This window comes from Populus trichocarpa, chromosome 13 (assembly GCF_000002775.5).
Source record: "Populus trichocarpa isolate Nisqually-1 chromosome 13, P.trichocarpa_v4.1, whole genome shotgun sequence".
Lineage (NCBI taxonomy): Eukaryota > Viridiplantae > Streptophyta > Magnoliopsida > Malpighiales > Salicaceae > Populus > Populus trichocarpa.
The window spans coordinates 10,008,393-10,152,571 of NC_037297.2; the positions used below are offsets into that span (position 1 = coordinate 10,008,393).

General features: G+C 33.3%; 2 protein-coding genes and 1 pseudogene across 5 annotated transcripts in view; 1 reads left to right on the top strand and 2 right to left on the bottom strand.

Moving 5' to 3' along the window:
• Nucleotides 1-4,279, bottom strand: part of LOC7479012 (uncharacterized) — an 11,361-nt gene extending 7,082 nt beyond the window's left edge. For both annotated transcript variants that reach the window (XM_024583781.2, XM_024583782.2), the window contains exons 1-6: nucleotides 3,993-4,279; nucleotides 3,574-3,685; nucleotides 2,313-2,503; nucleotides 2,064-2,158; nucleotides 1,550-1,987; nucleotides 89-197 (exon numbers count right to left, since the gene is read on the bottom strand). In XM_024583781.2, coding sequence (XP_024439549.1) covers nucleotides 89-197; nucleotides 1,550-1,987; nucleotides 2,064-2,158; nucleotides 2,313-2,503; nucleotides 3,574-3,685; nucleotides 3,993-4,127 — 1,080 coding nt within the window. In that variant the 5' untranslated portion in view covers nucleotides 4,128-4,279. The remainder of the gene's footprint in view (nucleotides 1-88; nucleotides 198-1,549; nucleotides 1,988-2,063; nucleotides 2,159-2,312; nucleotides 2,504-3,573; nucleotides 3,686-3,992) is intronic.
• An 11,444-nt stretch (nucleotides 4,280-15,723) lies between these two features.
• On the bottom strand, nucleotides 15,724-29,523 carry LOC18104261 (dynamin-2B-like; annotated as a pseudogene).
• A 21,969-nt stretch (nucleotides 29,524-51,492) lies between these two features.
• Nucleotides 51,493-116,247, top strand: LOC18104259 (disease resistance protein RUN1). Of its 3 annotated transcripts, XR_008057093.1 has the most exons (6): nucleotides 51,493-51,724; nucleotides 51,852-52,426; nucleotides 62,119-63,211; nucleotides 63,320-63,589; nucleotides 90,522-91,559; nucleotides 91,640-91,774. XR_008057093.1 is itself a non-coding variant. In XM_052446415.1 (5 exons), exons 2-5 carry the CDS (start codon nucleotides 51,924-51,926, stop codon nucleotides 115,814-115,816), a joined length of 2,235 nt encoding a protein of 744 aa, XP_052302375.1. In that variant the 5' UTR covers nucleotides 51,493-51,724; nucleotides 51,852-51,923; the 3' UTR covers nucleotides 115,817-116,247. The 3 variants fall into 3 exon arrangements, 2 of the variants coding, with proteins under 2 accessions (XP_052302375.1, XP_052302376.1); XM_052446415.1 differs by lacking the exons at nucleotides 90,522-91,559; nucleotides 91,640-91,774 and adding an exon at nucleotides 115,448-116,247; XM_052446416.1 differs by lacking the exon at nucleotides 91,640-91,774 and having other exon boundaries at nucleotides 90,522-91,592.
• Nucleotides 116,248-144,179: the final 27,932 nt, after the last annotated feature.

Here is a 144,179-nt window from a genome sequence, read left to right on the forward strand (position 1 = left end):
GAAAAGATGCACATTTTCAGTACAGCATGACTAACTTGACTAAAGAGAAAGGTAAGGAGGGAGCATATGAAGGGAAGGAAGAACCCACCAATCCTGCAGATGATTTAGCTTGTAACCACTTGGACAATTTCTTGTGTGATGATTTTTTGATATCTAGTGTGATACCTGAAGGCCTACAAGGTAATACATGGTTGGACCTGCACCAATCACAAATATTTTTTATAAAAGCAAGCAAGAGAATCGTGAAAAAAATTCCCACCTAAATGTGAAAACTGCAAGCTAAAACTTATCTAAAGAGAAATCCTCTCGTTTCAAGCACGTAACGTTTAACGCCCTCCCAACAGAAATTTAAGTTCTAAGCCTAAAATATTCAAGCAATATGTAAATCCAATTATCAGTTGGAATAATGTCAAGCATCATGTGTGTGTGTGTAAACAGTAACAGTATAGTCCAGCTCAGCTACAATTAGCATAATTCCACAATCAAATTTAACAAAAATCATTATGGAATTCATATATTCAGCATCAATGCAGATCAAATAAAATGCTTCAAGGTTTCCAAACTTCAGAAATGTCAATTAAATTTATAGAATTCTAGAAGATGTCACTCTCATCTGCACCCATATTCCTGAAACCTAATGTTTAGAGATCACATTTCCAAAGAATACTTGGTGATTGGCATCATTCTCAACGTCATTAATTATGTGCCTTACCTTATGATGGATTTCAGTTACTGCTAACTGATTATGAGGAATAGGAAATAATGCTTCATTCTGATAGTTGAGGTTTTTAATAGCAATTATGAGAAGAGAAATGGGAATAATTCAATGTCATCTTATTAAGATGGAGTTGAAAGGTATGAAGAAAAATGGCATGTTTGATGTGCATATGAAATTGGACATCTGCTACATTTTCCTTTCTAAATTTAGCCGTGACATTTTTTCCAACACCAGAGACTTGGCAATCCATGCAAAAAACCAAATCATAAGTTTTGAGGCATTGTATACTTGGATTCTCTTGGAAAAGCCTTTGAGAGAATGATTTTGGAGAACCAAGAAACAAGTATAGACTTTAAAAATTGTAGCAGTATCTGTGGAATGGGCTTTTGAGGCAAAGCACTAGAGCAGTTGGTGCCTCTTAGGCCTCTGTCATGAGATTTAATTTGGGAGATGGTTCAGAGAGGTAGATTTGGAGAGGATTATCGATGGGGGTTCAAAACTTCAAAATAGATTTTCCATTACTCTAAAATTTGGATTTTAGTAAGGTGTAGTTAAGTGATCATATAAAAGTAGCTAATAGAGCCTTCAAGTTGAACCTGCTGTCCTCCACCAAATTTCACGATAAGATTGATCTTGCACATTTTGGAGGAATATCAGGGGAGCGACAAAACATTCCAAGGACCAACATGTTGAGCTAAATTATAAGCAATTTAACAGCATCTGGCATCCTAGTATACTTAACAGGGTACAGGAAGTGGTGCCCATCTTTTGGAACCTCAATTAACATCCCTTCATCAAACAGAAGAAAAAAAAAAAGGAGATGAATATTACCATAAAGTGCTTCCAGGCATGGGAAGATCTTTGTCATTGACAGTTGTATGCAGGGCTTGCAAAAGACATTTGTCCAAATAAGCATCTACGTCTTCAGCAGACAAAGTATGCTGTTCTTCAACAACAGTGGTGGATTCATCAGCAGCAATATTATCCGTAACCTTAAAACCACCTACAGCTTTTGTTACTTGTTCTACAGTATCAGTATCAGAATCAAGTTGTGTCTTGGAAGTGGGATGACTGTCTGATGTGGGATCTTTTACATCAGCAGATTCCCCAACTTCTTTGCTGTCAACACCATCATTCTCATGATTTGAAGAATCACCAGAACCTTCACATGAATCAGGAACCTGGGCAGATGATAAGAATACAGGATCCTCAAAGACAACATCTTCAAGGAAACCTGCATTTGGCACATAATGTCCCTCAACTGACTCCCTGCAGATGATTCCTCGAGCATGTCAAAGATGAAAATACTTAATAACTAATCTCTCCAAATAGAAGGTACACTAACCAAAGTAAATCCCGATAATAGTGAGTTATCCGTAAGGCCTTTCCGCGCAAACCAGCCTTCAAGGCTTCAGCAGTGCTCATAGTGGTAGACCCAACCTGCACAAAATTAAAGTTATCTTCATCCCTACTCACAAAAGTAGAAATCTAAACCAACTCAGTCGTGAATGAGGTAGAATAAGAGGCATAGCCAACTCCCCGAGATAAGGCATGAACAATAATACCCAAGTCAAGATGAGAGAGAAAAGCTTACGGCAATAGGTGCTGGATTCCCAGGAACTTTTACAGCCCATGGCTCACCTACTAAAAAAGAAGGAAGACCTTCAGCAGGTATACTGATACCAGGAAACATCAGATCTGCTCCTCCAATGACAAATTGAGATACCTCACCCCCTTTCAGAATGAAAGAAGGCAACATCTCAGGGACCTTCCAGAGGGCAAAAACTGCATCAAGACATAGACAAAATTAAAATCAAACAAGAAAACAGCCAAAAATGTATTTCACCACAGCATCAAGTTCCTGTTTAAATAATTGTGTCACTTCTGATTAGAGAATGAAATTGGAGGTTCATTTTTTAAGGCTCCTTTATTCTGCCTTTTAATGAAAGGGAACCCATTTATTAGCTGTCAAAAATGGAGAGAAATATGTGGATCCTTTGCATCAACATTCAATAGCAAGGCTGAAAACCTATTCAACTATCTGCTCCAGTATTTATGATCACCATCTCATGCACAAAACTGTCTTTTAATATACAGAAGCAAGGTATGGTTTCTTGAACCAGTATGCTGTCCTTGTGGCTCTACTATAAATTTGAATTGTGTAATAATGAAGTATAATTTGACTTTTTAACATGTCAATTACAGAAGCAAGAAAGAAAAATTCAGGTTGCTGGGTTCTATCCAGTAGCAAGTAATTCAATCAGATTCTCCACGATAAAGGAAACTAGAGATAAACTTTCTGAGAAGAATATTAACATATATGCATGACAGGAGAGCTCCACAGCCACCTCTGGCAAAAGGTCATTTCTCCTCAATTCATTTCAATTCAATTCAATCTTGATAATTTGATTTAGCATTTCCACTCAAAATCAACTTAAAAAACAATCGATATCCCTTCATAAACTACATAAAACATTAACATTTTCTTATTGTCTTTATTTGCCCCTGTGGAGAGGGGTTCATCGAGAGTTAGAAACCCATCCATCATCAATGGTGAATAGCCCACAAGTTGATTCACAAGGCATTGACCTGCTCTGGGACCAAGTACACCACACCACCAAACAGGAGCCTCCCTGTCATTAGAATCCTCCATGCGATAAATAGTGATTTAGCAGAATTTAAACCTGCTAAACCATCATAAATTGTCCTGACTTTCAAGGAAAAACAGCATGACAAGCAAATATGGAATGGAAGCGTTCACTATTCACACTTACATTTTAACAAACTTCAATTATTTGTGAATAAAATGCGAGAAAGTAGATTGAAACATAAGACATGAAAGTGCGAAACCTAACCTGTGGGGAAAATTTCAGAGCCTCGGCCATCAACATCGAAAAACATAGGAAAGTTACCTTCAACACCATATAAATGAACCCTATTTACAAACTTTGAAACAGTAATTTCCGCCTAAACACAACAATCATAACAAAACATCAGAGCAATAATCAAAACAGCGATCCAGCGATCAAAGGTAAAGAGAATTAACATATCAAGTAGCAGTAAAACTAATTGCTTCTTCTTTCAAGCACATTTCCACTGGAGAAATCATTTTCTTATGTAAATACTAAAAAAAATTAAAAAGAATTTGAATACAAATGCATCAAAATTACAACTTTAAACTATTAATTACACACTAAACGGATAATAAAAATAAAAATAAAAATAAAAATGTCAAACAAAGAAATTGAGGGGGGTAAATAGAAGAGAGTGTTACTTTGGGAGGGAGCAAAGCATCTATATCGGCATCGGAAGCGCGAGGAAAGCGGTCTCTGATAGTTCGTTTGAGCTTTTTCCGGTCGGCTCCAGAGAGTCTCTGGTGAGATTTTGCCTCAATCGCCTTCTTGAACATTTTCTTTTTATTTTAATTAATAGTAAAACTGGGAGAAAAGGGAGCGAGGGAACTTGTTTACTTTTTAGAAAGTGTTTTTTTGTGTTCTGTTCTTTTTAAGAAGCGGAAGCGGAAGTTTCTGGAAAAGCAGTAGGGCGGGGCTAGAAGAAGGCAATGATTTTTTTTCCTTCTTATATTATCGAAAAAACTGATTGTTACAGTACCTTTTTGCCCTCCACAGTACTAAGAAACCACAAATTGAGGTGAAATGGTTCTCTATATTGAATAAGATATCTTTATTTTTATTATTACACAATAAAATTATTAATTTATTTATAAAATAAAAAAGGCTAGTTTACAAGGGTTTTTTTAATCTTTTCATTTTTTTTCAAAACAGTTAAAAGATTAAATTACTTTTAAAAACAAAAAAAAATATTAAACTTATTTTCATGGGTTTATTCATATTTTCATCACTAATATTTCATTTACAATATAATTCAAACATTGATGCAATGATGTTCCAACAACATATATCTAGGCCTTTCTAATAACATATTATATGACAGTTGAATGTCCATCACTTGCAAGGTTATTAAAAACATTTGCAGGTCAATAAACAACTCTATTTCAATGGTCCTCGTTACTTGCCTACGGGAACCATCATAAGCCCTAGTTGTCATGGTGTTTGGCAGTATATATATTGAATCAACTAGCATTTCATCCAACACATGCTTTGGAAGTGCATTTAAAATTGAACCGCTGTTCACTAATACTTTGTCAACGGTACAATCCTTGCACTTTACAGTAATGTATAGAGGTTTATTATGACTCGTTCCTCCAACATCAAGTTCGTCTTTAGTGAAGTATATGCAATTTTTCACATGAATTATTCTGACTAGATGCTTCATAGTCCTTGGGCCACATGTCTCATTCAACATTTTTTGTAACGCATTGCGGTAGAGCTTAAAACTCATGATAAAAGACACTAAGGATATTCTAACAGGGTTTTTCAGCTATTCTACCACATTATACTCAATATGCTTCATCAGCTTTAGGAATTCATTGACTTCTTCCTTAATCATAGATTTGTTTATTTCCATATCTTTGATGACATCTACAACCTCTTTGACTTTAGCTTTTTATTGCCCTTCTAGTTCTTCAGATGTAAAACTCCTGCCATTTCGAGTTAATTCATTAACCTCGGTCTAAAAAACAGGAGCATGACCCTTAATATTGAGAGAATTTCTATAATTATGAGGCAATGCATTATATTTCTCATTGTAGATAATAACATGCCTTATTAAGACGAGTTTTGGTAGGCCACTCTCGGCATGTTAAAGCCAATAAATCTTTGTTTTTTTCCCTTAGAAACTTATCATGCCTATGACATCATCCTTTTCCTCTTCTATTTGTAACAGACAACAAGTCATTATTTGTATCACCTTCTAGTGAAAACTCTTTACATTCATCGATGTTATATCTCATTGCTTCGTGGAACCTATAATAAATATCACTCTTTCTTGAACCTGATTCATTTTTTATTAGCAAACACCCCACTTACACTAATATGTCATACAACTTATCCATGATTACCCTTAAAACCTTCTCTTTCTTTCTTCTAAACTCCACAACATTTACTCCCCCCACTACTAGAAGCATGATTAAGCAGGGGTTGGAATTGATATTAGGGGTATCTTCAAAGGTTATTCATCCTACTTTGAATAATCATAAGAGCTTCCTTTTGAATGCTGGGCAAGTATCAATACTATAGTCAAGGTTTTCAACATGAAACTTACAGGTTAGATCTGGTTTGTATCGATTTGGAAGGGAGGTTTTAGTGGTGGAAATGAAAGAGGGGTTATATGACCTATGCTTAACAATTTTGCATACATTTCTCCTAAAGGCATAGGTAGAGGTAAGAGTTATTTTTTGTTTCTTTGATAGACTTTACTTGATTATTTTCGGCTTGATTTTTTGGTGGGCTGTTTTAATGGAAAAGGTTTAGCGAAATTAATACTGGATATTTGAGAAGACGAGGTCTGATAGCTTTGGGTTTGGTAATTATTTTTACTCTTATATCCTCTTTCCACTTTGCTTACCTCAACATCATTTTTCTTCTCAGTAAACCCCTTCTTCTCAGTAAGTTCTGATATTCTACCAGTTCTTATATCTTATTCTTTATAATTCCACTCCTCCTTCTCTATTGTTTTTCTATTCGACCATCCCTTGTTTATTATTTAGGGTTGGTTCTGTTTTTTTATACAATGGTCACAATGCCCTTACTTATCTTAAATCACCAATTTGCCCCTAATTTTTCATAAATCATAAATTCAATTCTCATTTTTTCCAAGTCATAAATTTGCCCCACTTTACAACTTTACCCTTAATGTTATATCATTCATATTTATTTTTTGTTAAATCTTCAACCGTGGGATATTTTTTAGATTAATGCTCATTAATATTTTTTTTATCAAGGTTTATTTTTGCTCATCAATTTACCATTCTACCTTTATTTAGATATCACACATGTTTATTTTTTGTCAAGTCTTTAACCATTGAAAATTTTTCATATACCAATTTATTATTATTTTTTGTGAGGGTTTACAACACTTATTTATTATAGGTTTAAATTTTGGGTTGGGGTTTACAAAGCTGCTTCAATATTGGCTTCCTAAAAATGAAGGCATGTGTACTAACTAGGAGATGAGACTTTTCTATATTCTCTTCTATCAACATGAAAAGATCTATCTCTTTTTTCTTTTTATAGTAATTGCTCTTGCTGAGACTCTTTCAGGATGAATTAGTGTAACCCCTCCTCTACATCTATCTCCAAAATAGATAATGATTGTTGGTCTTAGTTCCCAACCTTAATAGGTTAGGGTATGGTATATATGGTTCCTCTCATCTTTAATGGGATAAAAAAAAAAGAATAAGTGTGCCCTCAGAGTCATGCTCATGAGCAACTCTACTATATGGGAAGTAAATAAGATGTTTATAATGGACATGTTTGGGTTAATATTATAGATATTTAGTGATCTAGAGCGTTGGAGTGGGAGCAACCTTTCCTATCATTTGGGGTTTGCTGCACACATGAGACTTTATATAAATATTATTCATTTACTAAATGTTGGTTCCTTTTTTTTTTTAATCGTGTCTTTTATAAGGATGTTATGGTAAGATTTTCAAATATAAGTACTTAGAGCCAAATGTTAAAAACAAAGCGTAAAGAGATAACCTAGACTTTAATTGTGGCTTGGTGGAGCACTATGGCTTTTCAAGCCATGAAGGGTGTATATTTAACTTTTGAAACCTGATTTTGTAGCTTAAAGGAGGCCCTTCATAAAGTGTAGGGAAAGGACGCTCATGCAATACACCTAGATGTCACTAAAAAGAGTATCAGGAAGGCTGATTATAACGTTTTTTCCTATTAACATAAAATAAAGGAGCTACAGTTGATCCTGACTAAAGCCAATATGGATGTTAATGAGGCTCAAGCTAATATATCTAGGTAAGAACTCTGAAGGACACTCTTAAAGATAGGCCAACTTTATTAACACTTTAGAGGATAAACTAATATAGCTATTAGATAATCTGTACTTTTTTAACCTATTTAAAGGGATCAAAATAAACTTCATGCAAATCTTTCACCTAGTTGTTAGGGATGTTTCTAAATTCATGTTAAAGTAGTTGTTTAGGGTAAGTACTTGGATGAGAGTTTAAAAATGAGAAGCCCCTTATAGAAAATATGTAAGAAGAACACCCTTGAAGAACGTGGAAGTTATGGTGGAAAGCCCTATAAAGTAAGAAAAACACTCTCTAAAAATGGTGAAAGCTATTACAAAGAGATCCAAAAGCAAGACTAAATCAAGGAGCTTGTGTTTGTTGCTCTTGTTGTTACGAGAAGAGATAACTTTGACCTAGAAATAGTTGGAGAGAACCCAATGATGGAGGTTCTCACAAGGAAGGGAATGCAACCTTATAACTTATTTTGTGGTGCATTAGACTTTTTCTTTTTATATTTGGGTAGGAGTTCCTTTTTTTATGAATTACTAAAGATATCCCATAACAATTAGTCTTTCTAAAGGCATAACAATCATTAATATTGTGTCTCTTATCTTTATGAAACAAGTAGTACTTATTAGAGTTCTGTATATATGTGTCACTTCTCATAAAAGAAAGGTATTGTATGAATTATTTCATTTTGATAGTGGAAAACACCTTAGTCCTAGTAGTATTTAGACATATATTCATGAGTCTGAGAAAGATAAATTGATAATAAATTGATCATTTTAGATGCTTATAGACTTTTAGGAGACTTTTCATGTTTGAAGAATTCTTTCTTCTACTTGTGCTTCTAGAACCAAGACTTATTTGACCTTGAAAAGAGTTCAAAATGAGAGAGCATAAAATTGTTTTCATAGGGTCAGGTCATAAACATCAACAAAGGCTTCAATGGCAATGAGGTCAAGTAATCCTTCCACTTAAAGAATCTCTTTGTTAAATCTCTTCAATTATGTTCTAGTACTCTTATTATACTATTGTGTGATAGTGAAAGCTTAATATAGTTTTTTTTTAGCTGAAATGATGGTGTTAAAATGGATGACAAACTTTGGAAAAAGGTCATGGGAATCAAATATGAAGGTTGGCTCCAAGGTTTGATACCATGCCCGAGAAAATCTATGAAACATAGTTGGAAGAATCTTGCATATATGTCAATGTCTTATAGTATGAGCTCTAAGTTATTACATATATTTTATGTGTTTTTTTTTAGCCTGTGAGCCCATTATAATTTTCCAAGTTCATCTTTAGGATAATGAGATGAGTAGTTAATACTTGTTTAAATAATAAACAATCTCTTACTTGGTGAGGTTGTGTTATTCTTTTGAGGCCTATTAAATAAATATCTCACTTCTTTCCAGACCTTTTTTATTCATGACTACTTAAGAAAGACTCCAATAAGGATTAATAATGATGACGGTGGATGCCCATATGATTGCAACCATGTTGTGCTTTGTTATATAGAGATCACATCTAGAGTGCTTAATTTGAGAATGTTCCTCAAGATGGTGAAAGTGGCTTTTGGGTGGGTTTTAATAGCGATAATGTTCTTATTAACTCTTTGTATCTCCTTTTAGCCTACTTTTTCTATGAATTAAAGCTATTTATATGTTATTAGTGGCGCGATGGTAAAGCTAATGGTAATACCACCTATAAAAGATGGACAAAACTTTAAGTTGTTATTGCATGGCCAAAAGAGTTTTAGTGAGCATCATGTTGTTATGCAAGTTGTTGGAGATCTAAGATTGCTAATGGAAAGCCTATGGTAGGGAGGTTTATAACCCTTCATTATCTTAGATTTTATGGATTATATATCATGAAAAAAGATGGAGAGTTAATAAAATGAAAAAGGAAATGATCCAACCTTTGTTATGCCTCTTCATAGACTACATCACTAACAAAGTCTAAAGCTTGGTTGAAGGTCCATAAACTCCTGAAAAACAAGTTCTTGTGTTATATAAGGGAACCTCTTGTACTTAATTTATGAAAATGTTGTCTTAATGGATGTAGATGAAAAATGTAGGAGAAGAGAATGTTCGCTCTATGTATTAATGGTGCTCATTTTTCTATCCTAGTAATTTATAGGCATTTATATACTTATAAATCATATCAACTCACATGAAACAGAGGGTAAAAGAGGGAATAATGATGTAGCCTATATTAGAAGTAATTATGTGAAATAATATCCCTTAACAACAAGTTGTCATTCTATTGAATGTGAAAAGATATGTTCAGGTGGGTTAGGTTATACCATAAGCATGCCTTAATGCTGTATAGTGGACCCTATTATGATAATGATGTCATGCTAGCATTATATGCTAAGAATTAACCATATAGAAGGTTGGTGGTTCATGGTGGACCTGGGTAGTTAGGCCAACACTGAGATCCCTGAACCTAACTACCTAGGTGAACATGATGTAAGGTTTGAGTATGGGAAACCCAAATCTAACTATAGGTGAGATGATGGGTTAATTAGGCCACTTAAGACATCGTGTGTGGTTGAGTTAACTAGGCTTTTTAAAAGAAACATCACCTACTTGGGTTCTATTAGATGCTAATTGAAGGTCGTACCCAAAACAATGAAAGAGGAAATCAATCCTGGCATGACAAACTCGAACAGAGACATATAAACCATGAGGCTCTATGTGAATGGGCTCACAAGCCCTACCTTATAACTTTTGTACTGAGGTGGTCGGGCCCTCTTAGGCCCAAACCCAAGTCTAATAACACCATTGCAATTATAAAGCCAAAACCCTGAAGATATATCGATGATAAAAATGTAATATGAATAACTACAAAGGCAACAACTAATTCTTTTTTTTATTTATTTGTTAGAATTTTAATGGTTATTTTCTAGCATATAATAAATGAAATACATTAATGATAAGAATACAGAGCATCATTCATTTTAACCCATTTGGCTCCATTATATGCATTCTAATTGTATATCTTTATGTGGTACTGTTGTAACCCATTTTTGGGTCCCCATAAAATATATATAAAAATATATAGCCAAAGGAGGTTAGAAAAATAACAGGAGGCAGAAGCGCTCAGAAAATGGTTGGAAAATTGGTCAATGAGGTTAAGAATACAAAGATGGAATTTTTGATAATATATTCTTGAAGGAGGAGAGCCCTGTTGACAAGGAAAATTTGAAATTTGAGGAGAAAAGCCCAAATTTGGATGTTTATGGACTTAATTGGATTTTTAAATGAATTTATAGGAGATTTGATTGCAAGAAAAATTGATTTTTAAGTCAATTTGGGCTTTAATTAGAAGAAATTTAAGTTCTGGGGCCAAAATATATTTTTTAGGAATTTATTAGGTCAAATCAGGGGCCTAATTGCATAAATATTAAAGTTTAAGGGCCAATTAGGGACTTAATTAAGAAAATTCGAAACCAGGGACCAATTTGGAAGAGGCGCGTAAATGGAGGGGCTGAAATTAATTGATTCAGGGGCCTAATTGAAGAAATTAGAAGTTTTTGATCAATTAAGGGCTCAATTGCATAATTCAGAGGCCAAGGACCAAAGTGAAAAACGCGGCCAAATATAGGGACGGGGTTCGAATTCGGCAGGGATGCAATTGAAGACAAAAAAGATGATTGAGGGCTGATTTGAATTTTGGCGCGTTTTGGCGCCACATTTAAATGAAACGGCGCGTTTTCTCCAAAACGACGCCGTTTCATACATTCAAAAAACAAAAAAAAAAGAGGGAAAGAGCAGAACGGTGTCGTTTTGAACGACACTGTTCATCTTCTTCCACCGATCACGCAGCGGGGAAGAAGGAAGAAAGGTTGCTTTTTTTTGAATTTTTGCCGGCCACTCTCGCCTGGAGCCCACCGACCGGACACAATGGCCGACCACCCACCGCGCACCTGCCAGAAAACCGAGGGGGAGGGGGGCCGAGCCTTGGCAGTCGCGCCCCATGGCCGACCGGCCGGTTGCTCCCCATGCTCCACAGTACAAACCCACTCACTTGGCCCTATAAATAACAGCCAACACAGCAGCAATGAAGGAGGGGACATACGGAGAGGAAAACAGAGGAGGAGGAGAACGGACGAAAAAAAAACAGAGGAGAGAGAGGGAAGAGAGAGAACGAAGGAGAGAGAAGGAAAGAAAACCAAGGAAGAAGAAGAAAGGGGAGAGAACGAAAGGGAAAGGAAACGAAGGACAAGGGAGGAGGAAGGAACTCCCTCTCGGCTGCTAACAGCAGCGCCACTGCCGCCGTCCGAGAGTCAAACGCCTCCGCCTCCAGCAGCACCAGTACCAGCACCGCCTCCAGTAGCAGCGGCAACACCAGCGTCGCCACCAACTCCGCGCCAGGTGACTCTTCTTTCCCCTCCCCTTTTTCTGGTTTTTATTTTGTTTTTCCTTCTGCATGCAGAACGAATAGCGTTCTGCATGCAGGGGTGGGGGGAAATTAATTCCCCCCGCCCGTTTTGGTCTGGGCCAGGCGGATCCTGGCCCAGTCCTGCCTTCTGGGCCGAGTCCGGCCCAGACCTGTATTCTGGGCCGGGTCTGGCCCAGAAGATAATTTTATTTTTTGGGCCGAGAACGGCCCAATCCATTTTGGGCCGAAATCGGCCCAACACTTTTGGGGCTGAGTCCGGCCCAATGGTTTGGGCCGGCCCAACCCGATTTAATATTATATTATATATATATATATTATATTTTGTATTATTTATATATATATTTATATATATGAAAAAAATTATAAAAATATGCAAAAAATTATAGAAAAATATATGTGATTTTGTTGTAATTTTATTACTGTATTTTGATTAATTTTGGTTGGTATTTTATACTGTAAAGATACAAATCCGGTATTAACATACCCGGTTTTCATCAAAACATCAAAGATTTTCAAAATAAAAAATTTCTTTTGCTTTCAAAAATTTTCTAAAATATCTTTGAAAATATTGTTGTTTTTTCTGCATTTGCTTTATAAAAGTGGATTAATATTTGGTTGTATATTTTTTACAAACCCAGTATTAAAATACCCGATTTGCGCCAAAGCGTGCAAAAATACATATTTAAAAAATGTTTTGTTTTAAAATACGGCCTAGTCTCTCCAATATATATATATATAAATATTATAACATCATATTTTCACACAACAAAAGAAATTTCAAAACGATATATGTATTAACATGCATTTTGGCTTTAATAACCAGTTTATTCAAGCCATGAGAACTAGGCCAATATTTCAAAAATTCTAAAAAAATCTTTTTGTCTTCTTTTAGTATTTGGGATTACGAATTTATACGTAAAACGTATTCCTGAAATTAAAAATATGTTTTTTTACATAGACGCTAGACCGGTTAGGTTTTACCCGATAAGATAAGGACCTCCTTATTAAGGAGGACTTTTCTTGAACCATAGACGGACCCACAACTAGAAATACAATAACACCTTAAGCTTTTTTATCAGACAATCAAGCAATGCAGCTTACCTTAGGTAGGGCGTATTTGGGGTGCTAATACCTTCCCTTTACGCAACCAGTCCCCGTGCCCGATCTCTGAGACCAGTTAGGGTTCCTAGTGACCAAAATACTAGGTGGCGACTCCCATTCCATTTTCTACCAACAAAAGACAATATTTTCTTGTCTCCCCATATTTGCCAGATAGATACCATACACACTTCCCAGATTTAAGGTGGAATATTCGCCGCGACGTCGCGCACCCGCGACAGGTACATCTAGCCCTTTTTTTCTGTGCACAATCCATGAATAGGAAATTATTTGTTAGTGTGTTCCTATGATAATGCATGATACTTTTCAAAATCTATTTCTTATTTAATTATATGACAATTAAAATAGATATTCATAAGAAAGTCAACAATTTAAATTTTAAAGAAAAATGTTTTTTTTAGGTAATGTTCCATTTCCTTATTCATGTATTTTCTTTTTTGACAAAAATATCTTTTTTTTATTAGTGACATGGTTTTTTGAATAAAAATTAAAGACAATAAAATTAATATTCATAAAAATCTCAATGACTTGAATAAGGAGAAAAAAATATATCTCTTTAATCAAAATTTCATTTCCTAATTCATACATTTCCTTTTTTGTTTTGAAAAAAACTTGTTTTTTTTTATTAGAAGCTCTGTTTTTAAATAAAATGTATAATCATCTGAAAAGAAAGTTTCATAAAAAAAACAAAAACAAAATCATTACTCCATAATTTTTAAGTGATTATATGAAAAATAAAAGCAAAGAATACTTAATTTAAAAAATTATAATAAAAATAAATATCTTATTCTCATTGAATATTCATGATAAATTATTTAAATAATTATGCATATTAGGTTCATGTATAATTATTCATAAAGTGATTTTTAATATTACCATAAAAATGTCTAATCTTTTTCGAAAAGTATGGCATAATCAAATAATATTTTAAATACTTTTTCATTATTTTATTTAAAGAGAATTTTATTCTAAAATTCAAAAAATAAAACATTGAGGGTCATTAAAAAAAATAGCCAAACACGTGAGCCTGATTATATATAAACTAGATTTTCAATATTTTTTTTACCTCGAAAAATCCTTATGACCTCAATAACTTCATTTCCAAGTCCAAAACACATTTTAATTAATCTTAAACTTAAAATCAAACACACTTTTCATACTCGAATTTATTTGTACTAGCAATGATTAGAGATGCTAATCATCTTCATTAGACCTCATCAATCAAAACAAATTCATTAATACAAAGATTGACTTTTTACCTCACTTGAATATCATTAAATGAAAGATTTATCTCTCCTCGCCTTTCCAACAATTTTCTCTATTCTCTTCCAATATTCAAGGACAAAAATATGAATAAAATAGTTTCATGATCGAATTGTAAATGTTCAAAACAGTAGACCAAAGTGAGAAAAAAAAAGTTTTCAAAAGGAAAATTTTTATCTCCTATCCCAACATTTAAGAACTGAAACATAAATAAAATAAAGTTTTATGACTGAATTGCAAAAGTTGAAAACAATAAGGACCAAAGTGAGAAACATTTTTTTTCTATAACCCAATAAACAACACCTTTATTGTTCAATGAACAACAAAAAAATATTTTGTTTTGGTATGTTAGTATTAATTTTTTCTCTTTACAATAAATAGTGCTATAAAGTTTTATGATTAAATTGTAAATGTTGAAAATAACAAGGATCGAAGTGAGATTTTTTCCATAACCCAATAAACAACACTTTTTTCCATTCAATGAACAATACCTTCACTCTTCAATGAACAACTAAAGAATATTTTGTTTTAGTATAAAAGTAATGATAGTAATAACTAGTTTAGGTGTCCGTATTATGCTGTAGATATGTAGATCGAATCAAAAGTCGATTCAATAGTAAAAAGAAATATAAGGATGATGTTAAATTTTGAGTTAAAAATAAAAAAAAAACCCAAAATATACATTAAAAGCTTGATCAATAGTTGAATAAAATTTTAAAAAAAAATTGTGTAAAAAAACCTAAAAAGAGTTGTTAATGACAAAAAAAATTAGACTGAAAAATAAAATTTGAGTCGAAAACAAAAATAACTTGCTAGCATAATTCCTTTGTTTTTTATTTGTTTAGTGTTGTCCCATGTCGTAGGCCATTGGTTGGCCTAGGTTCCAAATCCAATAGCCTAGGTTCCAAATCCAATCATATTGGAGCTAACTCGACATGTGCTATTTGATTAAAAGGACCCAATTCCAACCCATTCATCCCATTCAAAACCTAATTTGGCTCCAAAAGAATTTCAAGAAGCTGTCATTCTGAACCTCTACCTAACTTAATCAGATTCAAGTGCAAAACAAAAAAAATATCAAACGAAAAATTCACAAAAAAAAAAAGTTTGGAAAGTAAAATAAAAAAACAACACTATATTAAATCGACTTTCACCAACCAAATCTAACCCGCTAAATACATGGTTAGGATGACCATAGCAAGCTAGCCTGGTTTAGCCAAATATCTCTTCCATTTCCCTTTTTTTTTTCTTTGGCCTTCATTGAGCTCGTGTAGGATGAAGTTTGGAATTAAATTATAAAGCCACAAAAAACCCAAGAACCAAATAAAAAATAATATTTCTCTTATCATTTTCCTTTCTTTTCTTTCTTCCCAGTGGAGACTTCGTTAGGTTCAGATGAGATGAAATTTAAAACCAAATTAAAAAGCTATAAAAAAATCAAGTATCAAATCAAAAACTTAAATGGTTATCAAAGAACCAAGAACTAAAAAAACAATAAGAAACCAAATTAAAAAAAAATTGTTGGTGCGCTGCGCCAGCATTTGAGAAAGCTTTACATTCTTATCCTCTTGAAGAAGCTCTTCAATTCTGGCTATGCTTTGAGCACTAATCATAGTCAAATACAAAATGGATCGTTACAATTCCCTTAAAAACAGTTTCAAAATTTATGTTTCAGTCACAGGAAAATTCCTGTAGAACAGCCATCCATGTGACCCGTAACAGGATACTAATAATAATCACATGAACTGATCCAACAAGTAGCTATGTATGAGCTTCCTAGTAAAGCAATGGACAAAAGTAATCAAATACGGAAAAAGATACTGCACCATACCTGATAGAGCTATACAACTGATTCAGCATATCTTCCTTCGCTTTCTCAACTTGGCAAAGAACAACTGCCTGATTGACCAATTACGAAGCATTATAAAAGCCTCTCATAAGTGAGCAGCTATAAGGAGAAAATAAAAACAAAAAAAAAATGATGACAAGCTTACTTTGGGTACATTAGCGGCCAACCTATTCAGAACTGCCTCTACATATCCACACACTTATTGAGACATCCATCAAAGTTCTTCTTCAGGATCCACAGGCCTTCGAGCCATCAAATCCCGCACACAAAAAAATAAGTTTGTTTCTGATGAATTTCAAAGCCTAACTCAGAAATGTTCAAGTTCTGTACTTTTAACCTTTATGCACATGCTTACTGGACCAAACTGCTTCACAGAATACATAACTAAACCAACCCACATACATAGCGAAGAAAACATTGGAGGTAGCAAGAGAATTAATCTGATGGAGGATTTCACTAAAGGTCAGACATAGCGAAGAAAACATTGGAGGTAGCAAGAGAATTAATCCAAAGGAGGATTTCACTAAAGGTGAACCAATGTGCAGTATGTAATCATACCAATGAACCATCAGAAAGACTCTCCCGTGTTGCAGGACCACCTTCAGGAGATACACCCCTCATTTGCCCTCCTTTAGAAGGTTGAGCAACCTTTGATATCTTGTTCATCCATTCAACTTTGTCAGCCATGCTCTCAGCTTTCAAAACAACAGCACTGTGAGCTGCAAGATAAAAGGACAGTTAGAAATGTAACAGCAGCTTCAAACAACATAAGAAGAACGAAAATCCACTTGAGAAGTACAAAAGATGCATACCTTTCAAAACAGTTTTGTATGGAACCTTGCTGGTTATCTTAAAAACAAGACTGGGTGCTTTAGCATCTGGTCCATTGGCTTTTTTATCCTTTGAACTCTTTGGAGGAGGTCCTTCCTCATCTGGAACCTCTTCAATATTGCATTCCTGCAAAATAAATAGATCAGATGAGACAAATAATTTGCATGCACAACCATATAATTGACCATAGATTAATCCAGTTATTACCTTGCAAAATGCATGTAGTGTCCGGTAGAATTATATCAAGTATAGTGCAAATAGAAACAGAGCCAATTTGGGAGGACACACAAGGCAACAATAAATAAAAAAGGTATTGACACGGCCTTCACTTGCTTAAAAGGAAAATTAGATATCACAAATACCAGAAGAAAAAACAGTTCAACAACATGGTTGCACACCAGACTTAATCCATCCCTCCACCAAGATATTGGTAAAGCAGGTTAGATAACTGGTCTCTCAATGCTTGGTAAAACGTTTCAAGTATTGGAATCTTAAAGGCACCATTTTGCTGTGTACTGGTTCTCACCTTCTAGAGCATAAATAAATAATATTCTATGACCAAAAAGAGAAGGAAACAGGCCTTCAAAGACAGCTACACTGCCAATCCAATGGAATCACAATATTATTGTGCCAGAAAAAGCCGTACATTCCCCCTTTTTTCTCTTTTCAATTTACAGGAGTATATGTTATGGCAATAGAGCAACACTATTTTTGGAGACAATAATCTATTTTTCCATAAAGAAAATGACAAAGCTCTAGTACCAACTGGCACAAACAAAAACACAAGAAAGATACCAAGAACAAGCAATACAAAATTTTATCGAATAGTATCAAACCACAAACCCTAATTCAAAATTTTGTTACTGAACATTTCACCACACAAATATTCTAATAAAAAACTCCCTATTAGAATTTTTCTAGGCTGCTTATATGCTAGTAAAAAGTCATAAAAAAAGCTGGAAAAATAATAAAAGAGTTCTAATTCAAATAGGAAAAAGGAATCTTAAATCAATTAAAAAAATATAGCAAATCTCGAACAGTAACTTTTGGGCCTTAGTTGAAGGCCCCCCTAAACTCCAATGGGTATGAATTTTGATTCTAAAGGAAACAATGCCTCTACACTCTTCTAATAAAATTTCAGTCCGATTCAACGATTGGATCAAAATAATGCTTGTTAACATAAAATTGCAAGTTAAGTAAAAATCCCCTACACCAGAAAAGGATCTAAAGATGCAGTCTTTTTCCATCTCTAAAACACACCTGAATTCAGATGGTGATCACAACATCAATTTTATTCTTTAACACCTGAACATTTGATTTTTGAACCAACATTGAGTAGTAAACAGACAAATAAATAAAAGCACATCTACTGACATATGAATTTTCATTTCATGCACTGCTCCTATCCAATCCCTAAATAATTTTTGTTTCTAGAAATCTCACACACCATAGACCAATACTTCATCAGAGCTTAACACCTCCCCCGAAACAAAACACACATCCGTATCCTCCATTGCAGTCTACATACTATACTACTAATTAAATATTTTAGAAGTCCAAAACTAGTTTAAAAAAAAATTAAAATAAAAGGCTGAAAAGGATACCTAAAATCGAGTACCATGAAATTAGGGGTGATCCAGAAGCAAAAGAGTGATAATTGACCATACCTCCAAGTGATGACACAATGAAAATGTCTCTCCTCTTGCTTTTTTGTGTAACCAAGCTGTTAAATAAAAAATAGATGAGTTTTAATCCTACCAATCATCTACATAAGAGACGTGCAAGATTAAATACTACAAATTATAGCAACTAGATTAACTGTTTCCGCACTACTTACTTTCCAAATCTTATTTTTCTAAAATTGATACATGGATGATGCACATTAGAGAGTGAAAACACAAGTATCTTTCACACCATTAGACCATAGAGGTGCGCACATTTAACATGTTGTAATATCATTCTCTGACAAACTTGACATCTATAAGTGATTTGCAGCAAGAAAAACTGAAGTGACACTATCTAGTGAACGCCTGAAATTAAGTTTCCTTAACCAGCACATATACAGAGACATAAAAACTAGTCTTACAGTAATCATTAAACAAAATAAAAACAGAGTTCACAAAATAATATGTAAGAAGAAACGTGCAACAAATTTTACCAGAGAAAAAATTACAAACCTTCCCAGTCTTCTCGTTCAAAACAAACCATCGCTTGCTCCATCCATTAGACTTTGCACTTTTCTTTGATAAAAAACCTGCAAATTACATGCAAACTGCTCACTAAAATTGAAACTTTCTCATTAGGAAATTGACGGGAATTATTCAGGGGAAGATTGGACAGGAAAGACAACTTTATTAATAAATAGTTGTCGTTGCAGGGTCCCAAGTGCAAAAGATTTTCAATTTTATATCATATATATATATATAAAGAGGATTTTCAAGCATGTTTTTGAAAATGTAATTTGAGATATTCGAAAGTTAATACTAAATATGTACATCTTCCACACTGCACAGATTATAAATCGAAGGCTTGTTCATGTGAAGATCAAATTCTAAACTAGTTCCCTGCGTAAATTCAGGAACCCATTTCTGTGTAACAATCCAGAAAAACTAATGGTCAAGCCAACTTTCATAAAAGAAATGGTAGTTAAAATTCTAGGGTAGTTCAAATTCTATAATTAGATAAAAGAAATGAAGAAATCATGATGTCCATGACCCAAAAGATTTTTCAATTTTAGAAAGCGACAAGCTTTAAATTTCAGAAAACATTGGCATAGAACACAAAACACAGATGTAATCAACAGTTATATACAGGACCCATGGTCGAACTAAACATCTTTACAGAAATACCATAACCCAATACACCTGCTGTTATTTCTCCTTCAGGACCAGCAGTCTTTAAACCAGAACCCTCCTGCACTTCCTTCTCTGCCGGATTGGATTTCTCCTTCAATGATTTCAAACTTCCACTTGTTTGAGGACTAGTCGCCTAAGGAGAATGTATAGAACAAAACAGGGTAGAGCATCAACAAAACAGAACAGAAATAAATGACACATTTTTGTTAAAATTCCTATTCCAATAAACATTGAAATGAACACACTACCCTGTTTAATATAGCGTGCTCAGCATCATTTGCGTTCTTTGAGGACCGGTTCTTAAGCTCCTCCTCTCGGCGCTGTGTTTCCATCCTATAGTAGATAAAAATGAAAGGTTAATAATTAAGATGGAGGTTAACATTCAGAGATGTACTAACAAATGTAGGAGGCAATAGAACAGAAGATCCTTGCATATGCACCAAACATATGATATTCTCAGGCACACAGACGCAATATACAGACAACAGAATTAATTCAGAAGTTGGAAACGCTACATTAAACAGCTTTACTATTTTTTCACTTTTTCAAGTGATTGAACCAGAGATAGATAATCATGCCATCACATAGCAAAACAATTACACAGTTATCCTAGAAATTGAGCCACCATACCCAAGAGATTACACGAAAACCATGATTGCAACTCAGATCTGTACCAGCCAAGCTTGTTCACAATACCTCCTTTGCACTAAACGGATGAAATGTTGTGGGGGCACAAATGCTCTCTCCATATCAACCAATGCAACAACCATCTTTTTTGCTTCATTCATAAACCCATCTAAAGCAGCACTTGCAATGGCCACAACCTTACAAAAGGAATAAAGAAACGATAGACTTTACAAAAAGAATAATATTTGAACCGTGATGGGTACTTGTGCAGGTTCAGAGTCTACAGCATAAATCATAGAACATGTAATTATAGAGTAACATACCTATCTCTTGAAAAGAGGGTATCGTCCAAGACCTGGTGTGGAATTTGCAGCAGCAGAAACTATATGCACCAGGACATGATGTACCTGTTATAAGTCAGGAAGGAACTCCATCAGTAGCACAGAACAGAACCAGGTATTGATCATAGACCTTTGAAACAAATTGTCAAAATGAAATAAACAAGTTCTACCTCAAATCAGTTTCATTTCAAATATTCTGCTGCAGGGTTCTGGTTGGAAAATTGTTGCAAGTTTGGAGGGGAATTTCCCAAATAGGATCAAGGAACTTCCTTTGGATAGACACTTTGATATCAATAACGTGAAGAATTGTGCTGCTTTTCATCACTTCCTATTTTTGCTACATGCTCTTAGGAATATTTATGTAGCATCACAAAATGTTTTCTACTGTGTGTGTTCTATCAGATTGTCTTAGAGGCAGATGGTTATCAACCATATCTCATATCCCCTGATAGTAAGAGAGCCTGAACAGCCGCAAGAGCTTTCTGGTCTGAAGCAGCTTGATCTATTTTACTAATTACACCAACGGTTCTATTACCTGTCATTGACAGAAGAGTACCTACTTAATCATTTTAAAGATGTCTTTTTTAGTGGGTGAAGGGGGCTCAAAAGTTATCTTCATAACATTTCACCCTGTTCAACGAGTTTGAAACAAAAAAATGGGAGGGAAAATTATGAAGTTTTATCCCCACAAAAAGTGATAAAATGGGACCCACTAAAAGTAGTTTTCCTCATCACTTTTTATGCACAAGTCCAATCAAGTTTTATTATTTACACCTTTTAAAGCATGAGTCCCACTAATTTACATCAATTATCTCTTTAACAAGTACAAGTCCCACCAACAGCTTTTATTCGCACCCTTAAACATTTTGGATCTACTAAACCAGTATCATTTACACCATTAACACTTGCACCTTAACATTTATTCTTGTAACATTTCTAACCAAATTTTTTTATATGTAGCAAAGCAACATAAGAAAAGAACTTTCGAACACTTAAATTTAATAATAAAACACCTAAAAAAAAGAGATGATGCAGATACACAATGGAGGAAAGTATGTCTTCAAAAATAAGAAAGAAGTGTCTGATATCTCATGTACTGCCATTAAAACTATCATAGATCTCTGTACAATCAGCTTTAACAGCCATTTACCTTCTCCATCATACTCCTTGGCAATCCTAAGGGCTCGAGATGAAGCAATTTCAGGTGCCTAGGCCGCAGGTACAATAACTAGCAAAATGGCATCATTGTGCTCTGCATAGTCACTAACCTAAGCAATGGCCATATTGAAAATTATCGCCATAATATTTTGAGTGCCATACTGAGCTAAATGCATACACAAAAAATAAACAAATAAAGAAAAACGAGTTTCTTTCTTTTCACAGATTACATGCAAAATAATGTTTTGATCACCGTGACAGTGATGCTGGTTGATGTAAATCCTTATATGTAATAGAGGTCTAGAACCATTAATCAACTCTTACCATAGATTCATCCACGATCCGTTGATCCAAGCCAGGTAAGTCAATCAATTTCAAGGTAGGTGCTGAGAAAAACCATAATAAGAGTAAGAATGGTAACAGTAGAATCAGTATGCCGCTAACAGGCACAAGAGCATGTGATTAAATGAATCTGAATAGTTAACTGAATCTTAGTATCTCCTATCCCATCATGGAACTGTCACAAAAGTCTTTTAACAAAGCAATAGCTACTACCAAATCTTAGAATCTTTATGCATAAACTAAACTATATTACACAATTAAATAATGAGCAAACCTGTGCTTGTGCGCAGTTTCAAATATATCTCATCTCAGCTGATTGTGCATCAAAAGTATCATTAAGTCTCTTATTTTACATATGTATTTATGTGGGTTTTTTTAATAATTGATGTGTTTTTTAGTAATGAAGTTTCTTTTAATGTTTCGATAGGTTTTTGGAGCTTAAATGAATTGTTTCAGAAAATGTAACATCGGAACAAAGAATTGAAGAGAAATTTAGTTGAAGATTGAAGCAAATCTTGGTTCAAATAAGTGCTCCAAATTTACCCCAAAAATCAATTCTATTCCAATCCTAGAAAAGATTATCATATGATCTATTTCAAGCCCAAACTTGTCTTATGTTGTGTGCAAACTTCAATCATCAAACACTCAAGGTTTCAATGTCAATCTTAGCCCAAATAATAGGTACATTTGTATCCTTATTTGATGCCCAAATCAGCCCAAGCACAATCCATGATCTTATATGCCCACACAACAAATAACATTTGATTTATTTTAGGTAATTCATTGATCCAAGAGGGCAAAGCTTGAGAGGACATTGTCACATTATTTTGGGTCAAAAAGAAGAAAGAGACAGCTCATAAAGGAGGAAGAAAAAAGTGCACAAAAGTGTTTTCCAAGCTGGCCTGATTTGATTTTCCAGAACACCTTTCGGTGTTGTGCCCATAACTTTTGACTCAGATGTCCAAATGAGCTGTTCTTTAATGATCTGGAAAGCTAACAGAATTGCCTATAAATGTCTCTAATAGCCATCTCTAGAGGAGGCTTCGAAGAGGGTCAAATTGCTGTCCAAAGTTAGTCAGATTTGTATTAGAGTCTTTACTGAAATTGTGTTGTGTTCTTCTTTGTAAATTTTAGACCTTTAGTTTGTAGAACTTATTAATTCAGTTTGATTCAAGTTATTTCATGTTTATTAAAGTGTTCTTATATATAATCATGGTTGGCTAATCCTCTTTCTTGGATCCAAATCAAGGATGATGGTGAGTTCTTTAAGATATGAATGAATCTTAATGTTTATCTTTTTATTTTCTTCATGAATGTTTTATTATTGTAAAAAATTTTAGAAATCATTTAGGTAATGTTATAATCTTGAATTTTTATGCACAAACCTTAGTTTTGGTATAGAGATTGCTTGATTCAATGTCTTATTTAATATAAAAGTACTCGTTCATTCTTAAGCAACAATCAATCTTCATCTTTTTAAACTTCATTGTAATATCTTCCGATCTAATATCACCATTGTTGATATTAGGTTGAGTTATCTTATATATGTTGAAGGAATCACCAATACATCACCATTAAAATTGATTAGGAACGAAGACTTACTTTTTCTTGTCATTTAAAATCTATTTATACTATTTCATCTTTTAAGACAATCCATCAATTATTTTCAACCAAGTTATTGTTCATTTAATTTTTCTTGAGTTTTATTTTGTTACCTAGCTTAATTTCCAGATCTAGCTCTCTATGGTTATGACCTCGATCTTACCGAGTTAATTGCACTCGTGTACTTGCTTAACCGCTTTTTATGATCGGCTTGTTTTAACTCGCAAGTGCCAAGTGCAATTAACTCGGTAAGATCGAGGTCATATCCATAGAGAGCTAGATCTGGAAATTAAGCTAGGTAACAAAATAAAACTCAAGAGAAATTAAATGAACAATAACTTGGTTGAAAATAATTGATGGATTGTCTTACAAGATGAAATAGTGTAAATAGATTTTAAATGACAAGAAAAAGTAAGTCTTCGTTCCTAATCAATTTTAATGGTGATGTATTGGTGATTCCTTCAACATATATAAGATAACTCAACCTAATATCAACAATGGTAATATTAAATCGGAAGATATTACAAAGAAGTTTAAAAAGATGAAGATTGATTGTTGCTTAAGAATGAACGAGTACTTTTATATTAAATAAGACATTGAATCAAGCAATCTCTATACCAAAACTAAGGTTTGTGCATAAAAATTTAAGATTATAATATTACCTAACTGATTTCTAAAATTTCTTTACAATAATAAAACATTCATGAAGAAAATAAAAAAATAAACATTAAGATTCATTCATATCTTAAAGAACTCACCTCAATCACCATCATCCTTGATTTGGATCCAAAAAAGAGGATTAGCCAACCATGATTATATATAAGAACACTTTAATAAACATGAAATAACTTGAATCAAACTGAATTAATAAGTTCTACAAACTAAAGGTCTGAAATTTACAAAGAAGAACACAACACAATTTCAGTAAAGATTCTAACACAAATCTGACTCTAACTTTGGACAGCAATTCGACCCTCTTCGAATCCTCCTCTAGAGATAGCTATTAGAGACATATTTATAGGCAATTCTGTTAGCTTTCCAGATCATTAAAGAACAGCTCATTTGGACATCTGAGTCAAAAGTTATGGGCACAACACCGAAATGTGTTCTAGAAAATCAAATCAGGTCAGCTTGGAGAACACTTTGGTGCACGTTTTTCTTCCTCCTTTATGAGCTGTCTCTTTCTTCTTTTTGACCCAAAATAATATGACAATGTCCCCTCCAGCTTTCCATCCATGTGTTTGCCCTCTTGGATCAATGAATTACCCAAAATAAATCAAATGTTATTTATTGTGTGGGCATGTAAGATCATGGATTGTGCTTGGGCTGATTTGGGCATCAAATAAGGATACAAATGTACCTATTATTTGGGCTAAGATTGACATTAAAACCTTGAGTGTTTGATGGTTGAAGTTTACACACAACATAAGGCAATTTTGGGCGTGAAATATATCATATAATAATCTTTTCTAAGATTGGAATAGAATTGATTTTTGGGGAAATTTGGAGCACTTATTTGAACCAAGATTTGCTTCAATCTCCAACTAAATTTCTCTTCAATTCTTTGTTCCGAATTCCGACATTATATTTTCTGAAACAATTCATTTAAGCTCCAAAAACCTACCGAAACATTAAAAGAAACTTCATTACTAAAAAGCACATCAATTATTATAAAAAACCCAAATAAAAACAATAAATACATATGTAAAATAAGAGACTTAACGATACTTTTGATGCACAATCACACCCCCAACTTAGATTTTGCTAGTCCTCAAGCAAAACAAAACATAAAACCTTTGAAATAAAAAGAATAATAATAACCATAATTAGGCTCGACTCATCACACTTGAAGGACTTATCATGCAAACATTGGTATCTTTAACTTAGTGTACACAATAGCGAATAAAGAAAAATAAGCATACCCGCATTCTCTAAATCAAACATCCATACAAAATTCCAAATTCAATTGTATTTATCATGGAACCAACATAATTGATTCACGCGATAACTCAACTTGTAATCTTCCCTTCTCACCACTACAAACAAGGTAGCAAACTAGAGAAAAAAAATATATATATATATACATATATTTTCTTTTTTTCTTTTTTTTTCTCTGTTTTTTTAAGATATTATTTATTATGTCTTTAAGTGGTCACTTCCCTTTTGACGCGAATACAAACATTTGTGATGAATGCATCCGGTTACTCACAAAGTCACAAACTTAAAGTGTTTTTGCATACTCATATTTCAAGCTGCCGTTTGACGTAAAGATAAACATTTGTGATGAATACCCCTAATTACTGAGCAACTCAAAACATTGGAGTAGATAGAAGTTTGTACACATTTATTTATTTAATTGGCTAATAATTATTACTCTATTTACTTAAACCTTGTTTAGGACTAGATCAAAAGGGATGATCACAAGAAAAGCATCACACTCATCTTTTATGCATAATCACACAACTCACACAACTTTTACAAGGAAAGATGTACTTCAATAATCTTAAAAAAAAAAGTATGTTATATCTTGCTTTATAAGATATTATATATCCCAAATTAAAGCATGTAATGTTCAACACAATAATGAATCCAAAAATGTAATGTTGATCCTAAACAAGTCTCATTCACATACGAATGCAAGTTTTTTTTTCTTTTCAAAACAAGCATGGTCATCTCAAGCATTCAACATAATCAAATATCTAAAATTAAGTTTTACATTATACTCAATGTAAAAAAGAAAGAGAAGAAAAGTATAAAGATTAGAAAACTGTTACTCTCCTTTTTTTTCAAGGATGAATGCCTGATTGAATTGGACATGAGATGACTTCTTGCTTGATTTTTTTTTAACCTGCATATCACAATTAAAAGAAAACATCAATTTTTTTTTTCAAACTAAAGAACCTCACCGGCTCTTGCCAGCGGCACCCTTACTCAGCCTATCCTATAAAGAATGCCGCAAAGCACCTGCAAAATAACAAATATCATATTTCCTTGTTTAGATTAAAAGGTACAACATCTGATAATCTGAAAGGAGTCTTTGTCATTGCATGCTTATTGACATTGGATCATATAGTGGAAAAGCAATTTTCCACCTCGGTCAAGTCCAATGCATATCTTTGTTTTCACCACTAACTCTAGTATGTCATGTTTGTTTGTTTTATGAGTCAACTACACAAATAACTTTTTGCCTCAGGCATAACCATTACACGTCCAAAATAAATACAAAGAAGATGAATATTCAAAGCATTGGTCTTGCTGTACTCCAACCATGTTAGTATTGAGGAGAGGAGGTGGTAAGTTATGGCAGGAATCATAAAGCTGCCAGTTCAGCAGAAGTTGGTGAAATTTTCAAAAAAATATCAGTCATAACATGAGAATCCTAAGAGGTTGTTTTAGAAGTTATCTTTTAACCACATAATCAACAGCAACTGGCAAAGAGAACAAAATAAATAAAACACAAGACACAAATAATGCAATTTGAGTCATTCAATTGCAGTTACTAACTTGCAGAAACTTGTTGAGATTTATTGTCAATCTGCAAGATAATTGATTTGCAGCTCAAAGAAACATCCCTCTGCAAGCCAATGCTTATAGGGGCCCGAGTGGCACCACTTTCATCAGTTGGCTGCAGCAAAGGAAGAGAATATCAGGAATCAAACTACATTCAGGAGAGGGAAGAAAAATACAGAACCTCATGCAGATCAACTTACCAGAACAGGGTGTCCAATTACACTGTTCAAAACCGCAGATTTACCAGCACCCTAACCAATTTGTCCACAAACAGGGAAGAGGAAATCAAACAAGGATGCCATTACCCCCCTCCACACCACGAAACACCCCCCCAAACCCAACCCCCCCCCCCCCCCCCAAAAAAAAAAAAATAAATAAAAAAAGGGTGTTCATTAAAGGAAAAAAAAAAAAGTGAAATAGACATAGCACAAAAATAGCAGCTGTAGCAGCAGATAATCTCAGAGTTTAGTAGGCTATAAAATCTCATCTCCAACGGTTCCTCTGGCTCATAACCACAATTTACATCCAAAACAGATAGTGAGTTAAACATCTAGCTAATATGAGCATCTCCAATGCAAGAAATGTCACAAAATAAAGAATACCCTATCATCTAGTTATATTTAACAAACATAGCTGCTAATACCTCCACAGACACACGCACACACACTCATGCTCACATGACAGCAGCGTAAAGATAGAATGCATTTAAAACCATACCATCAAAATTCCCAATGCTTGCATTGCAAAAATAAAATAAATAACAAACCACGTTTATCAAAAACCAAATTCATTCTTTTTCTTGGTGCTTAAGGCGGTGCTGCATCAACTGATGAATTGTCACCTTCAACACCTGCTTGGCTTCATTGCATACTTATCCAGGAGGTATGTACTGGCATCTCATGGAATTTTATTCTTATTATTTTTATTTTACTTTTGTGGAGAAACTTTGATTCAAACTATTGGTATTAACAATATCACTTGCTTGTATGTACCGCAGGTGGAAGATGATGCTCCTAAAAAGAGTCATAAATCTCTCGCATCATTATACACAAAGAAGCCAAAACAAACATCCTTCAATGCTAAAGAAATCATTACCCCGAAAGCAACGTATTCCATTCATAAGATCCTCGCTAACAACAGAAATCCTAAAAAAAAAACCACTCGCGTGGAAACCAAAATCACCTAAAAAACAAGTACATAACCCTTCCTTCCTTGTAGTCACTGATCAAGAAAAATCTAAAACTAAATAAAAACAAAAGCTCCTTTTCTTCACTTAAAAAAAATTCAAATCCATTCTGTAAATACAAGTAAATTAAGTCACTTACTACATTGCCAAGTGCAACAACATTAAGAAAAGTTGAGTTCCGTCTTGAACTTGAACTCGAATTTTCGTCAACATCCTCATCGGCAAGCAACGCCGCTGCTTGCATTATCGACTCCGATAACTGTGACAACTCCTCGATCGCTTCCATTTTTCAATCAAAGATCTAAAATAGCAAAAATCGAACCGATCGAGCAAATCGAAAAACCCTAAAAACCGACGAGATCTGATTGGTTTTCTAGAGAGATCAGATTTTGAAAAAGAGCTACGGAACGGAACTGTTTTTTGTTTTATTTATTTATTTTGGGAGAGGAAATATACACGTAGAAGAACAAGTTCTTTTTTTAGTTTTCGTGTTTCCTCTCTCTCTTTATTTCTTCTCTCCCGTCCCGCCTTCTCTTAAAGTGTCCGAGAAGGAAGACGACTACTATTTATTTGCGTTTTCAATTTGTGTTTTTTTTTTTCAAATCTCTCTTTCTCTCTCTCTCGCGTTTGTTTTAAGTTTGAAAAATCTTTCGACCAGCTACTGTTGTTTTTGTGCCGACGACTGTTGTTTCGAAATAAATACTGCTCAATTTTTTTAAGTTACGTCTAACTGCCGCTAGATTTGGAAGAGGTATTTGGAAGTGAAGTAATTGTTGTTTATTATTTTTTAAAATAATTTTTATTTAAAAATATATTAAAAAAATATTTTTAAAAAAATTCTTTTAACATGTATATCTAAACGTCATTAAAAATTAATTTAAAACAAAAAAATAAAAAAATATTCTTTTAAAAAATATTTTTGAAACACAAAAACAAATAGGTGTTTACTCACTTGAAAACACCAATAGACACAGTCCAACCTTAATCCCTTTATTAACATTAATTATTAAAAAAAAAAAACTAAAAGGAGAGGGTTTATCAAAGTTGTCAAAATCATGAGTTGACTCGTAAAATCATATGATTTTACGAGTCAACATGTATATAACGTGTAAAATCAGGTTAAAAACTCAAAAATTAGCAAACTCAGTCAAACTCGGTTAAACTCAGTCAAATCAGTAAACTCGAACCGAGTTTACGAGTTTGACAAAAGCAAAAAAAAATAATTGACTCCCTTCCCCGTCAAGCCATCACTTACTCCCTAGTCCCTAATCTCCCCTTTCCCCTTTGCCTTTTCTTAAAACTCAAGGTCTCCCTAGCTGGTTCCACAACTTTTACTCTCTCTCTCTCCAAACACCCATTTTTTTCTTTACTTCATTTGCCTTTATTCTTCCTCGAGTCTCCACTCTCCATCTTCTGTGCTCTCGCGTCTCACCTCTCTATATACTTGATTCTTGAAGACTTGTTTCTGGAGATGGGTTTGGTGTAAATTACTGCCATTGTTCTTCTTGCCATTATTTTTCCTGAATTTATAAGGGCCTGTTTGAGATTGTGGTAGCGGTTGCGGCTCAAAGTGTGTTTCGCTTAGAAATGCATCAAGATGATGTTTTTTATTTTTTAAAAAAATCATTTTTGATATCAGCACATTAAAACGATCCAAAAAAACTAAAAAATATTAATTTTAAGCAAAAACAAAATTCAAAATTTTTTGGGAACGCGGGTTGGACCGCGTTCCCAAACATGCAATTAGTTTCTTGTCATTGCTTTTCATTTGCTTAGTTTTGTTTTGTTTTATTTTGATGTTGGGTTCTCGGAGGTTGTCTTTCTTCCATTTAGTTTCCTGCCATTGTTTGAACTATTGTAGGTGAGGAGGAGAGCTAGATAGTCTAGAAATGGAGCTGAGGTTGTTTTACTTCCATTTAGTTTCCTGCCATTGTTTGAACTATTGTAGGCGAGGAGGAGAGCTAGATAGTCTAGAAATGGAGCTGCTTATGTGTTTATGTGTTAGATTTTCATCAAAGCATGTCCTACTCTTGTTATACTGTTTTCTTTCGAGCAAAGTATCAGCTTAATGGTTATTATGAGCACTTGGAACAATGATGTTAAAACAATTCAATTAACACAAAATAAATATGAACACGAAAGAGAGGGAGGCTAGAATTCTCCTTAATTGATTTGTAAAAAGTACATCATTTAACCTAAATATAAAGAGCTTATATATAGGTTAAGCTAAAAATATTATTCTACCTTTAATAAATAAAACAAGATAAATGTATTATTTAACATCTCCCCTCAAACTTATAATACGACAGCTACAAGCATCGAGAGTTTGCCAACTAGAAAACAAAAACAAGAAATAGAATGCGACTTGGTAAAGAAATCTGCAATCTACAAGGAAGAAGTAACAAAAGGCAAAGTAATGGTGTCATGCTTGAGATGATGTCGAGTAAGATGACAATCAATCTTAATGTGCTTAGTTCGTTCATGGAAAACCGAGTTGTGAGCAATTTGAATAGAATTCTGGTTGTCACAATACATATGAGTAGGATGAGAGAGTGAAACCCTCATATCCGCAAGTAACCAATGTAGCCAAATAATCTCTTTAGTAGTAGATGTCATATCACGATATTCTGCTTCGGTTGAAGATTGAAAAACAATAGATTATTTCTTACTCTTCCAAGAAATAAGAAAATCACCTAAAAAGATACAAAAACCAGTAATGGATTTGCAATATGTGGGATCATTGTTATGATTAGCATCAGAGTTTGCACGCAGCTCCAAGGAAGATGTGGATGAAAGTAAAAGACTTTGAAAGACTGTACCCCGAAGATATTGCAAAATATGAAGAACAACTGTCTAGTGAACAGTAGTAGGAGAAACAATAAACTAACTAACAACATGAACAATATATACAATATCTGGATGAGTAATGGTGAGGTATACCAAACTCCCAACAATAGTACGATATAAAGTAGGATCTATCAAAGGTAAACCATCAGAAAAAAAAAACCTTGTGTTAACTTCAATGGGAGTGTCTACAGTCTTGTTATCAGTAAGTCTAGCCATGAAAATTGTGTTTAGGATTAAGCCTCGTTCCATAAAACCAGCTCTGATACCATGTTAAAATAATTTAATTAACACAAAATAAATACAAACACAAAAGAGAGGGATGCTAGAATTCTCCTTAATTAATTTGTAAAAAGTACATCATTTAACCTAAATATAAAGAGCTTATATATAGGTTAAGCTAAAAATATTATTCCACCCTTAATAAATAAAACAAGATAAATGTATTATTTAACAAATGGCTCTTAGTTACAACTTATACGTTACACAAACACTTAGAAATAAAGTCTTGCTTTTATCTTCCATTTACCTGTTCGAGAGGATACATTATTCAGTTGCAAACATGAATAGAGCAATGATATATTGTGAACTCTTTAATTTTGCATTGTTGTTTTTTTCCCCCTTTTGATGATTAAGTTGTATGATTTGCGTTGTTTTTTTTTTTCCTTTTGATGATTAAGCTATATGATTATGTTTGGATTATAAAACTAATTGCGTAGAATGGTTATGAATGAAGAGATACACTTGATTTATTCTTTGTTTAGATATCAATTACTTCTATAGTGGTTTTACAAATACCAGACCATGAGTTGCATTTATTCCTTGTTTAGATATCAGTTAAAACTCTAGGACCAGGAACATGCAACATTCATTCTGAGATTGCATATATTCTGATTTGTAGAAATGAAATATCATGGAAACAGAAAACATATTTAAACCATGTATGAATTTTTATTTGAACTATGAAGGTGTTTGGACTTTTGTATTGTTTTTTTTTTCATTTTTATTTTAATTGTGTTATATTATTATTTACTATTTGACTGGAATTGTCAATATATAATTAGTTAAAATATTTTACTTATGATTTTACGATTCGAGTTTATGATCCGAGTTTATATTGTATATTCTGTGTCGTGTCAAAAAAGTATTTTTGACAACCTTAGAGTTTATTATTCATTAGAATAGTTTTCTTTCTTTGTTATTTTTTTAATATATATTTCTTTTTAATTTTAATTTTATCCTTCAAATTATATTTATTGGGGATTATAATTTATAATTTTTTTTCAATTTACTTTTTTTTAGATTATTTCAGACTCGTGACCCAGACCATGAGTTTAACAGGTTAACTCGAGTGACTCGAGTTTTTTTCTAATTGACTTTTTTTTCTCAATTTTATATCTCAACATTGAATTTATTGAAAATTAACAAGAAAATAAAGGAGGAGAGAGTTTTACTGTACCACTACTTACATAACATTATTCACTGGAATAGTGTTTTTTTCCCCGATTTTTTTTTCTAATCTATTTTTTTTTTCAATTTCAACTTCATCATTCAACATTAGAATTATTGGGGATTGAACTTGGTAATTGTTTTACAATTTATTTTTTATGAGATTATCATATTCTCATGACCCAGACCGCGAGTTTAACAGGTTAACTCGATTGACTTGAGCTTTTTTTTTTCCTTTTTCTAATTGACTTTTTTTTTCTTCTCAATTTCATCTTTCAACTTTGGATTGATTGTGAATTAGGCTTCATGATTTGTTTCGGTCTGCTTTCTATGATGTTATTCATATTTCATTACTCGGATCACGGGTTTGACAAGTTAACTAATTCTAGCACCTATGAGGGAAGATGGAGAGGAAGGCTAATGGCGGGAAGAATTTATTATCCTTAAAGAGTGAGTGGTGTTTACCCTAATGCATAGGAATATTGTCAGGGAGAAGGAAAAAAAAGATGTCAGTCCCGATGAGGCACGAGGTGTATTGGTAGAATTTTCAGATTTAATGTCAAATGAGTTGCCCCAAGGTTTACCTTTTATGAGAGAGATACAATACCAGAATGACCTGATGTCAGGTTCCAGCCTGCCAAACAAGGTAGGTTATAGACTTAGCCCTAAAAAAGCTAAAGAGTTGTAGAGACGAGTAGTGGAATTGCTAAAGAAAAGGTATATCCAGAAAAAGTATGAGTTCTTGTGATGTGCCAGACTTTTTAGCCCCCTAAAAGGATGGGTCATGAGGTATGTGTATAGATAGTTAGGCCATCAAATGGATCATAGTAAAAAACAGGTACCTCATACCGCATCTAGATGACATGTTACACCAGTTGGTAGGGTATAAGATATTCTCCAAGATTGATCTCAAGAGTAGGTATCACCAGATCATAATCAGACTAGGGGATGAATGGAAGACAACTTTCAAAACTCACATTGGGTTATATGAGTGGATGGTCATGCCATTTGGACTTTCTAATCCTCCAAGCACATTAATGAGGTTCATGCATCAGGTATTGAGGTCATTCATAGGCAAATTTATCTTGGTCTATTTTGATGACATTCTAATTTATAGTCCACTCTAGAGTCTTATTTGGAGCACCTACAAGTTGTTTTCAATACATTAAGGAATAAATAGTTGTATGTTAACTGAAAGATGTGTAAGTTCTTCACTAACATTGTTGTTTTTTTTGGATTTATTGTATCCATTGATGGTGTTCAAGTTGATCAAAGTAAGATTTTTATGATTGTTGAATGGCTGACACCAAAAAACATTTATGATGTTTGGAGTTTTCATGGCTTTGTATCTTTTTATAGAAGATTCACCAGGTACTTAGTTCCTTTATCACACCCATTACAGAGTGCCTAAAGGGATATACTTTTCAGTGGATAGATGGGGCTGAAATCAATTTTCAATTAGTGAAGTAAAAGATGATTGAAGCTCTAGTTTTGACATTACCAGACTTACAGAAGTTGTTTGAAGTAAATTATGATGCTTCTGGGTAAGCATTGAGGGAGTTTTTATCTAGGATAACCCCTATTGCCTTTTTTTTTAGTAAGAAACTGTTCAGTTCGAAGAAGAATTATTCCACCTATGATTTGGAGTTTTACATTATTGTTCAGACTCTAAAGCATTGGAGCCACTACCTCATGTACAAGAAGTTTATTTTAATTATTGATCATAAAGCTCTAAACTACATAAATGAGCAGGATAAGCTGAGTCATCATCATGCGAAGTAGGTTTCATTTTTGCAGGAGTTCACTTTTTTATTGAGACACCAATGGGGTAGCCTAAACAAGGTGATTGATGCTCTCAGTCGACGAGTAACTTTTCTTAGTACTATATGTGTCCATGTGCTGGGATTTGATACTTTTTATGAGCTGTATTCAGATGATTCCTCGTTTAGTTAAATTTATGTCGAGTTATCAAATGGAGTTAAATGAGATAACTTTATGCTTTTAAATGGTTATCTTTTTCATTGTTTGTAACTTGGTGTTCCAGATTGTTCTTTGTGAGAGAATATAATTAATGAATTACATTGTGAGGGACATTTTGGATGGGATAAGACACTGGCTCTAGTGTCTGCAGATTATTATTGACCTAAATTACCAAGTCAGGTTTTCAACTTTGTCAAGAAGTGTGCTGTATGTCAGAGGTCCAAGGGGGCCTTATTGAATGCTAGGTTGTACACCTCGTTACCGGTTCCTGATGGTCTGTGGCTAGATGCGAGCATGGATTTTATATTAGGCTTACCTTGTACACCTCGTCGCTATGCAAACCGTCAGATCTTTAGATATAAAAAATCTTGTTGAGGCTCCTAGTTTTGGCAGTTTTTGTGATTTTACTTTTTTTTTTATTTCATGCTATTTGGATTTTATACTTCTTTTCTTTGTAATTTCAAATTTTGGTTTTGTTTTCTAATTAGGGTTTCTAACCTATTTAAGACTATGTAAACCTTATAAGAATGATACTGTATTATTATTATTTAAAGAGAATAAACTTACAAATTTGGAGCTCACATCTACGACTCCTTTCACCCATAAAAAAAACTCGTGTTCTTTGTTTAATTGTTGTCTTTAGCTTCTACCTACATCATAGGTTAACCCGAATAGATCCAATATGTTGTTGTCTTAATGTTTATTAAAAAAAAAAATCATTATACATATTTATTTTGACTCAAACTATATTTATTTTGACTGAGTTAAATCAAATCAATTCTCACATGGTTTAATATTTTTTTTCTACAAGAAAAAAACATTAGCAATGCCTAGACATTTCTTTTACGTTAAAAAAAAAGTTTAATCTGACACGCAGTGTAGTGTGGGTTAATAATCTAGTTAACTAAAACTAAAACATTTAGAGTAACTACTATTTTAACCAACCTCACATTTCACTATTTATATCATTCTTTGTAGGTTTTTTTTAATGTTATTCTTTTAAGTTTTGTTTCTAAAACATAAACTAAAAAATTTAGGGGTAATTGGTATTCATTCAATGTAGCCAACCTCATATTTCATTGTTTATATCATTGTTCATAGTCAAAAAAATTTTGATTCCTAAAATTTTTACTTTTTTACAGTTTGTTCATTGCATATAATTTCTTTTTAATTTCATCCTTTCAAATTCTATTTTCACAAAGCCGCTCCTAGAGAGTAGTTTGTTACAGAAGATTCCATAGCAGTAGTTATTATTTTATGTGCTAATATTAATTTCTATTTATATTCTCTCTCATACCCAGCGTGTCATGAAGTATTTTCACCTTAACCTAAAGATTTATTTTATAAAATACAATTTAAGTTTGTTGTAAAAAAGAAGAATATAAAAGACCAAAATTAACAACAATAAAAAAAAAACATAACATTTTAAAAAAAAACCATAAAAAAATTGACATTCATTCCTCAAGTTTTGAGTTTAACACATTTGGCCCTGTTTGTTTTAGATTTTTATGTTTCAATATAAAATTTTATTTTTGTCATGTTTTAGTGCTTAAATGTTGAAAAAAAAGAGAGGAAGTGAATGAAAAATGACGAGGAGATAAAATGATGCGAACCCACTGGATATAAAGATCCAGAAACTCATATTCAAATTGACTCTTCTTAAGAAAGTTAAGATCATGTTTGTAATTGAGCTTAACACAACAATAACCTATATTGAGGCACCAAAATTATAAGTAACTAAGACCCAACCCAACACCTATAAAGAGAAGTGAAGTATAGAAGACACTACGAAGCTTGATTTATTCTTTGATAAGTTAGAGTACTTTAATGAAGAACCAAAAAGTCTTTGAAAACTAATACAAGTCTCGCATAATAGCTTTTGGACCTTATCACAAGGCCTTTTCGATGTCCAATTTCTTTGAAATTTTAACCCAACAAGACCTCTGGAAACTTTTGGTAAATTTTCACCTCGATTTAAGGATTGAATTGAAATTTATGCTTGTTTAAGTAAAATAGTGCATTAGAAAAAATAAGCTCAAAAGAACCTCTAATGCTGAAATTAATTAGCTCACCAATTTGAAATAATTAGTTATTTCAAATTACCAAAATTAAAAAAAACTATCGTCATAATCTTCACAACTCCCATCATAAATAAAAAAAACAATAATACAATTCAAAATGAAAAGCTCATATCTTGAAAAACCCAAATTCTTACAAAAACAAATAGAATTGCAAGAATCATAAAAAAATCCTAATCTTGAAAAACTCAAATCTTAAAATATAGAAACCAAGTGGAATTGAAAAAGAAAGAGGAAGAAGAAAATGGATGATTTTATCTATTTGGTTTGGTCTGCCAAGATGAAAAAAGAAAGAGGGAGAAAAAGGAAAAAAGGAAAAAAAACAGGATATTTTTTTTTATTAAAATTTTAATTTTACATTGACATGATATATAAAATATAATTTGTTAAGAAATGAAGACAAAATGTTACCACAATCACATCGTGGAATGGTCAAAATAATTAAAAAAAAAGAAGTTGTTATAAGTATATGAGATAAAATTTAGGAGGAAGAATAGCTTCATGGATCTTATAGCATTTAAGATGATTGTTTGGTGCAAAATTTTGCATCATAAAAAGTTTTGGTTGGAATATTGACATTCGAATATTTTTATATAAAAATAAAAAGAATAATATTTTTAATTTTTTTCTACTAACATCTCCATTTTAATAGAAGGACAATTAGGTGAATATTCACAAAACCCTAAATCCCGTTGAAAAACTATTGTAGACAATTTAATCAGTGTTTTGTTGTGAGTGATAGTTTTATTTTATTTTTTCAAATATAAATATATAGACATTTTCAACTTGTTTTTTGTGATAAAAAATTCCCAATAAGAAATTGAAAAGCTTACACATGTATTTAATTAAATAAATTAAGAATTATTCATGCCAATAAATATATATAAAAAAGCTATTGATGATAAGTAAATACTAAACTTGAAAAATTAAAAGATAGATATAGATTAAGATATTTGATCTCGCAACATGTGTCATGTACCCAGTTGTGCCTAATAACTTTGTTTCTTTGAATAAATCTTTTATTTAATCAAACGATTATCTGTGTTCATAAAATGTAAAAAAAGAAAATTAACGATAGCTAATGACTAAATTCAAAAAATAAAGAGATAGATGTAGATTAAGATATTTAATCTTGCAACACGTGTTATATACACAGTTGTATCTAATAACTTTGTTTCATAGAAAATTCTTTATTTAATAAAAGGATAACAAAATTGGTTCATGTTATATCGCGCGTCAGAGCTAATTTTTTTTAATGTTAAAAAAAATTGTTTAGACATCACTAACGTGTTTCCTAAAAATTAAATAGATTTTAATAATGAATTCAAAATCAACTGCATACTGGATGATATTTTTATCTAATATTGAGACAAAAATGTAATGGATTTACCTAAGTCAACCTATAATAACTTGCGAAACCCGCAAGGATAGTCTTGCAAAAACAAATTAGGAAGCTCAATCCTCAATTAACTCAATATTGAAGGATAAAATTGATAAAAAGTAGCACTCAATTAAAAAAACTTGGATTTCTTTTAAATTTTTCTCAAGATTCATTGCCTGAACTTTTCAATTTATTGACAAAATATTATGTCAATATTTATACTCTTAGTTCGTTGACATGAATTTTACTGATAGGTTCACAGATGGAAATACTTCATCGGAAAAACTATCGTCGGTGATTTGTGGTTTGTCGGCGAGTTTGTCGGCGAGTTTGTCAATAATAAAATTACCGATGAATTTACTAAAGAAAAAAGTGCGCTAAAAAATAATTTACCCGATTCAGTCTGTCGATAGTTTCATCGGTGAATATGACATATCACTAATAGATAAATTGTATATAATTCTATCGATGATTTTTCTTATCCGTCGGTATTTCTTTTGGTGAATTTGACATATAACCGACAAAAATATTGTATGTAATTTCATCGGTGATTAAATAGTGGCAGAATTGTCCTATTAACCCACCCCTATGAGTTTCACGAACTACCAATTCACGTATAAAATAATTGGACAGATATAATCTCTTTTCTTTAAATAAATATCCATAAACCCTATAAAACTTATTAAAGGTTGGATGTTCATATGCAATATATACTTGGCCAAAATCAACATCCTCAATATATAAATCTTTCATATACTTAAATCTTAATAATTTAGTGTTTAGAGTTGAAAGAAGTACATACATTCACGATATTACATCAGCCACTATATTTTCCTTACCTTGCTTGTACTTATTCATATATGGAAAGGTTTAAATGAACTACATCCACTTGGTATGCTAAAAGTTTAGCTTCAATGACTCATGATTGGTATGAATCATAAACTTTTTATTTTACAAGTAATATTGTTAAGTCTTTAAGGTTCTTACCAAAGTTAAAGCTCCTTATCATAAGTAAAATAATTCAATGTTGAACCATTAATATTTTTACTAAAATAAGCTATCAAACTTTTTTCTATAATATTATTAATGGCACGATAATCAACACACTCCCTTCAAGTCCTTTTCTTAAAGCAATCCCTCTATCATAAAAGAGTTTAAGAAATTTCTCACTAGTGGTTTGTGTGGAGTATAATTAGAGGCCAAACACTTGAATAACTTGCGATAACCCAACCTTAAAGTAATTATTCAAAGCAAAAAAAAAAACATTTGGTCTTTGGGTAATCTTCATATAAACTCTAAACAACTTTAGATATATCTAATAGGATTTGCAATTAACTCCAAAAAAAAATTAATTTTACCATTTCCGTTATATGTATGTGTTTTGAGAAACCTAACAGTGGTAGTAGAGCCTTCATTAGAGAATTAGGGTTTTTGATTGTATTTTTTAATTGTTATTGTTGTTAATTGCAAATTAAATTTATGTGCAAATTTACTTTTTCCAAAAGTATTTTTCCTCATTTTTTTTTAATGCTGTTCTAGTTAGATTTGGATGGATTTTCTAGATTTGGCTAGAATCTTAAAAAAAAAAAGGGTTTTTGGTGGCTATGTATCACCAGCAATGCCAACAGCACTGCTAGCACACCTGGTTGGTTTTTGATGCACAAAGCCAAGTCGCCACTTGAGGCAAAGGTAGCAGCCATGACTTCTACCCTTGTCATAATAGCATCAACATGTCTAGCGTTATTGCCTTGCAACATGAGCTGCCTTGCGCTGGAGGCAACGACTCATGCAACCAGCGTTAGGGTAGCATTTCACGTTGTGCCAAACCCAGCGGCAACCTTTATTGTTTAAGTGGCTATGAGGGTAGTCCCTCGTGCTGTAGCAAACCCAATAACAACAAAGGTTATCGTTGTTTATAAGGTCGCTAGCGATGGGCAGTGCCTACTACCGACAACTGTAAAGAGAATAAAGGGCAAAATTATGATTATGCTCTAAGCTTTGTTTAGGGGTATAATTATAATTTTACCATCGCAATTTATATATAATTACTTCTAGTATATTTGAGGCTGAAATTATGATTTTATCATTTTATATATAAAGTAATGATTTTATATTAAAATTGAAAACCTAAATTAAAATAATTATAGAATTAATTTTTCTAATTGGATTAGAGTTGAAATAAAATGTTTAATTTAAAACTTTTTTTGTTTGATAATATCCTAATAAGATTAGGATTTAATTAAAATGTTTAATAAAATAATATTTTAAAAATAGTTTTTTTTTTCTAAATTAAAGAGGGGTTTTAAGCCAAAATATTTTTATTTCATTGATCCTAAAATAATTTAGAAATGTTATGTAATTTAGAAATGTGAGAATTTAGATAGGAAAATTATTTTGTAATTCAAGAAGAAAGAATGGTGGTGAAGGATACAATCATGGTGCTCCCAAAGGACTTGTAAAGATTTGCAGCAGCTACCTAGGTTTTGACCATCTAACTCCCTTCGATGGCTCAAGGAAATTAATTTAGATATGTCCATAATCATCCAATTAGAATGGCATGTTAGGGGTGTCTGTTAATTTATAATTGTTATGTATGATATATCAATTATGCCATGGAATGAGACTTAATTAAAATAATCAATCTCTCATTAATATACTTAACTAACATATATGATTTGGATGAGTTACTTATGTGCATATAAGATTAGAGACAATAGTTAAGTGAAACATATATGATATGTTTAGACAAAGAATAATCACCTAATCATCTAGGAATCACATAAAGATGTGATTGATAAGTTATGTTATCTACCCAATTTATTTATTTTTTGTTGAGTTACTTAAGGTCATATGAATTAAATGAGATCTTAGTCCACTAGGAGATCTCAAAAAGATTTTCTAAATTAATTGTGATGGCTATTAATTTGTAAAAAATAGTGGGAGACTAAGTTAATATTAAAGACCTTATTTTAATTTGGTTATAAATATGAATGCATAAAATCAATACTAGCTATGAATAGGTTGATAGATTATCATGAGTAAAAAAATATTTATCCCTACATAGCATACTTGATGCTAATAAATTGATTGAACTAAACTTCTTGGACTGATACTGAAATATAAAAATTGTTTTCAAATAAGAAAAAAAATTATATGTTCTTGAAAATTTGATTCCTCATGTTCTTGATGAGGACACTAATTAATAAAGTTAGGAATTAATATCAATGTCATATTGCTAACGATGAGTAGGCTACATGTGTGATATTATCTAGCATGTCACTTCAACTTCAAATACATCACGAGAATATGGATGTCCATATAATAATTAAGCATCTCAAAGAGTTATTCGATACAATTAAATGCACCAAGAGATATGAGACCTCTACAAAATTGTTCCACTGTAAGATGAAAAAGGGTTCCTCAATGAACACCTATATGTTGAGAATGATTGATTATTTTAAATAAATTAGGCCAATAAAGCTTTGTCATGGACCATGAGTTAAGCGTTAACTTGGTTTTGCAGTTTAGGGTATATGTCATCATTGTGGCAAGGAAAGCCACTAAAGGAGGAACTACAAATATTATCTTATATTCATGAAAGCTAAAAATATTATTGAAGCTTATGCTTCATGTGTGTTTATTATTGAATAAAGGTAAAGTGGACCTACAAATTGGTAATAAAGCAAAGGTTGTTGCATTAACTTTACCAAATAGATTGATATTAGAACTTATAATTGTTATTATGTTCTAGTATTTTTTTTAGAACCATCGTATATATTTTTAAAATGGATTTAAATTTATTATTATAGGCAAATGTTGTTCCTTCTATAATAATGATGTTTATTACAGATCTGGTATTTATACAAATAGTTTGTACATATTTGATCTTGAGATGCACAAGTTCAATATAAATAGCAAGAAAAACATATTAGATAATCAATATCTATATTATTTATGGCATTGTAGACTAGGTCATATCAATAAAACAAGAATAATTAAGTTACATAAAGAAAGATATTTGATCCTTTTGATTATGAATCATATGAAACATGTAAAGCTTGTTTATTGGTTAAGATGACCAAAACACTCTTTACTAAAAGAGTGAAAGATCAATTGAATTATTTGGTCTAATACATACAGATATATGTGGACCAATAATGATTCGTGTCATAGATTGATATACATGTTTCATCATTGATAACTATATTGGATATGATCATGTGTATTTGATGAAAGTCAGAATCATTTGAGAGGTTCAAATAACTTAAAAATGATGTTGAGATACAAATTGAAAAGAGTATTAAAATAGTTTGATCGGATTGAGGTAGTGAATACTTATACCGAATATTTCAAGATTATCTAAAAGATAATAAGATTCTCTCATAATAGACACGTCCTAGAACATCATAATTTAATGGAGTTTTTGAAAGGAGAAATCATACCATATTGGATATGAGAAGGTCTATAATGAGTTATGTAAACATTCCACCTTCATTTTAGGGATATGTCTTGCAAACTACTGGTTACCTTTTAAATAAGATTTTATCAAAATTTGTTGATAAAACTTCATATGAGATATGAAATGATAAGAGACCAAACTTGTCATACTTAAAGATTTGGGGATGTAACGCTTATATGAAGCATATAGTATTTAAAAAGTTAGGAGCTAAGTCAGATAATTATAAGTTTGTTGAATATCCAAAAGAGTCAGTTGGATATTATTTATACCATCCCATTGAGCAAAAGATATTTTTTCTCAAAATATACTATTTTAAGCATGTTGAGTTTTGCAGAAGAAATCCCTAATATCGTAGACAGACTTTGATACCAATTGTTGTGAAAAACCTATAGCAATTATTAATGAATATTGCAATGAAAAAAAAACTAGAAAGAATACAAGATTTAACGTTGTTCGGCAACGTGTTTACATTCACAGGAGCGAGGAGCTTCTATTTTTTACTATGTTGAAATAGAGTTACATAATATGTATTTATAGTAGACCTTAAACCTCCCAAGAAAATCTAGTTGCCCAAGGAATCTTAACCATCCAAGGAGTATTAATAATCCTAATCCTAATCATTCCGCTCCGCTCCAACATATGCCTATCAGCTACAGACTACAACATGTGCCATGGTAAGCTTCCATCCAAATAAAACAAAAATTTGATTTCACAAATCTGCAAATTGTATGTCTATAAATTTTATTATACACTTAAAAGTTTTCCCTTTGCTTTGCTTTCTCAGACACACTGTTATAAGTTCTGCGTCAATTGTGTTGTAACTGATGGAGAAGATGTTGCAAAGTTTCTCATCGTTAGTAAACCAGCTGAAAACTACTTTGGCTCAACCGTACATCATTACGGCTATATATGATAGGGAGTTCAAAAACCCCAATATGATCGCACCTCCAATGATAAACAAGCTCAACAAAACATGGATTTCTCAGCTTCAATTTAGAGCATTCATGTCTGGTAGTAATCGCTGTGAAGTTGCATCAGACAATATCGAGGGGACCCTTAACACATAACAACGCCAGCCACTTGCATCAGACAGGCCTTCAAAAGCTGGTACAGGTGCTGCCTCATCAAGCACAGCAACATCAAATTAATCAATCCAGCAAATATTATTCCGCAGCGCCTATAGCTCCTGTATCTTTCAAAGAAACTGCCATAGAAACAGAGTTGAATCCACATGCATGCCATGTCAACTAGTGCAAGAAGGAAACTGGATTTTGATACTTGCATTTCTCATCAGAGGCCAGTTTCTCATGTCTGCTAAGATCACTCTTGCTTAGATGTTGTTCTATTTCTAACTTTGCAAGCAAACTGCTTCATATAGCTGAGCTAAATATTACTCAAAATAATTTTTCGGTGTCCACTAGTGTTGAGGATGTACCTAACAGCGAAACAGAAAAGCAAATAACCTCAACCAAGTCCTCTCAGCCCTGTGCACATGAGGACGTTAGCCAACCAGTTAAAAAATAGCGTGGCAAGGAGACATTGCATTGATCAGAGGCACATTCTTTCCCATGCATGCTTTATCTCCAAATTGCCATTTCAACTGCGTCTGCAACTTTGATGCTCTTGTTGCAGCATCATTTTATCAATCATTGATCCCATATTGAATCCACTTCATTAATTATTCTCTTTCAAATGGAAAATTATGTTCATTTTATAGAACAAGTACACCCATTTGTTATGCTAGAAATCATATAATTTGAATATCTTCAAATGTATTATGCATCAAAGCATCCATAGAAACACTTGAATATCTTCAAATGAATCCCAAATCTATTATAAATGAACTTATCAACTACATTACACATTTTGTGATGAAAAAACATGCACTGTTTCGGTTTTAAAATCTCGAAGAAGAGTACTCCAAGTCTTATAAGAGACCTTCAAGCTGATTGTAATCTTATAAAAGAATGATTTTTGCACAACAAGACACCATATGAAGGTATTGGAAGCTCACTTGAAGTGTAGTTAACTTTCTGGTTTTGATCAATTTATTGAGGAATGAAACCCATATAGAGCTGCAGGTATCAGCCTCGAGACATAAAACTAGCAGGTCTGATGAATGTCACAGGCCTTCAGCTTCTGAACAAGGTCAATATCAAAAATAGAATTTCCTGGTAAAGTAAACTCTCGCGGCCTTGGATTCATGTGCTGTTTCATGGGCAAACGCCAAATGGTATACAATTGGCTCTCAAGTATGGTAACAGATCCACTGCACGTCTTGATACTGATTGGTAAATAATTGATATTGATGAGTTCTCAAAGTTGCTGACACATTTAAACTATCCTCAAATTCATTCATTGGCTAAAAGTGTATCGGCGCCCACCTTCAGTTTCTTTTCTAATTAGATAGCCCACTTTTTTTTTTAAATAAAAATATAAATTGGAGGCATAGAAGATCATGGCACCAAGTGAAGCAAGAAAAAAGAGTGTCGAAAAGTTTCGAAAGTGATACCATTAGTGCATAGAGCCCCGGCCCTTTTTTTTGCAGGCAAAAGTGAAATGGTCCTCTCATTTCTGAAGGATCAATAATATATATCATCATTAAGAAAATCAAATGGCTCAATTAAGCTGTTAATTAATGGCTCAGTGTTTAAATTAGCAAAATAGATTCATGGAATTTCTGATTCTCATTTTACTTGCTGATTCATGGATTCTAAATGTATTGAGTAACCTAAAGTTTTTCATTTTTCTTACCGATCCTCATGCAAATGCTATTCTTTTGTTCTTTACCCCCCTTCAAACTAGATTAGGGTTGTGTTTCCAGCACTAGTTATTAATTTTAAATTTTCTTGCAAATGTTCCATACATATCACCCTGTGCTTCAATACCATAAGAATAGTTGCCTCCCCCCTTCAACAATTAGACACGCCATCGTTTACCATACAACATTTATGAATTTAACTACAATTTCTAGAACATGCAATTTCGCATTTCTACCATGCAAGAACACACAAAACTTACGATGTTTATTCAAAGCATGATGTTTAGTTGAAAAGAATGAAGCATATTTGTTAAACAAAAAGTTGGATCGCATGCTGGTCCTCACTTTGCTAATAAAACTTGAGGCTGCTCTACCAATATGCACATGTTTTTGTGGATATAATGATATAGTTGGGCTTATGATAATAGATGATTTTGAGTAGTCAGATGTGGTTCTGTCGTAATTAGATGAGGATCTGCTCTGGACATATTATATGAATGGTGTAGCAAATATATTTATGGACCATTGGAACAGGTTTAGGCTCAAGAGACCATAACTTTTAATCTGACCGTTGGATCGTGCTTAAATGTTTACAAGAGTATCCTGAGGTTGCTTTCCTCAAAATAATATGGAATCGCTACTCTGACTGTCAGATCTTTAGATTTCAAGAATCTCGTCCGAGGCCCTGATTTTGATAATTTTTGTGATTTTCCTTGTTATTTTTGGATTTCCTACTTCTTTCAGATTTTATCTTTTCCTTTGTAATTTCAAGTTTTTGTTTTTTTTTTTTTTTCGTAGTTAAGATAGGGTTTCTAGCCTATTTAAGGCTTTGTAAACCTTTTAAAGAGGTAGACTTCAGTATTATTAATTAGAGAGAATAAATCAGTGAATTTAAGGTTCATATCTGCCGCCCTTTTCGCTCATAAAAAAATATGTATTCTTTGTTTATTATTATCTTTAGATTCCACCCGTATCATATAATTTACATAAAGTCCTAGTTTTGCTTTGTTGCTTGCTTATACCTATTCTCTAAAAATATCCATGATGTAAGCTTTCCTCCTATTATGTGCTACGCCAATTGGTTTTCTAAATTGGGTGTGTTTGGGAGTGTGGTTCTGGTTGTTTTTTAAAGTGCTTTTCACTCGGAAATGCATCAAAATAATGTTTTTTTATTTTTTAAAAATCATTTTGATATCAGCGTATCAAAATGATTTGAAAACACAAAAAAATATTAATTTAAAACAAAGAAAAAAATTAAAAAAAAATTTCAATTTTTTTCAAAAACATTTTTAAAATGCAAAAACAAACAGGACCTTAAGTTCATTTGTATAAAGATTTAAAGATTGCGTGCTCAATCCATCTAGTTTTAGTTTAAAGGATAATAAGGGCATATGCACTGTTTGTTTCACTATAGCGCGGACTACTGTGCATTGTGAGTGAATTTACTGTAGATTGCACTGTTCTACACTGTAGTGCGGGTACTGTAGATTGTGAGTGCATTCACTGTGAACTGCACTGTTTGGTGGGGGCTTGTGGTAAGGCTGCGGTTGCAGGACCCGAGTGCCACTTGGGCTGCGGACACCTGGCGCTGGGCTGCCAAGCCTGGGCACTGGGCCGACCACACCCGCTGGCCGCGCTACAGGCCGCAGTCACCTGGCGCTCGGTCTGCCCAGCCTTGGGCACTTGGGCTACCTACCTGTGTGCTGGGCAGACCAAGCGCACATGTGGCGCTTGGGCTGACTGCTAGTGTGTTGGTAGACCAACCGCACACGTGGCGTTTGAGATGATTCATGTGTAAGAAATATTATTATTATTATTATTATTATTATTATTATTAAATTTGAAATAAAATATTATTATTAATATTGAAAACATATTATTATTTATATTCTAAATTGTTATGATATTTTTTTTATAAAAATAAAAAGTGAGCCCGCGACGTAGTATTGTTTAAAATATTCAACAATTCTAAGTATTAATATAAAAAATATTATAATTTGTGTTGAAATATTATTATTTTTCTTATAATACAAAGTATTCATATAAAAAATATCATTATTAGTGTTCTAAATATTATTATTTTTCTTATAATTCAAGTTATTCATATCAAAATATTATTATTTGTGTTCTAAATATTATTATTTTTCTTATAATTCAACATATTCATATCAAAGATATTAATATTTGTGTATAATATTATTATTTTTATAACAATTCAAAGTTTTAATTTAAAAAATATTATTATTTGTGTTCTAAATATTCTTGGAATTAAAAATAGTATTATTTGTGTTATGAATACTATTATTTTTACTATAATCAAAAGTATTAATATTAAAATATAATCTTTTGTGTTATAAATATTATTATTTTTATACAAATTAATATTATTAATCAAATAATTACTAAATTAGAAAAAAAGTATTCTTAGTATTGAAAAACAACCATGGATTTGATTTGAAAGGTAAAATTTAAAATTACTATTATTATTATTATTATCATCGTCATCATCATTAATAAATTTTTAAAAACTTTTATTACAATCGAAGAAAAACCACGTGGGGACACGTGACACTCGAGCTCCTGCCTCAATGCTGGGCACAGCCCAGCGCACACGTGACGCTGGGCTGCCTGCCTGTGGTTTGGGTCCTTCATCAAGACTCAAGGTTTCTGGGTCCTAGGATTCTAAATATTATTATTTGTTTTAGTAATATTCTTATTTTTATTTTAATTAATATTATTAATAAAACAATTAATAAATTTGAAAGAAAATATTATTATTAATATTGAAAGCATATTATTATTTCTATTATAAAATTTTATGGTATTTTTTATAAAAATAAAAAGTGAGCCCACGATATAGTATTATTAAAAATATTCAATAATTCTACGTATTAATATAAAAATATTATAATTTGCGTTGTAAATATTATTATTTTTCTAATAATTCAAAGTATTCATATTAAAGAAATTATTATTTGTGTTATAATATTATTATTATTTATAATAATTCAAAGTTTAATATAAAAAAAATATTATTTGTGTTATCAATATTCTTGGAATTCAAAACAGTATTATTTATGTTATGAATATTATTATTTTTATTATAATCAAAAGTATTAATATTAAAAATATTATATTTTGTGTTATAAATATCAATATTTTTACATGCGCCCAACCACATGTTGGACCTGGACGCGTCCGCGCCCAACCCCACGTTGGGTCTGGACGCAACCACGTCCAACTCTAGGTTGGGTCTGGACACGTCGGCGTCTAACCCCATGTCGGGTCTGGACGCGCCCGCGTCCAACGCCTTGTTGAACCTGGACGTGACCATGACCAACTCCATGTTATTATTTTTATAATAATTAATATTATTATCTTTAGTGTTATAAATATTATTATTTTTATAATAATTAATATTATTAATAAAATAATTACTAGATTAGAAAAATAATATTATTAATATTGAAAAACAACCGTAAATTTGAATTGAAAGATAAAATTAAAAATTACTACGTGGGGACACGTGGTGCTTGGGCTGCCTGCCTGAGTGCTGGGCAAACCAAGTGCACACGTGGCGCTTGGGCTACTTGCCTGTGTACTGGGTTGTCCAAGCGCACACGTTGCGCGCTAGCTTGCGGTGGCAGGTGCCAACTATTATTATTTTTATCATAATTCTAAAAATTCATCTAAAAATATTATTATTTGTGCTAGAAATATTATTATTTGTATTATAAATATTAATGTTTTTTTATTATAATTAAAAGTATTAAATTTAAAAATAGTATTATGTGTATTATAAATATTTTTTTTATTATAATTAGAAGTATTAAAATTAAAAATAGTATTATTAATATCATAAATATTACTATTATTAAAAAACAATAATAGATTTGATTTGGACGGTAGAATTATAAATTATTATTAGTGTTATTATTATCAGTAGTAAATTGAAACAAAATGATTAATACCATCGAAGAGACACCATACATTTTTTGAAGAATGATTAAAAATAGGACCCAAAATAGCCTTGGACTATTTGGTGGGGGCATGTGGAGAGGCTGTAGCCTGCAGGACCTAAGCGCCAGGCTAGAGGCGCGTCCACTAGGGTTGCGGACACCTGGCGCTGGGCAGGCCACACCCACTGGCCATGCCCCCGGCCTGGGCCACCTAGCGCTCGGTCTGCCTAGCCTGTTTGTTGGGCAGACCAAGCGCATACGTGGCGCTTGGATTGCCTGCCTGTGTACTGGCAGAAAAAGTGCACACGTGGCGCTTGGGCTGCGCCAAGACCCAACTATCCTTGGGTCCCGTAGGCTGCAGCACCCAAAATAACCTTGGGTCATTGGCAGCATAAGACCCAAAATAGACTTTAATGCTGCCAGTGTAATACCCAAATAGCCTTAAGTTTGGCAATATGCAGGACCCAAAATAGCGATAGGTCCTGCCAGCATCAGAACCCAAATTTTTAATAAAAATAAAAGGTGAGCCTGCGGTATAGCACGGGCCACATATCTAGTCTTACTTTAGAAGAATCTTTTGTTCACATCTAGATGCATTATTTTTCCACAGTCATTTTGTTTTTTATATCATTTTTTTTTATTTAATAGAAATAATTATTAAACACAATTATTTCTATTAAATCACAGGACATTTACCATATTGGAGTCGGAGAGGGAGGGAAGAAATTCCAAGAAAATTCATTAAACATCACAGGAAATTTCCCATAAGTCACAATGTAGCTGAAAAAACCATAACATTTGAAAATTCTTTGATGTTTCATTTCTGACTTCGGAGGCACTTCCCAAGACTTTTGCTAGGAAGGTGCCAGGCTGCCAGCAATAAGAAAGAAAAATCCAATTCTCGTTTGGAAATTTTCAAGTAGACTTGACATGTGTTGACAGAAATCAATCAATCATACATTGATTTTTGCTTATAGATCATAACAGAAAAATATACATGGACAAATTAACTATTAAGTATTGTTTAATTTTTGAAATATTTATTTAGAATTACTTTTTTTTAACAAAATATACACGGACTACTTGATAGTTAGAAATTCTATATGTAAAGTATGTTAGGTATTATGCAAGGTTGTTAATTATGTTCTGTTTCGTCCGGAATGGCCGAAACATTCCATACCAATTCAAAAAACGGAATAAAACGGAATAATTTTCATCTCATTTTAAATCTCGGTCCGTTCTGAATTTTTTGGCTAAATTTTTGCCGGAATGTTCCGGTTTCATTCCACATGTTCCGTTCCGCTCTTGAAAAGCCATTGAATCAAATTGAACCTTGTTCAATTTAATTAATTAAACCATCGAAGTATAAAAAGCTCTTTTTCATTACTATTTTCAATAACAATGATATTAATAATAATATTGAAAATTATTATTACTATTTTCATTAACAATGATATTAATTTTTTAAAATTAGATTTATCACTAATATATATGGTTTATATTTATGTTTTTTTTTTTCATGTTTATACTTTATAGGAATTTGAGCAAAACAAGGGATGCTTTAGATTCCATTAGCCTTGATAACATTGACCTAACTTTATATTTAAAATATTTGTGTTAAAACATTTTACTTTCATAATATTTTGATATTTTGTTTAAGTTGAATTACTTTAAGTTAAAGATCTATTTAATCTTGACTATTTAGAAATATTTTAAATTTTAAAATTATATTTGTTTAGCATTGTATTTGTATTGCATAATTTATCTTGAATTTAAATTTTATATATATATATATATATAACTCTGAAACGATACGTGAAAACACTTCAAAACAGAAATACTCTGCTCCAATTGAAAAAATAAAACATATATCGAAAGGCAATCTTCTTCACTATCTCATAAGAAAACATCCAGGACGTTTACCGGTACGAGTTTCTGCTCTAAAGAAACCGGAAAAAAGAAACAGAGAGTGAAGGATCGAGGGTGGCAGAGAGGAGAAAAATCAGAGAGGGAGAGGGGGATCTGGAAGTTACACGGTTGCGAGGAGGCTAGAAGAAGAAAGAATTGGGCTTCGGCTAGATCTGTCACCTCTCTACTCAACTCTTCCCACACGGTTTGTCTCTGCTACGTGCATTAGTGTACAACTTGAGTGGAAATTTTGGTTTCTTAGTAGAATTATGTTCCAGCTTGAGTTTGCCAAATCTCTTGCTCTTAACTTTTTGTTTCATGTTTGAACTCAGGAGAAGGCTAGTTAAGAGTTAAGAAGACTAGAAGGAATAAATCAGTAGTAATTTATTGCTACTGGGATTCCCATGGCCTCATCCAGCATGCAGAAAGCAGCCTCATCTTCTTATTCTCCTCCCCAATGGAAGTATGATGTCTTCCTTAGTTTTAGAGGCAAAGACACACGGAATAACTTTACTAGCCATCTATATTCTAATTTGGAACAAAGAGGCATCGATGTATACATGGATGATAGCGGGCTAGAGAGAGGAAAGACCATCGAACCTGCTCTCTGGCAGGCCATCGAAGATTCAAGATTTTCAATCGTTGTGTTTTCAAGAGATTACGCGTCTTCATCATGGTGCTTAGATGAGCTTGTCAAGATTGTTCAGTGCATGAAAGAGATGGGGCACACTGTTCTACCAGTTTTTTATGATGTGGATCCATCAGAGGTAGCGGATCAGACAGGGGATTATAAGAAGGCGTTCATTGAGCATAAGGAAAAGCACTCGGGAAATCTGGACAAGGTAAAATGCTGGAGTGATTGTCTCTCCACAGTGGCCAATCTATCTGGCTGGGATGTACGGAACAGGTAAACTAAGCCTTTTTATATTTATTTTGGAAGGAGTTATTACTGTCTCACATGTCTTAGTTTGATATCCTTGTAGATTTTATTATTTAGTTTATGTACTTCCTAAAAGACTTAATATCCAATAATATATTTTTATTAGTAATTGATCATTTCTTTATTTGATGTAGAATATGTTACACTACAAGATTTCACAGTTTTACCGACGGAAAAATTCCGTCGGTGTGTGATTAGAAGTTCGTCGGTGATTTTTTTACCGACGTCATCACCGACGGATTACGTCCGTCGGCTTTTCCTTCTTCGGTGATTCCCCATTCCATCGCTATATCGGTCGGAAAAACAAAAAAACCATTTGCCGATGGTTTTACAGACGGAATTTGCGCGCCAAAAAAAAAAGATTCCCGCTTGAAATATACCGACGAATTTTTAGTCCGTCGGGATATTGTGATTGACCGACGGAAAATAACCGTCGGTGAGTGTATGAAATACCGACAGAATATGTCCGTCTGTAAATTCGTCGGTAATTGTGGAAGCTACTGTTAAATGCCGACGGATTAATTTCGATGGTAAGTCTGTCGGTGAGTGTTTAAAATACCGACCGAATTCATCCATCGGTAAAATCCTTGGTAATAGTTTTTTTCTTAATTTGTTTTTAAAAAATTATTTAGGATATATAATATAAAACTATATAAATTAATTGTAATACAAACCAATTATGCAAATAAAATTTATATTAAACATAAAAAAAAACAAAGTTAAATAATATTCATTACAAACTGAATATGTTTCAAGAAAAATATTAAATGAAGTTTTAAAGGTAAATAATGTTGATTACAAATTAATATAAAGATGATGGAGCTGGAGGAGGAGGAGGAGATCCTGGTGGAGGCTGGTGGTTATACGACCAAAAAAGATTAGGCGCACATGTTCCGCTATTTGACAATTTCATAATCATTTCGTGAAGCTGTTCATAAGCTGCTTTTTGCTGTTCATGAGCCGCTTCATACTCTGCTTTTTGTTGTGCTTGAGACGCTTTGAGTTGCTCAGACTCCGCTCTTTGTTCCGCTCTTTGTTGTGCATGAGACGCTTTGAGTTGTGCGTACTCCGCTTTTAGGTTATCGTATTTCTCGGTGAGTTGCTGCAAAGCCACGAACTCCTTAGATTGGGAGCTCCCAACGGTTGAAACACTACGGGTCGACCGCAAGTTGTCGGCCGTAGTGTTGGAGAGCCCGTAATCCCGATTTTTATCGGGTCCACCTGACGAGCCAACCTCCATCCACAAATCCTGATCAAATTCCGGATGGGTCATAGTATCGTCCCCGTATCTCTCCCTCAACCGATTATTATAGGTCTCCTGAAAAAAAAAAAGTAATCATCATATTCAATACAATAAACATAATAACTTACATAATAACTTACAAAATAAAATGGTTGAACAACATACCACGAAATGCTGAGCACGGTTATCAACAAACTGTTGCGCCCCCTTCTGGCGGTCTTGACTCCGCACGTGCGTCTCCACAAACAGCTCCATCGGGCTCGGCTCACGTCCAAGAGACGCAGCCTATAATGAAAAAAGATATATTAACAACAACTGAATTTAACGATATATTTCATTTAAATTAATCTTACCATCCGTTTCGCATGTGCAGCAAACGGAACGGAGCCGCCAGTGTGCGTTGTCACCCCGCCATGAATTGGCCGATTCCGGTTGCCAGCACTGGACTGTGAGCGTCGTGTGAACCGCTCAGACGTCACGTGCTCAAGATAGTACGGCCATATATCTTCCGGGATGTATATCGGTTTGAAATCCCTCCAAACCGCAACATCGTTCCAGCCTTGGAAACCCCTATCCCTCGCGGTTTTTTTTTGCCTTTTTCTGTGCTTCATACCAAAAATCACGCAACCTACTTCACGCAACCAAAAATTACATTTCGAAACATAAATTTTTGTCTAAAAAAAATCCTGTATTGTTTTCGATCTTACCTAGTTGCCGCGTGATTTTCCCACACCCTCCTCACAACAGTGTTATGCTCACTGTCCCAGCAGAATTTGTGCTGTGTATAAATAAACAAGTTTAAATAAAAATAATAATTTATTTACAATTATATTAATAAGCTGAAAATTATAAATTAATACCAACCTCAAACCTGTTAAACCATGCATTGATTTGAGGCATCCATTCAGGATGCTTGGATATCTGACTCCATTGAAACAATGGAATCTCCATCGACGATTTAAACGCCGATTATATTACTCGGGCGGCTTCAATGTTTGTGAACCTGAAAATAAATGAAATAAATTCAATAGTGATTACTTCATAAATTATGTTGTAATTTAAAAAAAAAAACTAAAACCTTAACAAACTTACATTAAAAGGTCGTCCTTCTACTGTGCCTCGTACTTGCGGGTAAATTGATTCCGCTACGAAGGCACGCCGCCTCTGCGCTGTGAAGTACCGCTGGAAGAGGCATCATCGGTTGACGGCGCAGGTGGTGTAGGTGCCTCTTCTTGAGAGGCACCTAAGGAAATATCATCCTCGCTGCTAGACGAACTAGCTGCGACCGCACTTGAGCGACCAACTCTGGTTTTCATTCTACGCATATACACAATTTGATACAAATAATTATATAATTAAATTCAAATGTAAAAAAATAATTCGACAGCACCTCCCCTATACCGGATACTACCCAAATCCACAAACCTGCACATATTAACAATAGCCACAACCAATTTACCCAATCTATACTAATTATTCCAACATATTCAATTACTAATCCTAAGGTAAATTCAACATTAAGAATTAGAATTCAAGTAATTATTCAATAATTATGCCAATACAACAAAACAATAAATAGAAAAAAAACTCTAGAATAACAATCAAAATAAATGGAAAAAATTAAACACAAAGCATGCAATAATAGAGTAAAACTAATAATTATTCCAACATTTTCAATTACTAATTCTACGGTAAATTCAACATTAAGAATTAGAATTCAAGTAATTATTCAATAATTATGCCAATACAACAAAACAATAAATTAAAAAAAAAAACTCTAGAATAACAATCAAAATAAATGGAAAAAATTAAACACAAATCATGCAATAATAAAGTAAAATTAATAATTATTCCAACATATTCAATTACTAATTCTATGGTAAATTCAACATTAACAATAAATATTCAACAAATTAACTAATAATAATTATGCCAATACAACAATAAAAAATATTCAATAAATTCAAAAAAAAAAAAACTATAGACTTTAGCAATGAATTATGCAAAAAAAACTATAGACTTTATCTACATTACAAAAAATACACCAAAACAAAAAAAAACCATAAAAATAGCAAAAAAAAACTATTAAAGTAAAATGAAATAGAGGAAACACTAACCTTTTAAACTGATGAAGATGATGAAGAAAACTTGCTAGAGATTGGAGGTGAAAGCTTTGAAGAATGGAGAGGAAAAAAATCAAAAGCTTAAGGTGAGAAACGAAGGAGAAGAAAAGATGAACTGAACGGGCGGTCACTTGAACTTATATGGCAGTTTTACCGACGGATTCACCGACGAATATAAAATTAATTATTATTTTAATTTATTCCGTCGGTGATGTGTTAAAAATCTGTCGGTAAATTTTGAATTTCGCACCAAAATTTTTAATGACCCTCCATATTTTTCGTGGTCCGTCGGCAATTCCGTCGGCAAGATGACGCGGTCAGAGGCGCATTTAATGCACAACCCTTTGAAATTCGCGCGGTCCGTCGGTAATTTTGTCGGTAAAATTAACCCGCCGATAACTTACCGACGGATTTAAATTCGTCGGTGTGGCCGTCGGTGATCGGGTGGCATTTCAAGTAATTATTTTCGAACTCTCTGTGAAATGCCGACGGACTTAAGTCCGTCGGTGTGGCCGTCGGTGATGTGGTGGCATTTCAAGTAATTATTTCATGTTACAAAATATATCATCCATGATCAATAATTATTTCAAGTAATTATTTCGTAATTGTGGCATTTCAACTAATTATTTCAAGTAATAAATATTTTGTGTTTCAAAATATATATATCATCCATAATCTAAATTACATGAAAAAAAGGGTTTTACATAGGGCTTCATTTTGGTAGTTAGTCAGAATTTTCTTCTTCTTCGTCATCAATTGAATTGTCATCACCTTCATCGCAATCTTCAATATGAATATCATCTTCTTCATCGATATTTGCTTGTCCGCTAGAGCTCAAAACAAAATTTAACTCCTCTGCGTCAACATCAACAAGACTATCATCGAAAACACGAAAATTTGAATTTTCTTCCAATTCAATCGAAGGAGCAACTCGATATGGTTCAACCACCTCACTAACTTGAAAGACTTCATCTCGCACACTTGTGTCTTCGTTCTCATCCAGAACAACCTCGACACGACCCCGGGGTTTTGTTTTTAAAACGGACAACCAATCCACTCTTGATCGATCCTTTCTAAATGAAGGAGTGTATGTGTAATAAACTTGTTGACATTGCTTTGCGAAAACAAAGACATCGTTTATGTTGCGGAGTCTAGCTTTTGAGTTGATTTCGACTAGACCATAGTGTGGATCAACTCTGATTCCTCTGTCAGTCGTGTCATACCAATAACATTTGAATAAAAACACTATATTTTGCTCGTTATGATATTGCAGTTCGACGACCTCTTCTAATCTACCATAGTAGTCAACTTCTAACTCACTACTAGTGGATCCCTTAACACAAACACCGCTGTTGTATGTCTTTCTTCCTTGCCCGTATTCTTCAGTATGGAAAACATATCCATTGACAAAATACCCGTTGTAGCACTTACATTTTCTTTCAGGCCCCAGGCTTAGTGAAGACAATGACTTAGGTGCACTCCTTCCCATTTGATAAACCTTGTATGTAATGTACATTAATAAATAGTAAATGAATGAGAATCTCGTAATGACATGCATACGTACAGTAATTTTGCAAGTTAGAATGAGTTTGTGATAGTGCTTACATGTGTTCTGAACCACGTGGCAAACTGCTCATCTTGTAATTGAAAGATCTGGGATTCGGTCAGCTGTGAGTTATTGGAGAGCAAATATTGACGATGTTGCCTGCAAGTGATAATGAGTGTATGATATTACAATATATAATTAACAGTATATTACTAACAAAGTTTAATTAGTATAAACTTACTGAATAAAAGGTCTCAGCTCATCACAGTTAAATAGAACATAGTTGTGTGCTTGTTTGAACTTTATTTCCGACAAATATCTTCCTCTTACGACATTTTTAGGTGTGGGTCGTCCAGTATTGGAGAATATTGACAAGTTCCCACTGGAAGGCACTTCACCGCCATCATCATGTCGTGGAACGCGATTGATTCTCGTTCTCAGATGAGGTTCGAAATAGTACGAGATAAATGTTGAGATCTCCTCAACAATATAGGCCTCACATATCGAAGCCTCAACATGCGCCTTGTTCTTAACCTTTTTCTTGAGATTAAACAAGTACCTGCATTGAAATATTAATCAAGTATTTTCAATTAAGAAAAACATATAAAATACTTTTATATATGAATTACATTGCAACTGTAATATCTAACCGTTCGAATGGGTACATCCATCTATATTGGACCGGTCCTCCAGCTTTTGCCTCGAACGGTAGATGTATAGGGAGATGCTCCATTGAGTTAAAAAATGATGGAGGGAATATCATCTCAAGTTTGCATAGTGTCTCGACGATATTCGTTTGAAGCCTCTCAATGTGATCAACATTCAACTTGCTGGAGCATATATCTCTGAAGAAATGACTGATCTCCGTGAGTGCATCCCATATTCCCTTTGGCAACAAATCACGAAAAGCTAATGGGATGAGTGTTTGCATAAACACGTGGCAGTCATGACTCTTCATTCCATACAATCTGCAGTCCTCTATATTAACCAGCCTTGATATGTTCGATGCATGTCCATCCGGAAAACGCAGACTCTTAAGCCATTTGTAGACTAGCAGTTGTGCGTTTTTCTCTAATACGAAGCTTGCTCTTGGTTTTGCGACCCGTGACTCATCATAAACCAACTCTATATTTTTATGGTTACAGTATAAAGCTATATCCAATCTAGCCTTGATGTTGTCCTTTGTCTTCCCCTTCACATCCATGACGGTGTTGAAAATATTCTCAAACATGTTCTTTTCGATGTGCACGACGTCAAGGTTATGGCGGAGCAAATTGGTCTTCCAATAAGGAAGCTCAAAAAAGATACTTTGCTTTACCCAATTATGGGTCAAACCAAAACCAGGAAACTTTTGCTTACCTGATTGAAGGTCAAACACAATGTCACCGTACTCTGAGACAACATCATGCAATTCTTCACCAGAAAGACGCGGGGATGCAACATCTTTTTCAACTCTGCCAACAAAGAAATCTTTGCTGTTCTTTCTGTACCTGTGATGAAGTGGCAAGAAGCGACGGTGACAGTAAAAAAAAGAAGCTTTACCTCCATTTGCTAGCGTGAATGCCTTGTTGTTTTCCATGCAGTATGGACATGCGAGTTTCCCATGCGTGCTCCAACCAGAAAGCATTCCATAAGCTGGAAAATCATTGATAGTCCACATCAATGCCGCCCTCATAAGGAAATTTTGTTTCCTCGATATATCATAAGTCAGAGCTCCGGAGGACCACAATTGCGCCAACTCATCAATCAACGGTTGAAGACAAACATCTATATTCCGCCCCGGGCTTCTTGGACCGGGTATGACAGTAGATAAAAACATGAACTCCGGCCTCATACACATTCCCGGTGGCAAGTTATAAACTGTGAGTATGACCGGCCAACAAGAATAAGGAGCAGCAAATGACCCAAATGGGTTGAATCCGTCTGTACACAACCCAAGACGCACATTCCTTGATTCAGCTGAAAAGTGAGGATGAACACTGTTAAAGCGTTTCCACGCTTCGCCGTTAGAAGGATGAACCATCACTCCATCAACCGCATGGTGTGCTTGGTGCCATGTCATGTGCTCAGCAGTCCTTGGTGACATGAATAACCTCTGCAGTCTAGGTGTGATCGGGAAGTATCTAAGTTTTTTATATGCCACTAGAGTCTTTCCCCTGCCAGTTCTAGGTTTGTAACGGGAATGCCCGCATGTCATGCACTCGGTCATCTCAGCATTTTCAAGGTAGTATACCATGCAGAAGTTAGGGCACATGTCAATTTTTTGGTATCCTAAACCGAGGGGTTTCATCATGGACTTCGCAGCATAGAAGTTCTCTTTCAGCCTGTTCCCTTCAGGTAAAATGCTTCTTGCCCATTCAATAATCTTGTCATACCCGGCCTCACTCAACCCGTGATCTGACTTGATGGTGAACACCTGTGCTACGGCCGATAATTTACTGTGGTTCGTGCAGCCATCCCATAATGGTTCGTCAGAATCTTTCAACAAATCAAAAAACCTAGCTGCATCTACATTAGGTTCTTCTTCTACGATTGGACATTGACTGCCATTACCTTGATTCATTCTCATTGCATCCATAACCATATTTCTGTAAGGATTAGTGTTGTCATTTGCCGTTTCATGCACATTGTTAGCACTAGAAGTAGACCCAACCACCGTTTCTTCCATTCTCCTCTCACTCTTGCTAACAAATACTTCTCCATGTGCATACTAACACTGGTAATTCTCCATAAACCCTTTGTGTAGAAGATGCATCATTACAACATCTGGATGCAGATACTTTTTATTTTCACACTTCCTGCATGGACACCTAATACCGCCTCCAGTAAAATTTCTGGGAATAGATGTTGCGAAATTAATAAAACCCTGAATCCCATTACAATAATCCATCCTCCGCAATCCTTGGAGTGAATCTCGATACATCCATGAACGATCATCCATGACTTATATCGAACCTCTATAAAATTATGATGACATCATGTATTAATTAACTAAGTTAGGTAAATAAACTTGCAAAAATATTACTTTACCTCGAGATTATCCAACAAACCAATCACAACTTCTCATAAATATTAAATATTCATTATCATTTATCAACGTCCATACGAATTAAAATATATAAATTTACAGAAATTACCACTCCGCAATACCATTGATAAAACTTTAAACGGGCCCATTAAGCAAGCTATTAATTATTTCAAAATAGCACATGTAATTCGGTAATTCCATAAAGAAATAACAATTTACAAACAAATACAATCTTACAAAATCTAAAACAAACCATAACAGGTACAAAATTATACATTCATATACTACAAGTTTGTTTGAGAAATGACAATAAAACATGTACATCTACTAACAAAATACATATACTAAAAAAACAATAAAATTGACATTTAATTAAATGTTAAAATTTAAAAAGATAGAATTACTTACAAAAATTGATAAAATCCGTCGGTAAATCAGAACACGGATGCTGTGACCACAAAACTTCAAGAAATATAACTTGTTGTGCTGATATGAGGAAGATTTTTTTTTGGGGGGGGAGGGGGGGCTGGTTGTTTGCAGATGGGGAGAGTTGGGATGAGGAAGAAGAAGGAGAAATAGGGGAGGAGAGGGTCGGCAGAGCTGTCATATATTAACTTTTTCCGACGGTTTCACCGACGGAAACTCCGTCGGTTATTACGTCGGTGATTCTGACGGAAACATAGACACGTCACCGTACGGATCTGCAATTTAAACGGCAAAACCGGTCACATCACTGTACGGGCACTGTACGGGCTATCGTTTTGAATCCGTCGGAAAAAAAAAACCCGCCAAAACCTCCACGTCAGCGACCTGTCTTTTTTTTAAATTCAGAAACTTTTCTGTCCGTAATTCAGTTGGTAACTACTGACGGAAATTTTCCGTCGGTAGTTACCGACTAAATTACGGACGGAAAAGTTTCCGTCGGTAATTACAGATTGAATTACAGACGGAAAGTGGCCGTCGGTAATTTCGACCTCAAAATACCGACAGAAATATTCCGTCGGTAAATCCGTTGGTATTTAGCGAATTTCTGGTAGTGTTATCTAATAATATCTTTGTATCCTTTTCTTCGAATGTTTACTAGCAAATTAATTGTTTGTTAAAAAAAGAAAAATATGATATCGAAAAACTAATAGTACATAGGCAAGTGATTGAGTTTTCATGGCGAGCTTGACAAATGACAATACACAAAAGAAATGTTATGTCGAATAATCTTTTCGAAAAAGAACTCAACAATTTAAAATCTAAAAAGTTCTTTTATAAAAGCAAATCATTGCAAGATAAATTGATAAATTGACAATTAGGAAACCATACTTAGTGGCTTTTGTGTTCTTACACAATTTAAGAAGTGATCGAGCTTCTTCTTGGAAAACAATTAGGAGATAACTTAGTGGCCAACAAAAATTGATAGTGATTGGTTTTTTGCCTGTCAAAACCATACTTAGTGGCTTTTGTGTTCTTACATGCATGCTATTCTATGTGCAATAAGCTAGCTATTATAAGGATCGATCATTCTGTGCATCCACAGAATCCTAGTTCCTTTTCAAATTATTCTTTCCTTTTCCTCCTTCTTCTTGAGGCTATTATCGAAGGTTGATTGATTAATTTCTCATTAACAACCATATATTTCAAGTAACAATATTTCATGTTTCTTTTCCCCTTATATATGACCCGGCTTTCGCACACTGCATGCTTAATGTTTTTACCTCTTTTATGCAGCGATGAGTCACAATCAATTAAAAAGATTGTTGAATATATACAGTGCAAACTAAGCTTCACTTTGCCAACAATTAGCAAAAATCTAGTTGGAATGGATTCTCGTCTGAAGGTATTGAATGAATATATAGACGAACAAGTAAATGATACTCTCTTTATAGGGATATGTGGAATGGGTGGCATGGGAAAGACAACTGTTGCAAGAGTCCTGTATGATAGGATTCGTTGGCAATTCGGTGGCAGCTGCTTCTTAGCAAATGTGAGAGAAGTTTTTGCAGAGAAAGATGGACTGTGTCGTTTACAGGAACGACTTCTTTCAGAAATCTCAATGGAGCTTCCCACTGCACGGGATTCTTCAAGAAGGATTGATTTGATAAAGCGCAGGCTGCGGCTTAAAAAGGTTCTTCTTATTCTCGATGATGTAGATGATGAAGAACAATTACAGATGTTGGCTGCAGAGCATGGATCGTTTGGTCCAGGGAGCCGGATTATCATAACGAGCAGAAATAAACATGTGCTGGATAGCCATGGTGTTACTAGAATATACGAGGCTGAGAAATTAAATGATAAAGATGCTCTTCTCTTATTTAGCTGGAAAGCTTTCAAAAGAGACCAGCCTGCCGAAGATTTATCGGAACTGTCCAAGCAAGTTGTGGGTTATGCTAATGGCCTTCCACTTGCTCTGGAAGTCATAGGTTCGTTCTTGCATAAAAGAGGTCTGCGTGAATGGAAAAGTGCAATTAATAGAATGAATGACATTCCTGACAGGAAGATTATTGATGTTCTTCGCATTAGTTTTGATGGCCTCCATGAATTAGAGAAGAAAATATTTTTAGATATCGCTTGCTTCTTGAAGGGGATGAAAAAGGATCGTATAACAAGGCTACTTGACAGTTGTGGGTTCCATGCAGATATTGGGATGCAGGTTCTTATTGAGAAATCTCTTATAAGAGTCTCACGAGATGAGATATGGATGCATAATCTATTACAGAAAATGGGTGAAGAAATTGTTCGTTGTGAATCCCCTGAAGAGCCTGGAAGACGCAGTAGATTGCACACATACAAGGATGTCAGCGACGCACTGAAGGACAGCACAGTGAGTAGTAGCTGATATATACAGAACATTCATTATCCATAAAGATTTCATGCTCCATCTCTACTCTGTCATAGCTTCTTCTTACCTATCCTTCTTCTTGGTCGACAGGGAAAAATAGAAAGTATATTCTTGGACTTGCCCAAAGCAAAAGAGGCAACATGGAACATGACAGCCTTCTCAAAAATGACCAAACTAAGATTGCTCAAAATTCACAACGTGGATCTTTCTGAAGGACCTGAGTATCTCTCAAACGAGTTACGATTCCTTGAATGGCATGCTTACCCTTCAAAGTCATTGCCAGCTTGTTTCCGTCCGGATGAGCTTGTTGAACTCTACATGTCTTGCAGCAGGATTGAGCAATTATGGTGCGGATGTAAGGTAAGACCCACTAGCTCTGTTTTTGTTTGTATCTTTTCATAAGCCATGATAAACCACAGAAGGCATCAAAGAGAATGGTGAAACAAAAGAGAACATGAAGCTACAGTATAGTTACAGCAGTAAAGAAATAGGACAAGGATACCAATACATGACAAATTGTGATAGGATTCCCTTACACTCTCGGCTCTCATGTAAGATTTCAATTTAGAGAGAAGAAAAAAAACATATAATAGACAAGTGCAAATAAATAAGAGATTATGATAATTTGATTGTTTTTTAAAGTATTTTTTGTTTATAAATATATTAAAATAATATTTATTATTTTTAAAATTTATTTTAAATATAAACACGTCAAAAATATCTAATATTACTTGAAAAATTAATTTAAAGCAAAAAAATAAAAATAAAAAGTTAATCTTATTATGTTGTAAAAGAAAGAAATAAAAAGTATGATAGAGAGTCAGTCAAACATAAGATTTAAATTACAATGGGGAGAAAGAAAACATTGAAACTTGAGATTACCTATTAATGGCTGCTTGCTTGTTTTAGGATTGAATATCGTAACTATTAGATACATGTTTTAGGATTGGGGCATATATGATAATGGACGGCAAAACTTATGAGATTTCCCTTTGTTTTTTCTTTTATAACAAAATAGACTAGAAAGGAAAGGGGTGAGAATACTTCCTATCCTATAAACCAAACTCATGTAATCATTGGTTACAACAATGAATTTAATATTTTGCATTTAGGCTTGATAATGAGGGTAAGATGGTATTTTAGTTTTTTTTTATGAATAGTGAAACTAGGGCTGAGCATTTCCGGTTCGGTCCGGTTTTGAACCAAAATAAACAACCAAACCAATTTTATTTTTTTTTAATTTTTTGAACCGAACCGAACCGAAAACCGGTTCAAACCGATTAATTTCGGTTCGGTTCGGTTCGGTTTTTTAACATAAAAACCGGAAAAACCTATATTCAAACCGACCGGGTTTTTTTTAACAATCTTCTCTATAGCTTCTCCAGCTTCCCTCTTGTTCTTCCCTACAAAGTACAAACCCTACAATTTCAGAAGTCCAATTACTCAACAAACAACAAATCTCAAACATGTAATAACTGCAAGCAGATAAAATACAGCAAAGAACCATTCCATTATTCTAAATCCATCTTCAGTAACCATAAAATCGTCTCCACGCATTACAAAATGGTTATGAAAGAAACTAAACGACCTTAGCAGGAATTACATCAGGAGCTGCGTCAACCTTAAAAAAGAAAAAAAAAAAGGGACCCAAAACCGCGATGAGAGGAAACGAACATTGAAGCCGTGAAGATGAAGATTTGAAGCATACACTAAACCAGTCCCTGGGTCGTTAGATTTGAAGATGAAGATTGAAGCCTTGTTGAAGTTTTGTTAGATGACTAGAAGTCTAGATCTGGCCATGAAGTTTTGTAAAGTGATGGAGAATTAATTTTTTATCAGGTCGAGAGTGAGAGAGGTTTAGATTTGAGAAGATTTGAGAGATTTGAGAGAGAGGTTTAGATTTGAGGGCTGGGGGGGCGGCTGGATGCAAGGGAATGCTAGGGTTAAAAGTTTAGATTTGAGAAGATTTGAGAAGAGAGGTTTAGATGTGAGAAGATTTGAGAGATTTGAGAGAGAGGTTTAGATTTGAGGGCTGGGGGGGGGCGGCGGCTGGATGCAAGGGAATGCTAGGGTTAAAACTTAAAAGTTTAGAAATGGCTTTTATAGTTTTTTTTTTTACTGAACCGGTTCGGTTCGGTTCGGTTTTTTCGGTTTCAGGCTTATCAAACCGAAACCAAACCGAACCGGCCGGTTTTTTAAAAATTCTAATCGGTTTAATTGGTTTTTTTTTTCAGTTCGGTTTTTTCGGTTATTTTTTTTCCGGTTTTCTCGGTTTAATCGGTTTTTCGGTTTTTTTGCTCACCCCTAAGTGAAACTACTAAAATGCTATAGAAAGCAAAATATATATGCATTGTTTTAAGGGTAACCTTGGTTTTTCACTCAAAGGTTATTTTCATTGTTTTCAAATTTGTTTTTTTTTTGTTTTTTCAAGGGCGTTATAGTTTTTTTAACCAAAATTATATAATATTAAATTTTAAAAAGATCTTGGCATGTGCATCGCGCATATTAGCATCTATGAGATGCTTGAGTATTTTGGACGACACGTGCAGTACCTCCATGTGGTAAAAACTACTTTGTTGTTGTGTCGTTGGATGCATTGTCGTGTCCTCTTTCTTATGTTGAAGTGTGTGTCAGTGGCGATTAAACGGTTTATCGTAGGTGAACTTTTCTTTCTTTTCTCTCTTCTTTTTTTCTCTCCTCCCGCCTATAAATTACATATTGGTCTTCTTTATTTTTTATATTTCTACTTCTATTTTTTTGTTTAATTTATTATTTTTTACCTTGGTATTTTTGTAAAAGTTTTATTTCTTTTAAATTTAATCATTTAATTTCAATTTCTCATATATTATTATTTTTAATTTGGTTTTTATTCTTTTAATCTCTATTTGTTTTTTTTTTGTAGTTTTTTTTATAAAAAATTTATTAATTTTTAATTTTACATTTTAATTCAGGTTACAACAAGGAAAAATAAAACAAAGAAACATCGAAACTTGAAATTACCTATCAATGGTTGCTTGCTTGTCAATTGAACATCGTAACTATTAAATAATTGGGGTATAAATGATAATGGACGCCAAAATTTTTGAGATTTCCTTTTTTTTATATAACAAAATAGACTAGAAATGGAAGTGGTGAGAATACTACCTCTACTGTAGCACCAAGCTCATTTAATCATGGATTACAATAGAATTTACTATTTTGCCCCTCAAACAAATAATATTTAGGCTTGATGGAGAGGGTAAGATGGTCTTTCTAGTTTTTTTTATAATCAGTAAAAATACTAAAATGCTCTAGAAAGCAAAATATACATATGCATGGGTTTAGGGGCCATTTTGGTTTTTCACTCTTGCTTGTATAGTAAATTTACTTAAATACCCTTATTGTAAAAAAAAAAAGGTATTAAGTCAAGGGTTATTTTTATCTTTTTAAATTGATTTTATTATTATTTATTGTTTTGTTGAGGGTATTATGATTTTTTAACCAAAATTATATAATCTTAGATTTTAAAAAGTTGCTGGCATGTCCATTGCATATGGTAGTATCTGTGAGGCGTTTGTAAACTTTGGGTAATGCGTGTAATACTTTCATGTGGTAAAAACTACTTTCTTTGTCATGTCGTTAGATGTGTTGTCATGTTTTTTTCCTTGTGTTGCAACTTGTGTCAATGACGATTAAACACTTTATCGCATGTGGATTTTCTCTCTCTTTATTTTCTTTTTTTTCTAAATTACATGTTGATCTTCTTTATTTTTTATATTTCTACTTCTGCTTCTTTTCGTTTAATTTTTTATTTTTTTCCTTGGGTTTTTTTTTGTAAAATTTTTATTTCTTTTAAATTTAGTTATTTAACTTCAATTTCTCATATATTATTATTTTTAATTTGGTCTATATTCTTTTTATTTCTAATTTTTTTTCCTTAGCTCTTTAATAAAAGTTTTCTTGGTTTTCAATTTCACACTTTAATTCAAGTTTATGGTGTGTTATTCTTTCAATTTGTTCCTTACATTTTAATTTTGTTTTTATGTTTTATTGGATTTGTTTTTCAATTTACCCTCGAATATAAATTTTTAGTTATCCTTTAATTTATTTCACTATTATTTTTTTATTTTAGATTCTCTTGGTTAATTTTTTTTCCCGTTACATTTGAAAATAATAAAATTTGTCAAGTTAGAACTTAAAAATGATAAATCATGGCACTTTGTTAACTTTATTTTGTCACGTTTACTGTTAATTAGCTGATTAAAATTTTAAGTTAATGTTTGGTTATTCTTTTAGTATAAAAACATAAGAGACAATAAAAATAGAAATATATTTAGTTGAAAAGATAAAAATATAGAGATAAAAATAAATTTACCCTAAAATAATTTAGAATGAATTTCTATAATTTCAAAACAGGAAATATAGAAGGAATATATTTCCCAAGACAATATTTATTATCTTTATTTCTAAAATATCCTTGTAAAAAAGTAAAAATCTCTATTTTTAAAAATTTCTCAACTAAAACATGTAAGGATAAAAATAATAATTATTATTATAGTTTTAAAACTTAACTTAAAGGTCGATCTAGGATAAAACCCGAGTCACCGATTAAGAAGATCAACCTAAGTTGACCCAAGTCAATGTAAGAATAACATTTTTATTAAAGTCTTAAAACTTGACTAGATGATCGATCCGGGACAAGGCATGGATCACAGGTCAAGTTGATCATTGACCCATGTCAATATAAGAATAAAAGTTATTATTATCGTAATTTTAAAACTCGATTCAAGGGTTGACCCAGAGCAAATCCCAGGTCATGAGTCAAGAGAGTTAATCTGAGTTGACACAAGTCAATATATGGATAAAAATAATTGTTATCTTTGTTTTAAAACCCAACTCAAAAGTCAACTTGGGTAATTCTCGAGTCACAGGTTGGGAGTGGCAACCTAAGTTGACCCAAATGTTTTTATAAAAATAGAACCAAAGCAACTTCATTTTGACAAAAATAAAAAAAGAAAGTCAACATGTTTTTGATCCATATTTTATCCAGTTTTTTACTAGGTTAGGCTAGGTCCGGTCCAGTCAAATTCTCTTTTATTTTTTTCTTGAATCCGAACCAATTTAAGCCCGTTAGAATCATGTCGACCTACTGAGTCAGATCGGGTTTTATAATTAGAATTATTATAATATTATTTATTTTAACTCTCAATATAAATTAAAGTTAAAAAAAAACATCTATTTAGTTTTTAAAACATTCAAGTTTGATAATAATACATATTAAGTGTAAAATATTTTTTTTTTATATATATCTTGTGTATTACAATCAAACAAGATACATAAATAATTCTTTTGTCTTGTATAATATTATCAATTTTTTATATATATCTTGTGTATTACAATCAAACAAGATACATAAATAATTCTTTTGTCTTGTATAATATTATCAAATATAATTTTGTCTTTCTCTCATTTTGTGTTTTGTTTTCTTTGTTTTTATTATCTATATTTCTTCTGTAATAGTACAGTAACTAAATGCTATTTAAAAATATGTATTTTCAAAGTACTAAATTATTATATTTTATCAAATATTGTTTAAAACTAAAACATAATGAATGCATAGTACCACCATTGAATTATTATGTCTTATAAATTATTATCGAACATAATTTTACTACACACAATTTTATTTTCATTTCTTTTTCTGTCTTGGTTTTTTTATTATCTTCATATTTATTTATTTTTTTTGCACTGAGAGAGAGCAGAACATCACATAATAATATATATTCAAAAGAAATTATCTTATTTTGTCAAATATTATTATTTAAAACTAAATCATAGTGAATGTATAGTAGCACCATTTAATGTTTGTTCTCTCTCCTGTCTTGATTGCAGATTTCAGTTAATCTGAAAACCATCAATCTCAGCAACTCACTGTACCTGACTAATACTCCGGATTTTACTGGAATTCCAAATCTCGAGAGTCTGAATCTTGAAGGCTGTGCAAATTTATCTGAGATCCATCCATCATTTGGACGTCACAAGAAGCTTCGATTTGTGAATCTTGTGAACTGCTATAGTCTTAGGATTCTCCCAAGCTACCTTGAGATGGAATCATTAGAAATTTGCAATCTCAGTGGCTGCTCGAAACTTGATGAGTTTCTTGGTATATCAGGAAACGTGAACTACTTGAGGGAGCTTCGTTTTCGTGCTTTTTTTTATTTGTCAAAAATATTTTTAAAAAGGTTTGAAATTTTTTTATATTTTTCTTTATTTTAAGTTAATATTTTTTAATGTTTTCGAATAATTTTGATATGCTAATATAAAAAATAATTTTTTAAAAATATTATTTTGATACATTTCTAAATAAAAAGTATTTTAAAATAACTATATTTTTAATCAGCTAAATGAGGCTGCTATTGCACAACTATCTTCATCATTTCATTGTTTAATTGGTTTAGTTGTATTGAGCATGAACAGTTGTAAGAACCTTGAAAGAATTCCCTGTAGCGTAAGTGGTTTGAAATCCCTCAAAAGACTTGATGTGTCTGACTGGTCAGAACTTAAAAACATAACAGAGAATTTGGGGGAAGTAGAAAGTTTGGAGGAGTTTGATGCAAGTGGAGCTTCAATTAGACAGCATCCGTTGTCTATTTTTCTTTTGAAGAATCTTAGAGTATTGTCTTTTAATGGATGCAAGAGAATAGTTGTGAATCTCACGGATCAAGTATTGCCTTCTTTTGCTGAAAATACCAACTTTAGAAGAACTGGATTTACGCGCTTGTAATCTAGGAGAAGGAGCAGTTCCTGAAGATATTGGCTGCTTGTCATCGTTGAGGAGTCTAAATCTGAGCAGAAATAACTTTGTTAGCCTGCCTAAAAGCATAAATCAGCTTTGTAGGCTTGAAAAGCTTGCCTTGAAGGATTGCGTGATGCTTGAATCGTTGCCTGAGGTTCCCTTGAAAGTTCAAAAAGTAAAATTGGATGGCTGTTTAAGACTAAAAGAAATTCCAGATCCAATAAAGCTATGCAGTCTGAAAAGATCAGAGTTCAAATGTCTTAACTGTTGGGAACTGTACAAGCATAATGGCCAAAACAACATGGGTCTGAACATGCTTGAAAAATACCTCCAGGTTTTCTCTTCACCATACCCAATGTCTCTCTCTCTCTCTCTCTGAAACATTTTTGTTTTATGATACAGGGCTCATCTCCAAGACCTGGATTTGGTATTATTGTTCCTGGAAATGAAATCCCAGGCTGGTTTACTCATCAAAGTAAGGAATCTTCAATTAGGGTGCAGGTGCCTTCTAATTATCTGGATGGGTGGATGGGGTTTGCTGCATGTGTTGCATTCAGTGCATATGGTAAAAGCCCTCTCTTTTGTCATTTCAAAGTCAATGGGAAAGAGAATTATCCTTCGCCCATGTATATAGGTTGTAACTCTATGCAAGCTCTGTCAAATCATCTGTGGTTATTCTATTTATCTTTTGATTATCTGAAAGAGCTTAAAGAATGGGAGAATGAAGCCTATAGCGAACTCGAGTTGTCGTTTCATTCTTACGAGCAAGGAGTAAAGGTGAAGAATTGTGGTGTCCGTTTGGTAAATTCTCCGTATACTCCATCATGGCAATCACCTACTGGCCATCTTATTGTTGCAAGCAATGAAGCAGCTTCTTCATATATTGATTCTTTGGCTAATTCTTCATCTTACTATCAATGGATGCATGATGTCTTCTTTAGCTTCAGAGGTGAGCACACTAGCAATAATTTCACCCATTTGTATACAGCTCTAGTCTAGAGAGGCATTATCCGAGGTGACACAGAACTAGAGTATCTAAGGGTAATTGAATCGAGTCTCCTAAGGGATATCTGTGTGCATGAGTTGTATTAAATCCTAGATTGATTCGTATTTGTATATATATAGGAATCCTAGATTGATTCGTAGTTGTATATATATAGGAACAAATAACTTTCCTGCTTATCTACTCTGTATTTTTCCTATTCTGTCTCTGAAGTGTAACTATATATATTGCCTCTTATGGAGAAGAATAATAAAAAAGAAGTAATATTACAGAAACCCTATTGTTTACATGGTATCAAAGCAGATTCAATTCCAAAGACGTCTGCAGTAAACCAAACCGAATACGAACCTCGAATCCCTTCTCCTACAAAAAAAATAATTCGTATCAAGCTGCTGTTCTTATTCTACAAAACAGAATCCTCTATATTTCTGAAACGTAACTCACAAGTTATTTGCTTTCTTCTTTATCTGGTATTTGTTTTTCTTCAATGGCTGCAGACATGTCAATTTCAATTGTTCCAACACCAACACAGCAGATTATTGTACATCAAGATAACTTTACCTTCCCAACCAGAGTCATCCTTGATGAGACCAACTATTCATTATGGTCTTAACTCATGAAGATGCGTATAGGGGCTCGCAACAAAGCTGGATATCTCACGGGAGAAACAACAAAACCAGAAGTTGGAGATCCCAATCTTGGAGTATGGATTACTGAAAATCACAGAGTAAAAAGTTGGCTCATTGACGCAATGAGTCCAGCATTAATGCAACGATTTATTCGTCTGTCTACAGCCAAAGAAATACGGGAGGTCGTATCAAAAACATTTTATGATGGATCAGATGAAACCTGTATCTTTGAATTGAACCAAAGATCTTTCTCTACCAAACAGAATGGCCGCCCCTTATCAACTTACTATAATGAACTTGTTGCTATCTTTCAAGAAATTGATCACAGGACGAAATCTCAGGAAGGAACAGTTGAAGGGGTACTTCAGTTACACTCCGCAATGGCTAGGCTTAGAGTTCATATTTTTCTGAGTGGACTTGATTCTGAATTCAATCAGGTTTGTGGTGAAATCTTTCGCAAAGATCCAAAACTTGATTTGGAGAACACATACGCATATGTCAGAAGAGAATACCAGCAAAGACAAACCATGGGAAGTTATCATCCAAGCTCTGAGAATTTAGCTATGCTAACCAACACTCCTCGACAAGGATCATCATATGAATCAACTAGCAAATGAAACACTCAATTATCCAGAAAGGTTAACAACCTGGTCTGTGCTCATTGTGGGGAAAAAGGTCATTCACAACAGCGATGCTATGAGATTATTGGCTATCCCGAGTGGTGGGATTTCTCAAAGAAACCTCGAAAAAAGATCTCTACAAGAGCTATGACAACATCCACAGAAGATCACCAGCAGCCTACAGCAAATATTGCTCATCCTAGTAAAGTTGGTAAAGTATCTGTATTCCCTGCACATTATAAGGATAAAACTTGGATTGTTGATACAGGTGCATCTGAACATATGACGAGAGACGTTAGACAATTACAATCCATACTCCCTTCTTCTCAATCAGTTATTTCCACAGCCAATGGTAGTACCTCCCCTGTTACTGGGGAAGGATCTATTATTTTGTCAAATACACTCATACTCAATACTGTCCTTGTTGTTCTCTCTCTTGAATATAATCTGTTATCTGTTAGCCAAATTACATCCACTCTTCATTGTACTGTAACTTTTGGCCTTTCTTTTGTGTCTTTCAGGACATTTTAACGCGGAGGATTCTTGGCTATGGTGTTAGACGGGGCATACTCTACTACTTGGAATTAACAGATAATGGAGAATAAAAAATCAGTGAGGCAAATAATGTTAGTAGCAGAGACAAGGCTCAGACAGTTATATGGCTATGGCATCGTAGATTAGGACATCTTTATTTTGGTTATCTAAAGAAACTACAACCAGTACTCTTTTCTGGTATTAATGAATTGGATTTTCATTGTGATACATGTGAACTGGCTAAAAGTCACCGTATCTCTTATTCCCCAAGTTTGAATAAAAGTTCAGAACCATTTGAGGTCATTCACATTGATGTTTGGGGTCCTGCAAAGGTTCCTGCAATTTCTAGCTCTCGTTATTTTGTGACTTTTATTGATGAATGCACGAGAATGACTTGGGTATCCTTACTTATACATAAGAATGATGTGTGTCTAGCTTTCCAGACATTCCATAGAATGATACAAACTCAGTACCAAAAACAAATTCGTGTGGTGCAGTCTGATAATGGCACCGAGTTTGTAGCTGTGTCTCTTGGGAACTTTCTGCGCAGCCATGGAATTCACCATCAGACCTCATGCACCTATACTCCACAACGAAATAGATTAGCTGAGCGGAAAAATCGACAACTATTAGAGGTAGTACGTGTTTCCCTCTTTGGTATGAACATGCCAAAATTTTATTGGGGTGAGGCTGTGAAATCTGCTGCTTATATCATCAATAGAACACCCTCCCGAGTTCTAGATTTTCAAATACCCTTACAAAAGTTACAATCCTTACTCCCAGTTCCCCATTTTTCCAACCTTGAGCCTCGAATTTTTGGTTGTACCGTGTTTGTTCACATCCCAAAAATCTTATGGAACAAACTTGATCTATGTGCAAAACGTTGTGTATTTGTTGGCTACTCTGATCTTCAGAAAGGATATAGGTGTTATGATCCCCATACCCGCAAAGTTCATGTGACATTGGATGCCTCCTTTCGTGAGCTCATACCTTATTACTCTGGGGGAGTCTTGAGCCATTCTCTTCAGGGGGAGAACTTCAGTAACGAGAATAAGGATCTGATGGATAAAGGAAGTGAGGAGTTTACCCAGTTAGAGGCTCTAATGGATAAAGTAAGTGAGGAGTCTATCCAGTTAGAAGAAAATGAACAATTGAATCCATAAGGCTGTGATCATAGCACTAATACCGAGAATGATTCCACACATGAGGCTCTATTTTTTCCTGATGAATCTGCATCACCATTTGAGTTGCCCCTGTCTACACCATTACCTGCAGAATCATCCACGAATGTTCCTCCTCAGGTAAGTCATGGGATTAGAGAGTCTAATGAAACATATTGTCCTACAGAAAACCCTAGTAATGTGCAGGATGCATTGGCTAATCAAAGATGGAGAAAGGCAATGAATGAAGAGATGGAGGCTCTACAGAAAAATGCTACGTGGGAACTAGTTCCGCTGCCCAAAGGAATGAAGACAGTTGGATGCAGATGGGTGTTCACTGAAACTCAACCTAGATGGTAGTATTGACAAGTATAAAGCTCGACTAGTCGCAAAAGGATATACACAAGGGTATGGGGTAGATTATCAGGATACTTTTGCAACAGTAGCCAAGATCAATACTATTCGTATTCTTATATCTATAGCAGCAAATCGAGACTGGCCTCTATAACAGTTTGATGTTAAGAATGCATTTCTCAATGGTGATCTAGAAGAAGAAGTCTACATGGAACTACCACCTGGAGTTAACAACAACTTAGGCAAAGGTGAAGTCTGCAGACTGAAGAAGTCATTGTATGACTAAAACAGTCACCTAGAGCATGGTTTGGGAGATTCTCTGCTACAATGAAGGAGTTTAGCTATAAACAAAGTAACTCTGATCATACTTTGTTTATAAAACATAACGAAGGAAGAGTAACCGCTTTAATTGTATATGTGGATGATATGGTCATGACAGGAGATGATCCATGTGAAATGAAAGCATTATAGAGATATCTAGCTATTAAATTTGAAATGAAGGATCTCGGACACCTTAAATATTTTTTGGGAATTGAGGTGGCAAGGTCAAGGAAGGGAATATCTCTTTCACAACAAAAATATGTGATAGACCTGCTAACTGAAACTAGAATGCTTAGTTGCAAACCAGTAGAAACGCCCATGGAGATGAATCATAAGCTAGGAATTTTTCCAGATCAGGATCCAACATACAAGGATCGTTACTAGCGATTAGTTGGAAGGCTAATCTACTTATCCCATACCAGACCTGATATAGCATATGCAGTAAGCGTGGTGAGTCAGTTCATGCATGCACCAAGTAAAGAACATATGGAAGCAGTATATCGAATCTTACGGTACTTAAAAGGTTCTCTAGGAAGAGGATTGTTGTTCACAAAAAACAGTATTTCTAACATTGAAGGATATACAGACTTTGATTGGGCAGGAGATCAGACGACCAGAAAATCTACTTCTGGTTATTTTACGTTTGTAGAAGGTAATCTTGTCACTTGGAAAAGCAAGAAACAAAAAGTAGTAGCAAGATCAAGTGCTGAAGTTGAATTTCGAGGGATGGCTCATGGTGTATGTGAATTGATATGGATAAGGAATATATTAAGGGATTTAGTGATTGAATATACTGAACCTATGAATCTATTCTGTGATAATAAGGCAGCTATAGCAATCGCACAGAACCCTGTTCAACATGATCGCACCAAACATGTCGAGGTTGATCGTCATTTCATCAAGGAGAATCTCGGTGGAAGAATCATACAGTTTCCATTTATACAATCTAAGAGTCAAATGGCTGATGTACTCACGAAGGCAGTTTCAGGAAAGGCATTTCATGATATAATTGACAAGTTGGGCATGATAAACATCTATGCACCAACTTGAGGGGGAGTGTGCGCATGAGCTGTATTAAATCCTAGATTGATTCGTATTTGTATATATGTAGGAACAAATAACTTTCCTGCTTATCTACTCTGTATTTTTCCTATCCTGTCTCTGAAGTGTAACTATATATATTGCCTCATGTGGAGAAGAATAATAAAAAAGAAGTAATATTACAGAAACCCTATTGTTTACAACATCAAAGAGTCGGGGCTGTCAATTATTATATTTGCAAGAGATTATGCTTGTTCAGCTTGGTGGTTTGACGAAGTTGTCAAGATTGTTGGATTCATGAAAAAGATGAAATCGGACACTGTTTTTCCAGTTTCAATAGTTTCTTATAATGTCGAGCAATCAAGGGTAGATGCACAAGTAGAGAGTTACACGATTGTCTTCGACAAGGATGAAGAAGATTTCAGTGAAGATATGGAGAAGGTACAAAGGTGGATGGATATTCTCACCGAGGTCGCCATTTCATCTGGGTCAGAATCATCGAAAAGGTAATTAATCATTACTTTCCTTTTTTTTTTTGTATTTTAAAAAATTTTTTAATTTTTTTTAAAATTAATATTTTTTTAATAATTTTAGATTATTTAGATGCGATAATGTTAAAAATAAATTTTAAAAAATAAAAAAATATTATTTTAATATATTTTTAAATAAAAAATATTTTTAAAAAAACTGAACCTCATCTCCAAACACCAAGTAACCTTCCAAAATCCCAAGTTCACAAAACTCTTACGTATTCAAGCGAAGTTTAGTCTTGTTTTATCTACATATAGAAACTTGGCATTTAAGAAAGATTAAAAACTACTTTTTCGTGCTTAATTTTATAATATTTGGTGAATAAATAGTGATATTTTATTAATTATTTTATAAACTTGTATTAAAAAAAAAAAGACAGACACAAAACCATGTATACAGTGAAGAGAGTTTCAAATTCAATGTTTGGTAGTCACTAAGAAATCTTGTTTCAGGGTGAATGGCATGGACTGGCCAGCTGGGAATAGGTTTCACGGGACTGACGTGGAGTTTGTGCTGAACTTCCGGAAGAAGGTCCTTGAGGAAAACGAGCTTGATATTGATTTTGAATTTGATGTTACTCTTGAGGAAAACTAATCATGATTTTTTAAATTTTATTTATTTTTACAATACTTTCTTTTCATTGAGAATGACAAAACAATTTAATTTGTTAACAAACAAAAAAAAAAATGACAGCGTTTATGATTTGATATTTTATTTTTATTTTATTTTGTTCTTCTCTCAGCTGCCATGTCAGCTATCAGTCTTGCTACTGTATTGCCCCTGGAAAGGAAGCATGAAATTCATTATATAAAATTATCAAGAAAATAGTTTTTTTAATATTACACGCATACACTATGATTGGTTTGTTGAGATCGTGTTTTTCTTAATTTGTAATCTTCTATTAAAGGAATTCTACGTAATTGTTGGTAAACGTGGTGTAAATTGTGTTTTAAAATTTTTTTAATTTTTAATTTTATTAAAATTTAATATGTTTTGTATCGTTTTGATATGATAATATCAAAAATAATTTTTAAAAAATAAAAAAAATCATTAGCATGCATTTTGACATGAAAATTATTTAAAAAACAACCACACTGCTAAACAAGCGTCATCACTGTATTTGTCATCATGTATTTTTGTGTCAACATTTATCCCACATAATATTTCTCTCACATGCACATCAAATTAACGCACAATTTCTCTAATTTCCATTCAATTTCTCTATTTCCCCAAACTTCCATCATGTATCACAACATTTCAATATATATTATGTAAAAAATTCTACTTCAATTACCATTTCTAAGGCTTCCATATAAATCCATGAATGTGCATATCACAAAATCATACCAAATTTCACATCCATGATTTTCCCTACACTTATACAACATAAAATCCATAGATATGGCTACACTAGAAGTTGACACAACCATCCTTTCTATCATGCTCTCTTTACGAACAAATAGTTCTCCGTGTGCATACCAACATATGTAATCCTCCATGAACCCCTTGTATAGAAGATGCATCGTTATAACATCTGGATGCAGACACTTTTTATTTTTATACTTCCTGCATGGACACCTAATACCCCCTCCACTAAAATTTCTCGGAATAGATGTTACAAAATTAATAAAACCCTGAACCCCATTACAATAATCCATCCTTCGCGATCTTTGTGGTGAATTTCGATACATCCATGAACGATCATCCATAACTTCTATCGAACCACTATAAAATATTGATGACAACATGTATTAATTAACTATGTTAAGTAAATAAATTTGCAAGAATATTGGTTTAACTTAAGATTATCCAACAAACTAATTAAAACTTCTCTTAAATATTCATTATCAATTATCAACGTCCATACAAATTTATGCACATAAATTTATGAAAATTACAACTCCGCAATAGCATTGATAAAAATTCAAACGGACTTGTTAATCAAACTATTATTTATTTCATCACAACACATCTAATTCGGTAATTCGACATAAGTTTCAACAATTTACAAACAAATATAATTTTACAAAATCTAAAACAAACCATAACAAGTACAAAATTATACATTCATACTAAAAGTTTGTTTGAGAAAAAACAAGAAAACATGTACATACACTAACAAAATACATAAACTGAAAAGACATTAAATAATAATAAAATTGACATTTTAATGTTAAAATTAAAAAAAGATAGATTTACTTATAAAAAATGACAAAATCCACAATAAATCAGAATACAGATGTTGTGACTACAAAAGTTAAAGAAGGATGACTTGTGTTGAGAAGAGGGGGAACAAACTAATTAAAACTTCTCTTAAATATTCATTATCAATTATCAACGTCCATACAAATTTATACATATAAATTTATGGAAATTACAACTCCGCAATAACATTGATAAAAATTAAAACGGACCCGTTATATAAACTATTATTTATTTCATCACAACATATCTAATTCGGTAATTCGATATAAGTTTCAACAATTTACAAACAAATACAATTTTACAAAATCTAAAACAAACCATAACAAGTACAAAATTATACATTTATATTACAAGTTTGTTTGAGAAAAAACAATAAAACATGTACATACACTAACAAAATACATAAACTAAAAAAAACATTAAATAATAATAAAATTGACATTTTAATGTTAAAATTAAAAAAAAGATAGATTTACTTATAAAAAATGATAAAATTCACAATAAATCAGAATACAGAGGTTGTGACTACAAAAAGTTAAAGAATGATGACTTGTGTTGAGAAGAAAGGGATAGTTTAGGGAGGTGGGTGTTTGCAGTTAGGGGGTGAGGCAGCTTTTTTAGATGCAGAGGTAGGGGAAGAAGAAGGAGAAATAGGGGAGGAGAGGGGTGATATATTCACTTTTACCGATGGAATCACCGATGGAAAATTTCTGTCGGTGATTCTATCGGTGCTTATGTCAGTAAAGGGGTCGCATCACTGTACAGAGATCCTAGTTTGAATCCCTTGGTGATTCCATCAGTAAAAACACCCGCAAAAACTTTCACGTCATCGACCTGTTTTTTTTTCAAAATTCTAAATAGTCCCTCGGTAATTTTGGTAGTATATACTGAAAAAATTAGTCCATCGGTCAGAAGTGATTTGTCATAACTAGATTAGGATATGTTCCTAATAGATTACGCAGATAGCCTAGCAGACATATTTATAGACCAGTGAACAGGTCTAGATTCAAGAGGAAGTCCGGTCGTGCCAGACCAGAATGATGGCTCAAAAGACCATAACTTTTGATTCGACTGTTGGATAATGCTAAAATATTTACAGGAGTTTTCAAAAACTGTTTTCCTCAAAGCCATATGGACTCACGACTCTGACCGTTGAATCTTTATATTTTAAAAATCTCTTCTCGAGATCCTGGTTTTGATAATTTCTTTGATTTTCCTTGTTATTTTTAGATTTCCTGTTTCTTTCATATTTTATTATTTCCTTTGTAATTTCAAGTTTTGTTTTTATTTTCTAGTGAAGGTAGGGTTTATAGTCTATTTAAAGTTTTGATAAACCTTTTAAAAAGACAGATTTCAATATTATTATTTTAAAGATAATAAATCAACAAATTTAGAGTTCAAAGCAGCCTCTTTTTCACATAAAAAATTAAGTGCTTTTTTTATTGTTTCTTTAGTTTCCGTCCGTATAAAATAATTTACATAAAGTTTCTACATCAGGCACGCTAGATGTTGATGGTTATTATAAAGTCCAACTTTTGCTTTGTTGCTTGCTCATACCTATTGTCTAAAAATATCCATTATGTAAGCTTTCCCCAGTCAGTTTTCCATAATTTATTTGTCATTTGCTCTGGATATCTTAGTATGAAAATTTAAAGATTAATTGCCCGCTCAATCCATATCTAGTTTTAGTTTAAAGGATAATTAATTAGGGCATATATACGCCAATCCTATTAAGGAGAATCTTCTGTCCATAACTGCATGCATTATGTGTCCACAAATAAGAAACTTCATTTTAAGAAGAGGATGTTTGGAAATGTAGTTGTAGATGTTTTTTTAAAGTTTTTTTTATTTGAAAATATATCAAAATAATATTTTTTATTTTTTAAAAATTATTTTTGATATAAACATATCAAAATGATCTAAAAACACCAAAAAATATTAATTTGAAATAAAAAAAAATTTTAAAATTTTTCAAAAGTACTTTTGAAACATAAAAATAAACGGGGTATAAATATTATGGTCATTTCAATGAAAGTACATTAAATTAACCAATTTACATTAGGTTTTTGCTACTAGTGTGTTTGGTATTGAGGCTGTTGTTGTGGTTGTGGTTTTAAAAAAGTTGTTTTATAAAAAGTATTTTTAGTTGAGGTTGGTTTGGAAAAATATATATTTGGTTAAAACTGTGGTTGAAATTGAGGTTCAACAAAAAGTAGTTTAATGTGTTTGGTTAAAAAAATACTTTTCAAATTGAGGTTATAAAATTATATATATTAATATTAATGATTTTTAATTTAAATATTGTAGATTTAACTACTGTTATTACATTATAATATTGATATCAAATATTTTTTATTATTCCATTAAACTATATGCAATGTCATCACATACGAAATCTATCCAACAAGGACTATATTTTCCATGGTTTCTTAAGCGCGCAACAACAAAAACTGAATTTTTTTTTACGTCATCAAACGATCTCCTTCTAATTTTTTGAATAAAACACAATTAAAATAAAAAAAAAACTGATTTTTTTTTAACTGGGTTGGACCCGGCAAGAACATAATTAGAATTGCGATCAAATTCCATAAATGCTACGTCATCATGCGATATCCTTCTAATTTATGTAGTGTAATTAAATAATATTAAATACTAGTTTTTCGAGTAAAACTCAATTTTTTAAAAAACAAATTTACAATTTCATTACGTACAAAATTCATTCGACAAGAACTACAGTTTCCATGATTTGTTGAGTGTGCAATAAAATTAGGTAAAATATTATCAGGAATAAAATTGAGATTATAATACGAGTAAATTTAATTCACCTTAAACTAATTTTTCAAAAAAACAATTGTTGTTCACGTTCACGTGAACAGTGTGAGTGAAATCAATTAACTACACTGATTTTTCAGAAAAAAAACTTTTCACGTGAACAGTGCGTGGTTCCTCCCTCACGAGAAGCAGCAAAATGCTGCTTCTACAAAACCTGCAGCACCATCTTTGTTTTTAGTAGGTCCTACCACCATAATGCACTTTTTTCTTCTTAACCAAATGATGATACGTGTGGATGCGGGTGAACCTCACCCGCAGCCACATATGAGTACTGCTGTAAATGCCCATACCTATAAATTTGATTATATATATATATATATATTTCTTTTTCTTTTTTATGTTTAGAGTGATGGTAATAAATGTAAAAATATTACTATTTTCTCCTACCTGTTTGTAAGAAATTAGAATCGTAAAATAACTATAAGAAAAAAAATCCAATTCTCGTTTGGAAATTTTCAAGTAGACTTGGCATGTGTTGGCAAGAATCAATCAATCATACATTAATATTTATTTATTTTGCTTATAGATTATAATAGAGAAATATACATGGACTAATTAACCATAAAGTATTGTTTAATTTTTGTTATATTTATTTAGATTTAGTTTTTTTTTTACAAAATATACATGGACCACTTGATGGTTAGAAATAACAAGTGATCTATATATAAAATCTATAACAATGATTCCAAAACTAATTTGAGGTAGAGGTTTAAGAATGTGTCAAAGAACCATCTCAACTCAATAGCTTAAATTTTTAAGTGAGGTTTCAAGATATGATTTATATTATTCTCTGACACACCTCCTCAAGCCCTTTGAGTTTGAAACTTGTACAGGCTCACACTACCTTGTACTTAATTTTTATCAAATAAATAAGGATAGTCAGATTCGAACTCGTGACCACTTGGTCATCAAGACTTTGATATCATATCAAAGAACCATCTCAACCCAATAACTTCAATTCAATCTAAAAACTTAAGTTGTTAGGTGAAGTTTAAAAATATGATTTATATTATTCTCTAACACATCTCCTTAAGTGAAACTCCTTTGAACTTAAAATTTACACAGATTTACATTACCTTATATTTAATTTTTTATCAAATAAATGAGGGATGATAAAATTCAAATTTGTAATTGTTTAGTTATCAAAATTCTAATATCATGTTAAAAATTAATTTAATTAAAAAATTTAAATTATTAAATAAAATTTAAAATATAATTTATATTATTATAACAACATAAACAAATTTGCCATTTCGTGAGTCCCCTGTCCAAGGGCCCAAAAATATAATCGCCTGTCCGTCCTTGTTCTTGCATGGAACATGGATTTATGCATTTATAAACTTGGGTTGAGAGGGAAGAGAACACTTACATCATGACCACAAATATCACCGCGATAGCTGAGGAGATGGTGAATATCAAGGTACAGAATACTTACAGTCTTTTATCTTATATATTATTATTAAACACAATTATATCTATTGAATCACAGGACATTTACCATATTGGGGTCGGAGAGGGAGGGAACAAATCCCAAGAAGATTTATTTTAAACATTAATGCTTAACTTTAAAATTCAGTAAAAATCACAAAGTGGCTGAAGAAATCCTATCACATTGTCAAACTCGTGAGTTAATTTATAAATTCATATGAATTTATGAGTTAATATAAATATAACATGTGAAATTAAATAAAAAATTCAAAAATCAACCATTCTAATCAAATTCGATTAAAATTGATGAAACTCGATAAACTCAGATCAAGTTTACTGAGTTTGACAAAATTGAGTTTGTCAAAGAAAAAGATGAAGAAGCATGCAGGTGTGAAAATGATGGGTCTTGAGTCGCCAAACCCATGGTTTTTAGACCTTTTTAAATCAAACCAGTGGCTTTCTTTACTTACACTGCTATGCTGAATAGAAAGAGCATCATGTACTGTTCCTTTCTCCCTCTCTCTTCTCCCGAGCTGGATAGAGGAGGCCAAGTAACCAAAGGCAAAGAAAAATTTACTGCTGTGTTCATTAAAGTAACAATTAATTCATATGCATTACTAGTTTTTTTTTCCTCGCACTAAAACTATTACTATTGAGAAAGAAGAAGACTTACATGCTTCTTCTTCATCTTTTTATTTTATTTTATTATTATTATCATTAAAAGCTAATAATTATATGGCTGTCAACAAAAGAGCCCGGAGTTAGGGCAGGCAAAATAAAGTAGATTACATGGCTGTAAAAGAAAAAGAAGACGGAAAACTCACTTTTCTATATCTATGATTATTTCTTTTTGAATAGGTGTGATTGTTGGAACAAGAATATTAAGGGCCTATTTGGTTAGTGTGGACTAATTCTGATGGGTCTATTGAGCGATACAAAGCTAGGCTGCTTGCAAAAGGATACTCTCAACAATATGGTATGGACTATGAGGAGACATTTGCCCCGGTTGCAAAAATGACTATTATTCGTACTCTTATTGCCGTAGCTTCGATTCGTTAGTGGCATATTTCTCAGCTTGATGTTAAAAATGCCTTCTTGAATGGAGATCTTCAAGAAGAAGTTTATATGGCACCCCCTCCTGGTATTTCACATGACTTTGGATATGTTTGTAAGCTTAAGAAAGCATTATATGGTCTCAAACAAGCACCCCGTGCTTGGTTTGAGAAATTTTCTATTGTGATCTCGTCTCTTGGCTTTGTTTCTAGCAGTCATGATTCTGCTCTTTTTATTAAGTGCACTGATGCAGGTCGTATCATTCTGTCTTTATATGTTGATGACATGATTATTACTGGTGATGATATTGATGGTATTTCAGTTTTGAAGACATAGTTGGCTAGACGATTTGAAATGAAGGATTTGGGTTATCTTCGATATTTCCTGGGTATTGAGGTAGCATACTCACTTAGAGGTTACCTTCTTTCTCAGTCGAAATATGTTGCAGATATTCTTGAGCGGGCTAGACTTACTGATAACAAGACTGTAGATACTCCTATTGAGGTTAACGCAAGGTACTCTTCTTCTGATGGTTTATCTTTGATAGATCTTACTTTATACCGCACTATTGTTGGGAGTTTGGTATATCTCACCATTACTCGTCCAGATATTACATATGCTGTTCATGTTGTTAGTCAGTTTGTTGCTTCTCCTACTACTGTTCACTGAGCAGTTGTTCTTTGTATTTTACAATATCTTCGGGGTATAGTTTTTCAGAGTCTTTTACTTTCATCCACCTCTTCCTTGGAGTTGCGTGCATACTCTGATGCTTATCATGGTAGTGATCCCACGGATCGCAAGTCTGTTACCGGGTTCTGTATCTTTTTCGGTAATTCTCTTATTTCTTGGAAGAGCAAGAAACAATCTATTGTTTCTCAATCATCCACCGAAGCAGAATATCGTGCCATGGCATCTACTACCAAAGAGATTGTTTGGTTACGTTGGTTACTTGCTGATATGTGAATTTCTTTTTCTCATCCTACTCCTATGTATTGTGGCAACTAGAGTTCTATTCAGATTGCTCATAACTCGATTTTTCATGAGCGCACTAAGCACATTGAGATCGATTGTTATCTTACTCGTCATCATCTCAAACATGACACCATTGCTTTGCCTTTTGTTCCTTCTTCCTTGCAGATTGCAGATTTCTTTACCAAGGCGCATTCCATCTCTCGTTTTCGTTTTCTGGTTGGCAAACTCTCGATGCTTGTAGCTGCTGCATCGTGAGTTTGAGGGGAGATGTTAAATAATATTTATGTAGTCTTATTTATTAAGGGTAGAATAGTACTTTCAGTTTAACCTATATATACGTTATTTGTATTTAGGTTAAGACTACGCATTCATAATATACAGATTATTCAGAATTCTAATCTCCTTTTTGTATTTGATCTCAATTATTTTAACAGAAATAACCAGGCATGTATGGTATTTTATTTTTTGAACGTAAATGTCCAGCTTAAAACAAAATCTTTTCCAAGAAATCATAAAAAAAATAAAAATTCTTATGATTGTTGATAATAATCTTGCCATAGCATGTGAAAATTCTTCGATGTTTCATTTCTGACTTCGAAGGCACTACCCTGGCTTTTGATAGGAAGGTGCCAGGCTGCCAGCAGTCCAATGCACGTCATATTCCACTTGCGTTTTCTTTTATCGACCTTGTCTGCATTGAAAGTAATCTTCTTCACAATCTCATAAGAAAAAATCCAGGACGTTTACCAGTACGAGTTTCTGCTCTAAAGAAACCGGATAAAAAACAGAGAGTGAAGGATCGAGGGTGTAAGAGAGGAGAAAAATCAGAGAGGGAGAGGGGGATCTGGAAGTTACACAGTTGCGAAGAGGCCAGAAGAAGAAAGAATTGGGCTTTGGCTAGATCTGTCGCCTCTCTACTCAACTCTTCCCACACGGTTTGTCTCTGCTACGTGCATTCGTATACAACTAGTAGAAATTTGGTTTCTTAGTAGAATTATGTTCCAGCTTGAGTTTGCCAAATCTCTTGCTCTTAACTTTTTGTTTCATGTCTGAACTCAGGAGAAGGCTATTATGCACTATAAAATGGCATGGAAGTTAACCAGTTGCTGAACCATCCCTGGATAGTTAAGAGCTAAGAAGACTAGAAGGAATCACTCAGTATTAATTTATTGCTACTGGGATTCCCATGGCCTCATCCAGCATGCAGAAAGCAGCCTCATCTTCTTATTCTGCTCCCCAATGGATGTATGATGTCTTCCTTAGTTTTAGAGGCAAAGACACACGGAATAACTTTACTAGCCATCTATATTCTAATTTGGTACAAAGAGGCATCGACGTATACATGGATGATAGGGGGCTAGAGAGAGGAAAGACCATCGAACCTGCTCTCTGGAAGGCCATCGAAGATTCAAGATTTTCAATCGTTGTGTTTTCAAGAGATTACGCGTCTTCACCATGGTGCTTAGATGAGCTTGTCAAGATTGTTCAGTGCATGAAAGAGATGGGGCACACTGTTCTACCAGTTTTTTATGATGTGGATCCATCAGAGGTAGCCGATCAGAAAGGGAATTACAAGAAGGCTTTCATTGAGCATAAGGAAAAGCTCTCGGAAAATCTGGACAGGGTAAAATGCTGGAGTGATTGTCTCTCCACAGTGGCCAATCTATCTGGCTGGGATGTACGGAATAGGTATACTAAGCCTCTTTATATTTATTTTGGATGGAGTTATTAATTACTGTCTCACAAATAGTTATTTTTACTAGTTTTTGGGAAATACATCTTTTTATTTATTTAGAATAATGATATATTTGTCTAGACAAAATGGACATGCCATGTTGGACTCCTTAAAATCCACTTGTAATTTTTTGTTGGGAACAAAAACCAACTTTGCAACTCTCTTGGCATTAATTTTTTACCATGAAGACTTGCACAACCTTTCTCTAAGTTTTATGCGCAAAAGGATCAACTCGAAGTTTATGAAATTGATGGAGGGTAACTGCATGATTGAAGAAATATTGAAGAGATCGAGCTATGCATTCATTTCGTCGTTGAGTTTTCATCATCAATTTAACAAGCGGCAAAATATAATATCGAAAAACTAATATTGAAGGGGTGACTAATAGTAGGCAAGTGATTGAGTTTTCGAGGCGAGCTTGACAAATGACAACTTATATGAATGCTATTATTCTATGTGCAATAAGCTAGAGCTATTACAAGGATCGATCATTCTGTGCATCCACAGAATCCTAGTTCCTATTCAAATTATTCTTTCCTTTTCCTCCTGATCTTCGGGCTATTATCGAAGGTTGATTGATTAATTTCTCGTTAAAAACCATATATTTCAAGTAACAATATTTCATGTTTCTTTTCCCCTTATCACTATATGACCCGGTTTTCGCACACTGCATGCATGCTTATTGTTCTTACCTCTTTTACGCAGCGATGAGTCACAATCAATTAAAAAGATTGCTGAATATATACAGTGCAAACTAAGCTTCACTTTGCAAACAATTAGCAAAAATCTAGTTGGAATAGATTCTCGTCTGAAGGTATTGAATGAATATATAGACGAACAAGCAACTGATACTCTCTTTATAGGGATATGTGGAATGGGTGGCATGGGAAAGACAACTGTTGCAAGAGTCATGTATGATAGGATTCGTTGGCAATTCCAAGGCAGCTGCTTCTTAGCAAATGTGAGAGAAGTTTTTGCAGAGAAAGATGGACGGTGTCGTTTACAGGAACAACTTCTTTCGGAAATCTCAATGGAGCTTCCCACTGCACGGGATTCTTCAAGAAGGATTGATTTGATAAAGCGCAGGCTGCGGCTTAAAAAGGTTCTTCTTATTCTGGATGATGTAGATGATGAAGAACAATTACAGATGTTGGCTGCAGAGCATGGATCGTTTGGTCCAGGGAGCCGGATTATCATAACGAGCAGAAATAAACATGTGCTGGATAGCCATGGTGTTACTAGAATATACGAGGCTGAGAAATTAAATGATAAAGATGCTCTTATCTTATTTAGCTGGAAAGCTTTCAAAAGAGACCAGCCTGCCGAAGATTTATCGGAACTGTCCAAGCAAGTTGTGGGTTATGCTAATGGCCTTCCACTAGCTCTTGAAGTCATAGGTTCGTTCTTGCATAAAAGAGGTCTGCGTGAATGGAAAAGTGCAATTGATAGAATGAATGACATTCCTGACAGGAAGATTATTGATGTTCTTCGCATTAGTTTTGATGGCCTCCATGAATTAGAGAAGAAAATATTTTTAGATATCGCTTGCTTCTTGAAGGGGATGAAAAAGGATCGTATAGCTAGGCTACTTGACAGTTGTGGGTTCCATGCAGATATTGGGATGCAGGCTCTTATTGAGAAATCCCTTATAAGCGTCTCACGAGATGAGATAAGGATGCATAATTTATTACAGAAAATGGGTGAAGAAATTGTTCGTTGTGAATCCCCTGAAGAGCCTGGAAGACGCAGTAGATTGTGCACTTACAAGGATGTCTGCGACGCACTGGAGGACAGCACAGTGAGTAGTAGCTGATATAAACAGAACATTCATTATCCATAAGATTTCATGCTCCATCTCTACTCTGCAATAGCTTCTTACCTATCCTTCCTCTTGGTCGACAGGAAAAAATACAAAGTATATTCTTGGACTTGCCCAAAGCAAAAGAGGCACAATGGAACATGACAGCCTTCTCAAAAATGACCAAACTAAGATTGCTCAAAATTCACAACGTGGATCTTTCTGAAGGACCCGAGTATCTCTCGAAGGAGTTACGATTCCTTGAATGGCATGCTTACCCTTCAAAGTCATTGCCAGCATGTTTCCGTCCGGATGAGCTTGTTGAACTCTACATGTCTTGCAGCAGTATTGAGCAATTATGGTGCGGATGTAAGGTAAGACCCACTAGCTCTGTAAATTTGTTTGTATCTTTTCATAAGCCATGATAAGAAATCAGAAATATAATGTGTTATTTTTTTTAATTTTTATTTTATTTTATTGCAACTTTTTTTCATTTTACCCTTCAATAAAAAAAATTTAGTTATCCTTTAATTTATTTTCACCCTTATTTTTTTAATTATCATTTTTTTATTTTAGATTTTTTTGTGTTGTTAACTGTTTTTCCCATTACATTCTTTAACATTTGATATGTTGGGGATTATGCTTTACTATTTTTCTATGTATGATACTTCCAGTTTAATAACCTGGATCATGAGTTTTGAAAATTAATACGGATCTACATTTTTTTTATTTATTTATTCTCTTTCATTGTTTGACATTATTTTTTTAAAAAAAAATTACTTTCATGGTTTCATTTAATTTTTTTCTATTGGGTTATATTGATCTCTTTATCTAAACTGCAGGTTTTATAGGTTAACTCGCTTTTTATTACTTAGATTACATGTTTACCATACTTTCTTACGTTGACTTGGGTTATGTTTTTTATTTTTTATTTAATCTAATTTTTTACTTACATATATTTCTTTCTAAGGTACGTGATTCTTTTTTTTTAATATTTATTTATTATTGTTGCATCTTTTTATAATATAATTAAAATAAAATCAATTTATTAAACTTGATGCTATTATACATAACTTGAGCGATTGATTTCTCTTATTTCTTCGGAAAGCGTTTGCTGCTATTAGACATGTTTTTTACAAAAAAAAAAAAGGTGGGCCCATGCCTTGTATATACTATATATGAAAATAAAAATAGTTTTCTCAGATTTTCTCTATCAAAAACTTCCAATTAAAATAACTGAAAGTTTTTTTTTTTTTTTTGATAAATCTCTCCACTCTTCATATCCTTCTGGTATATACTTATTGATGGTATATGCTATACCGCGAGCTAGATTAAATCTTTTATAACTTAGAAAAAATCAATTAAAAAATATAACAATTAAAAAAATGAAGATTAAATCTATTAAAAAAAACTAAAGAAAAATAAAATCTCAATTCAATTTTAAAAATTATCTTAAATCAAATAAATAGTAATAAAAAAGTAAAAATACAATCTGATATATATATATATATATATATATATATATATATATATATATATATATATATATGGATGAAATTAAAAAAATTAATTTGATAAATTTTTTTAAATAAAATAAATAGTAATTAAAAGAATATAAATCAAATATAAAGTAAAAACAATTGTATTGGGAATTTGAAGGAATGGAAGCGAAAATTCAAGAGAAGAGTAAAGAAAAATATAGAATGTCGGTACCAAATCAAAGGTAAGCAAGCTACACCTCTCGAGAGGGAGGTTCCATTGAAACGATTCCAATAACAACCAGGAATGCCATTTTGGCCGCCAAAATAAAGTCGACGGCACTTAACTAATGCACAGCAGCGGCTGCTGGTTAAGCTGATTAAAATATCTAATCCCTAAACTAAAGGATCAAAAAAGAGCTTTGGAAAAATTAAACTAAAAGGCAGTAGTCTTTGTTTCTTCTTCTTTAATTTTTGTTTTTTAATTTTTAATTTTGTACAAATAATAAAATCAAATAAGTTTTTACAAGATTGAGAACCAACTAAATAATGCAATGTTTTGTTAAACTATAATAGTCCCATAAAAAGTGAAGAGGAATAAATTATAAATATCATTTCTCAATAAATACAATTTTAATCTTGTTTTTCTTTTTTTTATATCTTATTTTCTTTATTTTTATTATCTCAGTCTTTTTTCCTAAACATTACTTAATAATCAATATTCAAAAAAAATTATCATATTTTGTCAAATATTACCATTTAAAACTAAATCATATATGGTACCACCACTTAATGTTTGTTCTCTCTCTCGTCTTGATTGTAGATTTTAGTTAATCTAAAAATCATCAATCTCAGCAACTCACTGTACCTAATCAATACCCCAGATTTTACTGGAATTCCAAATCTCGAGAGTCTGATTCTTGAAGGTTGTGCAAGTTTATCTGAGGTCCATCCATCATTTGGACGTCACAAGAAGCTTCAACTTGTGAATCTTGTGAACTGCTATAGTCTTAGGATTCTCCCAAGCAACCTTGAAATGGAATCATTAGAAGTTTGCACTCTCAGTGGCTGCTCAAAACTTGATAAGTTTCCTGATATAGTAGGAAACATGAACTGCTTGAGGTAGCTTCGTTTAGATGGGACTGCTATTGCAGAACTATCCTCATCATTTCATTGTTTGGCTGGTTTAGTTCTATTGAGCATGAACAATTGTAAGAACCTTGAAAGTATTCCCAGTAGCATAAGTGGTTTGAAATCCCTCAAAAGACTTGATGTGTCTGACTGCTCTGAACTTAAGAACATACCAGAGAATTTGGGGGAAGTAGAAAGTTTGGAGGAGTTTGATGCAAGTGGAACTTCAATTAGACAGCCACCAGCGTCTTTTTTTCTTTTGAAGAATCTTAAAGTATTGTCTTTTAATGGATGCAAAAGAATAGCTGTGAATCTCACAGATCAAATATTGCCTTCTTTGTCTGGTCTGTGTTCTTTAGAAGAACTGGATTTATGCGCTTGTAATCTAGGAGAAGGAGCAGTTCCTGAAGATATTGGCTGCTTATCGTCATTGAGGAGTCTAAATCTGAGCAGAAATAACTTTATTAGCCTGCCTAAAAGCATAAATCAGCTTTCTAGGCTTGAAAAGCTTGCCTTGAAGGATTGCGTGATGCTTGAATCATTGCCTGAGGTTCCCTTGAAAGTTCAAAAAGTAAAATTGGATGGCTGTTTAAGACTAAAAGAAATTCCAGATCCAATAAAGCAAAGCAGTCTGAAAAGATCAAAGTTCAAATGTCTTAACTGTTGGGAACTGTACAAGCATAATGGCCAAAACAACATGGGTCTGAACATGCTTGAAAAATACCTCCAGGTCTTCTCTTCACCATACCCAATCTTTATCTCTCTCTCTCTCTCTCTCTCTCTCTAAAACATTTTTGATTTATGATATAGGGCTCATCTCCAAGACCTGGATTTTGTATTGCTGTTCCTGGAAATGAAATTCCAGGCTGGTTTACTCATCAAAGTAAGGAATCTTCAATTAGGGTGCAGATGCCTTTTAATTATCTGGATGGTGATGATAATGGGTGGATGGGGTTTGCTGCATGTGCTGCATTCAGTACATATGGTAAAAGTTGTCATTTCAAAGTCGATGGAAAAGAGTATTATCCTTCGCCCATGTATATAGGTTGTAACTCTATGCAAGCTCTGTCGGATCATCTGTGGTTATTCTATTTATCTTTTGATTATCTGAAAGAGCTTAAAGAACGGGAGAATGAATCCTCTAGCGAACTCGAGTTGTCATTTCATTCTTATGATCAAGGAGTCAAGGTGGAGAATTGTGGTGTCCGTATGGTAAATTCTGGCCATCTTATTGTTGCAAGCAAAGAAGCAGCTTCTTCATATACTCCATCATGGCAATCACCTACTGGCCATCTTATTATAGCAAGCAAAGAAGCAGCTTCTTCATATATTGATTCTTTAGCTAATTCTTCATCTTATAGTCAATGGATGCATGATGTCTTCTTTAGCTTCAGAGGTAAGCACAATAGCAATAATTTCACTCATTTGCATACAGCTCTATTCCAGAGAGGCATTATCCGATATAAGAGACAAATAAAGTATCTAAAGAAAATTGAATCAAGTCTCGTAAGCGACATCAAAGAGTCGGGGCTGTCAATTATTATATTTGCAAGAGATTATGTTTCAACTTTGGGGTTTGGCGGATTTGTCAAGATTGATGAATTCATGAAAAAGATGAAATCGGACACTGTTTTTCCAGTTTCAACAGTTTCTTATAATGTCGAGCAATCACGGGTAGATGAACAAACAGAGAGTTACACGATTGTCTTCGACAAGGATGAAGAAGATTTCAGTGAAGATAAGGAGAAGGTACAAAGGTGGATGGATATTCTCACCGAGGTCGCCATTTCATCTGGATCGGAATCATCGAAAAGGTAACTAACCCTTTCCATCTACTTAATTACCAACAGTAAGTGTGTTTGGTACAGGATTGATTAAAAGAATGTTTTTCAAATTGAGGTTACAAAATAATTATATATATATATATATAGTTTAATATTAATAGTTTTTAATTTAAATATTATAGATTTAACTACTGTTATTATATCATGAAATAAATAATATTGATATCAAATATTTTATTATTATTCCATTAAACTATGTGCAATTTCATCATGTACGAAATCTACCCAACAAGGACTATATTTTCCATGGTTTCTTAAGCGTGCAACAACAAAAACTGAATTTTTTGTTACGTCATCAAACAATCTCCTTTTAATTTTTTGAATAAAATACAATTAAAAATAAAAATAAAAACTGAATTTTTTTTAACTAGGTCGGACCCGGCAAGAACATAATTGGGCTTGAGATTAAATTCTGTAAATGCTACGTCATCAAGCGATCTCCTTCTAATTTATGTAGTGTTATTAAATAATATTAAACACTAGTTTTTTAAGCAAAATATAATTTTAAAAAATTAATTTTTTTAATATAAATAGTTATTCACCTAGCACTGTTCACTCCAAGTGAACAGTGTCCAGGTGAACTATATTCATCTGGTTGTAGACATGAGAAGCAGCTCTCAACTGCTTCTCACGGAATGATGTTTCATAAAAAATATATATGGGTCTCATATGAAAAGCAGTTGAGTTTTTATGTTACCAAACTTGATGTTTACGCGATGAGCTTTAAAAGCAGAAGCTCCCGCGTAAACAAACATCCACTAAGTAGCCTTTTAAAATCCCAATTCACAAAATTCTTAGGTATTTTTTTAAAGTGTTGCTGTGGTTATTTTTTAAAGTAAAGATAAGAAGAAGGTACAAAGGTTGATGGGTATTCTCACCGAGGCCGCCATTTCATCTGGATTGGAATCATCGGGAAGGTAACTAACCCTTTCCATCTACTTAATTACCAAACACTAAGTAGCCTTTCAAAATCCCAATTCATAAAACTCTTATGTATTTTTTAAAGAGTTGTGGTAGTTATTTTTTAAAATGTTTTTATTTTAAAAAATATTTTTTACTTTTTTAAAAAATATTTTTAATATCAATGTATTAAAATGATCTGAAACAACAAAAAAAGTATAAATTTGAAGTGAAAAAAAAACTTTAATTTTTTTCAAAAATATTTTTGAAACGTAAAAATAAACAGGATTTTATTCTTGTTTTATCTATATTAGAAACTTGGCATTCATGAAAGATTAAAAACTACTTAATTTCTCGTGCTAATTTTATGGTGATCATATATTTTATAAGCTCACCTTGCAGAAAGATACAGACACAAAATCCATGTATATAGTGAATAGAGTTTTAAATTTCACTAAGAAGTCTTGTTTCAGGGTGAATGACGACATGGATTGGGAATATGTTTCACGGGACTGATCTGGAGTTTGGGCTAAACGTCCGGAAATGATAGTCCTTGAGGAAGGAAACAAGCTTGATAATGATTTTGAATTTGATGTTGTTAGAAATATTTCAAGATAGAAATAAATGAGGAGTTGATTTAGACGTGTGAAAATATTATAATTAAAGTGTTTATTGTGTGTAGTATCAATAAATGAAACTAAATAAGTCTAAAAGTAACTAGAAAGATTGTCAAAAACATGACTTAAGTTAAAATAAATTTAAGATAATATTTTTTTTTTGTTAATATTAAGACAATATAATATTATATTGATCCAAATTAATTTGTTAAATCCATAACCTGGATTATAGTAATAAAGTTTAAAAAATTTATTTTTTTAAAAAAATATTTTTTATTTAATTATATGATAATAAAGATTGACTGCTGTAGTAAAGCATCAAATAAAATTTTAAAAAAATAATTGATTACGGTAGATTATAAAATAGAATGATTATCTACAAACAAAATAAGAATTAAATGAAATTTAATAAAATAATATTTAATTAATCTAAGAATTTAAAAGAAATTATATATCATATTTTTAATAATTTAATTTCCAAAAAACTAAATACTAAAAATTAAAAAAAAAAGTCAGACGTCGGTACTTTAAAATAAGCCTATGTGTGTGGGTCCATCAATGCCTAATTTTTTTTTTTTTTCAAATTAAATAGCTTACATATGGTCTTTATACCCAAAATTAAATAGCTTATAGATGCTTAGAAAATTAAGTTGAACAATTTTTTTGCTTCAAACACCTGAAAACACTCTTATTGCATCATGCAACCAACTTCTCAACCATCATTAATAATATGATTTTTCAATAATCTATTTTTCAAGGGAAAACTAATATAAATTTTACTTTTTTTTTACAATGCTTTCTTTTCATTGAGAATGACAAAAAGTTTAATTTGTTAACAAAAAAAAAAATGACAATACTTTCTTTATTGTTTGCTCTGATAAACAAACAATAAAGAAACCAAGGTTTGCATTGTGTTTTTTAAAATTTAAAATGAAAAAGAAATTATGTTTTTAGTTTAATATATTTCTAAACGAAAAGTATTTTAAATTATTATTATTATTACAATCTTAAACAGGCTCTTAACATGTTATGATATATACTGATGAGAATCTATAGAATATGAATTTGAACATAAATTTTGATACAACCATGATTAAATTAGGAATTTCAAAGCTTTCATATATAACACAATTATGCTATATGTTTCCAATTATAATCATTTATGTTTTTTTCTTAATCTTGATTAATTAACGTATAAATTCTCTAAAAATAGAATAATAATTTTTAATAAATAAATTAGTAACACGAATTCAAGTTTCTGGGAGGCTTACAAAATACGTCTACTTCTATCAAAACATGTTCAATGCTAGCAATATTCTCACTTTCAATCTCGAGAGGTTGATCGGATGGTTAAGAATGTTTCATAGTTTTTAATCTCTTAATGCATCAAATTAATATAAGCTGAAATTCCCATAAAATAAGAGAATTCATTTCCTGGTGCAAGAAGCTCCACGAGAGGAGGGGTGGTGCCATATGATATCATTTTCTTTGGACTTTCTCCACTGAAAGTCGTCTTTCTTCACAGTCTAACTTACATCCTTGAAACTTTACCGCTACGAGTCCTTGATCCAAAGAAACTTACTTCTCTTAAATATTCATTATCAATTATCAATGTCCATACAAATTTATACACATAAATTTATAGAAATTACAACTTCACAATAATATTGATAAAAATTAAAACGGACCTGTTAAACAAGCTATAATTTAATTCATCACAACATATCTAATTCGATAATTCGACATAAGTTTCAATAATTTACAAACAAATACAATTTTACAAAATCTAAAACAAATCATAACAAGTACAAAATTATACATTTATACTACAAGTTTATTTGAGAAAAAACAATAAAACATGTACATACACTAACAAAATACATAAACTAAAAAAATATTAAATAAGAGAATTATCTATCAAAACATATGTTCAATGCTAGCAGTATTCTCACTCTAGAAAAAATTATTAATTTTCTCGTAATGCATCAAATTAATAAAAGCTAGCTGAAATTCCCATAAAATAAGAGAATTCTCTGATGTTTCATTTCCTGATGCATGAAGCTCCACGAGAGGAGGGGTGGTGCCATCTGATATCATTTTCTTTGGACTTTCTCCACTGAAAGTCGTCTTTCTTCACAGTCTAACTTCAAACATCCTTGAAACTTTACCGCTACGAGTCCTTGATCCAAAGAAACTGGAAAAAAGAAAGAAAGAAAAAAAAACTCAAAGTCATGGGAAAGAAAACAGAGAGGGAAAATAATTAGAGAGGGAAAAGAGGACCGGAAGTTATATAGTTATGAAGAGATCAAATGAAGAAAGAATTGGGCTTAGCAACATCCTGCGCTTCTCTGATCAATGCTTTCCACACGGTTTGTTTCTGCTGTCACGTGTATACAAAGTTGCGACGATTATTTTTAAAAAAAATTAAAAATAATCAAGAATAGTATATAAGAAAAAAATAAAAAATTCTTGTGGTGAATCCATATAATTTATCAGTAGAATAAAAAATAAAAATTACCATAACATGCAAGCCATGTTCCCTAAACATGCAAATTAACATTTCCATATAATTTAACAATTATCCATATAATTTCAGCAATTTTCCCTATTTCCATAACATGCAAGCCATGTTCCCTAAACATGCTTATATCATAAACTTTCAAGATTAAGTCTAACATTTATCCCACGCCATATTTCTCTCATATACACATCAAATTAACACATAATTTCTCTAATTTCCATTCAATTTCTCCATTTCCCCAAACTTCCATCATATATCACAACATGTCAATATCCATTAAGTAAAAAATTCTACTTCAATTACCATTTCCAAGGCTTCCATATAAATCCATGAATGTGCATATCACAAAATCATACCAAATTTCACATCCATGATTTTCCCTACACTTATACGACATAAAATCCACAGATGTTGCTAGCACTAAAAGTTGACCTAACCATCCTTTCTACCATGCTCTCATTACGAACAAATAGTTCTCCGTGTGCATACCAAAACAGGTAATCTTCCATGAACCCCTTGTGTAGAAGATGCATCGTTACAATATCTGGATGCAGATACTTTTTATTTTTACACTTCCTGCATGGACACCTAATACCGCCTCCACTAAAATTTCTCGGAATAGATGTTGCAAAATTAATAAAACCCTGAACCCCATTACAATAATCCACCATCTGCAATCCTTGTGGTGAATCTCGATACATCCATGAAATATCATCCATGATTTCTATCGAACCTCTAAAAATAATGATGATAACATGTATTAATTAACTATGTTAAGTAAATAAATTTACAAAAATATTGGTTTAACTTGAGATTATCCAACAAACTAATTAAAGCTTCTCTTAAATATTCATTATCAATTATCAACGTCAATACAAATTTATACACATAAATTTACGAAAATTACAATTCTGCAATGGCATTGATAAAAATTAAAACGGACCCGTTAATCAAGCTATTATTTATTTCATCACAATACATATAATTCGGTAATTCGACATAAGTTTCAACAATTTACAAACAAATACAATTTTACAAAATATAAAACAAACCATAACAAATACAAAATTATATATTCATACTACAAGTTTGTTTGAGAAAAAACAATAAAATATGTACATACACTAATAAAATACATAAACTAAAAAAACATTAAATAATAATAAAATTGACATTTTAATGTTAAAATTAAAAAAAGATATATTTACTTACAAAAAATGACAAAATCCATAATAAATCAGAATACGGATGCTGTGATTACAAAAGTTAAAGACGGATGACTTGTGTTGAGAAGAGGGGGAACAAACTAATTAAAACTTCTCTTAAATATTCATTATCAATTATCAATGTCTATACAAATTTATACACATAAATTTATGGAAATTACAACTTCGCATTCTTTATTTCATCACACCACATTTTGGAGTGAATTTCTATAATTTCATAATAGAAGATATAAAAAGCAATATATTTCCCGAGACAATATTTATTATCTTTATTTTTAAAATATTCTTGTAAAAAACTCTAATTTTTAAAAAAATTTCTCAACTAAAACATGTAAGGATAAAAATAATAATTATTATTATAGTTTTAAAACTCAACTTGAAGGTTGATCCGGGATAAAACCCGAGTCACCGATTAAGAAGATCAACCTAAGTTGACCCGAGTCAACATAAGAATAATTTTTTTATTAAAGTCTTAAAACTCAACTAGGTGGTTGATTCGGGACAAGGCATAGATCACGAGTCAAGTTGATCATTGACCCGAGTCAACATAATGATAAAAGTTGTTATTATCGTAGTTTTAAAACTCGATTCAAGGGTTGACCCAGAGCAAATCCAATGTCATGAATCGAGAGAGTTAATCTGGGTTAACACAAGTCAATATATGGATAAAAATAATTGTTATCATAGTTTTAAAAACCTGGCTCGAGAGTCGACACGAGGTAATTCTTAAGTCACGGGTTGGGAGTGTCAACCTAGGTTGACCCAAAATCTTTTATAAAAATAAAACCAAAGCAACCTTATTTTGACAAAAAAAAATTCAAAAAAAAGTCAACAAGTTTTTGATCCATATTTTATCCGGTTTTTGACTTGACTAGGTCCGGTCCGGTCGAAGACCCAAGTGCCAAGCTGGAGGCGCTTGGGCTGCAGACACCTGGCGCTTGGCTGCTAAGCATGGGCGCTGGGCCGACAACACCCGCTGGCCGCATTACAGGCTGCAACCACCTAGCGCTCGGTCTACCCAGCCTTGGGCGCTTGGGCTGCCTACCTGTGTGTTGGGCAGACCAAGCGCACATGTAGCGCTTGGGTGACTGCTAGTGTGTTGGTAGACCAACCGCACACGTGGCGCTTGGGATGATTCATATGTGAGAAATATTATTATTATTATTATTATTAATAAATTTGATAGAAAATATTATTATTAATATTGAAAACATATTATTATTTATATTCTAAATTTTTATGATTTTTTTTATAAAAATAAAAAAGTGAGCCCGCGACGTAGTATTATTTAAAATATTCAACAATTCTAAGTATTAATATAAAAAATATTATAATTTGTCTTGTAAATATTATTATTTTTCTTATAATACAAAGTATTCATATAAAAAATATTATTATTTGTGTTCTAAATATAATTATTTTTCTTATAATTCAAGCTATTCATATCAAAATATTATTATTTGTGTTCTAAATATTATTATTTTTCTTATAATTCAACATATTCATATCAAAGATATTAATATTTGTGTATAATATTATTATTTTTATAATAATTCAAAGTTTTAATTTTAAAAATATTATTATTTGTGTTCTAAATATTCTTGGAATTAAAAATAGTATTATTTGTGTTATGAATACTATTATTTTTACTATAATCAAAAGTATTAATATTAAAAATATAATCTTTTGCGTTATAAATATTATTATTTTTATACAAATTAATATTATTAATCAAATAATTACTAAATTAGAAAAAAAGTATTCTTAGTATTGAAAAACAACCAAAACACATAAAATAATAATAAAATTGACATTTTAATGTTAAAATTAAAAAAAGATAAAATCCACAATAAATCAGAATACGAATGTTGTGACTACAAAAGTTAAAGAATGATGACTTGTGTTGAGAAGATGGGGATAGTTTAGGGGGGTGGGTGTTTGCAGTTGGGGGGTGAGGCAGCTTTTTTAGATACAGAGGTGGGGGAAGAAGAAGGAGAAATAGGGGAGGGGAGGGGTGATATATTCACTTTTACTGATGGAATCACCGATGGAATATTTCTGTCGGTGATTCTATCGATGCTTATGTCGGTAAAGGGGTCACATCATTGTACGAAGATCCTGGTTTGAATTCTTCGATGATTATATCAGTGTTTCTGTCGATGAGGGGGTCACATCACTGCAAGGAGATCTCGGTTTGAATCCCTCGGTGATTCCATCGGTAAAAGCACCCGCAAAAACTTTCAAATCATCAACCTGCTTTTTTTTTCAAAATTCTAAATAGTCTCTCGGTAATTTTGGCGGTATATACTGACAAAATTAGTTCGTCGGTGTATACTGACAGAATTACCGAGAGATTTACATTTATCGGTATATATCAACGCAAATAACCAATAGAAAAATTCTATCAATAAGTCCGTTGATTTTAGTTGAATTTCTGGTAGTTGTAGTAATCGTTGCAAAGTTGCATCAGACAACATCGAGGGGACCCTTAACACATAACAACGCCAGCCAAACTTACTGTTATTACAATCAAAGAAACACCATGTGGGGACACGTGGCGCTTGAGCTCCTGTCTCAGTGTTGGGCACAGCCCAGCGCACACATGGCGTTGTGCTGCCTGCCTGTGGTTTGGGTCTTTCATCAAGACTCAAGGTTCATGAGTCCTTGGATTCTAAATATTATTATTTGTTTTAGTAATATTCTTATTTTTATTTTAATTAATATTATTAATAAAAAAATTAATAAATTTGAAAGAAAATATTATTATTAATATTGAAAAAATATTATTATTTCTATTATAAAATTTTATGGTATCTTTTATAAAAATAAAAAGTGAGCCCACGACATAGTATTATTAAAAATATTCAATAATTCTACGTATTAATATAAAAAATATTATAATTTGCGTTGTAAATATTATTATTTTTCTTATAATTCAATGTATTCATATCAAAGAAATTATTGTTTGTGTTATAATATTATTATTTTTATAATAATTCAAAGTTTAATATAAAAAAAAATTATTATTTGTGTTATCAATATTCTTGGAATTAAAAACGTTATGAATATTATTATTTCTACTATAATCAAAAGTAATAATATTAAAAATATTATCTTTTGTGTTATAAATATCAATATTTTTACATGCGCCCAACCCCACGTTGGACCTGGACGCGTCCGCGCCCAACCCCACGTTGGACCTGGACACATCTGCGTCTAACCTCATGTCGGGTTTGGACGCGCCCGCGTCCAACGCCATGTTAAACCTGGACGCGACCATGACCAACTCCATGTTATTATTTTTATAATAATTAATATTATTATCTTTAGTGTTATAAATATTATTATTTTTATAATAATTAATATTATTAATAAAATAATTACTAGATTAGAAAAAATATATTATTAATATTGAAGAACAACCATAGATTTGAATTGAATGGTAAAATTAAAAATTACTACGTGGGGACACGTGGTGCTTGGGCTGCCTGCCTGAGTGCTGGGAAGACCAAGTGCACACCTGGCGCTTGGGCTACCTGCCTGAGTGCTGGGCAGACCAATCACGCACGTGGCACTTAAGCTGCTTGCCTGTGTGCTGGGTTGTCCAAGCGCACACGTTGCGCGCTAGCTTGCGGTGGTAGGTGCCAACTATTATTATTTTTATTATAATTCTAAAAATTCATCTAAAAAATATTATTATTTGTGCTAGAAATATTATTATTTGTATTATAAATATTATTTTTTTTATTATAATTAAAAGTATTAAATTTAAAAATAGTATTATGTGTATTATAAATATTTTTTTATTATAATTAGAAGTATTAAAATTTAAAATAGTATTATTAATATCATAAATATTATTATTATTAAAAAACAATAATAGATTTGATTTGGACGGTAGAATTATAAATTATTATTAGTGTTATTATTATCAGTAGTAAATTGAAAAAAAATTATTAATACCATCAAAGAGACACCATACATTTTTTGAAGAATGATTAAAAATAGGACCCAAAATAGCCTTGGACTATTTGGTAGGGGTATGTGGAGAGGCTATAGCTGCAGGACCCAAGCGCCAAGCTGGAGGCTCGTCCATTGGGGTTGCGGACACCTAGCGCTGGGCATACCACACCCGCTGGCCATGCCCCCGGCCTTGGCCACCTAGCGCTCGGTCTACCTAGCCTGTGTGTTGGGCAAACCAAGCGCATACGTGGCGCTTGGATTGCCTGCCTGTGTGCTGGCAGAACAAGCGCACACGTGGCGCTTGGGCTGCGCCAAGACCCAACTATCCTTGGGTCCCGTAGGCTGCAGCACCCAAAATAACCTTGGGTCATTGGCAGCACAAGACCCAAAATAGACTTTAATGCTGCCAGTGTAAGAAGTCCGGTAATATGCATGACCCAAAAAATCGATGGGTCGTGCCAGCACCACAACCCAAACTTTAAATAAAAATAAAAGGTGAACCCGCGGTATTGCGCGGGCCACATAACTAGGCTTACCTTATAAGAATCTTTTGTTCACATCTAGATGCATTATTTGTCCACAGTCATTTTGTTTTTTTATCATTTTGTTTTATTTAATAGAAATAATTATTAAACACAATTATTTCTATTAAATCACAGGACATTTACCATATTGGAGTCGGAGAGGGAGGGAAGAAATTCCAAGAAAATTCATTAAACATCACAGGAAATTTCCCATAAATCACAATGTAGCTGAAAAAACCATAACATTTGAAAATTCTTTGATGTTTCATTTCTGACTTCGGAGGCACTGCCCAAGACTTTTGCTAGGAAGGTGCCAGGCTGCCAGCAATAAGAAAGAAAAATCCAATTCTCGTTTGGAAATTTTCAAGTAGACTTGGCATGTGTTGGCAGAAATCAATCAATCATACATTGATTTTTGCTCAGAGATCATAACAGAGAAATATACATGGACCAATTAACTATTAAGTATTGTTTAATTTTTGAAATATTTATTTAAAATTACTTTTTTTTTAATAAAATATACATGGAGCACTTGATGGTTAGAATAACAAGTGAAAGTATATATATATATATATATATATATATATATATATATATATATATATATATATATATAGTGTTTTTGATATTGTGGTAATTATTATGATTTGTGGTAGAGGTTTGAGAACGTAAACAAGTTTGCCACTTCGTGAGCCCCCTGTACAAGGGTCACCTGTACGTCCTTGTCTGCATTGAAGGCAATCTTCTTCACAATCTCATAAGAAAAAATCCAGGACGTTTACCAGTACGAGTTTCTGCTCTAAAGAAACCGGATAAAAAACAGAGAGTGAAGGATTGATGGTCTAAGAGAGGAGAAAAATCAGAGAGGGAGAGGGGGATCTGGAAGTTACACAGTTGCGAAGAGGCCAGAAGAAGAAAGAATTGGGCTTTGGCTAGATCTGTCGCCTCTCTACTCAACTCTTCCCACACGGTTTGTCTCTGCTGCGTGCATTCGTATACAACTAGTAGAAATTTGGTTTCTTAGTAGAATTATGTTCCAGCTTGAGTTTGTCAAATCTCTTGCTCTTAACTTTTTGTTTCATGTCTGAACTCAGGAGAAGGCTATTATGCACTATAAAATGGCATGGAAGTTAACCAGTTGCTGAACCATCGATCCCTGGATAGTTAAGAGCTAAGAAGACTAGAAGGAATCAATCAGTATTTATTTATTGCTACTGGGATTCCCATGGCCTCATCCAGCATGCAGAAAGGAACCTCATCTTCTTATTCTGCTCCCCAATGGATGTATGATGTCTACCTTAGTTTTAGAGGCAAAGACACACGGAATAACTTTACTAGCCATCTATATTCTAATTTGGAACAAAGAGGCATCGATGTATACATGGATGATAGCGGGCTAGAGAGAGGAAAGACCATTGAACCTGCTCTCTGGCAGGCCATCGAAGATTCAAGATTTTCAATCGTTGTGTTTTCAAGAGATTACGCGTCTTCACCATGGTGCTTAGATGAGCTTGTCAAGATTGTTCAGTGCATGAAAGAGATGGGGCACACTGTTCTACCATTTTTTTATGATGTGGATCCATCAGAGGTAGCCGATCAGAAAAGGAATTATAAGAAGGCGTTCATTGAGCATAAGGAAAAGTTCTCGGAAAATTTGGACAAGGTAAAATGCTGGAGTGATTGTCTCTCCACAGTGGCCAATTTATCTGGTTGGGATGTACGGAATAGGTAAACTAAGCCTATTTATATTTATTTTGGATGGAGTTATTACTGTCTCACAAATCGTTATTCATATAAGAAGTGATCGAGCTTGTTCTTGGAAAACAATTAGAAGATAACTTAGTGGTCAACAAAAATATGATAGAAATTGGTTTTTTGTCTGTCAAAACCAAACTTTTTTAACTTGGCAAATTTTATTATTTTCAAATGTAAGGGGAAAAAAAATTAACCAAGAGAATCTAAAATAAAAAAATAATAATTAAAAAATGATAGTGAAAATAAATTCAAGGGCAACTAAAAATTTATATTGGAGGGTAAATTGAAAAACAAATCCAATAAAACAAAATAAAATTAAAAAGTAAGGAACAAATTGAAAGAATAACACATCATAAACTTGGATTGAAGTGTGAAATTGAAAACCAATAAAACTTTTATTAAAGAGTTAAGGAAAAAAATTAGAAATAAAAAGAATATAGAACTAATTAAAAATAATAATTTATGAGAAATTGAAGTTAAATTCACTACAAGATTTCACAGTTTTACCGACGGACCAATTCCGTCGGTGTGTGATTAGAAGTTCGTCGGTGATTTTTTTACCGACATCATCACCGACGGATTACGTCCGTCGGCTTTCCCTTCGTCGGTGATTCCCTCTTCCGTCGCTATATTGGTCGGAAAAACAAAAAAACCATTTGCCGATGGTTTTACAGACGGAATTTGCTCGCCAAAAAAAAATATTCCCGCTTGAAATATACCGACGGATTTTCATTCCGTCGGTGATATTGTGATTGACCGACAGAAAATATCCGTTGGTAAATCCGTCGGTGAGTGTATGAAATACCAAGCGAATATATCCGTCTGTAAATTCATCGGTACTGGTGGCAGCTACTGTTAAATGCCGACGGATTAATTCTGTCGGTAAGTCTGTCGGTAAGGTTTAACATACCGACCGAATTCTTCCGTCGGTAATAGTTTTTTTCTTAATTTATTTTTAAAAAATTATTTAGGATATATAATATAAAACTATATAAATTAATTGTAATACAAACCAATTATGCAAATAAAATTTATATTAAACATAAAAAAAAACAAAGTTAAATAATATTCATTACAAACTGAATATGTTTCAAGAAAAATATTAAATGAAGTTTTAAAGGTAAATAATGTTGATTACAAATTAATATAAAGGTGGAGCTGGAGGAGGAGGAGGAGATCCTGGAGGAGGCTGGTGGTTATACAGCCAAAAAAGATTAGGCGCACATGTTCCACTATTTGTCATGTTCATAATCATTTCGCGAAGCTGTTCATAAGCCGCTTTTTGTTGTTCACAAGCCGCTTCATACTCCGCTTTTTGTTGTGCTTGAGACGCTTTGATTTGCTCAGACTCCGCTCGTTGTTCCGCTCTTTGTTGTGCATGAGACGCTTTGAGTTGTGCGTACTCCGTTGATAGGTTATTGTATTTCTCGGTGAGCTGAGCCGTGTGTTGCTTCAAGGCCACGAACTCCTTAGATTAGGAGCTCGATATTGATTGGGAGCTCCCAACGGTTGAAACACTACGGGTCGACCGCAAGTTGTCGGCCGTAGTATTGGAGAGCCCGTAAACCCGATTTTTATCGGGTCCACCTGACGAGCCAACCTCTATCCACAAATCCGGATGGGTCAAAATATCGTCTCTGTATCTCTCCCTCAACCGATTATTATAGGTTTCCTGAAAATAAAAAAAAAAAGTAATCATCATATTCAATACAATAAACATAATAACTTACATAATAACTTACAAAATAAAATGGTTGAACAAACATACCACGAAATGCTGAGCACGGTTATCAACGAAATGTTGCGCCCCCTTCTGGCGGTCTTGACTCCGCACGTGCGTCTCCACAAACAGCTCCATCGGGCTCGGCTCACGTCCAAGAGACGCAGCCTATAATGAAAAAAGATATATTAACAACAACTGAATTTAACGATATATTTCATTTAAATTAATCTTACCATCCGTTTCGCATGTGCAGCAAACGGAACGGAGCCGCCAGTGTGCGTTGTCACCCCGCCATGAATTGGCCGATTCCGGTTGCCAGCACCGGACTGTGAGCGTCGTGTGAACCACTCAGACGTCACGTGCTTAAGATAGTGCAGCCATATATCTTCCGGGATGTATATCGGTTTGAAATCCCTCCAAACCGCAACATCGTTTCAGCCTTGGAAACCCCTATCCCTCGTGGTTTTTTTTGCCTTTTTTTGTGCTTCATACCAAAAATCACGCAACCAAAAATTACATTTCGAAACATAAATTTTTGTCTAAAAAAAATCTTGTATTGTTTTCGATCTTACCTAGTTGCCGCGTGATTTTCCCACACCCTCCTCACAACAGTGTTATGCTCATTGTCCCAGCAGAATTTGTGCTGTGTATAAATAAACAAGTTTAAATAAAAATAATAATTTATTTACAATTATATTAATAAGCTGAAAATTATAAATTAATACCAACCTCAAACTTGTTAAACCATGCATTGATTTGAGGCATCCATTTAGGATGCTTGGATATCTGACTCCATTGAAACAATGGAATCTCCATCGACGATTTAAACGCCGATGATATTACTCGGGCGGCTTCAATGTTTGTGAACCTGAAAATAAATGAAATAAATTCAATAGTTATTACTTCATAAATTATGTTGTAATTTAAAAAAAAAACTAAAACCTTAACAAACTTACATTGAAAGGTCGTCCTTCCACTGTGCCTCGTACTTGCGCGTAAATTGATTCCGCTGTGAAGGCACGCCGCCTCTGCGCTGTGAAGTACCGCTGGAAGAGGCAGCATCAGTTGACGGCGTAGGTGGTGTAGGTGCCTCTTCTTGAGAGGCACCTAAGGAAATATCAACCTCGCTGCTAGACGAACTAGCTGCGACTGTACTTGAGCGACCAGCGCTAGTTTTCGTTTTACGCATCTACACAATTTGATACAAATAATTATATAATTAAATTCAAATGTAAAAAAAAAATTCGACAGCACCTCCCCTATACCGGATACTACCCAAATCCACAAACCTGCACATATTAACAATAGCCACAACCATACCCAATCTATACTAATTATTTCAACATATTCAATTACTAATCCTAAGGTAAATTCAACATTTAAGAATTACAATTCAAGTAATTATTCAATAATTATGCCAATACAACAGAACAATAAATTAAAAAAAAACTCTAGAATAACAATCAAAATAAATGGAAAAAATTAAACACAAAGCATGCAATAATAGAGTAAAACTAATAATTATTCCAAATATTCAATTACTAATTCTAAAGTAAATTCAACATTAAGAATTACAATTCAACAAATTATTCAATAATTATGCCAATACAACAAAACAATAAATTAAAAAAAAACTCTAGAATAACAATCAAAATAAATGGAAAAAATTAAACACAAATCATGCAATAATAAAGTAAAATTAATAATTATTCCAACATATTCAATTACTAATTCTATGGTAAATTCAACATTAACAATAAATATTCAACAAATTAACTAATAATAATTATGCCAATACAACAATAAAAAATATTCAATAAATTCAAAAAAAAAAACTATAGATTTTAGCAATGAATTATGCAAAAAAAACTATAGACTTTATCTACATTACAAAAAATACACCAAAACAAAAAAAATAACCAAAAAAATAGCAAAACAAAACCATTAAAGTAGAATGAAATAGAGGAAACACTAACCTTTTAAACTGATGGAGATTCACGATAAAAAACGCTTGAGATCGCCTAAAGAACGGAGAGGAAAAGAATGGTGAAAAACTGAGGAGAAGAGAAAATGAACTGAAGAGGCGGTTGGGGGAGTTTAAATGCCAATTTTACCGACGGATTCACCGACGTCTATAAAATTAATTATTATTTTAATTTATTCCGTCGGTGAGGTGTTAAAAATCCGTCGGTGAATTTTGAATTTCGCACCAAATTTTTTAATGGCCCTCCATATTTTTCGCAGTCCGTCGGTCAATCCGTTGGCAATCTGACGTGGTCAGAGATGCATTTAATGCACAACCCTTTGATATTCGCGCAGTCCGTCGGGAATTCTGTCGGTAAAATTGACAACGTACCGACGGCTATATATTCTTCGGTGTGGTCGTCGGTGATGTGGTGGCATTACCAGTAATTATTTTCGAACTCTCTGTGAAATGCCGACGGAATTAAGTTTGTAGGTGTGGACGTCGGTGATATGGTGACATTACCAGTAATTATTTTCGAACTCTCTGTGAAATGCCGACGGAATGAAGTTCGTCGGTGATGTGGTGGCATTTCAAGTAATGCCGACGAAATTAATTTCGTCGGTGTGGCCGTCGGTGATTTGGTGGCATTACCAGTAATTATTTTTGAACTCTCTCTGAAATGTCGACGGAATTAAGTCCGTCGGTGATGTGGTGGCATTTCAAGTAATTATTTCATGTCACAAAATATATCATCCATGATCAATAATTATTTCAAGTAATTATTTCGTAATTGTGGCATTTCAACTAATTATTTCAACTAATAAATATTTTGTGTTTCAAAATATATCATCCATAATCTAAATTACATGAAAAAAAGGGTTTTACATAGGGCTTCATTTTGGTAGTTAGTCAGAATTTTCTTCTTCTTCGTCATCAATTGAATTGTCATCACCTTCATCGCAATTTTCAATATGAATATCATCTTCTTCATCGACATTTGCTTGTCCGCTAAAGCTCAAAACAAAATTCAAATCCTCTGCGTCAACATCAACAAGACTATCATCGAAAACACGAAAATTTGAATTTTCTTCAAATTCAATCGAAGGAGCAACTCGATATGGTTCAACCACCTCACTAACTTGAAAGACTTCATCTCGCACACTTGTGTCTTCGTTCTCATCCTGAACAACCTCGACACGACCCCGGGGTTTCGTTTTTAAATCGGACAACCAATCCACTCTTGATCGATCCTTTCTAAATGAAGGGGTGTATGTGTAATAAACTTGTTGACATTGCTTTGCGAAAACAAAGACATCGTTTATGTTGCGGAGTCTAGCTTTTTAGTTGATTTCGACCAGAACATAGTGCGGATCAACTCTGATTCCTCTGTCAGTCGTGTCATACCAATAACATTTGAATAAAAACACTATATTCTGCTCGTTATGATATTGCAGTTCGACGACCTCTTCTAATCTACCATAGTAGTCAACTTCTAACTCACTACTAGTGGATCCCTTAGCACAAACACCGTTGTTGTATGTCTTTCTTCCTTGCCCGTATTCTTCAGTATGGAAAACATATCCATTGACAAAATACCTGTTGTAGCACTTACATTTTCTTCCAGGCCCCAGGCTTAGTGAAGACAATGACTTAGGTGCACTCCTTCCCATTTGATAAACCTTGTATGTAATGTACATCAATAAACAGTAAATGAACAAGAATCTCGTAATGACATGCATACGTACAGTAATTTTGCAAGTTAGAATGAGTTTGTGATAGTGCTTACATGTGTTATGAATCACATGGCAAACTGCTCATCTTGTAATTGAAAGATCTGGGATTCGGTCAGCTGTGAGTTATTAGAGAGCAAATATTGACGATGTTGCCTGCAAGTGATAATGAGTGTATGATATTACAATATATAATTAACAGTATATTACTAACAAATTTTAATTAGTTTAAACTTACTGAATAAAAGGTCTCGGCTCATCACAGTTAAATAGAACATAGTTGTGTGCTTGTTTGAACTCTATTTCCGACAAATATCTTCCTCTTACGACATTTTTAGGTGTGGGTGGTCCAGTATTGGAGAATATTGACAAGTTCCCACTGGATGGCACTTCACTGCCATCTTCATGCCGTGGAACGCGATTGATTCTCTTTCTCAGATGAGGTTCGAAATAGTACGAGATAAATGTTGAGATCTCCTCAACAATATAGGCCTCACATATCGAAGCCTCAACATGCGCCTTGTTCTTAACCTTTTTCTTGAGATTAAACAAGTACCTGCATTGAAATATTAATCAAGTATTTTCAATTAAGAAAAACATATAAAATACTTTTATATATGAATTACATTGCAACTGTAATATCTAACCGTTCGAATGGGTACATCCATCTATATTGGACCGGACCTCCAGCTTTTGCCTCGAACGGTAGATGTATAGGGAGATGCTCCATTGAGTCAAAAAATGATGGAGGGAATATCATCTCAAGTTTGCATAGTGTCTCGACGATATTTGTTTGAAGCTTCTCAATGTGATCAACATTTAACTTGCTGGAGCATATATCTCTGAAGAAATGACTGATCTCCGTGAGTGCATCCCATATTCCCTTTGGCAACAAATCACGAAAAGCTAATGGGATGAGTGTTTGCATAAACACGTGGCAGTCATGACTCTTCATTCCATACAATCTGCAGTCCTCTATATTAACCAGCCTTGATATGTTCGATGCATGTCCATCCAGAAAACGCAGACTCTTAAGCCATTTGTAGACTAGCAGTTGTGCGTTTTTCTCTAACACGAAGCTTGCTCTTGGTTTTACGACCCGTGACTCATCATAAACCAACTCCATATTTTTACGGTCACAGTATAAAGCTATATCCAATCTAGCCTTGATGTTGTCCTTTGTCTTCCCCTTCACATCCATGACGGTGTTGAAAATGTTCTCAAACATGTTCTTTTCGATGTGCATGACGTCAAGGTTATGGCGGAGTAGATTGGTCTTCCAATAAGGAAGCTCCAAAAAGATACTTCGCTTTACCCAATTATGGGTCAAACCAAAACCAGGAAACTTTTGCTTACCTGATTGAAGGCCAAACACAATGTCACCGTACTCTGAGACAACATCATGCAATTCTTCACCAGAAAGACGCGAGGATGCAACATCTTTTTCAACTCTGCCAACAAAGAAATCTTTTCTATTCTTTCTGTACCTGTGATGAAGTGGCAAGAAGCGACGGTGACAGTCAAAAAAAGAATCTTTACCTCTATTTGCTAGCGTGAATGCCTTGTTGTTTTCCATGCAGTATGGACATGCGAGTTTCTCATGCGTGCTCCAACCAGAAAGCATTCCATAAGTTGGAAAATCATTGATAGTCCACATCAAAGCCGCCCTCATAAGGAAATTTTGTTTCCTCGATATATCCTAAGTCAGAGCTCCGGAGGACCACAACTGCGCCAACTCATCAATCAACGGTCGAAGACAAACATCTATATTCCGCCCTGGGCTTCTTGGACCGGGTATGACAGTAGATAAAAACATGAACTCCGGCCTCATACACATTCCCGGTGGCAAGTTATAAACTGTGAGTATGACCGGCCAACAAGAATAAGGAGCAGCAAATGACCCAAATGGGTTGAAGCCGTTTGTACACAACCCAAGACGCACATTCCTTGATTCAGCTGAAAAGTGAGGATGAACACTATTAAAGCGTTTCCACGCTTCGCCGTCAGAAGGATGAACCATCACTCCATCAACCGCATGGTGTGCTTGGTGCCATGTCATGTGCTCAGCAGTCCTTGGTGACATGAATAACCTCTACAGTCTAGGTGTGATCGGGAAGTATCTAAGTTTTTTATATACCACTAGAGTCTTTTCCCTGCCAGTTCTAGGTTTGTAATGGGAATGCCCGCATGTCATGCACTCGGTCATCTCAGCATTTTAAAGGTAGTATAACATGCAGAAGTTAGGGAACATGTTAATTTTTTGGTATCCTAAACCGAGGGGTTTCATCATGGACTTCGTAGCATAGAAGTTCTCTTTCAGCCTGTTCCCTTCAGGTAAAATGCTTATTGCCCATTCAATAATCTTGTCATACCCGGCCTCACTCAACCAATGATCTGACTTGATGGTGAACACCTGTGCTACAGCCGATAATTTACTGTGGTTCGTGCAACCATCCCATAATGGTTCGTCAGAATCTTTCCACAAATCAAAAAACCTAGCTGCATCTGCATTAGGTTTTTCTTCTACGATTGGACATTGACTGCCATTACCTTGATTCATTCTCATTGCATCCATAACCATATTTTTGTAAGGATTAGTGTTGTCATTTGCCGCTTCATGCACGTTGCTAGCACTAGAAGTAGACCCAACCACCGTTTCTTCCATTCTCCTCTTACTACCAAATACTTCTCCATGTGCATACCAACACTGGTAATTCTCCATAAACCCTTTGTGTAGAAGATGCATCATTACAACATTTGGATGCAAATACTTTTTATTTTCACACTTCCTGTATGAACACCTAATACCGCCTCCAGTAAAATTTCAAGGAATAGATGTTGCGAAATTAATAAAACCCTGAACCCCGTTACAATAATCCATCCTCCGCAATCCTTGGGGTGAATCTCGATACATCCATGAACGATCATCCATGACTTATATCGAACCTCTATAAAATTATGATGACATCATGTATTAATTAACTAAGTTAGGTAAATAAACTTGCAAAAATATTACTTTACCTCGAGATTATCCAACAAACCAATCACAACTTCTCATAAATATTAAATATTCATTATCATTTATCAACGTCCATACGAATTAAAATATATAAATTTACAGAAATTACCACTCCGCAATACCATTGATAAAACTTTAAACGAACCCATTAAGCAAGCTATTAATTATTTCAAAATAGTACATGTAATTCGGTAGTTCCATAAAGTTTTAACAATTTACAAACAAATACAATCTTACAAAATCTAAAACAAACCATAACAGGTATAAAATTATACATTCATATACTACAAGTTTGTTTGAGAAATAACAATAAAACATATTGTACATCTACTAACAAAATACATATACTAAAAACACAATAAATTTGACATTTAATTAAATGTTAAAATTTAAAAAGATAGAATTACTTACAAAAATTGATAAAATCCGTCGGTAAATCAGAACACGGATGCTGTGACCACAAAACTTCAAGAAATATAACTTGTTGTGCTGATATGAGGAAGATTGTTTTTTTGGGGGGGGGAGGGGGGGCTGGTTGTTTGCAGATGGGGAGAGTTGGGATTAGGAAGAAGAAGGAGAAATAGGGGAGGAGAGGGTCAGCAGAGCTGACATATATTAACTTTTTCTGACGGTTTCACCGACGGAAACTCCGTCGGTGATTCTGACAGACACATAGACACGTCACCGTACGGATCTGCCATTTCAAATCCCTCGGTGAGTCCGTCGACAATTTAAACGGCGAACCGGTCACGTCACTGTACGGGCTGTCTTTTTGAATCCGTCGGAAAAAAATAACCCGCCAAAACCTCCACGTCAGCGACCCGCCTTTTTTTTAATTCGGAAACTTTTCCATCCGTAATTCAGTCGGTAACTACCGACGGAAATTTTCCGTCGGTAGTTACCGACTGAATTACGGACGAAAAATAGTCCGTCGGTAGTTACCGACTGAATTACGGACGGAAAAGTGTCCGTCGGTAATTTCGACCTCAAATTACCGACATAAATATTCCGTCGGTAAATCCGTTGGTATTTAGCGAATTTAAAAGAAATAAAACTTTTACAAAAACAAAACAAGTAAAAAAAATAAGAAATTAAATGAAAAAGGACAGAAGTAGAAATATAAAAAACAAAGAAGATCAATATGTAATTTAGGAGGGGCAAAGAGAAAAACAAATCCACCTGCTATAAAGTGTTTAATTGCCACTGACACACATCGCAACACGAGAAAAAGGACACGACAACACATTTAACAACACGACAAAAAAATAGTTTTTACCAGATGGAAGTGTTACACGCTTTACCCGAAGTGCACAAGTGTCTTCTAGATGTTGACGTGTGCGATGCACATGCCAACAACTTTTTAAAATCTAATATTATATAATTTTGGTTAAAAAACCATAATACCCTTAACAAAACAATAAATAACAAAAAAATCAATTTGAAAAGACAAAAATAACCCTTGACTGAAGACTTTTTTTTACTATAAGGGTATTTAAGTAAATTTACTATACAAGCAAGAGTGAAAAACCAAAATTGCCCCTAAACCCATGCATATGTATATTTTGCTTCCGAGAGCATTTTAGTAGTTTTACTCTTTATAAAAAAGTAGAAAGACCATCTTACCCTCACCATCAAGCCTACATGTTATTTGTTTGAGGGGCAAAATAGTAAATTTTATTGTAATCCATGAGTTTGGTGCTATAGTAGAGGTAGTATTCTCACCACTTCCATTTGTAGTCTACTTTGTTATATAAAAAAGGAAATCTCAAAAATTTTGCTGTCCATTATCATTTATACCCTAATCCTGTAACAAGTATTTAATAGTTACGATATTCAATTGACAAGCAAGCAACCATTAACAGGTAATTTCAAGTTCCGATGCTTTTTTGTTTTTTTTTCTTGTTGTAACCTGAATTAGAATGTAAAAATAAAAACTAATAAATTTTTTATAAAGAAACTAAGAAAAATAAATAGAAATTAAAAGAATAAAAATTAAATTGAAAATAATAATATATGAGAAATTGAAATTAATTGATTAAATTTAAAAGAAATAAAACTTTTATAAAAATACGAAGGTCAAAAATAAGAAATTGAACAAAAAAAATAGAAGTAGAAATATAAAAAATAAAGAGGATCAATATGTAATTTATGGGCAGGAGGAAAAAAAAAGAAGAAAAGTTCACTTATGATAAACCGTTTAATCGCCACTGACACACACTACAACATGAGAAAGAGAACACGACAATGCATCCAACGATACAACAAAAGTGCAGTTTTTACGACATGGAGGTGTTGCACGCGTAGTCCAAAGTGTTTGATAATAACACATATTAAGGGTAAAATAAAAATTTTTATATTTTTTTATATCTTGCATAATATTATCAAATATAATTTTGTCTTCATCTCCTTTTCTATTTTGTTTCCTTTGTTTTTATTATTTTTGTTTATTCTGTATTAGAACCATAACTAAACGCTACTTTAAAAAGTAGCTAGTGTGTATTTTCAAAGTATTAAATTATTATATTTTATCTAATATTGTTTAAAACTAAAACATAATTAATGCATAGTAGCACCATTTAATTATTATGTCTTGTAAATTATTAACAAACATAATTTTACTACACAATTTTATTTTCATTTTTTTTCTGTCTTGTTTTTTTTATTATCTTCATTTTTTTTTTGCACTAAGAGAGAACAAAACATCACATAATAATATATATTCAAAAGAAATTATCTTATTTTGTCAAATATTATTATTTAAAACTAAATAATAGTGAATGTATAGTACCACCATTTAATGTTTGTTCTCTCTCACCTATCTTGATTGCAGATTTCAGTTAATCTGAAAATCATCAATCTCAGCAACTCACTGTACCTGACCAATACACCGGATTTTACTGGAATTCCAAATCTCGAGAGTCTAATTCTTGAAGGTTGTGCAAGTTTATCTGAGGTCAATCCATCATTTGGACGTCATAAGAAGCTGCAATTTGTGAATCTTGTGAACTGCTATAGTCTTAGGATTCTCCCAAGCAAGCTTGAAATGGAATCATTAGAAGTTTGCACTCTCAGTGGTTGCTCGAAACTTGACAAGTTTCCTGATATAGTAGGAAACATGAACTGCTTGAGGGAGCTTCGTTTAGATGGGACTGCTATTGCAGAACTATCCTCATCATTTCATTGTTTGGCTATGGTTTAGTTCTATTGAGCATGAACAGTTGTAAGAACCTTGAAAGTATTTCCAGTAGCATAAGTGGTTTGAAATCCCTCAAAAGACTTGATGTGTCTGACTGCTCTGAACTTAAGAACATACCAGAGAATTTGGGGGAAGTAGAAAGTTTGGAGGAGTTTGATGCAAGTGGAACTTCAATTAGACAGCCGCCAACGTCTTTTTTTCTTTTGAAGAATCTTAGAGTATTGTCTTTTAATGGATGCAAAAGAATAGTTGTGAATCTCACGGATCAAGTATTGCCTTCTTTGTCTGGTCTGTGTTCTTTAGAAGAACTGGATTTACGCGCTTGTAATCTAGGAGAAGGAGCAGTTCCTGAAGATATTGGCTGCTTATCGTCATTGAGGAGTCTAAATCTGAGCAGAAATAACTTTATTAGCCTGCCTAAAAGCATAAATCAGCTTTCTAGGCTTGAAAAGCTTGCCTTGAAGAATTGCATGATGCTTGAATCATTGCCTAAGGTTCCCTTGAAAGTTCAAAAGGTAAAATTGGATGGCTGTTTTAAACTAAAAGAAATTCCAGATCCAATAAAGCTAAGCAGTCTGAAAAGATCAGAGTTCAAATGTCTTAACTGTTGGGAACTGTACAAGCATAATTAATGGCCAAAACAACATGGGTCTGAACATGCTTGAAAAATACCTCCAGGTCTTCTCTCTCTCTCTCTCTCTCTCTCTCTCTCTCTCTCTCTCTCTCTCTCTGAAACATTTTTGTTTTATGATACAGGGCTCATCTCCAAGACCTGGATTTGGTATTGCTGTTCCTGGAAATGAAATCCCAGGTTGGTTTACTCATCAAAGTAAGGAATCTTCAATTAGGGTGCAGGTGCCTTCTAATTATCTGGATGGGTTGATGGGGTTTGCTGCATGTGTTGCATTCAATGCATATGGTAAAAGCCCTCTCTTTTGTCATTTCAAAGTCCATGGAAAAGAAAATTATCCTTCGCCCATGTATATAGGTTGTAACTCTATGCAAGCTCTGTCCAATCATCTGTGGTTATTCTATTTATCTTTTGATTATCTGAAAGAGCTTAAAGAACGGGAGAATGAAGCCTATAGCGAACTCGATTTGTCGTTTCATTCTTACAACCGAGGAGTAAAGGTGAAGAATTGTGGTGTCCGTTTGGTAAATTCTCCGTATACTCCATCATGGGAATCACCTACTGGCCATCTTATTGTTGCAAGCAAAGAAGTAGCTTCTTCATATATTGATTCTTTAGCTAATTCTTCATCTTACAGTCAATGGATGCATGATGTCTTCTTTGGCTTCAGAGGTGAGCACACTAGCAATAATTTCACCCATTTGTATACAGCTCCAGTCCAGAGAGGCATTATCCGAGATGACATAGAACTAAAGTATCTAAGGGCAGTTGAATCGAGTCTCCTAAGGGACATCAGAAAGTCGGGGCTGTCAATTATTATATTTGCAAGAGATTATGCTTGTTCACCTTGGTGGTTCAACGAACTTGTCAAAATTGTTGGATTCATGAAAAAGATGAAATCGGACACTGTTTTTCCAGTTTCAACAGTTTCTTATAATGTCGAGCAATCAAGGGTAAATGCACAAGCAGAGAGTTACACGATTGTCTTCGACAAGGATGAAGAAGATTTCAGTTAAGCCATGGAGAAGGTGCGAAGGTGGATGGATATTCTAACCGAGGTCGCCGTTTCATCTGGATCGGAATCATCTACAAGGTAATTAATCATTACTTTACTTCCCCCTTTTTTTAATTTTTATTTTATTTTAATACATTTTTTTAAAAAAAATAATTTGAATCATTACCACTATAATAATCTCAAATACACTATAATCCTTTCAAAATCCCAAGTTCACAAAACTCTTACGTATTCAAGCCTTTTCTGGAAGTTTAGTCTTGTTTTATCTACATATAGAAACTTGGCATTTATGAAAGATTAAAAACTACTTTTTCGTGCATAATTTTATAGTATTTGGTAAATAACTAGCGATATTTTATTAATTATTTTATATTAAAAACAAAATACTGACACAAAACCATGTATACAGTGAAGAGAGTTTTAAATTCAATGGCACTAAGAAATCTTGTTTCAGGGTGAATGGCATGGATTGGCCAGTTGGGAATAGGTTTCGCAGGACTGACATGCAGTTGCTGCTGAACTTCCGGATGAAGGTCCTCCAGGAAAGATACGAGCTTGATTTTGAGTCCGGTTTAGATTATTATCTTAATCCTACAAACCACCATTTTCCTCAAAAAAATTTCATGAAACATATAATTAAAAAATTTTAATTTTTTTTTCTTCCCCATAAAATAAAGTATGTTAGGATTTAGTTGAGAAAAAGTCTTTTACCTTTATTAGAAAACTCAATTGAATGAGTGTTTGTCAATTCCTCCCTTAAAAGAGCTTTCAACTAAAATAGTACCCAAAAAGTACCGTGGGAAATTGTTTTAATAAATTATGACAATTCCATTACTAAATATCTATATGATATTTCTCTCTATTTTTGTTCTATTGTTGCGCGATCTTGTTGCACTATCGCAAGACCTTCCTAAACTCCGATTGACTTAAACTTTATTTGAAGATAGAGAAATATATCAGGAGACTCCTTATAAGATTTCAACCCGATCCAATAGTTAAATTGAGATTTATGTTTGATATCGAAAACTAGATAGTAGGTAGTTTTATGCAAAAATTCAAATTTGCGTATTAATTTATTTACTTAGATCCTCAATATTTTTGAATTAATTCATTGGGCACTCTCATCCATAATCATAATTAAGATTTTCCTCATAGTATTCATCACTTTTGGTCAAAATAGTGTGATTGTACGATGAGCTTATATTGGCGATAAGTGTTTTTCATGCATAAAATCATATATTATTTTATTTATAATTCCACTCTATTATTATTAATTATTATTATTATTATTATCATCGTAGTGTGGATGACGTTGAATGGTGGATTTGTCTCTTGGATGGAGTTGATTTTGGATGTGTTGAGACTAATCATAAAATTATGATTAATAGGGTTCATGGGTCGCCACCTAGTATTTTGATCATTAGAAAACCAAATGGTCTACGAGAGTCTGGGTAAGTGGATTAGTTATGCATGAGGAAAACGCATCACCCCTAGTGCACCCTACTTATGATAAGCTGCATTATTGATTGATTGTTGTTTTTGTAAGTCATGTTTCTATTTGTTAGTCTGTCTAAGGTTCAAGAAAAGTCTTTCTTGATAAGGAGGTCTCTGTCTTATCAGGCTAAAACCTAACCATTTTAAGGCCAAGATTTTAAAGGTGTATTTATTTCTATTTTTGTATCTTTAATACAAGGAGATATACTTTATAGTGTGATTTTATACCCTCAAATATTAAAGTCTATAATTAACTCCTAACATTTTTTTTTTCAATTCATTTAATTTAATACCGAGAATATGCATTGTCATAACCCAATTTTTTACCTTTTATATTTGAATTATTTTTATTACTGAAAAAATGATGAAAAAAAATGATGAAAAACAAGTAAAAATAAAATAAATGAAGAATGAATTAAAATTTGGGTTAAGGGCAACATGATTGGAAGTTTAAAGATTTAATTAAACTCTTAACTAGTTTAATTAATCAAATCAAGGTTTTAATCGGAGAATTGATAAGTTTTAAGACTTAATTGAACTTGAAATTAATTTAATTAATCCAATCAAGGGTTTAATTGGAGAATTGATAAGTTTTGAGACTTAATTAAGCTTGGAATTAATTTAAGTAATGAAATCAGGGACTTAATTGAAGAGATAGCAAAGTTTGGGGTTAATTGGGGGTCAAAATTGCAAAATTAAAATCCAAGGACTACATTGAAAATGGCGCGCAAATGCAGGGGGCCAAATACAGTTTAAACGAGGGGCTTAATTACAAAACTTTTAAAACTTCAAGGGCCAAAATGAAAATAACCATTAAACACAAAACAGTGCCGTTTCTAGACACTGTTCATCTTCCTCAACGGTTCAGCCGCCCGCCGCCACCATTACACCTGCAATCAATGGATGAAACGGCATTGTTCTCTGGCTATAAAAGCCAGAGACCGAAAGGCCACAAAAAAGAGGAGGCCAGGGGGGAAGGAACCACAGAGAACCGGGAGAGACTAGAGAAAAAAAAAACAGACTTTCGTTCCTCTGTTTCTTCTCAAAGAAACAGAGGAGGCTAAAGAAAAAAGCCACGAACAGGAGGAAGAAAAACTGGGGAAAAAGGGCAGACGAGGAAAAGAAAAAACGCAGGAAAACAGAGAGAACGAGAGCAAAAAAACAGAGAGAGGGGGGACAGAGACGAACAACAAAAAAAAAACGCAGGAGAATAACCCCCAGCTCGTGGGTTCAGACCTCCATCACCATCGGCCATCGTCTTCGTCTTCCAATAATAACACAAGCAACGGCTTAGGAAAGGAAGGACTCGAGAAGACACAGAAAAACAGAAACAGAGGAGGAAGCAGCAGCAGTCGGGCAAGCCTCCGTCACCATCGACATCGTCTTCACCTTCACCCCGCAGCTGCACCAGCCCCAACAGCTCTTTCCCCCACCGTGCTCTCGAGGCCAGCGTCCACCGGCTCCTCAGTCGTGAGAAGTTTCTTCTCCGCCGTGAACAGCGAGCTGAATCGCCAGTCGTGGGCACCGTCTCCCTCAGCCTTGCCAGGTAAGTTCAGCTTTCCTTCTATTGGTAAATTAATTACCTGTTACTGTTGCATGCATGCGTGAAGTGATTCACGCATGCATGTAGCAGTGGCCAGCCGGGTCACTGGTTTGGACCAGTGACCCAACCTTTTTTTTTTTTTGAGACCATGCAACATAAATAAATAAAAATTCTATTTCTTTTAATACAAAAAAAAAGAAAAATAAAAAAAAATATAAAAAAAAATATAAAAAAATACGTGTATGCATGAATAAAAATAATATAAATTTATTAGTTTATTCACCGACACGAGAGTCAGGAATAAAATACTGATTTAAATTTATATTATTTTTATTCGTTATATTTTATTTTATTTAGCAAGAAAAATTAAAAATATGTGCATGTGTGAAAAAAAAAATTTATTTTATTGAATATTCATTGGCGCCAGAGTCAGGAATATTGTGAATAAATTATCATAGCATAAACTAATAAACATTTAGCAATTTAAGACAAAATTAGCAATGCAGTCTGCCTCAGGCAGAACGTTTAAGGGGTGATAATATCTTCCCTTTTATGTAATCAATCCCGAGCCATTGAATCTCTGTTGACTAGTTAGGGTTCCTAGTGACCGTAATACTAGGTGGCGACTCCTTAAACAAGATCTTTTCCCCTAAAAGAACAAGATATCAGATATCTGTTCTTTTTCCATATTAGAGAATTATTTTTAGGGTCGCCGCGAAGTCGGGTGCGACATGCATTACATTGTAAAATTCACATCCCAAATATTAATAATGTTTTTTTTTTATTTTTAAGGTGTTTTTGAAATTTTGGTCAAATGCTAATGGATAATCATAAACTTGTTATGATACCCATTAATTGATTTTTGTGTTTTTCAAAGTATGATAAAAATACAAGTTTTTTTTTTTTATAAAATATGCATTAAAATTTTTAGAACTTGGTCATACGCACACAAAATTTTTGAAAATTATTTGAGGTTATTTGGCAAAATCACAAAAGAGGAGAAAATAAACATTGCTGGAAAATCAGTAGGGCATGTTTGCCAAACACGCTTTTAACTAAAAATCAAAGCCTTAAAAAATATCTTAAGGGTGTGTTTGGCAAACACCTTTTAAGGAAAAATATTGTGTTTTTTTCTTTTGAAAATTTTAAACCATCCAAACACTATCTTATTAAAAATGGACTTAACTCTGCCACGTGGGTTAGGCTTCTTGACCCAAGCCAACAAACACGATCTAAAATCAAAAAAGAAAGAAAAAAGATCAATAAAGGGAAAAACATTTGAATTTACTCAAGAACATGAAGAAAAACCTAGAAAATGTAGATTCAAAACTAGACCAAATCACGTCAAATTGAAGGCACACAAGCATGTAAAAAAACATTCAAACAAGATTTTGAGGTTGGATTAACAAAATAAACAACCTAATATTATGATTATTTGATTCTTTGTGAAAAATAAAATGAAAAAAAAACAGAAGATGAAATGTCATGATTTCAGTGTTTTTAAATCCTTAGGATCCTAAATTAATAATCAACAAGCTAAAACGCATGTGTAAGAGCCAACAAGAAATAAAAAAGACATGAAAAAAAAAATCTAAAGCAATGTTAAACAGATGAACATCAACCTAGAAAAGTAATGGAAACCCAAAAAAGGATAGTAGAGACTTTAAACCCAAAAACAACAACCAAAGCCTTGCAATCATAGCTTAAGCATGCTTACACAACTTGTTTGAACCATCAAAACAACAAGAAAAAAAATCAAAACCAAAATAGCAAGCAAAATTCATAATGACAGTAAGTAAAAAATAGCATTCGTTTAGGTAAAAAACAACATTCTCTTAGGCAAAAAACATTGTTTCATTGTTTTTAAACTTAAACCTCATGCTTGCAACTTCAAACAAACCTAACAAGCTACTCAAAATAGCATAATCCAACAACAACATTAATACTTAACATATTGTTTCATGACTTCAAAATTGATTAACTAATCATTAAAACATGCTAAAATGTATCTTAAACTAACATTTAACACTCCAATAAACAATCTTAAACATCAAACCAAGCCTGAAACAAAAATTAAACATACATATGCATACTAAATCATGGCATAACTAAACATCTAAAAACAAACATCCATTACAATTAAACTAACAAAAAATTTCAAAGGATGCCTAACAAACATTTTGAGCAGCAATTTAAAAGACAAAATAAAGGGGGAAGTAGTGTGCTCATTGAGCTCCATGGCTTCTTTTGATTTAAAAAATAAAAAAAAGGTATTATTTTTCTTGTAATTGTTTTAAAATGGACTTCTTTCTTTCTTAGGTTTTGTTTTTCTAGAATTTTTCTTCAATCTTTGGTTTTGGTTTGGCTTGTTGGTTAAAAACCTTTATAGGTGTCGTGGAGACAACCATGGCTTTTTTTTTTTTTTTTTATCTTGCATGCTTTATATCTTTCTTAAATTATTTCTTTGTTTCCTTCTTGTCATGAGGGTCACTTAGGAAATAGCTTAGATGCCTTGCTATTTGGATCTCCAAGTCATAGGCTCTTATAGCGAGTTGTTCAAAAGTGAACGGCATATTCCCTTGAAGACTATATAAAACTCCCATTGCATTTGATGTACACCTATGTCTATGAAAAAGGCTTCACTTATCTTTTCCTTACAACCAAGGACTAAGTTCCTCTATTTTTCAATATAGTCCCAAGACTAACTCTTCCTTCTTTTGCTTAGTGCATGCAAGTTCTGGTAATCTTACAACTCATCGAGTGTTGTAGAAGCGTCTTAGGGATTCTTGCTCTAATTGGTCCCAACTATCTAGTTTTCCAACTAGAATCTTAGTGTACTAGTCAAAGGCAACTCCTTTTACAAACAAAATGTTTCACCATCAAGTCTCTACATACTTATGCATTGTTACAAGTCTCAATAAATGAGCTATATGTTGGTTTAGATTGTCTTTACCTTGAAATTATTGGAACTTTGGAGGTTGATAGTTTGGTGGCATCCTCATTTCATCGATGATGTTTTTAGTGTATAACTTGGCATGCACAAGAAAGGACTAGGGAGTACCTTCGTACTAAGCGCAGATAGTGTCTACAATCAAATGTTGTAGTTATTAGAGAGTATGTAAGCCCATTGATGATCCAGTAGTGTCCCTAAAAGTATTTTGCACTATTGTTCGATCATGTTGCTCTTGCTTTTGTTTCTTTTCAAGAGCACTTTGGCTTTTTAAAGGATTTTGGTTAGTATTATTCCTAGACAGATCTCTGATCCTTTAAGTGCTTTCAGCATATAGATTTTGAGTTTCTAGTTGATCCATCAATATAATGATCTTAGCATCCTTTTTCTCAATAGATCTTTTCAGTTCCTCCATTTCAAAAGACATATGATGGATACTATTCTCAAAAAGTGATGTCTTAGTGACCATGACTGGCATTTGAGAGTCAAAGTCAGATGAAGATGAGTAATCTCCTCATCTTTGTCTAGAAGAAATCATAGAATGAGATCTAAACTTTGATCTCATGCTTAAGTGTGGAATCTCAATCCCTTCTTACAGATTTGAAAAAAGGAGTCTTCAAACTTATGTTTTAAGAAAATTGCTTTTTGTTTCCCTCTCATTGAGAATTTTCTCAGTGGAAAAAACAACTTGGACTTTCCAGACTGAGTCTTTAGGCGAGTTGCTGGCAAGGTATCAACTTTAACACCTTGAGAGTTGATTGAAGAATGGCTCACATTTTCTATACTTTCCATTTTAGATAGTAGATACGTTGAGTCAAGAGATAAGAGGAAGAAAATGTCCCACCAAGCACGCCAAAAATTTATACACATAAAATTTCACGTATTATAAATACACTAAAATGATGACAAAATTACAATAATAAATTTGATTACAAGAAAAAGTGGAAACTCTCTTGAGGTGCTATTCATGTACATAAATTCTCTGATTAACGGTCATATCAGGATTTTGCTTTGGATGGAAAGATATTCACATAAGCCCAAAAGCTTTAAAGGTGTGAGATATTAACATGATTTAATAAAGACGAAGAGTATTAACACAAGTTTAAAAACTTTAACTTTATGATGTATAAATTTAGCTTGATTTGATGAACATGAAGAGTATTCATACAAGCATAGAAACTTTAACCGTGTGAGATTTTAACTTGATTTGATTTGATAAAGGAATTAATTTTAATCCCTTGTTTTTTTTTATTTGACTTTAATGAAGAAAATGATTTTGATCCCTTGCTTCCTTGATTTTTTTGAATTTCTTTTAAAGAACATTCAAGTATTTATGTTTGGTCTTTAGTCTCTGTTTTTTTTTCTTCTCTTGTGTTTTCTCTTTTGTTTTATATGTCTTCCCTCTTGATTTGGTGACTTTGTTGTCTATTTATACACAGGTCAAGTATAATGTATCTCAAATATCCTTTATCTAGAGGGTATTTTAAAAAAAATGATATGAAAACTACTTAAAATACCTTTAACTAGAGGGATATTAAATTAAGAATCATGAAATGTAATTGGACTAAGTTTTTTAATTTAATGTGAGACAAAAGAATTTAATTTATTTGGTATTAAAGAACTTGGATAATAGATCAGACTTATAGAGATTTTAGAGTCTACATAATAAAAATGATTTTCTCTTTAATCGCTCTTCTTTTAAGAGAATCAAAATGAATTAAACCGATAGTTACAAGGATCGATTTTCGAGTGATCGCAATTTTCCCAATTAGTATAATGAAGTAACGAGTGAGACCTATTCTATTGTGTAGTTTAAAACAAGTAGGGTTTTTCACAAAAATGTTCCATTAGAGAGAGAGAGAGAGAGAATAGTTTATAAATAATAAATTATAAGAATATTTATCCAAATTGATGTAATAAATGATAACTGATGATCAAGTCATATTTCCTAGAAACACTAAATTCTTCTCATAAACATGAAAATATACTTGTTTTATTAGTTTATACAAAATAACTGATTATTTATATAACATTTCTATATATAAAAGTGAATATTTTCTATGAGATAGAGAAAGTAGTTATTGCACTTGTTAAGAAGCAATATCTCCCAAGACTTGTTTACATACAATATGTGACAAGAAAATGATTTTGGTAATACTAGACAATGATAGTTTATTCAATATCTAATCAATTAAGAAATGTTTTAATCATGGATTCAAAATCCAATTTGTCATTAAAACTTGCCAGGAATTGCTCAAGCTCAAGTAAATTAAGCAATGCTAACTATTGTTTTGTAATTTTTAGGGACTTGATTTTGTGATTTCTAAGGCAAAAAAGTATGGAATTCCCTTAATCTTGACATTAAGAAACAATTACCATGACTTTGGAGGACGACAACCACAATATATGAATTGGGCTAAAGCTGCAGGAGTGCCAATAAACAATGATGATGATTTTTACACAAATGCAGTTGTGAAGGGCTATTACAAGTACCATTAAAAGGTGCACATTTTAAGCAGATATGAATGGTATGCTTTTAAATGAATTTAGTGTAAATATCAACCACAAGCTAATGCTGTAAAGTTTGTCCTCAATTGAATTAATTACTCCTAGCGTTGATAATCAGGTTTTTCTAATTGAAACATTAATCTCTCTCGAGTATCAATGAATTATTTCAACAAGCAAACTTCATGTTTTCTATGAAATTTCTGAACTTGTCAAAATTTATTAAGTACTGTAAAACCTTTAATGATTACAAAAGTTTCTAGGATATCTCTATCCTATAGATTTTTTAAGGTATTTCAAACAATGGCTAAAACAATTATCACTTCTTAGTCTCAAATTGAATTCCAAATCATGCAGATGTTGGCCAAACATACACAAGCATTAAACATAGAATGAAATACTCAACAACTAATGTAATAATTGAATCAAAGAAATTGTTCACATATTCATAGTAAGGTTACATCAAAAATCCTAGAATAAAAGTCTACTCCATAGTTAAATTAAAGAGAAACAAACTTGATACGATGAATATCACTTAAAAGCAGAGAATGGCAGTAGAATAGATATGTGTCCTCCAATCTTCTCTGATTTTCATCCCCCTATTTGTCTCTATTTTTGTCTCACTTTGTACCACCTCCTCTCTTATTTTTGGTGTATTTTAAGGTCTTTGTATGTCTCTCTGTCTCCTCCTGAACCCCTGTACTTTTCTCTTTTATATTCTGGTCTTTTTACCCCTAGATGGAAAGAAGAAAATTTCCTTTTCTATTTCATATTCCTTTCCTATCCGGATATTGCGGGCTAGATTTGAGGCAAAAAACGTGCGAATTCAAAGATCTTTATTTCTGGAGAAATTGTAGAAAATTGAATCTTCTTTCCAACGACACCAATCTTGCAATGTGTGGACCTCTGAGACTTGAGATATGGGCCATAACCCGAGATAGCATTTGGAGTGCAGGAAGTTCGGGTTTAATTTAATCCCTGTTTTTCAACTCACTCTTTAGGCTTCGAAACAGCAAAACTGAGTTCTATACCCTTCATATGTTTTGTAGACCTTCATCTCAGATATTTGAAAATGGTGACAAACGCCTGGAATTGAGTTGTATAGCTTTCTTTGCAGCCCAAAATCAATCAATGTTTGGTTTTACTACCGGATTCTGCCTAGTCAGTAATCTAGTATCTGAAAACACATTAATTTCCCCACAAGGTCAATATTTCAAAAAGGGATCCACAATTCTAATTAACATGTGCAACACATCCAAAATATTTCAAAATCAAGCATGAATACTGGAAAATATACATGCTAAAAATTCTCTTATCAACGACTCTCGAACAAATTCATATTGAGAAGCTGAACTTGAATGCATATATAGGATTGAGTTAGAAAAGCATTTCAAGTAGTCCATTATCTCAATAAAGCTAGTGAGAGAAAGATTAGAAGCAGAAGATAGACATATATGGGTAGTCAGGTAGATGGAAGATGTTGCTAGTGTTGGGGTTGTTAGGTTGTTGGAGTTATTGTTAAAATTGTCAAACTTCATTCAGTTAATAATCGCTGCTAGTTTGGACACGTAGGTAGAGTCTAACTGTTTTCCTTAACTATTTACCACATAAAGTGTGGGTTGTGTTATTTCAATCCGATCTCTTTGTAAAGCTTATATAAGCCAACACTCTACTTTGAATTCAATAAGTATCAATTCAGATAATTTGAGTGAATTGCTTTGTGTTTAGAGCTTACAACAATTTGGTATTAGAGCTCATCAAGTGGCCTGATTGTGAGAGAAAAGAAACCATAATTTATTAAGTAGGGTGAAAAGAGAGAAAGATTAGACAAGAAAAGAGTAAAGAGTGGATCAAAATATGGCATCTGAAAATAACTTCGTTCAACCTGAAATTCCTAAGTTTGATGGCCATTACGATCATTGGTCTATGCTTATAGAAAATTTTCTTTGTTTAAAGAAGTATTGGAGTTTGGTGGAGAATGGAATTCTTGCAGCAGCAGAAAGAGTGGAACTTACTGAAGCACAACAAAAATCAATTGCAGACCAGAAGCTAAAAGACTTGAAGGTTAAGAATTATTTGTTCCAAACCATTGATCAAATTGTTATGGAGACAATCTTAAATAGAGATACTGTCAAGCACATCTAGGACTCTATGAAGCAGAAGTACCAGGGTTCTACAAGAGTCAAAAGAGCATAACTTCAATCTCTTCGAAAGGAGTTTGAAGTTCTACAAATGAAAGAAGGTGAGAGTGTTGATGAGTACTTTGCTCAAACACTCATCTAGCAAACAAGATGAAGATTCATGGTGAAAACATATAGCAAGTGGTGATCATTGAAAAGATCTTAAGATCAATGACCTCAAGGTTCAACTATGTTATGTGTTCAGTTGAAAAGTCTAATAACTTAGACACTTTAACAATTGATGAGTTGCAGAGCAGCTTGTTGGTACATGAGTCAAGGATAAATAGGCATATAGGAGATGAATAACCATAAAGGATATAAGCAGGCATTAAAGGTGACCAACATTAGCAATGCCTAGACATTTCTTTTACGTTTTTTTTTTTAAAAATTAATCTAACACGCAGTGTAGTGTGGGTTAATAATCTAGTTAACTAAAACTAAAACATTTAGAGTAACTACTATTTTAGCCAACCTCACATTTCACTATTTATATCATTCTTTGTAGGTTTTTTTTAATGTTATTCTTTCAAGTTTTGTTTCTAAAACATAAACTAAAAAATTTAGGGGTAACTGGTATTCATACAATGTAGCCAACCTCATATTTCATTGTTTATATCATTATTCATAGTCAAAAAGAATTTGGTTCCTAAAATTTTTACTTTTTTACAGTTTGTTCATTGCACATAATTTCTTTTTAATTTCATCATTTCAAATTCTATTTTCACGAATCCGCTCCTAGAGAATAGTTTGTTACAGAAGATTCCATAGCAGTAGTTATTATTTTATGTGCTAATATTAATTTCTATTTATATTCTCTCTCATACCCAGCGTGTCATGAAGTATTTTCACCTTAACATAAAGATTTATTTTATAAAATACAATTTAAGTTTGTTGTAAAAAAGAAGAATATAAAAGACCAAAATTAACAACAATAAAAAAAACATAACATTTAAAAAAAACCATAAAAAAATTGAAATTCATTCCTCAAGTTTTGAGTTTGACATATTTGGCCCTGTTTGTTTTAGATTTTTATGTTTCAATCTAAAATTTTATTTTTGTCATGTTTTAGTGCTTAAATGTTGAAAAAAAGAGAGGAGGTGAATGAAAAATGATGAGGAGATAGATGCGAACTCAGTGGATATAAAGATCCAGAAACTCATATTCAAATTGACTCTTCTTAAGAAAGCTAAGATCATGTTTGTAATTGAGCTTAACACAACAATAACCTATATTGAGGCACCAAAATTATAATTAACTAAGACCCAACCCAACACCTATAAAGAGAAGTGAAGTATAGAAGACATTACGAAACTTGGTTTATTCTTTGATAAGTCAGAGTACTTTAATGAAGAACCAAAAAGTATGAGCAAAACATCACATACACAATAATAATTGTTGAAATCAAAGTCTTTAAAAAAAAACTAAATAAAAGTTATATAACCCTATTTATAATAAGTAAAAAATCCTAAATAATGATGGAAAAACAATAAAAGAGCTCTAAAAAAAATAGGAAAAAGAATCCTAAATCAACTAGAAATCTAATACAAGTCTCGCATAATAGTTTTTGGACCTTATCCCAAAGCCTTTTCGATGTCCAATTTCTTTGAAATTTTAACCCAACAAGACCTCTGGAAACTTTTGGTAAATTTTCACCTCGATTTAACGATCGAATTGAAATTTATGCTTGTTTAAGTAAAATAGTGCATTAGAAAAAATAAGTTCAAAATCACCTCTAATGCTGAAATTAATTAGCTCACCAATTTGAAATAATTAGTTATTTCAAATTACCAAAATTAAAAAAACTATCGCCATAATCTTCACAACTCCCATCATAAATAAAAAAAACCCATAATACAATTCAAAATGAAAAGCTCATATCTTGAAAAACCCAAATTCTTACAAAAACAAATAGAATTGCAAGAATCCTAAAAAAATCCTATTCTTGAAAAACTCAAATCTTAAAATATAGAAACCAAGTGGAATTGAAAAAGAAAGACGAAGATGAAAATGGATGATTTTATCTATCTGGTTTGGTCTGCCAAGATGAAAAAAAAAAAAAAGAGGGAGAAAAAGAAAAAAAGAAAAAAAACAGGATATTTTTTTTATTAAAATTTTAATTTTACATTGACATTATATATAAAATATAATTTGTTAAGAAATGAAAACAAAATGTTACCACAATCAAATCATGGAATGGTCAAAATAATTAAAAAAGAAAGAAGAAGTTATAAGTATACGATATAAAATTTTACATTTTCCTTACCTTGCTTGTACTTATTCATATATGGAAAGGTTTAAATGAACTCCACCCACTTGGTATGCTAAAAGTTTAGCTTCATTTGGCCTTTAAGATGTTTCAATGACTCATGATTGGTATGAATCATAAACTTTTTATTTTACAAGTAATGTTGTTAAGTCTTTAAGGTTCTTACCAAAGTTAAAGCTCCTTATCATAAGTAAAATAATTCAATGTTGCACCATTAAGATTTTTACTAAAATAAGCTATCAGACTTTTTTCTATAATATTATTGATAACACGACAATCAACACACTCCCTTCAAGTCCTTTTATTAAAAAGCAATCCCTCTATCGTAAAAGAGTTTAAGAAATTTCTCACTAGTGGTTTGTGTGGATTACAATTAGAGGCCAAACACTTGAATGACTTGTGACTTGCGATAACTCAACCTTAAAGTAATTATTCAAAGCAAAAAAAAAAAAAAACATTTGGTCTTTGAGTAATCTTCATATAAATTCTAAACAACTTTAGATATATCTAATAGGATTTGCAATTAACTCCAAAAAAAATTAATTTTACCATTTCCGTTACATGTATGGTTTTGAGAAACCTAACAGTGGTAGCAGAGCCTTCATTAGAGAATTAGGGTTTTTTTATTGTTATTGTTGTTAATTGCAAATTAAATTTATGTGCAAATTTACTTTTTCCAAAAGTATTTTTCCTCATGTTTTTTTTTAAATGTCGTTCTAGTTAGATTTGGATGGATTTTCTAGATTTGGATAGAATCTTTTAAAAAAAAGGGTTTTTGGTGGCTATGTATAACCAGCGATGCCACCAGCACTTCTAGCACACCTGGTCGGTTCTTGATGCACCAAGCCAAGTCGCCACTTGAGGCAAAGGTAGCACCATGACTTCTGCCCTTGTCACAATAGCATCAACATGTCTAGCGTTATTGCCTAGCAGCATGAGCTGCCTTGCGCTGGAGGCAACGACTCATGCAACCAGCGTGAGGGTAGCATTTCACGTTGTGCCAAACCCAACGACAACTTTTATCGTTTAAGTGGCCATGAGGGTAGTCCCTCGTGCTGTAGCAAACCCAACAACAACAAAGTTTATCGTTGTTTATAAGGTTGTTAGCGATGGGCAGTGCCTACTACCGACAACTGTAAAGAGAATAAAGGGCAAAATTATAATTATGCTCTAAGCTTTGTTTAGAGGTATAATTATAATTCTACCATCGGAATTTATATATAATTACTTCTAGTATATTTGAGGCTGAATATTTGATTTTATCATTTCATATATAAAATAATGATTTTATATTAAAATTGAAAACCTAAATTAAAATAATTATAGAATTAATTTTTCTAATTGGATTAGAGTTGAATTAAAATGTTTAATTTAAAACTTTTTTTGTTTGATAATATCCTAATAAGATTAGGATTTAATTAAAATGTTTAATAAAATAATATTTAAAAAATAGTTTTTTCTAAATTAAAGAGGGGTTTTAAGCCAAAATATTTTTATTTCATTGATCCTAAAATAATTTAGAAATGTTACGTAATTTAGAAATGTGAGAATTTAGATAGGAAAATTATTTTGTAATTCAAGAAGAAAGAATGGTGGTGAAGGATACAATCATGGTGCTCCCAAAGGACTTATAAAGATTTGAAGCAGCTACCTAGGTTTTGACCATCTAATTCCCTTCAATGGCTCAAGGAAATTAATTTAAATATGTCCATAATCATCTAATTAGAATGGCATGTTAGGTGTGTCTGTTAATTTATAATTGTTATGTATGATATATCAATTATGCCATGGAATGAGACTTAATTAAAATAATAAATCTCTCATTAATATACTTAACTAACATATATGATTTGGATGAGTTACTTATGTGCATATAAGATTAGAGACAGTAGTTAAGTGAAACATATATGATATGTTTAGACAAAGAGTTATCACCTAACCATCTAGGAATCACATAAAGATGTGATTGACAAGTTATGTTATCTTCCAGTTTATTTATTTTTTGCTGAGTTACTTAAGGTCATATGAATTAACTGAGATCCTAGCCCACTAGAAGTCTCAAAAAGATTTCCTGAATTAATTGTGAGGGCTATTAATTTGCAAAAAATAGTGGGAGACTAAGTTAAGATTAAAGACCTTATTTTAATTTGGTTATAAATATGTATGCATAAAATCAATACTAGCTATTAATAGGTTGATAGATTATCATGAGTAAAAAAATATTTATCCCTACATAGCATACTTGATGCTAATAAATTGATTGTACTAAACTTCTTGGACTGATACTGAAATATAAAAATTGTTTTCAAATAAGAAAAAAAATTATATATTATTGAAAATCTGATTCCTCATGTTCTTGATGAGGACAATAATAATAAAGTTAGGAATGAATATCAATGTCATATTGATAAAGATGAGTAGACTATATGTGTGATATTATCTAGCATGTCACTTCAACTTCAAATACATCACGAGAATATGGATGTCCATATAATAATTAAGCATCTCAAAGAGTTATTCGATACAATTAGATGCACCAAGAGATATGAGACCTCTACAAAATTGTTCCACTGTAAGATGAAAGAGGGTTCCTCGATGAACACCTATATGTTGAGAATGATTGACTATTTTAAATAAATCAGGCCAATAAAGCTTTTTCATGGACCATGAGTTAAGCGTTAACTTGGTTTTGTAATTCAGGGGTATATGTCATCATTGTGGCAAGGAAAGCCACTAAAGGAGGAACTACAAATATTATCTTATATTCATGAAAGCTAAAAATATTATTGAAGCTTATGCTTCATGTGTGTTTATTATTGAACAAAGGTAAATTGGACCTATAAATTAGTAATAAAGCAAAGGTTGTTGCATTAACTTTGCCAAATAGACTGATATTAGAACTTATAATTGTTATTATGTTATAGTATTTTTTTAGAACCATCGTATATATTTTTAAAATGGATTTAAATTTATTATTATGGGCAAATGTTGTTCCTTCTATAATAATTATGTTTATTACGGATTTGGTATTTATACAAATAGTTTGTACATATTTGATCTTGAGATGCACAAATTCAATATAAATAGCAAGAAAAACATATTAGATAATCAATATCTATATTATTTATGGCATTGTAGACTAGGTCATATCAATGAAATAAGAATCATTAAGTTACATAAAGAAGGATATTTGATCCTTTTGATTATGAATTATATGAAACTTGTAAAGCTTGTTTATTGGTTAAGATGACCAAAACACTCTTTACTAAAAGAGTGAAAGATCTATTGAATTATTTGGTCTAATACATACAGATATATGTGGACCAATAATGATTCGTATCATAGATTGATATACATGTTTCATCATTGATAACTATATTGGATATGGTCATGTGTATTTGATGAAAGTTAGAATCACTTGAAAGGTTCAAATAACTTAAAAATGATGTTGAGATACAAATTGAAAAGAGTATTAAAATAGTTTGACCGGATTGAGGTAGTGAATATTTGTACCGAGTATTTCAAGATTATCTAAAAGATAATGAGATTCTCTCATAATTGACACGTCCTAGAACATTATAACTTAATTTAGTTTTTGAAAGGAGAAATCATACCATATTGGAAATGAGAAGGTCCATAATGAGTTATGCAGACATTCCACCTTCATTTTAGGGTTGTCTTGCAAACTACTGGTTACCTTTTAAATAAGGTTTTATTAAAATTTGTTGATAAGACTTCATATGAGATATGAAATGATAAGAGACCAAACTTGTCATACTTAAAGATTTGGGGATGTAACGGTTATATGAAGCGTATAGTATCTGAAAAGTTAGGAGCTAAGTCAGATAATTATAAGTTTGTTGAATATCCAAAAGAGTTAGTTGGATATTATTTATACCATCCCATTGAGCAAAAGATGTTTATCTACTTTAAGCATGTTGAGTTTTGCAGAAGAAATCCCTAACATCGTAGACAGACTTTGATACCACTTGTTGTGAAAAACCTATAGCAATTATTAATGAATATTGCAATGAGAGAGAAATTAGAAAGAATACAAGATTTAACGTTGTTCGGCAATGTGTCTACATTCACAGGAGCGAGGAGCTTCTATTTTTTACTATGTTGAAATAGAGTTACATGATATGTATTTATAGTAGACCCTAAACCTCTCAAGAAAATTTAGTTGCCCAAGGAATCTTAACCATCCAAGGAGTATTAATAATCCTAATCCTAATCGTTCTGCGCCGCTCCACTCCACTCCGCTCTGCTCCAACATCTGCCTATCAGCCATATACTACAACATGTGCCATGGTAAGCTTCCATCCAAATAAAACAAAAATTTGATTTCACAAATCTGCAAATTGTTTGTCTACAAATTTTATTATACACTTAAAATTTTTCCCTTTGCTTTGCTTTTTCAGACACATTGTTATAAGTTCTGTGTCAATTGAGTTGTAACTGATGGAGAAGATGTTGCAAAGTTTCTCATCGTTAGTAAACCAGCTGAAAACTACTTTGGCTCAACCGTACATCATTACGGCTATGATAGGGAGTTCAAAAACCCCAATATGATCGCACCTCCAATGATAAACAAGCTCAACAAAACATGGTTTTTTCAGCTTCAATTTAGAGCATTCATGTCTGGTAGTAATCGCTGTGAAGTTGCATAAGACAATATCGAGGGGACCCTTAACACATAACAACGCCGGCCACTTGCATCAGACAGGCCTTCAGAAGCTGGTACAGGTGTTGCCACATCAAGCACAACAACATCAAATTAATTCATCCAGCAAATATTATTCCGCAGCGCCTATAGCTCCTGTATCTTTCAAAGAAACTGCCATAGAAACAGAGTTGAATCCACATGCATGCCATGTCAACTAGTGCAAGAAGGAAACTGGATTTTGATTCTTGCATTTCTCATCAAAGGCCAGTTTCTCATGTCTGTAAAATCACTCTTGCTTAGATGTTGTTCTATTTCTAACTTTGCAACCAAACTGCTTCATATAGCTGAGGTAAATATTACTCAAAATATTTTTTCGGTGTCCACAGTGTTGAAGATGTACCTAACAGCGAAACAGAAAAGCTTCAGTTATTCCAGCTATTTATATTTTTTGTGTTATGTGTCGGGTTTGGCATGTTGTCCTTGATTAGGTTCCCCATCTAACCATTGTCAGCTAACATGTTTGTCGATACATGACGTCGAGCGACGGCTTTATTTTTTGTTTATTTAACAAAAAAGGTTTTTTTTAATTGGGGGAAATAAAGATTTTATTGGAGTCGCCATCTAGTAATTTGAGGGAACTAGAAATCCCAAATTAAACACTGGTCCCAGAGATTCAGGTACGGGGTTAGTTATGATTAAAGGAAGGTAGACACCACCCTTAAAACATCCTTTCAAGAGAAAGGTTACCCTTACTTGTGTGTTTTTTATTTGATTCAAAGGCTATTATATTTTGGGCTTATTTGCAATTTTTTTTAAAAAATGATTAACGTTGGTCCCTAAAAATAGGAGACACGTTAAAAATGACATCAGTCCCTAAAACTAGGAGACTCGTCTAAAATATTGACGTTTTAACCCTAAAAAAAGGAGAGTTGCGTCTGAGTTACCAAAAGAAATAATAATGGACATAATCCATATTTGGTATTTAAACTTTTGACATCGGTCCTTTTTCTGTAAATAAAAGAGACGTGTCGACAAACAATATTCATAGGAGATACGTCAAAAAGTGACATCAGTCCCTAAAAAATAGGAGACTTGTCTAAAATATTGACGTTTGTCCCTAAAAAGGAGAATTACGTCTGGGTTACCAAAAGAAATAATGGACATAATCCATATTTGGTATTTAAATTTTTGACATCGGTCCTTTTCTAAAAAAGAGACGTGTCGACAAACAATATTTATTTATAAAACAAAAATTATTTTGATATTGTTGAGAAATAGGTATAACCATACTTGAGAATCGGGCTTTAGACCCACAAACGATGACATGATAAGAAGGGTGTTGAACCTGCGTCGTTATTCCTTTTATATTTATTATTTTGGTTTTTTTTGTTGTTTTTTTTAACATGCAAGAAAATTTACAAGCATTTATATATATAAAAATATCAAAAATACCATCAGGAATCCCAAAAAATTACCTGAGTGCCACTGTATAGAAAAAATACTGAAATACCCTTGAAATTCTCGGAAATTTATGAAAATGCCCCTGTGGCGCATGTGGCTCACGCGCGGTTACTGTTGGAGGCGGTGAAATTTTCCGGCGAGATTTCCGGCCAAAAAATGGTTGATTCTAGTAGATCTGAGGGAGAGGGTTCTGATGACAGTGGTCTCGACGTCCGTTGATGGCTGATGAGGGAGAATCATCGGTTTGAAGCTTCGGGTGGCTGACGAAAATCGCAGCCTTTTTTCGGCCAGATAGGGAGGAGAAAACGCTGAAACCGGCCGGGGTTTTGCTTTATAGGAGGATAGAAACCTTTCTGTGGTGGTTCGGATTCTTCACACGGCCGGAAATGGGAGATCGAATGAGAGAGAGAATCGCCGGCGAGAGGAGAGAGAGACTCCGAGATTGTGCTACGGTGTGAACGCGAGCATGGTACACCAGTGCCGCTGAAGGTTGGGAACCGTTAGATCGCGGATGAACTGATCCTGCGGCTGTGATTGGCTTGATCTGCAAGTTGATCGAACGGTCCGGATGGTATGATTTTTGATCTGGTATGGCGCGGTGTACCGAGAGCTTGGTACGCTGGGTGACGTGGCGCAACAGGATCGAAGGAAAGATTGTTTTAAGGGTTGAGTGATTTGGGTTTTAATCTAGTGTGGTAAACCCTATTGTATCCTATTAAATCAAAGGTCCAGAACTAAATACTTAGATCTCACGGTTAGGATATTTTTGATATTTTTCAAATTGTTTTTTTTTTAAATCAATATCTTACTTGCGCGAAGAAAAACTAAAAAAGACCTCAAATAGTAATCCAGATATCTAGATTTTCTAAGGGTAGTTGAATCGAGTCTCCTAAGGTACATCAAAGAGTCGGGGCTGTCAATTATTATATTTGCAAGAGATTATGCTTGTTCAGCTTGGTGGTTTGACGAACTTTTCAAGATTGTTGGATTCATGAAAAAGATGAAATCGGACTCTGTTTTTCCAGTTTCAACAGTTTCTTATAATCTCGAGCAATCATTGGTAGATGAACAAACAGAGAGTTACACGATTGTCTTCGACAAGGATGAAGAAGATTTCAGTGAAGATATGGAGAAGGTCCGAAGGTGGATGGATATTCTCACCGAGGTCGCCATTTCATCTGGATCGGAATCATCGAAAAGGTAATTAATCATTACTTCCCCCTTTCTTTTTTCTTTCCCATCTATTAATTACCAAACCACCAAAGGTGGGTTTATAACACGTTCTTTCAAAATTTTAAATTAAAAAAAAATTATTTTAATATATTTTAATCGAGAAGCACTTTTTATCATTACCAGTAAAACAATCTCAAACCCACCATAAAACCTTTCAAAATCCGAAGTTCACAAAACGCTTGTGTATTCAAGCCTTTTGTGGAAGTTTAGTCTTGTTTTATCTACATATAGAAACTTGGCATTTATGAAAGATTAAAACTATTTTTTTGTGCATAATTTTATAGTGTTTCGTCTGGTGATATTTTATTAATTATTTTATAAGCTTGTATTAAAAAGAAAAAAAAGGGACAGACACAAAACCATGTGTACAATGAAGAGAGTTTTAAATTCAATGTTTGGTAGTCACTATGAAATCTTGTTTTAGGGTGAATGGCATGGATTGGCCAGTTGGGAATGGGTTTCACGGGACTGGCATGGAGCTTGTGTTGAACTTCCGGAAGAAGGTCCTTGAGGAAAGAAACGAGCTTGATATTGATTTTGAATTTGATGTTACTCTTGAGGAAAAATAATCATGATTTGAACATAAATTTTGATACAACCATGATTAAATTAGGAATTTCAAAGCTTTAAGAACACAATTATGCTATATGTTGCCAATTTTAATCATTTATGTTCTTTTCTTAATCTTGATTAATTAACGTATAAATTCTCTAAAAATAGAATAATAATTTTTAATAAATAAATTAGTAACACGAATCCAAGTTCCTGGGAGACTTACAAAATGCGTCTAATTCTATCAAAACATGTTCAATGCTAGCAATATTCTCACTTTAAAACAAATCAATCTCGAGAGGTTGATCTGATGGTTAAGAATGTTTCATAGTTTTTAATTTCTTTGTATGAGCATCTAAAAAACAATTTATTAATTTTCTCTTAATGCATCAAATTAATATAAGCTGAAATTCCCATAAAATAAGAGAATTCTCTGATGTTTCATTTCCTGATGCATGAAGCTCCACGAGAGGAGGAGGGGTGCCATATATATATGATACCATTTTCTTTGGACTTTCTCTACTGAAAGTCGTCTTTCTTCACAGTCTAACTTGAAACATCCTTGAAACTTTACCGCTACGAGTCCTTGATCCAAAGAAATTGGAAAAAAAAAAAAAACTCAAAAGTAATGGGAAAGAAAACAGAGAGTGAAAGATGGAAGGTGTAAGAGTGGCAAAGTGGAAACTAATTAGAGAGGGAAAAGAGGACTGGAAGTTATATAGTTATGAAGAGACCAAATGAAGAAAGAATTGGGCTTGGCAACATCCTGCGCTTCTCTGATCAATGCTTTCCACTCGGTTTGTTTCTGCTGTCACGTGTATACAACGTCGCCACGATCATTTTTTTAGATTAAAAATAAACGAGAATAGTGTATAAGAAAAAAGATAAGAAATTCTTATATAAAAAATAAAAATCACCACCATATTTCTCTCACATGTAATCCCACATCATATAATAAAAATAAAAAAGATAATTATTTAACAATTATCCATATAATTTCAGCACTTTTCCCTATTTCCATAACAATGTTCCCTAAACATGCTCATATCATAAACTTTCAAGATTAAGTCTAACATTTATCCCACATCATATTTCTTTCACGTGCACATCAAATTAACACACAATTTCTCTAATTTCCATTCAATTTCTCCATTTCCCCAAACTTCCATCATGTATCATAACATGCCAATATCCATTAAGTAAAAAATTCTACTTCAATTACCATTTCCAAGGCTTCCATATAAATCCATGAATGTGCATATCACAAAATCATACCAAATTTCACATCCATGATTTTCCCTACATTGATACAACATAAAATCCACAGATGTTGCTAGCACTAAAAGTTGACCTAACCATCCTTTCTACCATGCTCTCATTACGAACAAATAGTTCTCCGTGTGCATACCAAAACAGGTAATCCTCCATGAACCCCTTGTGTAGAAGATGCATCGTTACAATATCTGGATGCAGAGACTTTTTATTTTTACACTTCCTGCATGGACTAATTCCGTCGGTGACAGGAATGAACTCCGTCGGTGAAATAATTACCGACGGCCTCACCAACGGACAACGTCCATCGGTATAATAGTCGTCGGTAACTCCCATTTCCGTCGCTAATTCTGTCGCAAATAAAAAAACACCCACCGACGGAACACCGTCGGTCTTACAGACGGATACGCGCCCCGCCAAAAAAAAAAGTTTCCCACGGGAACATTACCGACGGAATAAATCCGTCTGCAATTTCAACGGTAATTACCGACGGCCTATCCGTCGGTAATTATGGCATCGGTAGTAATTGTTTGCCAACCCTCTGTGAAATACCGACGAATATTATCCGTCGGTCAATCCGTCTGTATGTAATCACCGACGGAATATATCCGTCGGTAATTATGGCATGGCTGGTAATTGTTTGGCAACTCTCTGTGAAATACCGATGGATACGATCCGTCGGTAAAGCCGTCGGTATGTATTTAAAATATATAAAAATAATAATTTATTAATAGTAAAAAACCTTAATAAACAAATAAAATTGGATTAAACATTGAAAATATAAAAGTAATGTTAAATAATATTCATTACAAATTTAATGTGTTTAAAAAACAAAATTAAACTAGAATAGCGGCGGAGCTGAAAGAGGAGGAGGAGGAGGCTGGTTGTTCCCGGGACCATACGGCCAAAAAGGAGCTGCACAAGTATCGTCACCCATCTTTGATCTCATCTCCATGACTATTTGATGGAGCTCATCATAATTCGCCAAGAGTTGTTGATATTGTTGTTTCAACGCAATGAACTCCTCAGACTGGGTGTTCGATACTGATGGAGAGCTTCCAACGGTTGACACACTACGAGCCGAACACAAGTTTTCAGCCGTAGTGTTGGAGAGTCCGTAGACCCGATTTTTATCGGGTCCACCAGACGATCCCACCTCTATCCACAAATCTGGATTGAAATCTGGATGGGTCGCCGGATTGTCCCCATATCTCTCCCTCAACCGGCTATTATAGTTCTCCTGAAAATTCCGTCGGTAAAAAAATCATCAAATGCAATTCAAGATGCAATTCAAGAAAATAATAACTTACAAAATAAAATGAATGAACGAACATACCACGAAGTGCTGAGCACGGTTGTCCACGAACTGCTGCACCCCCTTTTGGCGGTCTTGACTCCGCACATGCGTCTCTACAAAAAGCTCCATTGGACTCGGCTCACGTCCAAGAGACGCAGCCTATAAGGAAAAAATAAGTTGAAAGTTAAATATATTATAAGGAACGACAAATTAATTAACGATATATTTCATTAAAATTAATCTTACCATCTGCTTTGCATGTGCGCTGAATGGGACGGATCCGCCAGTATGCGTGGTCACCGAACCATGAATTTGTTGGTTCCGGTTGTCGACGCCGGACTGTGAGCGCCGTGAAAACCGCTCTGAGGTCACGTGCTCAATATATGCCGTCCATATTTTCCCCGAGATGAATGGCGGTTTGAATTCCTGCCAAACCGCCACCTCATTCCATCCTTCAAGACCGTTATCCCTCGCATGTCTTTTTGATTTTTTTTGGGTGTCATACCAAAAATCACGCAACCTACTTCCATAGTAACAAATTAGAATTTAAAACATAAAATTATAAAACAAAAATAAATATTATTTTCGATGTTACCTAGTTGCCGCGTGATTCTCCCATACCCTCCTCACAACATTGTTGTCCGCCCTATCCCACTCAAATTTGTTCTGTGTATATAAATAATTCATATAAAATAAAAATAGTACAAGATATAAAATTATAAAAATCATTTATTAAAAATAAGCTGGAAATTAAAAATTAACACCGACCTGAAATCGCTTAAACCATGCATCGATATTAGGTTTCCACTCAGGATGTCTGGAAACCTGGCTCCATTGAAACAATGGAATCTCCATCGACGATTTAAACGCCAATGTTATAGTCCTTGCAGCCTCAATGTTTGTGAACCTGAAATTAAATAAAAGTAGTAATATTAATTAGTTGTTCATAAATTATGTTATAAGTATATATATATAAAAAAACTAAAACGTAAACAAACTTACATTGAGAGGTCATCATTCCATTGTGCCTGGTACTTGCGGGTGAATTGACCCCGCTGTGAAGGCACACCGCTTCTGCGTTGTGAACTTCAAACTCACTAAAAGTCTATCCATTAATACAAACACCGCTGTTGTATGTCTTTCTTCCATGCCCATATTCTTCAGTATGAAAGACATACCCATTAACAAAATACTCGTTATAGCACTTGACTTTTCTTTCAGGGCCCAGACATAGTAAAGACAGTGAAATAGCAGCACTACCTCCCATTTGATAAACCTAACTTGTAAATTAAATACAACAATAATCAATAAACGGATATTATGTAACATTGACTACAATTAATTACATTGCAAGAGATAATGAGTTTGTGATAGGACTTACATGTGTTCTAAACCATGTGGCAAATTGTTCATCTTGTAATTGAAAGATCTGGGATTCGATCAGCTGTGAGTTATTGGACAGTAAGTATCGTCGATGTTGCCTGCAAGGTTATTCCAAATTATATGAGTGTATGGTATCACAAAACATAAATAGTACACTCTTGACAAAGTTTAAGTTGAACATCTACTTACTTAATAAAAGGTCTCAGCTCATCACAGTTAAATAGGACATAACTGTGTGCTTGTCTGAACTCTATTTCAGCAAATGTCTTCCCCTCGCGGCATTTTTAGGTGTGGGTCGTCCAGGATTGGAGAAAATTGACAAGTTCCCACTTGAAGGCACTTCACCACCATCATCATGCCGTGGAACACGGTTTATCCTCGTTCTCAAATGAGGTTCGAAATAGTATGAGATAAATGTTGAGATCTCCTCAACAATATAGGCCTCACATATTGACGCCTCAACATGCGTCTTATTCTTAACCTTTTTTTTTAAGATTGAACAAGTACCTGCATATATATATATATTAAAAACATTAAAATAAAAATAAAAACATTTAATTATAAATTACATAGCTCATGTAATATCTAACCTCTCGAATGGATACATCCATCTGTACTGGACCGGTCCTCCAACTTTTACCTCAAACGGTAAATGTACGGGTAGATGCTCCATTGAGTCAAAAAATGATGGAGGGAATATCATCTCAAGTTTGCATACTGTCTCGACGATATTCTTTTCAAGCCTTTCAATGTGATCAACATTCAACTTGCTGGAGCATATATCTCTGAAGAAATGACTGATCTCCGTTAGTGCATCCCATATCCCCTTTGGCAACAAATCACAAAAAGCTAATGGGATGAGTGTTTGCATAAACACATGGCAGTCATGACTCTTCATTCCATATAATCTGCATTCCTCCATATTAACCAGCCTGGATATGTTCGAGGCATATCCATCGGAGAAACGCAGACTCTTAAGCCATTTGTAGACTAGTAGTTGTGCGTTTTTCTCTAGCGCGAAGCTTGCTCTTGGTTTTGCGACCCGTGACCCATCACAAACCAACTCCATATTTTTACGGTTACAGAACAACGCTACATCCAATCTAGCCTTGATGTTGTCCTTTGTCTTCCCCTTCACATCCATGACGGTTACAGAGCAGCAAATGACCCGAATGGGTTGAATCCGTCTGTACACAACCCAAGATGCACGTTCCTTGATTCAGCTGAAAAGTGAGGATGCATACTGTTAAAGTGTTTCCAGGCTTCACCGTCAGAAGGATGAACCATCACTCCATCAACCGCATGGTGTGATTGGTGTCATGTCATGTGCTCAGCAGTCCTTGGTGACATGAATAACCTCTTCAGTCTAGGTGTGATTGAGAAGTATCTAAGTTTTTTATATGCCATGAGAGTCTTCCTTCTACCAGTTCTGGGTTTGTAACGGGAATGCCCGCATGTCATGCACTCGGTCATCTCAGCATTTTCAAGGTAGTATAACATGCAGAAGTTAGGGCATATATCAATTTTCTGGTATCCTAAACCGAGGGGTTTCATCATGGACTTGGCAGCATAAAAGTTCTCTTTCAGCCTGTTCCCTTCAGGTAAAATGCTTCTCTCCCATTCAATAATCTTATTATAACCGGCCTCACTCAACCCGTGATCTGACTTGATGGTGAACACCTGTGCTACGGCTGATAATTTACTGTGGTTCGTGCAGCCATCCCATAATGGTTCGTCAAAATCTCTCAACAAATCAAAAAACCTTGCTGCATCTGCATTAGGTTCTTCTTCTACGATTGGACATTCCCTGACATTACCTTCACTCATTCTCAATGCATCCATAACCATATTCCTGTAAGGATTACTGTTCTCATTTCCAACTTCATGCATGTTGCTAGCACTAGAAGTTGACCCAACC

Excerpts from the sequence above, each read along its gene's own strand:
- LOC18104259 (XM_052446415.1), top strand. The coding sequence starts at position 51,924 with ATGGCCTCATCCAGCATGCAGAAAGCAGCCTCATCTTCTTATTCTCCT. Across the intron at positions 52,427-62,118 it reads GGCTGGGATGTACGGAACAG|CGATGAGTCACAATCAATTA; the intron begins GTAAACTAAGCC and ends TCTTTTATGCAG. Across the intron at positions 63,212-63,319 it reads ACGCACTGAAGGACAGCACA|GGAAAAATAGAAAGTATATT; the intron begins GTGAGTAGTAGC and ends CTTGGTCGACAG.